The sequence below is a fragment of the Microcaecilia unicolor genome, chromosome 3 (genome assembly GCF_901765095.1).
Source record: "Microcaecilia unicolor chromosome 3, aMicUni1.1, whole genome shotgun sequence".
NCBI classification, from domain to species: Eukaryota; Metazoa; Chordata; class Amphibia; order Gymnophiona; family Siphonopidae; genus Microcaecilia; species Microcaecilia unicolor.
Genome location: NC_044033.1, coordinates 207842036 through 207955228, shown reverse-complemented (window position 1 = coordinate 207955228; position 113193 = coordinate 207842036). Strand labels below are relative to the sequence as shown.

General features: G+C 47.7%; 3 protein-coding genes across 7 annotated transcripts; 2 read left to right on the top strand and 1 right to left on the bottom strand.

Moving 5' to 3' along the window:
- The first annotated feature begins 15206 nt into the window (after nt 1-15206).
- LOC115464934 (epidermal growth factor-like protein 8) lies at nt 15207-30861 on the top strand. 2 transcript variants are annotated; one of them, XM_030195319.1, is made up of 9 exons: nt 15207-15270; nt 17290-17480; nt 18350-18469; nt 19366-19478; nt 20590-20685; nt 21499-21657; nt 22111-22184; nt 23047-23209; nt 30664-30861. In XM_030195319.1, the coding sequence occupies exons 2-9, from the start codon at nt 17398-17400 to the stop codon at nt 30714-30716; spliced, it is 861 nt and encodes a 286-aa protein (XP_030051179.1). In that variant the 5' UTR covers nt 15207-15270; nt 17290-17397; the 3' UTR covers nt 30717-30861. The 2 variants fall into 2 exon arrangements, with proteins under 2 accessions (XP_030051179.1, XP_030051180.1); XM_030195320.1 differs by lacking the exon at nt 22111-22184.
- Nucleotides 30862-35699: 4838 nt separating this feature from the next.
- LOC115466187 (1-acyl-sn-glycerol-3-phosphate acyltransferase alpha-like) lies at nt 35700-81860 on the bottom strand. 4 transcript variants are annotated; one of them, XM_030197288.1, is made up of 7 exons: nt 81336-81860; nt 61134-61326; nt 59563-59696; nt 58820-58995; nt 44971-45066; nt 38966-39038; nt 35700-38713 (listed from the first exon to the last, which is right to left on the bottom strand). In XM_030197288.1, the coding sequence occupies exons 2-7, from the start codon at nt 61316-61318 to the stop codon at nt 38556-38558; spliced, it is 822 nt and encodes a 273-aa protein (XP_030053148.1). In that variant the 5' UTR covers nt 61319-61326; nt 81336-81860; the 3' UTR covers nt 35700-38555. The 4 variants fall into 4 exon arrangements, with proteins under 4 accessions (XP_030053148.1, XP_030053149.1, XP_030053146.1 ...); XM_030197289.1 differs by having other exon boundaries at nt 61134-61323; XM_030197286.1 differs by lacking the exon at nt 81336-81860 and adding an exon at nt 62373-62460.
- Nucleotides 81861-98640: 16780 nt separating this feature from the next.
- On the top strand, nt 98641-106437 carry RNF5 (ring finger protein 5). The gene is made up of 6 exons (XM_030197285.1): nt 98641-98802; nt 101384-101402; nt 101659-101771; nt 103457-103511; nt 105208-105319; nt 105695-106437. Exons 1-6 carry the CDS (start codon nt 98666-98668, stop codon nt 105793-105795), a joined length of 537 nt encoding a protein of 178 aa, XP_030053145.1. The 5' UTR covers nt 98641-98665; the 3' UTR covers nt 105796-106437.
- The last annotated feature ends 6756 nt before the right edge of the window (nt 106438-113193 follow it).

The following is a 113193-nucleotide window of genomic DNA, read 5'->3' as shown; positions in this document are numbered from 1 at the left end:
TGCATTTCTTTGGTCCCAGACCCTTGCACTTAAGCGGATTGCACTGTATTTGGAAAAATGCAATTTGAAAGCGCCAAAACCCCTCCGAGAAAAACTGCACTGGCTCCCGATCAAGAACGTATAGCGCTCAAATCTGCACCCTGGCCCACAAAATCCTCTTCAGCAAAGCACCGGATACATGACAAACCTCATAGACCTACCAACCAGAAACACAACAAGATCAACACGAACATACCTAAACCTCCACTACCCAAGCTGCAAAAAGACTCAAATACAAAATCAACTTATGCATCCAGCTTTTCCTACATAAGCACACAACCCTGGAATGCGTTACCTAATGCCGTGAAAACAAAGTATGACCACCTAACCTTCCAGAAATCACTAAGGACTTGCCTGTTCAAAAAGGCATATACTACTGATCCAACTTAAATACCTGTATCCTGCAACACAACAAAACCAAAGCTCGTACTGGACTTAACCAAATTCTTCTTCCCTACGATTCCCTAATGGGTCTGTTACACATGAACTTACTCTTCCACTACACCACTTTGTATTTGTTCATACCGTAACTGGCCTCGCCTCTACGTTACTATGTAGCCACATTGAGCCTCAAATAGGTGGGAAAATGTGGGATACAAATGTAACAATAAATAAATATAAATATTACAATTGTCAAAATAAGATAATACGATAGCCTGACCAAGGGCTCCTTTACTAGCGGCGGTAAGCCCAACGCGGGCTTACCGCTCGCTATACAGGAGTACCACCGGGCGGTACTTCCTACTCTAAGCACACCATCATTTCCGGCACTACAAAAATGTATTTATTTTTGTAGCACCAGAGTGTACCCGGTGTAGTCAGGGCAGTGCGACTGCTGAGTTAATGCGGGAACCCTTGCCACCACCTCAATGGGTGGCGGTAAGGGCTCCCCCCCAACAAAATGGCCGCACGGCAAGTGCTTTACTTGCCGCGCAGCCAGGCAGCCAAGAGGGGGGGGGGGCCTGGTGCTGGGGTCAGCAGTGTCCGGTCTCACCTGCCTTCCTCCTTGGCTCCGGGCCCCCTGCATTCAAAGCGGCAGTCGCAGATCTTCTCTCTTCTGGCCTTCCCTCCCTGTGTCCCTGCCCTCACGGAAACCGGAAGTTACATCAGACAAGGGCGGGACACAGGGAGGGAAGGCCAGGAGAGAGGCGATCTGCAACTGCCGCTTCGAATGCAGGGGGCCCGAGCCGTGGAGGCAGGCAGGTGAGACTGGGGACTGCAGCGCGGGGTGAGCGACAGAGGGCGGCAGCGGTGGGGGGAGCGATGGGGCGGAGGCAGGGCACCCTTGCCCCGGGCTTGGCCTAGTCTCTCGGCGGCCCTGCGTGCGGCCATTTCCTGCAGGAAGGTGAGACTTCCCTTTTAACCAGCTGTGGTAAAAGGGGGCCTTGGCATGCGTGTAAACACACAGTGATGCCAGTGCCGGCCCCCTTTTGTCGCAGCTTAGTAAAAGGGGCCCCAAGTTAGCAAAATGATGGGAAAATGATGAATTTGACGTAACTGGTGAAATTTGAAAGATACAACTTGTGTAATATGATTTATTTGAGGTTCAAACAGAAAACTGGTGTCCAAAATGACAACAAGAACTTTTGATGTTCTGTCAACCTTTAAAGAAAGGCTATCAGAAATAGTTATAGAATCAGAAACGAATCAATATTTCCATCTAACCCCTCACTCCTATCCCAAATTACGCCTGTGAGCAAAGCTGATATTCACCCCAGAATTGAGCACGCTCATAAATAATCTTCCAGTCCACCAAACACCCCTTCTCTTTAAAGTTTGCCAATTATTGCATTCCTCAGGAGACACAGCAGCACCTGCTGAGCTTTGTGCTCCAGTGTCACTCTGCAGTAACTGAGTGTAAACTGCAGTAAGATCTGAGCTAAGAGGCAGCAACAAACTTACAAGCAACATCCAAATGGCTCATTTAAACCTAGGGACACCAGTTACACAGGGAAAAAAAACACATCCTGAGCTTTGCCAGTCCGTGTTACACTGCAGTAAATGAGTGTAAACAGCAGCAAAGTCTGATCTGGGAGTTCCAGGGCAAATCAGACACACACACACAGCCAGCACCCGAAGGGATCATTTATAAACACAAACATCAGCTACAGAAAAAAAAACAAAAAAAAAAACACATCTTATGCTTTGTATTCCAGTGTCACTCTGCAGTAACTGATTGTCAAGTGCAACAAGATCTAAGATGGGAAAGGCCAGAGCTAGTAGCTGAAGGGACTTTTTTTTTCCTGGCACGCAGAAGAGGCTACGCCCACCCTAAGATACTGTAATTTTTTTAAGGGTCCTGATAAAGATTTGTTTGGGTTTCTATAATCTTACTTCCGCTCTCATTTCCTGCAGAGTTATGACCTTACTTCCTGTCACTGAACATGTGTTCAGACATTTGTGATGGAAAAGGGATGGTGGGGTGAGATGGGGAAAATTATGATGTGATTTCTGTTAGCACAAAGCCACAGGGAGGAGGGAGTAAGGCAGGTGGTGATCTCACTACAGGATGTGTCCACCCTGGTTCCAGCTGTAGAAATATCCTGCACCTTCCAGCTCCCTCCCTACCAAAGGTTAATAAATTTTAAAAAAGGAAAATAAAGTGATACCTTTTAATTGAACTAACGTCATACATTTTGTAACTAGCTTTTGAAATCCAAAACATCTTCCTTAGAACGGACTATTTTGGCACGGTATTTTCAACCCTGAACTCTCTGATGTAAATATTTTATTTATTTATTTATTTATTGCATTTGTATCCCACATTTTCCCACCTATTTGCAGGCTCAATGTGGCTTACAGAGTGTGGTTATGACATAATCAATTCAAGATAACAGGCACAGTGCTTAATGTTTGAAGATTAGGTACGGGAAGATCTACAGAATCATTTCATCGTAACAGGTACAATTATTGATGTTTGAAGGTTAGGGAAGGGAAGATAGACGGGAGGTTTTAGGTAGTATAGAGGTGAACTGTAGTAGCTGAGTGGATTATTGAGGTAGTTTTGTAGGCTATGTGTTTTCTTTGTAGGCCTTTTGGAAGAGATGTGTCTTCAGAGATTTGCGGAAGTTAGTTATCCCGTCGGTAGCTTTCAGGTCTGTAGGTAGAGCGTTCCACAACTGCGTGCTCAGGTAGGAGAAGGTGGTGGCGTGTATCAGCTTATATTTTAGTCCTTTACAGCTGGGGAAGTGTAGATTGAGAAATTTGCGGGATGATCTTACAGCGTTTCTGGGAGGCAGATCCACAAGGTTTAGCATGTAGATTGGGGCGTCTGCATGAATGATTTTGTGTACAATCTTGCAAATCTTGAACGCAATGCGTTCTTTGAGTGGGAGCCAATGACGTTTCTCTCTTAGGGGTTTTGCACTTTCATATTTAGCTTTTCCAAATATGAGTCTAGTGGCGGTATTCTGGGCTGTTTGGAGTTTTTGATGGTTTGTGCTTTGCAGCTGACGTACAGTGCATTACAGTAGTCCAGGTGACTTATTACCATTGACTGTACCAGGGTGCGGAAGATATATCTCGGGAAGAAAGGTTTTACTCTTTTGAGTTTCCACATGGAGTTGAACATCTTCTTCGTTGTATTCTTCACATGAGTATCGAGTGTGAGGTTTCGGTAGATTGTCACTCCAAGAATTTTTAGGTTTTGTGCGACGGGAAGAGAACAGTATGGTGTGGTTATTTTGGAGTAGTTGTTTTTGTTGTGTTGTGAGGTTAGTACAAGACATTGTATTTTCTCTGCGTTGAGTTTCAGTTTGAATGCATCCGCCCAGGAGCGCATGGTTTGGAGGCTTTGGTTGATCTCGTTGGTGATTTCGTTTAGATCGTGTTTGAATGGGATGTAGATTGTGACATCGTCTGCATATATATAGGGATTGAGGTTTTGATTGGCTAGACGTTTGGCTAGCGGGATCATCATTAGGTTGAATAAGGTTAGAGAGAGGGGGGAATCCTTGGGAGACTCCACATTCAGGTATCCATGGGGGTGATCTGTCCACGTTCGTTGTGACTTGGTATGATCTTGTGGTCAGGAATCCTTTGAACCATTTGAGAACTGTGCCTCCTACTCCGAAGTATTCTAGTATATGTAGTAGTATTTCATGGTTAACCATGTCGAAGGCGCTGGACATGTCGAATTGTAGGAGGAGTATATTCAGCCGGCAGTGTTTTTTTGGCCAGCATTGGCGTTATTCCCAGACATTTAATGCGGGACCATGTCCGGGCACTGGCACTGAATAATCAGGTTTATGCAGCCAACTATCTGTTATCCGGTTGAATGCAACATTCAGCGCTTAACTACCAAAGGGGTGATTTTACTAAGCTGCAGTAAAAGTGGGCCTGTGCTAGCATCAGTATTGAGTTTTAGATGAGCGCCGAGACCCCCTTTTACCTCAGCTGGTAAAAGGCTGGCCATTTTTGGTGAAAAGAAATGGCCCTGTGGTAAGTGAACCAGTGGCATACAGGCCCACCCATTCTTGGCCCATCCAGCGGCAGCTTCCCATATCAAGATCTGTCCTCCTTCGCAGTGTCCCAGCATCTGTCCGCCCGTTGCTGAATCCCGTCCCTCCCCGGTGTACCTTACAGGCGTCTCTGGCACCATCAATGATTCATTATTGCTGCCTGCGCCGGCCCCGCAAGCTTTCATCGGCCAAGTCCCACCAGACAGGAAACAGGAAATGATGTCAGTGAAGGTAGGACCTGGTCGATGGAAGACTGCGGACCGGCACACACAGTAATAATGAACCAGCAAAGGCACCGGGGATGCCTGTAAGGTACACCGGGGAGGGACGGGGTTCAGCGATGGGTGGGCAGATGCCGGGACGCTGCGGAAGACAGATCTTGATATGGGATGCTGTCGCTGAATGGACCAAGAATGGGTGGGCCGGTGCCTACCCAGGCCCACCCATAGCTAAGCCACTGGTTCACTTAGTACACGGAGGTGGAGAGATGTTGATGTGGGGTAAGTGAAAAAAAACTATAATTTTTTTTTTCTATCTCAGAGGAGGGGGCATGGCATGGAAGAGCCCATCCAAAATACTGGGTCTGGCTTCGCCACTGAACTGAACCATTTACCGCACAACCATTTCAGTGGGGAACCCTTATTGCCACCCATTGAGATGGCGGTAAGGGCTCCCGTGCTAACCTAGTGGTAACTGAGGAATCTCGCTGCCCGATTATCGCCTGTTAAGTTCCGGCGCTACAAAAGTCTCAAAAATTACTGTATTTATTTATTTATTTCGATTTTGCTCACACCTTTTCAGTAGTAGCTCAAGGTGAGTTACATTCAGGTACACTGGATATTTCTCTGTCCCAGGAGTAGCGCCAGAAATGGCGCACACTGAGGGTGAGAACTACCGCCAGGCTCCTGAGGTAGCCCGGTGGTAGTTACGGATTGGCGGGTGGCGAAAGAAGCATCACCAGCAGAAAACCAGGGGATATTATCCCCATAAAGGTGTTCGGGGAGGCCTTGCACACAATACTGTGTTGAGTTCTGGAGAAAGGATACATATGGGAAGTCCAAAGAAAGGTAACCGAAACGTGGAGAGAGTCTCCATCAAAAACCCTAGGAGATGACCCTTAAGTACCAGGGTTAGCCCAACCATTAGGCAAGACTAGCTAGTCGCCTAGGGCAGCAAAGATCAGCTGTAGTGAATAGCAAAAGACAAGCTTGACAAACCTTTAGAAGTCTTTATTGAATAATGAGAACAATTGATAGACAAAATGCACATTCGAGAAAACATAATACTAAATCATTAATGCAGTACAAAGTACATCTCAAAAAAAACTAGTTGTACAAGATCAAACATAGCTCTCAATAAAAAATAACACAAATAAAGAACACTTCCTGTTTTTTGTATGTTTTCCCAAGTATGGAATACCCGAAAATTGACCATTCCACCACCCTAACCCAGACCCAAAAAAAGACAGAGAGAGAGAGAGAAAAAAAATGGGGAGGGGGGGGGGGGGAGAGCCACCCCATCTCAACTAGAACAATGACTCAAAAAGGCTCCCAAATAGCCTCCCACTTAGGCAGAGTTTGCGCCCTCACTGCCCACAGTCTTTCCATTTTGCAAATGTGCCATAGTTTATTCAACCACTAGCAAAAAAAGCCCGTTTCTCTTTTTTTTTTGTTACATTTGTACCCCACGCTTTCCCACTCATGGCAGGCAATGGAGGGTTAAGTGACTTGCCCAGAGTCACAAGGAGCTGCCTGTGCCGGGAATTGAACTCAGTTCCCCAGGACCAAAGTCCACCACCCTAACCACTCCTCCATGGGCACTAGCAAGGTAATGACCTTCTGCTATTAATGTTTTTAAGGGCTCTCCATTGCCTCCTCCTTTGATGTCTGTACCTTGGAGTTCATTTTCAGAGAGTGGAAGAGAGGGATACACGTGGAGGGGCATAATCAAACGGCGCCGACCATCTATATGGGTGGGCATCTATATGGCCAGCGCCGCAAAGAGCGGTCTCGAACCGTATTATCGAAAAGATGGCCGGCTGTCTTTCGTTTCGATAATACGGTTGGGGCTGGCCAAATGTCAGAGATGGCCGGGTTTGAGATGGCCGGCATCGGCTTTCGCCGATAATGGAAACCGATGCCGGCCATCTCAAACCCGGCCAAATCCAAGGCATTTGGTCGTGGTAGGGGCCAGCATTTGTAGTGCACTGTCCGTACCTTGGAGTTCAACTTTCTTGAAAGTGAGAGTCCTATCTGGCGATTTGTGTGCTTCCCGCCACCTTGGTCCTCTGTTCTCTGGTCGTGGCGTTACTATGCAGCCTTCCCTTCCCTCTGAGGGTGGGGCAGTGAGAGCGAGTGCGATTGCCTGTGGTTGGTCCCTTCTCCATCTGACGTCACGTTACCATGCAGCCTTCCCTGCCCTCGGAGAGCGGGGCACTGACAGAGATTGCGATTGCCTGTGGTTGGTCCCTTCTCCTTCTGACGTCGCGTTTGTTTCCCTGGCAATTATACAGATTTCCCTCGAGGGCGGGGCGATTACGAACCCTACGAACACTACACGGCTTCACTGCCACGGTGCCACTGAGTCAGCTTCAGAACGTTGGAGGTGCGAATTATTATATTAGATTTGAGTAGGGAAGGTGGGTGGTTTTCAAACAGTCCATTTACCTGCTTAAACATCTTCCAGGAATTTCCCTCATTATATAGGTACACATGAAACAAAGTTTAATGTTTAAAAAAATGTGGTTTGATATTCAGCCAGTGGTGATCAATGTTTCGCTGACCTCTGCCGGGGTGTTATACCTGGGCTCCGCCATTGAATTTCTGGGTATGCGGAGCCAGCTAAAACACAGCTGGGTTAAGGGGTCCTTTTACTAAGGTGCAGTGAAAAATGGCCTGCGCTACTGTAAGCTCGTGTTTTCGATGCGCGCAAATCCATTCTTCAGGGCACCTGTAAAAATGTCTTTTTTAAAAATTTTGACCAAAAATGGACGTGCAGCGAAATGAAAATTGGCGCGCGTCCATTTTGGGTCTGAGACCTTACCGCCACCCATTGACTTAACGGTAAGCTCTCGCGGTAACCAGGTGCTAATGATCTAGGTGCATCAAATGCCTTTTACCGCCCGGTAGCGCCGCGTGCCAGAAAATAAAAATTATTTTCTGGCGTGCATAGTGGACACACGTAAAAAACCCGAAATTACTGCCCGGACCACACTCCAAATTGACGCATGTTGGTCGCTCGCAGGCACCTATGCAGCTTAGTAAAAGGGCCCCCTAAGTGCAATATTCAGCACTTAACCAGCTATGGGTTACCGCATAAAGGGATCCTTTTATCAAGCTGTGGTGGGGCTGTTTTTGCCACATGCTGAACTCCTTGTTCAGGTCGTTATCTGCCGTCATTTACTATGTTACCATTTTACCAAAGCAGGTAAAAAGGCCCAAAAAAAAAAAAATACATGACTAAAAAAAACATCAAATGGGCCCCAGGTTTGGCTGGCGAAGGTCCCCAACCCCCGCCAGCCGAAGCCTTCTTCAGCGCCGGTCTGCGGCGCAGCCGCATTCGCTGCTCTGCTCTTCTTTCTTCTTGTTCCTCCTGTGCACGCTGACGCTTCTTCTCAGTGTCACATAAAGGAGCGTCAGCGAGCACAGGAGGAGCAAGAAGAAAGAAGAGCAGGGCAGCAAACGCGGCTGCGCCGGAGACCGGCGCTGAAGAAGGCTTCGGCTGGCAGGGATTGGGAACCCCTGCCAGAAAAGGTATTTGTTTTTCCGTGTGGAGCGGTGAGAGGAAGCGGCAATGAGGTGAGGTGAGGTGGCAAGGATGTGAGGCAATGGAGGTGGCAGCGAGGGCGGAACTCAAAATGTGCCCCCAACCTTGGGCTCTGGCCCCCTCCCACTGTGAGGTCTTCCTACGCCCCTGATCTGGACACTTATCCTGCATATGATAGACTGGAAGGCAATGGGTCATTACATAAAGTGAAGTTAATATGTATTCTAATGGATCCTAAGGAGCTTAGCCGAGATTGGGTGGCAGAGCCGGTGGCGGGAGGCGGGGATGGTGCTGGGCAGACTTATAAGGTCTGTGCCAGAGCCGGTGGTGGGAGGCGGGGCTAGTGCTGGGCAGACTTATACGGTCTGTGCACTGAAAAGGACAGGTACAAATCAAGGTAAGGTATACACAAAAAGTAGCACATGTGAGTTTATCTTGTTGGGCAGACTGGATGGACCGTGCAGGTCTTTTCTGCCGTCATCTACTATTCTAGTGAGAAGGTCAAACAAATGACAGTGTTTTGTATAGCTTGTAACTGTTTTCAAAGATTCTTAGCCACCCTAGTGGTGTAGTCACGGGTGGGCCTGAGTGGGCAGGGGTAGGGTTACCATATGGTTCCAGAAAAAGGAGGACAGATTAAGCCAGTCCGGGTTTTACTTCCATTGCTTTCAATGGAAGTGAAATCCAGACTGGCTCGATCTATCCTCTTTTTTTCTGGAGCCATATGGTAACCCTAGGCAGGGGCCCACCCATTTTTGCTTCAGGCCCACCCAGCAGCAGTGCACATCATTAGTGTAGCTGGCAGGGATCCTGGAGCCCTGCTGGCTGATGAGTCCTCTCTAGAGTTTCATCCCCTGTCAGTCTCATCCCCATAAGTACATAAGTATTGCCATACTGGGACAGACCAAAGGTCCATCAAGCCCAGCATCCTGTTTCCAACAGTGGCCAATCCAGGTCACAAGTATCTGGCAAGATCCCAAAAAAGTACAAAACATTTTATACTGCTTAACCCAGAAATAGTGGATTTTCCCCAAGTCCATTTAATAGTGGTCTATGGACTTTTCCTTTAGGAAGCCATCCAAACCTTTTTAAAACTCTGCTAAGCTAACCGCCTTTACCACAATCTCTGGCAACAAATTCCAGAATTTAATCCCCAGAGCAGTCAGCAGCACACTTTCAGCTGCCGACACCAGCACTCTCCCTGAGTTCAACTGGCATTCCCGCGCATGTGTGCATGGGGCATGCTGGTTGAACCGAGCATGTGCGGGAGCCTGGAGTGGGGCAGTGCTGGTGTCGGCGACTGCAAATGGACTGCTAACAGCCGTGAGGATGACACTGCTTGGGATTCTTCAGCTGGCGGGGCCTGGGAATCCCCGCCAGCCAAGGTATTTATTTTTAATGCTGCGGAGGCAGGCGGGCGAAGGGGAGAGTAGCAGGCAGAGAGGAAATACGGGTCATGCCCTCCCGGTTCAGTCTCTGGCCCACCCAATAACTGAGGTCCCCAAATAAACTCTATTGCAATAATCTAGTTTACTGAAAATTAAAGACCGAACCAGCAGTAGTTGCAACAGAGAGTACATGCGATCATGGTACATAAGTACATAAGTGTTGCCGTACTGGGACAAACCGAAGATCCATCAGGCCTAGTATCCTGTTTCCAACAATGGCCAATCCAGGTCACAAGTATCTGGCAAGATCCCCCAAAAAATGTCATTCAAGAGAATACTCAGGTTTTTAGTAATTGTAATATCTTTAAACTAGAGTAGCAAGTGGGATTTGAACTCCTGACTACCTAAACATTTATAGATTTTATCTCTGAGCCATCAGCAGCTCCTAAAAAAAACTCTACTAGTAAGACAAATTTGCTGCCCCATAGTCAGCAGGATTTGAACCTGCGCAGGGAGACCCCAATGGACTTCAAGTCCATCACCTTAACCACGGCAGCACATCAGGAATGAAACTGGTTAGGCAAAATGCACTTCAGGGCTTAGCTTTCTGTATTAAACTCTTGCAAGGCTCTGGGTGAGTTAGCTTGGACCAGTAACTTTCATTCTCTCTAACTCCACCTCCCAGGTCAACCACCGAATTCTTTGGGAAGGGCGTAGAATGAATATTCCGCCAGTGCCAGAAGTTCCAGTCGTGGCCGAGGGAGCCGTGCAGTCTTGACCTTTGCCCCCACCCTTGGAAGGTGGCACAGGGTAAGGGGCCAGTGACTACCATGGCGCATGCCATCGGAACAATGGGGGACCTCTTCTCGTGCCCCGGAGCTAGAGATGCTGAAATTCCCAGCCTTGGGGGCTGGAACAATGAAATTTCTTTTATCATAAAGGTCCCTCCCCTCCACCCCCCCCCCCCCCAGTCCATCTCACACTCGCCCAGTATTTTCTTTTGAAAGAGGCAAGACGTCAGCTGAGGCTCTGGTAGTCTCAAGTTCAAACGTGACAAGGAGTGGAGAGCGAAAAAAAGGTCTCATTTTCATGCCATGATGACTCAAGAACTTCTAGAAGCCATCCAAAGGCAGGCGGCTGTGGGACAGAAACTCTGCTATTGTCTTTCCAGAATGAGCAAAAAAATGTCAAGGAGGCTGCAAAGAGCGGAGGAGTAGCCTAGTGGTTAGTGCAGTGGACTTTGATCCTGGGGAACTGAGTTCAATTCTCACTGCAGCTCCTTGTGACTCTGGGCAAGTCACTCAACCCTCCATTGCCCCTGGTACAAAATAAGTACCTGAATATATGTAAACTGCTTTGAATATAGTTGCAAAAAAAACTCAGAAAGGTGGTATATCAAGTTCCATTTCCCTTTCCCACTAAAGAGAGAGCAGAGACAGGGACAGGAGAGTGGAAGCAAGAGACAGGAGGGGAATAAGGGGGATAGAAGAGAAATAAAGGGAGAAGAGACAGGAGGCTAAAGGAATTGAGACAGAGGAGGCATGAGGGGAGGAAAGGAAAGAGGAACAGAGTGAGAAGAGCAATAGAGGGAGGAGAGTAAAGAACAAAGAAGAGGAGGGAGGGTGAAAGGAGGGAGAGGTGAGAGAGGAAAGAGGGTAAGAAGATAAACAGAGAGAATGGGGTTAGAAGAGGTAGAGCAAGTCAGTAGAAGTACAGGAGAGCGGAGTTGCAAATGTTTTAGCTGTAGGAGATGCAGGTTAGGATTGGTTTAAGGTTAACTGTTAGGGTTGGATTAGGGTTAAAGGTTAATGTGTTTAAGGCTAGGGTTATTGGTAAGGCTGAGGGTGCCGACTGTAGGTGGAATTATGGAGGACTGGGTTGCAGGTAAAATTAAGGTTAAAATTATATTAGTGTTAAAATTAGTGAGATGAGTTTAGTGTTCAAGTTAAAGTTCAGGCTAGAGATGGATTTAAGGGTTGGGGTGGAGGTGGAGTCAGGCAGGGTGAGAATTAAGGTTATGGCTGAGATTGGAGCTAGGGATAGGGGTTGGAGGTGAGGGTTGAAACCAGGAATAGGATAATAGTTAAGATAATATTGGGAGCAGGAGTTGGCGTTAGTTTTGGGATTAAGATTGGGGTAGAGTTAAGGTTGGGGTTTGGGTTGGAACTGGAGTTTGAGTCAGGGTTAGAGACAGAGTTATAGGATGCAGTAACAGTTGGCTAATGTTTGAATTAAGGTAGGTAACGTTAGGGTTGGAGTTAGGATTTAGCTCAGAATGAGGGGAAAGTTGGTGTTCTTCAGTGGGTTAAGCTCCGGGATAAGGTTTAGGGTTAAATTTGGGTTTAGGATACTAGCTAGGTTAAAAGTGAGACTCAGGGTTTGGATGTGGATTGAGAATTAGAGTTCAGATTGGTTAGAGGTTAATCGTTAAAGTTAGTCTTTAGGTTAGGGTTATTGTTTAGGCTGGGGATTAGGGCTGGGATTTAGAGGGTGAATATAAGGATAAGGATTAGGGTACGTTTAGGGTTTGTGGTTAGAACTCGAGATTGGGTGGAGATAGGCAAGGACTAAACAGGATTAGGATTAAGGTTAAGATTAGGTTTAAATGAAAGCTTAAGAGTTATTAAGGTTAGTATTGGAGTTTTAGAAGCCTAATATTGAAGTTAGGGTGAAATTTAGGTTTGGGGAAGGGATTAATTGTTAGGGATAGAGTTGCAGTTAAGATTAGTGATTAGGATGAAGGTAAGAGATGGAGTTATATTAAGGGTTAATTACTAGGGTCAGAGTTTGATTTAAGGTTTAGGGTTTGTGTTGTGGATTAGGGTGAATGTAGAGACTGGGCGATGAGATTAGTTTTGGTGTTGGGGTTTTGGATTAATGTTGGGTTTGGAGTTTGAGGTTAGTGAGTTTGTTATTGAGTGTTGGGTTGATGTTGTGGGTTAGTGTTGGAGTGAAGTTGAGGGTTGGGTTAGAAATTAATCATTAGAATTAGTGTCTGGGATAAGGTTTAGGATTGGTGTTTGGGTTATGGTTACTTGTTGGGATGGGATATGAGTTAAAATGAATATTGGGATTAGAGGAAAGTGTTGGAATTGGAGGATGAGATTAAGAATGGTGTTGGGGTTTAGGAGTTAGACTAAGTGTAAGGATTAGGATTGATGTCTGGGTTACAGTTACTGATTAGGATAGGGTCTGAGTTAGTATTAGTGTTACAGGATGAGATTAGGATTGGTGATGGAATTTAGGAGTAGGTAAGGGAGTTAGACTGAGAGTAAGGATTAAGGTTGGGGTTTGGATTATGGTTACCTGTTAGGGTATGATCTGGGTTAGGATGAATGTTGGGGGGTTAGTTTTGAATTGGGGGATGAGATTAGGGTTAGTTATGGGGTTTAACAGTTAGGACAGGAATTGGACTGAAGGAAAGGAATAGAGTTGGAGTTTAGGTTGAATATTGGGGTTAGTGGATAGTGTTGGAGATGGGGGTCTAGGTTAGGGTTGGTGTTGTGGTTTAAGAGTTAGTATGAGGGTTGGACAATGGGTAAGGATTAGAGTTTGGGTTATGGTTACTGGTTAAGGTTGGGTATGAGTTAGTATTAGTGCTGAAGTTGGGGAATTACATTACGGTTGGTTTGGGGTTTAGGGGTTAGCATATGAGTTGAAAAAAACAAAGATTTGGGTTAGGGTTTAGGTTATGGGTATTGGTTAGGATGGAGTTGGGATGAGAATGAGGACTGGGGCTAGGTTACAGTGTTTAGGTGGGAGTTAATAGTTAAGGTGAGTTTGGATTGGTTTAGAGCTAGTGGGTTCATCATGGCTGAATTTGGATTTGGCATTGTATATTAAGGGAATTGTGCTACCATGAGGTGGTTGGTTATGTCAGAGGTTAATTGTTAAGGTTAATGTTTTGGGTTAAAGTTTAGTCTTGATTCATGGGTTAAAGTTTTAAGGGTAGGGGTTAGTCATTATGTTTAAGTGAGAGAGTCAGTTTAGCTCCTCTGTCCCATGTCTGAAAACCTAAAGTGTGTGGGGGTAGAAGAAGAGAGGGAAGGGGAGAAACTGTTCAGTCTTTGTGCAAGTCGTGGGTGTGGAAAGAGGGAGGCGACAGAACAGGGTGGAACACAAAATATCAGAGCAATTAAGAACAAAATACCCCAGTGTACAGAGATTTGGATATAAGCCAGAGCATTACAGAGCTGTGACCTTTTATCGTGCTCCGGGATAGCATGGTCTCCATGGCCTATGAGAGACAGACAGACATCCATGCACAGATGCACCACTGCAGAGCTGTGAGTCTCTGGCAGGCCCCGACCCGGCATCTGTAATATTTATGGAGGAAAGGACTGACAGGTTGCCATTCCCAGTTGTAGGAAGAGAATATTAATCTATATCCCCCCACATCCACATTAACACACTTTAAATATTTGCATAACCTCAGAGGCTGGGTGGGAGGAACATGGGGGAAGATGTCTCTGCCCTGAAAAATAGAGGAGGGTCTGAGACCCTTCACGTGTGAAAGAAAACCAGCTTTCTGAATTTTCAGCCCCTGCACCCTTTGCACACTGCTCTGGGATTTTCAGCCCCTGCACTGTATTTTCATCCCTGTACCTTCTGTATTTTGCTCATCTCCTTCTAGTACTTTCAGCCCCTGTGCTCTCTGCATTTTACTGCAGTCTCCTCTGGTATTTTCAGCCCCTGTGATCTCTACATTTCGCCAGAGTTTCCAGGATAGTCCAGCGGAGCAGGAACACCCTGGGAACGTGACCTTTCCTGAGCTGCAGTGTTCAGCTGGTATGTGAATGCCCTCTCTGTGTCTGCAGTGGAGTTACAGCAGGACAGGCTAGCTCCCACTTTGGCTAGTAATGTCCCTCTGCACCCCAGGGCTGGTGCAGCGAGACAGCAAGAGACTGTCAAAAATGAGGGGATTTGCACTCTCAGGTCTGTTATCTTGAGAGATGATTTGGGGGTGAGGAAAGAAAGGGGTAAATGTACTGAATGAAAAATTGGACATCCTCAGAGAGGAGAGGGACGATGGGAAGAGTTCTCTCTTTTCCTCCCTTTCAGTCTGTCTGTGTGGAAAGAGGGCTATCAGGAATGGGGTAAAAATATCAGTGACCCTCAGAGGGACTCATCTTTTTGCTGCACCTTCTCCCTCCAGGCCCTCTTGCTATTCACCATTGGGGGGAGGGGGAGCATGATGACCAGTGACAGATAAAAATTCCCCTCCCCACAGCCACAGGTACCCTTAATCCATCTTGCCTCTCTTTCTCCCACTCCTCCCTGCTGCAAGAATAGGAGCTGGGAGGATCAGAGAGAGAGGAAGGAAGGGACTGATGTTGGGTTTCTGCTTCCAAGGAATGGGGAGGTTTCCTTAGGCAGGGGGTGGGGAGGAGAGGAAAGGAACCAGGCATAGGCACAGCCAGTTAGGGTGGAGAGATGGGATCCTGCCCATGGCAAGGGTACATCTAGACAAACTGGGAGTGGAGTCAGCCACCTGCTGCCAGTTCCCCTAAGAAAGGACCTGAAAGATTTGGGATGCTCACACCCCAGCTGTCTTTAGAAAAGCATTTGATGAACCTTGCGTTCTGTGACTAGAGGAAGGACTGCAGCACTCTCTGAAGGTGAGAGACATCCTCCTTGGGATCCTCTGGGGGTTCACTAGAGCCCATCACCAGGGGGGTCCCCATTCTGGGAGGGTAACGGTGGGCTGGTCCCAGCTCCCTAAACCTGATGCGTCCTTGATCCCAGAATACGCTAGGGATGAAAATGCCAAAACCAGGAGCTCTATAAGTTGTGTAGATGTTGTGGGAACAAGGGGAGGGCATTGAACCACAGGAAATACCGTGAAGACCAGGGTCACTATAGCGGTTGTGATAACAAGGGAACCGACAGGACCAGCACTGTAAGGACTAGGGTGATGATGGGAGTTGGGTATTCTAAGAGCTGTAATGCTATCAGAACTTTAGTATTATGAAGAGGTGGGGGGAAGGAAATAGGCTCTGTATTTGTATTTTATGTGTTTGTTATATGTGAGTGTGAGGGTGTGTGTTGGGGAAATTCAGATGAGACGTGTGAAAGGGTGTGTGTTGAGGGTATTCGAGATGAGGAGTGAGAGTGTGTTGGAGGTATTCGAGATGAGACATGTGAAGGTGAGTTGGGGGTATTCGAGACAAGATGTGGAAGTGTGAGGGGGTGGTATTCAAGATGAGCCATGCGTGAGGGAGTGTGTTGGGGTGTTTGAGATGAGACATGCGAGCATGAGGCAGTGTGTTGGTGGTATTCGAGATGAGACATGCGAGCGTGAGGGAGTGTTTTGGGGGTATTCGAGATGAGAGTGTGAGGGTGTGTTGGGGGGGTGAGACTGTTATTCAGGCAAGCTTTTAATAGAAATTAATTCTAGGTGGGGTCTATTATACAGTAGTTTAAATGTATTTTTGTCCTCTTGTTCTCAGTTGAGACTTCCTTCCACAAATTGAAAATAGCCACTAAAACACACTTCTTCAGGCAAGCTTTCTAATGTGAATTCTACGCAGCAGCCTGTTAGACTATTTTATCCTTTGTGTCTCAGATCTTTACAGTTGCCTTTTGGTAATAATTGCAGTGTTAAACATTCCTTCCTCATGTGTATGTCATGTTGATTTTGCATTTTTTATTTTACAGTATTTTAATTATGATTGTAACACCGCTCTGATGTTTCTTTTGAAGAGCAGTAGGTATATTATACAACTAAGTAAATAAATATTTGAGGGGGGGAGAGATCGAGAGAGCACATGTGTGTATGTGTTAGAAAGCATTCGAGGAGAGATGACATGTATGTGTATGCATTGAGGAGAGGTTACGTCCTCCTGACTCTTATTATGTTCTGCACAGAACTAGTTGTAAGGCTCAGATGGGCAATTTTTTTAGGAAAAAGACGTGACAGGAGGGTTTTTCGCCAGTTGGCTGTGGTGGAATGGAATAAACTGCCAGAAACATGGAAACAGACATCCTCCCTTTATGGTCTCAGAAAGGCTCTGAAATTCTATTTATTTCCAGCTATAATGTGATGTTTTATTGTGGGTTTTATTGTAATTTAAGTTTATTATTAGGATTTATTTACCGCCTTTTTGAAGGAATTCACTCAAGAATAAGTCAAACAAACAATAGACAATCACAGCAGTAAAACTATTCAAACAGGAATACAAAGTTTGGCATAGTATATTACTTACAAGGTTGTTTTATTTCGATTTGTAAACCATCTTGAATGTCTTTGCTAAGATGAGGGTACAGAAAGTTTAATAAATAAATATTGAAGAGTATTTAAGGAGAGCCTAAATTATTTAAGCAGAGATGAGATGTGTTTTAACAGAGATGAGAAATGAGGTGAGGGGAGGGGGGGGGGGGGATATTTAGACAGAGATGAGATGTGTGTCTTCAGAAAGAATGGGAACTCTCCTCTGTTCAGCTCAGCACTAGTGCTTCTTAAACTATGGGTTCCAATCTGGACTATGTGTAACCCTGGGGGAATTCATTTGATCTCATTTTGCCTCAGCTCTAATCCCTGGCTTTGTCACTGAGTCTCTGCCTGTCATCTCAAAGTGAGTTACTTTATCTTCTCATGCTTCACTACTAATCCCCCCCTTTTGCCCCATTTCTTCCAGTGAGGATCTTGTCCCAGGTTGGGACTCTGTGGAACAGGGGCTGGCCCCATTCCAGCAGGCAGCAGAGGGCTAGAAAGACACCTCCACTGTGGCTGGCTTGCACTGACCATGGCACTGCTGCAGCTGGTGGCCACAGCACTGACCTGTCTTCTCAGCACTGGGGTCAGAGGTCAAGTCTTAAAGGAAGGAAGGTAAGTACCACCTGAGGACCTCTCTTCCCTCCACCCCCATATCTCTCCTCCTGTCTTCCTCTCTCTCTCTCACCCTGTTCTTTTCCTCATCTACTCTCCCCATCTCTCTCCAGGTGTCCCGCCTCCACCCCCAGCTCATTCTCTTCTCCAGCCTTCCCCACTTCCTCCTCCCTTTCCAACCCTCTAGTAGTAGGGTATTGATGTGTCATGGGCCTCAGGACCAGTGTTAGAAATGCTATCCCGGGGCAGAAACTTGGAAGCAGGACCCCATAGCCTGCTGCCAGGCTGCACCTTCTTCTACTCCAAATTCTATGGGCTGGTTTGGCGCCCCCTGTAGCATGGGAGCTCAGGGCAATTGCCCTGTTTGCACACTGCTAACACCAGCCCTAATGGGCTGAGCAGATGTCTGTAGAGTTAGTGACACTAGGGGAAGAGGCTGTTTCCTGGATGCTCCTATGATTACTGTGCTGATACTGAAGGAATGGGGTGGGGGGGGGGTATCTTACTGTGGAGGAGTAGCCTAATGATTAGAGCAGTAGACTTTGATCCTGGGGAAATGGGTTCAATTCCCATTGCAGCTTCTTAAATGTGGTAAAGGCGGTTAGCTTAGTGGAGTTTTAAAAAAGTTTGGATGGCTTCCTAAATGAAAAGTCCGTAGACCGTTATTAAATGGACTTGGGGGAAAATCCACTATTTCTGGGATAAGCAGCATAAAATGTTTTGAACTTTTGGGGGATCTTGCCAGGTACTTGTGACCTGGATTGGCCACTGTTGGAAACAGGATGCTGGGCTTGATGGACCTTTGGTCTGTCCCAGTATGGCCATACTTATGTATGTACTTATCTGAGCTCCTTCTTTCTATCCCCCAGGGGAGTCTGCTCCAAGCAAACATTGCGGGTGCCTTTGATCTACAATGAGACCTTTATCCAGCCCGTCTATCACCCTTTTCTTACTACATGCAAGGGCCTCCGTACATGCAGTACTTACAGGTAACCCACAGGGAAGGGAAGGGTTGAGGTCCAGCCCATACATCACTATATATAAAAGGGTCTCTGCCTTAGCACCTACGGATAACCCCAGAGAATGGGCAGGAGTCCAGCCCGTTCATTACCAATATCACCACAAGCGGGGGGCCTCCGTACCTGCAAAATTGACAGTAACTCCGGGAGAAGGGTAACCGCTTTAGTCGGTGAATCACCCATCTGCAGAGGTCTCTGCGCCACACAGCAACATCTGGGGCTGGATTAAACCACATAGGCGGGAGTTCGTGGCTAAGGTGAGGGGCTGGCATTTGGATTGGTTTAGAGGCCATGAGTTCATGATTGGGTTTAGATTTGGCGCCATTGGCCGGAGTATACATGTCCATGGCACCTACAGGGAAAGGGACAAGGCTGGTAGTATTTATTGCATTTGTATCCCACGTTTTCCCACTGTATGGCAGGTTCAATGTGGCTTACATACTGCTAAAAAGGCGGTTACAAAATTTAGATTTGTAGAAGTCTAGCACATAATACAGAAGTACAATAAACGCTTAGGTTGATATATTAGCATATTGTGAGAGAGGTTAATATTATTGTTTTCCATTTCTGAATGGTGGTGTGGGATTAGGCAGATCCGGGGGGGGGGGGGGGGGGGGGGGAAAGACTTCTTGAAAAGATGTGTTTTCAGGTTTTTTTCTGAATTGTAGGTCGTTTTCTGTGAGTTTCAGGTCTTTGGGTAGTGGGTTTTACCGTTTGTTTCATTATTGTCTGAGCCATCACAGTTGTACATTGGGTGCATGGTGGGTAAGTGTCCCACTGAAGGTCACATGAGCAGGAAAGAAGGTTCACAGTTCACAACAGTCTCTCACCACTGCTCACATCCTCCTCCAATTCTCTCACCTCAGGACCACATACCGGGTGTCCTATCGGCAGGTGACGAAGGAAGTCTTACAGACCAGTATCACCTGCTGCCCCGGCTGGCAGAAAAATCATCCAGGGGCCACCAGCTGTGATCAAGGTGAGCACCAGGAGGGAGAGGCGGGTGCTTGATCCATTCTCATCCCAGATTTTCTTTCCAGTTCAAAAGACATCAGGCAGGGATCTGGCACCATAAGCCCTCATTTACACCACCTGGGGATTTCTTCCAGCTCCCCAAGACATACTCAGTTGGGTCTAGCAGCGCCTTCCAACCATTTAGAAGTCGCTCCCACCAATGGCATAGACACAGGTGGGCCTGGGTGGGCCAGGGCCCATCCACTTAGGGCTCAGGCCCACCCAACATTAGCACGTGTTTAGCGGTAGCTGGTGGGGATTCCAAGCTCCACCAGCTGAAGACTTCCCCCTCATGGTAACGAAAACGCTACTCTCCATGATACTGGCACTTGTGTATGCTCAGTTTCAGCGCATGCCTGCTGCAGACTGCCAAGGTGGAAAGAAGCGTTTTCCTGCCAGCTGGTGGGGGGAGGGGGAGAGAAGGGAAGAACACTTGGTGCCCACTCACTTCTTGCCTAAGCCCACCCAAACTCTGTTGCCTGGCTACGCCCCTGGCTCCCACACAATGGCCACAACCCCCTCCTTCCCCACCCTGGAGACTGTAAAAACTTGGGAGTGGACACCTGCCCAACCCTGGTGCTTTTACCATGCGAGGCCTCGGGCCCAGAGTGGAGTGGAACAGGGTAAACGCAAATAATTTCTTTACTCTTTCAAAAAGTACACAGAGGAGGGAACATGCCATGAAGTTACATAGCTGCACATTTTAAACAAATAGGAGAAAATATATATTTTTTCACTCAGTGCATAGTTAAGCTCTGGAACTCATTGCCAGTGCAAGTGGTAAAAGTAGTTAATGTAGCTGGGTTTAAAAAAAAAAGGCTTGGACAAATTCCTGGAGGAAAAGTCTATAAACCATTATTAAGGTAGGTGTATTGGTGCTCTAGGTGCAATAGTTGCAGTGTTGCCTTTTTCTAGATAGGGTTGTTGCTGTGTGAGTCCTGGCAGACAGTGCTGCTATGGTAGGCCAGGTTACAAAGGTGCTGAATGTAGTTTTTGCAGGGTTTAGTGTTATTCTGGTAATGGAGGGAATTTGTGTCACTGTTGCTATCTCAGCCTCCCTCTCGCTTTCTCCGTAGCACTCTGTCACAAGCCCTGCAGGAATGGGGGCATCTGTTCCAGGCCGAACGTCTGCCTATGCCGTCCAGGTTGGGGGGGCAAATACTGCCAAATCGGTGAGTGGCTTCATCCCCTGGGTGCCAGCTACTGCAACTCCAGGGGTCTCTGTCAGCGATCTCTTATTCCATCTCCCTGTCCCCCTCTTCTTCTCCTCTCTCATTACCCTGTTCCCTTCATTCCCATCCCCATTCTTTTTCTCGTCTCCCTCCTACTCTCTCGCCTTGTCTATCATGCTTTTCTTTCCTATTTTCCCCTCCTTTTCTCTCATGATGTCCCCATCTCTTGTCCCCATGTAATTCTCTCTATTCCTTTTCTCTCTTTCTTCTCTTCCATCTTCTTTACCAGCTCCCTTTTATCTGTTCTCTCCCTCCCACCTTCCTTTCCCCTTCCTGCACTTAGGAGTGGAGGAGTGGCCTAGTGGTTAGGGTGGTGGACTTTGGTCCTGGGGAACTGAGGAACTGAGTTGGATTCCTGGCACAGGCAGCTCCTTGTGACTCTGGGCAAGTCACTTAACCCTCCACTGCCTACCGCATTGAGCCTGCCATGAGTGGGAAAGCGCAGGGTACAAATGTAACAAAAAAAACAAAAATAATAATAATAATTCTCTCAAGCTCTCCCTTTCTCTCCTGTCCCTCCTTCCTCCCCCTACTTTCCCTCTTGTTCGCCCCTCTCTCTAAGTTATCCTGTCTCTCTCTCCCTGCTCTGTCCCCTCTCTCAAAATAAAGGTTACTTAAAAGTTAAAAACAAAAACAAAAACAAGGTAACAAGATTTCTGGGGCCAACATCTCCTTCCTCAGCTCTGCCCCCTCTCTGCCATCATCCTGTCTTTCCCTCCCCTCTCACACTCTCCCCCCTCTCTCTGTCGACAGATGTTGATGAATGCCGGACACCAATACATTCCTGTTTCCAGCAGTGTGTAAATACCCTGGGCAGTTACCACTGTGCCTGCCACCCTGGCTTCTCTCTAGGGGCAGATGAGAAATCCTGCCAGGAACAGCCCACCCCCAGCCCTGCCTTACCGACCTCAGGTAAAGCCTTATTTTCCTTTCTGCACTGAAAACCATGCACCGGTCCCTGTGCCGACCCGGGGCCACACAAACTAGCAGCAGAGAGGAATAACAGAACCCACCCTAAGGGTCACCTGCACAGTTAGTGACAGAGCCAGGACTAGAACTGAGACGAGATGATAAACTGACTAATTCCAGAAATGCTGGAGATTAGAACGGAGGGAAAGTGGGATAAGGGGACTCACCCCCAGGTCACATACATAGTCAGTGACAGAGCTGGGGATTAGAACCATGAAATAAGGTCACACAGAGTCATCAGCAGAGCTGGGGATTAGAACTGAGGAATAGGTGGATAAGGGGACTCACTCCAAGATCACATATACAGTCAGTGAAAGAGCCAGGAATTAGAACCCCAGCCTCTGTGTGGGTGCAGATTGGCACTGGGTAACATTCACATATCTTGCATCCCTAAAGGTCAGAGCTCATCCTCAGAGGAACTGACCAATGAGGTGAAGGAGCTCCAAGGGAAGATGGCGGATCTGCAAGAGGTAAATCATGGAAAGGAGTGGAGACATCTCCAGAGGGTGAGGTGGGGCGATTTCATGTGGGGCCAAAGAGGCAAGGAGGCGTAATCACCAAAGCTAATACAGAAGCCTATATGGCTAGAGAGACCTCCAGTCCAGTGACCAGTGTTCAGGAAATCTACAGCCCAGCTGATGTGGCTATGAGATGTCCAGCGCTGCTACAATGACTGCAGACATACAGCCCAGTGAACAATGCTAGAGAGACCTACAGCTGACTGTAGTCAGAGACACCTAGCAGTGGCATAGCCAGATGGCTAATTTAGGATGGGCCTAAACCCAAAGTGGCTGGGCTTGAAATTTCATCTCTGCCCCTGGCCTCCTCATCCCCAACTCAAAATAGAAATACTTGAGCTGGTGTGGATCGCCAAGAAGCCCCACCAGCAGAAGACCTCTTCCAACCTGGGCAGCCAGTGGCAGTGTCTTCGATCCACCGCCACTGCTAGTCCCCATGCATGCATGAAAACTAAGCATGCGGCACTGATGGCTGCCCAAGTTAGAAGAGTTTTGGCTGGGAGATCTCCATCTGGTGGGACTTGAGAATCCCCACCTTAAGAGTTCTTCCCTTAGGCTACTCTGGAGGAGTAGCCTAGTGGTTAGTGCAGTGGACTTTAATCCTAGGGAACTGAGTTCGATTCCCACTGCAGCTCCTTGTGATTCTGGGCAAGTCACTTAACCCTCCATTGTCCCAGGTACAAATAAGTACCTGTATATAATATGTAAACCGCTTTGAATGTAGTTGCAAAAACCACAGAAAGGTGGTATATCAAGTCCCATTTCCCTTTCCCTTCCCCTTGAAGGTCTGACCTCCTCTCTTCCACCCTTGCAGAGGCTGGAATGGACAGTGAACACTTTCCAGAACCTTCTCCCTATGCGGCTAGAGGATATCAAGGCAGAACACATACAGGAGCTCTGGACACGCCTCCGGCAGCTGGACCAGGTGGAGTCACTGAGTGATCAGCTCATGTACATGGAAGAAAAGATGGGCTCTTGTGAGTATGCCCTTCACCCTTCCAGGGGTCCTGTTCCTGGGGTGAGAGGGGGAGCCAAACAGGTCCCTCTGCCATCAGGGCCTATGCTAGTAACTGGGAGGTGGGACAGCACTTGACAAGGGGGGGGGGGGGGTTCAAAGATCTGTGGTTCTCCTGTATAGGACCTTGGCGCATCTGGATCTTGAGCATTGTATGCAGTTCTGAGCATCCTATCCCAAAAGGTTCAGAAGAAGACATAAAAATGATGAAGGGGATGGAACTCCTCTGGTATTAAGAAAGGCTAAACAGGTTAGAGATTTTCAGCTTGAAGAAAAAACACAGAAGGGATATGATAGATATTTATAAAATTATAAGTGGGACGGAGTGGATAGATACGAAACGGTTGTTAAACCTGTGAAACAACACATAAACAAGAGGGAACTCCATGAAACAGCCAGCAGACTGAAAATAAATCGTAGGGATTTTTTTTTTCCAAGTAACATGCACTACGCTGTGGAATCCATTGCCAGATGTGGTCAAGGTGATAGTAGGAAGGGTTTTTTTTATGGCACACCATAATCTTGAAGGGGTTTCAATCCCTAGTGGTTAGGGTGGTGGACTTTGGTCCTGGGGAACTGAGTTTGATTCCCGGCACAGGCAGCTCCTTGTGACTCTGGGCAAGTCACTTAACCCTCCATTGCCTGCCGCATTGAGCCTGCCATGAGTGGGAAAAAGTGCGGGGTACAAATGTAACAAAAATAAAAATAAAAAAATAAAATAAAAGTCTTGGCATCAAATTAGATTCACAGTTGTCCTTTAAAAAGCAAATCAGGGAAGTAGTAAAGACATGTTTTTACTATCTGAAAGGGGTAGGACTTCAGTTGTCCAGACTGGATTTTTGTAATGCATTATAATGTGGACACGCTACAAGGCATCTCCGTTACCCAAGCTGCAAAGGACTCAAATACAAATCTACTTTCGCATCCAGCTTTTCCTATATAAGCACACAACTATGGAACACATTACCACATGCCGTGAAAACAACGTATGATCACCTCAACTTCCGGAAATCACTAACAACTAACCTGCTCAAAAAGGCATACCCTACAGATCCAACTTAAATGCCTGAACCCTTCAACACAACGAAGCCGAAGCCAAAGCTTGTACTGGACATAACTTAACTCGTCCTCCCTACGATTCCCCAAGGTGTCTGTTACACATGAACTTTATTCGACCACAACATCACTTTGTATTTGTTCATACCGTAATTGGCGATCGCCTTTTTAGTACTATGTAAGCCACATTGAGCCTGCAAAAAGGTGGGAAAATGTGGGACACAAATGTAAATAAATAAATACGGCATTGCAGATGATTCACAATTCTGCAGTTAGACTGCACTTTGGCACTAGGGAAATGATCACGTGTCACCACTGCTGCAGAAATTGCATCGGTTACCCATGAAATATTGTATTATGAATAAGGTCTTGATTTTGATTTATCAGACGTTGTATTAGGGAGGTGCACAGTACTTGAAAAATGTGATACAGTTGCATTCATCTTTGCATTCAGCTACTGAAACTTTCTGTACCAGCGCTGACCACTTTTCATTTTGCTGAAACATTGGCTTGTGCCTTTTTAGTCGCTGGCCTGAGATTATGGAATGCATTATCAGGGCATATTCAATTTTGCTCATCATTAGAACAATTTAGAAAGGTTCTAAAGATGCGGTTCTTTGTGCAGGCTTTTTCTAATTCCTGAGCTGTTTTGGCAACACTTTAGTTTAGGCTCTCTTGATGTACCGTTGTTGTACAGCGTCTGTCAGATTTTTTTGTTTTTGAATTTTTATGTATATTGTATTATGTAAGCCAATTAGGGATAGGCAGAATATATATTTTTAAAAATAAACATAGTAGGATTCAAAAGAGGATTGGACGAGTTCCAAAACATTGAAGGTAATTCTGTTAAGCTCAATGAAACTAGACCGGGATGCATCAGATGTGTGTTTGGTACTTGCGGCCTTGTTCAAGGAACAGGTAATTGTGGTAAACAAGCACAGAAAGCTGCTTTGAACCACTGAAGCGTGAAGGTGGATCTGCAAACAAACCAGAGAAAATACTTCTTCACTCAATGTGCAATTAAATTCTGGAATTCTGTGCCAGAAAATGTGGTAAAAAGCAGTTAGCTTAGCAGGGCTTACAAAAGGTTTGGATAATTTCCTAAAAGAAAAGTCCATAAGCCATTATTAAGACGGACTTGGGAACATCCACTGCTTCTTCCTGGGATAAGCAACATAAAATCTGTTTTACTGATCTGTAGATGACGGCAGAAAAAGACCTGCACGGTCCATCCAGTCTGCCCAACAAGATAACTCATATTTGCTGCTTTTTGTGTATACCCTACTTTGATTTGTACCTGTGCTCTTCAGGGCACAGACCGTATAAGTCTGCCCCGCACTATCCTCACCTCCCCACCACCAGCCCTGCCTCCCAACCACCGGCTCTGGCACAGACCGTACAAGTCTGTCCAGCACTATCCCCGCCTCCCAACCACCAGTCCCGCTTCCCACCACCGGCTCTGGTACAGACCGTATAAGTTTGCCCAGCCCTATCCCCACCTCCCAACCACCAGCCCTGCCTCCCGATCTTGACTAAGTTCCTGAGGATCCATTCCTTCGGCAAAGGATTCCTTTATGCTTATCCCACGCATGTATGAATTCCGTTACCATTTTCATTTCCACCACCTCCCGCGGGAGGGCATTCCAAGCATCCACTACTCTCTCCGTGAAAAAATACTTCCTGACATTTTTCTTGAGTCTGCCCCCCTTCAATCTCATTTCATGTCCTCTCGTTCTATCACCTTCCCATCTCCGGAAAAGGTTCGTTTGCGGATTAATACCTTATTTGAACGTCTGTATCATATCACCCCTGTTTCTCCTTTCCTCCAGAGTATACATGTTTAGTTCAGCAAGTCTCTCCTCATACGTCTTGTAATGCAAATCCCATACCATTCTCGTAGCTTTTCTTTGCACCGCTTCAATTCTTTTTACATCCTTAACAAGATACGGCCTCCAAAACTGAACACAATACTCCAGGTGGGGCCTCACCAACGACTTATACAGGGGCATTAACACCCCCTTTCTTCTGCTGGTCACACCTCTCTTTATACAGCCTAACAACCTTCTAGCTACAGCCACTGCCTTGTCACACTGTTTCGTCGCCTTCAAATCCTCAGATACTATCACCCCAAGATCCCTCTCTCCGTCCATACCTATCAGACTCTCCCCGCCTAACACATACGTCTCCCGTGGATTTCTACTTTCTAAGTGCATCACTTTGCATTTCTTCGCATTGAATTTTAATTGCCAAACCTTAGACCATTCTTCTAGCTTCCGTAGGTCCTTTTTCATGTTTTCCACTCCCTCCGGGGTGTCCACTCTGTTACAGATCTTAGTATCATCTGCAAATAGGCAAACTTTACCTTCTAACCCTTCGGCAATGTCACTCACAAATATATTGAACAGAATCGGCCCCAGCACCGATCCTTGAGGCACTCCACTACTTACCTTTCGCTCCTCCGAGCGAATTCCATTCACCACCACCTTCTGGCGTCTGTCCGTCAACCAGTTCCTAATCCAGTTCACCACTTCGGGTCCTATCTTCAGCCCATCCAGTTTATTTAAGAGCCTCCTGTGGGGAACCGTGTCAATAGCTTTGCTGAAATCTAAGTAGATTACGTCCATAGCTTGTCCCTGATTCAATTCTCCTGTCACCCAATCAAAGAACTCAATGAGGTTCGTTTGGCACGATTTCCCTTTGGTAAATCCATGTTGTCTCGGATCTTGCAACTTATTGGCTTCCAGGAAATTCACTATCCTTTCCTTCAGCATCGCTTCCATTACTTTTCCAATAACCGAAGTGAGGCTTACCGGCCTGTAGTTTCCAGCTTCTTCCCTATCACCACTTTTGTGAAGAGGGACCACATCCGCCGATTTCCAATCCCTCGGAACCTCTCCCGTCTCCAAGGATTTATTAAACAAATCTTTAAGAGGACCCGCCAGAACCTCTCTGAGCTCCCTCAATATCCTAGGGTGGATCCCATCCGGTCCCATGGCTTTGTCCACCTTTAGCTTTTCAAGTTGTTCATACACACTCTCTTCCGTGAACGGTGCTCTATCCACTTAAATCTCATTTGTACTTTTTGCAGTCCATCGCGGTCCTTCTCCAGGATTTTCTTCTGTGAAAACAGAACAGAAGTATCTATTTAGCAAATTTGCTTTTTCTTCATCATTATCCACATAGCGGTTCGCAGTATCTTTTAGTCTCACAATTCCCTTTTTAGTCATTCTCTTTTCACTAATATACCTGAAGAAAATTTTGCCACCCCTCCTTACATTTCTAGCCATTTGTTCTTCCGTTTGCGCTTTTGCCAGACGTATCTCTCTCTTGGCTTCTTTCAGTTTCATCCGCTATTCCTCCTCGTGTCCCTTTTCATGAGTTTTTTTGTATTTCTGGAATGCCAACTCTTTAGCCTTTATTTTCTCAGCCACTTGCTTGGAGAACCGTATTGGTTTCCTTTTTCTCTTGCTTTTATTTACTTTCCTTACATAAAGGTTCGTGGCCCTATTTATAGCTTCTTTCAGTCTGGACCACTGTCCTTCCACTTCTTGTATTTCCTCCCATCCCATCAGCCCCTTCCTCAGGTATTCCCCCATTTTACTAAAGTCAGCATGTTTGAAATCCAGGACTTTGAGTTTTGAGTGGCCACCCTCCTCTTCAGCCGTCATATCAAACCAAACCGTTTGATGGTCACTGCTGCCCAGGTGGGCACCCACTCGGACATTTGACACATTATCCCCATTTGTGAGTACCAGATCTAGTGTCGCTCCCTCCCTCGTGGGTTCTGACACCATTTGTCTGAGCAAAGCACTTTGAAAAGCATCCACGATCTCTCTACTTCTTTCCGATTTCGGAACCGTCCAATCTACATCCGGCAGATTGAAATCTCCCAACAACAGCACCTCTCTTTTCTTCCCCAACTTTTGAATATCAGCGATCAGATCTTTATCTAGGTCCTCCAATTGTGTCGGAGGTCTGTAGACAACACCCACATGGACAGAGGTTTCTTGCCGGGTAATTGATTGGCCACTATTGGAAACAAGATACTGGGCTTGATGAATCTTTAGTCTGTCCCAGTATGGCAACACTTAAAAGTCCATAAAAATGATTAGCCTGGGAGAATTGAGAGCCACTATTCATCCCTCAAAATGAACTATATCTTTACCCAAAATGAACTATGAGAAATAGATCTGCTGTGTATAATCTGCCAGGTACTTACAACCTAGACTACAAGTGTGTCTATGGATTTAAAAAAAGCAGAAACTACTGGAACCAGCATGCTCTGGAGTAAATCTGGGAGTGGAATAACCATTTTTGAGGATCAAGAGTCATCTGATAAACCTACAGTCATACAGCAAATACAGGGGCTACAAAATACCAAAGAGAGACTCCAGCACAATGCCGAGGGCATAGGGGCTGAAAATAGTGAGGAATAAAGTAGCTGAAAATACCAGAGGGAGAGTGCCACAACATGCACAGAGATCAGGGGCTACCAAATACCATAGGGAGACTCCAGCAAAATGCTGAGGGCACAGGGGTTGAAAATACCAGAGGCAGAGTGCAGAAAAATGTAGAAAGTGCACAGCCTGGAAATACCAGAGAGAGAGAGAGAGAGAGTGCAGCAAAATGCAAGGTCCTTCTTTGCCGTCATCTACTATGTTACTATATGAAGCAAAATGCAGAGATCAGGGGCTGAAAATACCAGAGGGAAAGTGCAGCAAAATGCAGAGAGATTAGGGGCTGAAAATACCAGAGGGAGAGTGAAGCAAAATGCAGAGATCAGGGGCTGAAAATACCAGAGGGAGACTGCAGAGATCAGGGGCTGAAAATACCAGAGGAAGAGTGCAGCAAAATGCAGAGAGATCAGGGGCTGAAAATACCAGAGGGAGACTGCAGGGATCAGGGGCTGAAAATACCAGAGGAAGAGTGCAGCAAAATGCAGAGAGATCAGGGGCTGAAAATACCAGAGGGAGAGTGAAGCAAACTGCAGAGATCAGGGGCTGAAAATACCAGAGGGAGACTGCAGAGATCAGGGGCTGAAAATACCAGAGGAAGAGTGCAGCAAAATGCAGAGAGATCAGGGGCTGAAAATACCAGAGGGAGACTGCAGGGATCAGGGGCTGAAAATACCAGAGGAAGAGTGCAGCAAAATGCAGAGAGATCAGGGGCTGAAAATACCAGAGGGAGACTGCAGGGATCAGGGGCTGAAAATACCAGAGGAAGAGTGCAGCAAAATGCAGAGAGATCAGGGGCTGAAAATACCAGAGGAAGAGTGCAGCAAAATGCAGAGAGATCAGGGGCTGAAAATACCAGAGGGAGACTGCAGGGATCAGGGGCTGAAAATACCAGAGGGAAAGTGCAGCAAAATGCAGAGAGATTAGGGGCTGAAAATACCAGAGGGAGAGTGAAGCAAAATGCAGAGATCAGGGGCTGAAAATACCAGAGGGAGACTGCAGAGATCAGGGGCTGAAAATACCAGAGGAAGAGTGCAGCAAAATGCAGAGAGATCAGGGGCTGAAAATACCAGAGGGAGACTGCAGGGATCAGGGGCTGAAAATACCAGAGGAAGAGTGCAGCAAAATGCAGAGAGATCAGGGGCTGAAAATACCAGAGGGAGAGTGAAGCAAACTGCAGAGATCAGGGGCTGAAAATACCAGAGGGAGACTGCAGAGATCAGGGGCTGAAAATACCAGAGGAAGAGTGCAGCAAAATGCAGAGAGATCAGGGGCTGAAAATACCAGAGGGAGAGTGAAGCAAAATGCAGAGATCAGGGGCTGAAAATACCAGAGGGAGAGTGTAGAGATCAGGGGCTGAAAATACCAGAGGAAGAGTGCAGCAAAATGCAGAGAGATCAGGGGCTGAAAATACCAGAGGGAGAGTGAAGCAAAATGCAGAGAGATCAGGGGCTGAAAATACCAGAGGGAGAGTGAAGCAAACTGCAGAGATCAGGGGCTGAAAATACCAGAGGGAGACTGCAGAGATCAGGGGCTGAAAATACCAGAGGAAGAGTGCAGCAAAATGCAGAGAGATCAGGGGCTGAAAATACCAGAGGGAGAGTGAAGCAAAATGCAGAGATCAGGGGCTGAAAATACCAGAGGGAGAGTGTAGAGATCAGGGGCTGAAAATACCAGAGGAAGAGTGCAGCAAAATGCAGAGAGATCAGGGGCTGAAAATACCAGAGGGAGAGTGAAGCAAAATGCAGAGAGATCAGGGGCTGAAAATACCAGAGGGAGAGTGAAGCAAAATGCAGAGAGATCAGGGGCTGAAAACAACAAAGAGACTGCAGCAAATGCAGCAAGCGCAGGGGCTGGAAATGGTGGGACCAGAGCTGATGTGGGCTGTGCTCTCTCTTCTGTGCAGGCGCCTGTCAGGACAACAAGATTAGCCTAAGGATGGATCCCAACACCCGATGACCTCAGCCTGAAGAGTCCTTCAACCTCCACCCCACCACCTCTTATCTGCTCTCCCTAAGCTGGTGTGCCAACATTCTTTCAATCCCCCTGCCACCAATCCTCCAGTGCAAGGGTCAGGTGAACCCTTCCCCATTTCATGTCCATCTGCCTACTGAATCTGGGTTTTATTCTTAATATTTTATCTAATTTATATTTGCCGTTTTGATAATCATTATTAATAAAGAGCACTGATTTTTTATTACTAATAATCATTTCTATAGTGCTACTAGGCACTGTACACATTAAATGCAAGTACATTTCTATCCCTACAGGGCTCACAATACCCTCTGTTGGTGACCCTTGGGTAATGGAGGGTCAAGTGACTTGCCCAAGGTCACAGGAAGCTGCAGTGAGAATTGAACCCAGGTTGCTAGGATCAAAGCCTGCTGCACTAACCATTAGGCTACTCCTCCACTGCGAAAGGATTTTCTACTCAGAAGCTACGGAATACTGTACTTCAGTTATATGGAAAGGGAAAGGGGATAGGACGTGATATATCGCCTTTCTGTGGTTACAATCAAAGCCGTCTCTGCATGTCCCTCGAGGTCTCTCTCGCTTTATAAATGTCATTCCCTTGGCCTTCAGACATTTCTGGCCACGTTTCAAAACACCATTCCCTTTATTGCTTTGAATGCCTGCTGTCGGGGTTAGGTGGAGAGGGGTCTTTCCCTCCCTCCTCTACCACTCTCTATCCTCCACCCTTGGATCAGCTCCTGGTAGCTCAAGATAAGCTGCCCAGGCTGTGAGACCCTGCTCCGCAGGGGGAAGTGAGTCAGTTCTCCGGTACCTCTCTCCCTTCCTGAAACACAAGTGCTGTGCCGCAGGCTGGCCTGGCACAGAAAACAGTTCTTGTAAGAAAGAAGAGGAGTGTGGTAGCCGTGTAAGAAAGAAGAAAGCCTTGCTGCCACATCCCACGACCATGGAACGGGTACCAGGCACCCCAAGCGATTATGCCCCTCTCAGTTCAGGCACCTAATCTGCCCCCCCCCCCCCAAGACATCATGCTTTTAAATATTAAACTTTCCTGTGTCTGTGTGCCAGAAACACACACACTGCTAAGCAGTGCAATTTTCAAAAGTCGTTTATCCAGTTAAATGGGCTGTTTCAAAATTTCACACCCTTCCTGCAGGTAAAAGTATTGATGTTTCTTTGAGTTTGTGTGGCTGTCAAGATCTATTGTTTTCCTTTGACTGCCACTGCTCCTCCCTCCCCCCCAGAAACTGCTGCTCTAGGCGACTGCCTAGTCTTGCCTAATGGTTGCGCCAGCCACACTTATAAGTGAACCTCCTTACTGCAAGTTCCCAGTGTCAGTTGCTCCCACTAGGGTTGTCACCAGGACACAAGAATGGGTTAATCCAGACCCAGCTTCACCCCCTATGCCATGCTGAGAACTGTAGGTCTGATTTTTTTTTTTAAATTCAAACAATTTTTAGTGAACTTTCTTAAATAGAAATAACAAGGGCTGAAACAGCCAATATAATACGATTTTTTTTTGAGGGATATAAAATGCAGGTCCCAGTATACATTATGGCAGGAGTTCGCCAAACACACCCAGCCAGCCAGCCAGCTTTCTGAGCCGGGACTAGTTCATTGTATGTCTGTGACATCACACTTTGAGGGCCAGGACTGGTTCATTGTGTGTGCCTGTGACAAAACATTTTCAAGATTGGGACTGGTTCATTGTATGTGCCTGTGACATTACACTGGGACTGGTTCATTGTGTGTGCCTGCGACATCATACTTTCTGGGCTGGGACTGGTTCATTGTGTGTGCCTGTGACATCACATTTTCAGGGCTGAGACTGGTTCATTGTGTGTGCCTGTGACATCACATTTTCAGGGCCGAGACTGGTTCATTGTGTGTGCCTGTGACATCACATTTTCAGGGCCGAGACTGCTTCATTGTGTGTGCCTGTGACATCACATTTTCAGGGCCGAGACTGCTTCATTGTGTGTGCCTGTGACATCACATTTTCAGGGCCGAGATTGGTTCATTGTGTGTGCCTGTGACATCACATTTTCAGAGCCAAGACTGGTTCATTGTGTGTGCCTGTGACATCACATTTTCAGGGCCGAGACTGGTTCATTGTGTGTGCCTGTGACATCACATTTTCAGAGCCAAGACTGGTTCATTGTGTGTGCCTGTGACATCACATTTTCAGGGCCGAGACTGGTTCATTGTGTGTGCCTGTGACATCACATTTTCAGAGCCAAGACTGGTTCATTGTGTGTGCCTGTGACATCACATTTTCAGGGCTGAGACTGGTTCATTGTGTGTGCCTGTGACATCACACTATCCATTGTGACATAACATAAACTGTGATAAAAAAAACTTTCGAGCCAAACACAATCTAAAGATAGTGAGGGCCTGTACTAATCATGCAAAGTAACTGCCTAACACTCACAGTTAATATAATAGTATGTAAACAGCCAGCAGCTCATAAGAACCTCAGCAACAACTGATTTCACATGGTTCAAAATTATCTTTGACATATACATTTTGTGCTTATTTGTAAATATTTTCCTCAACTCAGATCAAATTAATAAAGCCAAAAGCTGAACTTATCTTACAAAGGAACCGTTGCCTGGAGCTGCCTTCCTGGGGAAGTTCTGAGGTTGTCTCCTAGACCTCCAGGTTTGCTCTGGGTCTTCTGGAACCTCTTGGTTAGATCTATTTCCTGGACTAAGGCTGCCAACTAGATCCAATCCTAGGTTTACCTGTTGCATGCAGGAACTTGTAGTTCTGATTTTTCCCCATTGCATTCTCTAAGAAAAGCAAGACTACAAGTCCAGCATGCACTGGGGTAAACCCAGGCTGGATCAACACTGTCCTACAAAATCTGTCCTGGAATCTGAGAGGCAACTGGAACACCAGACTGAGGCTTGGAAGTTAGAAATCCAGGACTGGTCCAATATCTCCTGCCAACCTCTGCTGGTTCAATCTGTCCTCCTTTTTCTGCAGTTATATGGTAACCCCAGCCTGGCTGCAAGTAATTAATACCTTTGACTCCTGTGGGTACGGATGGGGATGGAATGGATCTTAGCGGGTACAGGTTAGATTCCACTGGGGATTGGTGAAATTGTTGTCCCAGACTTCGGCGGGAGGGGGGTCCAGAGCCAAGGTGAGGGGGCACATTTTAGCCCCCCCCCCCCCGCCACCAATCCCCCCGCCGCCACTGCCGCCACCCGCCCCATTGCCGACACCAACAACTTTGATCCCCCCCTGCCGCCGACCCTCTCAACCCCCCCTCCCGCCACCAACCCGCTGTCGCCGTCTGCTACCTTTGCTGACAGCCGAAGTCTTCTTTCTTTGTTTTGTTTCTGAGTCTGACGTCCTGCATGTACAACGTGAAGGATGTCAGACTCACAGAAACAGAATGAAGCCCTGCAGATCGCAAGGCTTCGTTCTGTTTATGTGAGTCTGACGTCCTGCACGTTGTACATGCAGGACGTCAGACTCAGAAACAAAACGAAGAAAGAAGACTTCGGCCGGCGGGGGTTGGGGTCCCCCGCCAGCAAAGGTAGCAGACGGCAACGGTGGGTTGGCGGCAGGAGGGGGGGTTGAGAGGGTCGTCGGCAGGGGGGTCCAGGGCCAAATCTACGGGGGCCCAGGCCCCCATGTCCCTACAGTAGCTAGGCCACTGCTCTATTGTAAACCTTCTGCCCTGCAGTGAGAATGCCACCTAGTGGTGCTTGTTTTACTCACATGCCATTTTCAGAAATCCCTTGCAATTTGAAAATACAGAGGTAGAGATTCAGCCTGTGGCAGTGTACTGACATCGAATATCTGGGTTTGTGCTGTTGGCTATCTCTTATGCGGTTAAGCACGATATTCAGTTACGTGACACCACTAACCATTTTAGTTGCCACCCTCCGGACTAACTCCGTCCTGTTTATATCTTTTTGAAGGTGTGGTCTCCCGAATTGGATAGAAAATCCCTGGACAAAGTGACCATTTGCTATAAATCCCCTGATGGTGTCACCCTGACTGAGGCCGATCCTGGGGAAACTATAGCGAGGTGTCGACTGTGCCCGAGGTCTTTTGTTCCAAAGGTTTTTATAGGGATGTGTAGCCACGTCCGAGACTTTTCTATCCAACGGATGTTTCAGTGAGGCTGGATTTGTGCAAACAGCCGCTGCCGAGAGTTTTAGTAACCAGGTGAGATTTATTAACAGGTGGACTTAGTTACAGTAGCACTGTGTGTTAGTACATTACACAGACAACCACAGAACACACAGCCGAATCGATAGGGCCAGTGCCCCTTCCTCAGGAACAGCGGAGGCATCTCTAGCGGGTGCCCCACTCCCTGCAGGGGCTCAAATGTCCAAAGTCCCTCGACACAAAACTTTCCTCGTTTTGTTTTGCGTTCCTGCTGGGTGTTCAAAACCTTATCCAGTCCAGAAGAGGGTTTGAGACAAGCACAGGGGCCAACACACATCATTCTCTGTTTTCCAAATTTTCCTGAAAATTTTTTTTTTTAACAGATTGAATCAGAGGAAGGCATATCTCCCATCAAGAACTTTTACAAAGCTAAAAATCTGCCGTAAAGTTTCCGGCGTATATATCATCCCTTCTGATTGTGCCTGTGTGTGAATGGCAACCCCTGGGACTCCCAGCTTAGATCTTGCTGCAGCTTACATACTGTTACTGCAGAGTGACACTGGAGCACAAAGCTCTGGGTGTGTTTTCTTTTTCCCTTGTATCTGATTTCTCCCTGTATAAACAATCACTTTAGGTGATGCCAGTGTGTGCGCACGTGCTGCTGTCTCTGAGTATCCCAGCTAGTCCACTGGTTGGACACCTTTCTGTTTGCTTGCTTAAAACACATACCAGCAAAGTGGAGAGGATACTACACTGCAGAGCTCAGGTCCTGTTCAGAAATGAGGGGAGTTGCTGTTGAATGCTCAGAATGGAAACCACCCCCCCCCCCCCCCCCCACAGTGACTGAGGGTATATGAGTACCAAAATTAAAAAATATATATTTTCAACTACTTAACTGTTCAGAGCCAAAGTAAACACATTTAGGAATTGCCACAGGAAGGAAATGAAAATTCAAATTAACACCTTACAGACTATTCCTCTGGTCTTGCTTCTTTCCCTCCTCATCGACTGATCCTTCCTCCACCCAGAACAAGTCTGACTCCAATGTTTCACAGGATCCTCCAATTTTTCCACAGTGGCTGTGGAAAGGTAATCCACACTCCTAGCGTGACCCATGCATCAAGTCCCAGCCCCCTCCTCTGTCCACCAAACACAAGACATGGTACACTTGGCTTTCCCTTTTAACATTTGTAGCCCAGGATGCACAAAGGGTAGACATTATCATCACCCCAGTCGGAACAGCTCTCTCTCACTCCTCCCTCCCACCCATCTCGCTGCCTTTCCTGACAATAAATGAGATGTCACAAAATGCTGACAAGAGCCTAAAAATGTCACCAGACTAAATATATCAAAAGTTAAATAAAAAATAAATAGATTTACAAAAAAAACAAAACAAAAACCTACAGCAGCGGCAACACAGGTGAGTCGGAACAAATCAGAGATGCATCTGTCAGCAAGGGTGAGGACAACCGACAGCAAGAGGGGGGTAAGTGTAATTCCCTTCCTTTCCAGCGCCCCTTCATGCAAGCAAGGAAAACATAATTAGTTGGCAGGAGAACAGCTCTCTATGGCACTGAGTCAGGAGTGAAGGGGCACTGCACCAAATATATCACATTCCCTCCCCCCCTCCCCCCCCCCCCCGAGGACAGTTTGATAAGAGCTAGAAGGGACCCAGAAGTGAGCTTATCCCTACCCTGTAACTCAGTGGTATTCTGCAAGCTACCACACTAACCCCCTAGTCACAGTTGCACCCCACAGTCAAATAGCGAAGAACAGCAAAGTTCACTACTACCCCCCGGTGGAAGGGTCAGAGCTGCACAGGGGATACAAATGAGTCGGAGGACTGGCAGAGGAAGCAAAGATCGTACTTTGTGGTCCCAAAACAGACCCTAATTTCTGCAGCCTGTCTTAAGGCAGTGTGCACGACAGGGGCATTCTCCGAGATCTGGGGGAGTCAGTGAGCTGAATGGAAGGAATGCTGTGCACACCCTGGGATTCACCTACTGGGGGACACTACCCCCCCCTTAATTCCCTACCCCAGGGAAGGGGGCAGAAAGAAAACTGGCAACCAAAAATCAATTCTAATATGTGAACAAATTCAGAGAGTTTAGCTACTATGGAACCTGAAAAGCTCTGGTGAACCTGATCTTACCCACACCAGTTCAGAAAACACTCCAGAAAAGACTGTGTTCTGGGCAAGAGGGTGGAAACAGCCCCCCCTTCCCTGCTTCCCTCCTTCCATCCTCCTCAGAGATGAAGCTCTGGATACCCTGGCCCCAGGTTTCTCTTCAAACAAGAAGGGACATTGGGTAGCTGGGGATACAGGGGAGGTGCTCCCTAATTTCTCACATCCTCAACTCTCTCTCTCGCTTGTCTACTTCATATCCAGGCAAAATAGGGGTCCTGGTCCGCAGAATACACAGGGTGATACTCAACATGACAATGAGCAATGGTGAAACTGACTCCTGTCTGCATCCCCACCCACCAACAGAGATGTCTTGAAGGGGTGAGGGGGGGGGGGGGAAATCCTCACTTGCCATCAGAAGAAACATTACGAAGCTGGGGACAATGGGGGAGGAAGGGGTGGGTCTGGGATTCTCTCTTGTGCCCTGAATAGGGCTGAGTTGTCCGTCTTAGGCTGCTCCTATTCTCTTCGATGTAATTCAGGTAACAACTGCACAGATGCGCCATGATTTCTCAGCAAGGTTACTTTGGGAGGAGGGTGTTTTAAGCCTGAATGGTATTGTTATTTCAAGAGAAGGTAAATGGACCCTAGCTGGGCACCATGTTCAGCTGAAATGTATGGATTTTGGCCCCCTTCCCTGCCCTCCAAAGTGTTTAGTGATGGTTAAGGCTCCGAAGATAACAGGATATATAAGTCAAAATTGAAGGGGGATATCTTAAGTTATCTTACCCTTCCAGCCAAAGGGAAGGACAAGATGGGGAAATGGGAAGGTTACTGAATTTTGGTTTCAGGTTTGCCCCATCTTGCCCGAACACCTGGTGTCTTTCAAGCAAGAAAGAGTGGAATTTGAAGACAAAACCCAGGCTTGCTCAAAGTCTTGAGGAGACGAAAGCCCCTCCTGGGGGGGAGAGTGTAACCCCCAGCAGAAGCAGGGCGGAGTTGGTCACTTCATGAAAAGGGTGGGAAGCCTGTCTTCAATCTGTGTGTGGAATTTAAGGTTGGGGGTTTCTCCGAGATGTGAGGAGAGGTTGCATCGGTGATAACTGCTGTAGAGATGCAGAGAAAGGGAAAGAGTTTGAGCTTGCAGAGTGACGTCGGCACTGTTGGCACTTATGGAATGGAACGCTGGAGACGAAGATAGTGAATAAGTAGAAAGGGCAGGGCAGCGACACTGAACCCACCCTGGTCCAAAATGGAACAAGCCATGCTGCTGCAGTATCCGAGTGACTGGAATAAGGATGGATCGTACCATTCTGCAAAAAAGGGGGAGGGGAGGCACCTTCTCCCCCACACCCTGTGGCCTGCCACTAGAATGACATACACTGGAGCGAAGTGTCAGATGGATGTGACAGTGTGACATCACTTCCTGTTCAGGTTCAGCTTGCAAAGTCTCTTCAGACTCTTGTCAGTGGATTGTCTTTCTTGCCATTCCTCAGAATTGCTGCTGGCTGTCCTCTTTCCTTCTTGTTGATTCTTCTGTGCTGTGGCCCTAGTTCCGGGCCCTCTCAAGGGACTCATTGGCTACAGGTGTCCCTGGACTGGCTCGGCTCTCCTGATAGTTCCAAGAAGGTGGCGAGCATCATCTTCCGGACACTATCCGCTAGCTCTGGCACCTCGTCCGGACCCAGTCCTCGTGTTTCTACCTTAGGAAGGATGCGTACCATGCACTTTCCTGTGGGGATGGTGACAGAGAGAGAGGAAAAGAGATAAGGTAATACAAAATATCAGAGAAACACAGGAGAAAAAGTTAGCACTAAGCCTGAAGCCTTGAGAAGAGAGACATCGAGCCCCCACCCAGTTCCCTGACACCTGTGATAGCGGTCACCCCTTCCGGCCTGTGCTAATGTCATCCAGCTCTGTACAAGCCATCACACCACGGAGCAGTCTATAATCAGTGAGGCAATGGGATTTGGAGATTCCTCACCTGTGGTAAAGCGACGCTCTTTCTTATTGTAGAAATCTTTATAGGAAGACATGACTATGGGTATGATGGGAACCTGTGGAGAGAAGGAATTTTTAACCATGAATCTGTATTTCTGCGTTTACTGTTCTCCCCGTCCCAACTTCTTACGCTCTTCCCATTACTTTCTCTGTCTTACAACGTCACCCTCGTGTAACCTCCTTCCTTTAACACAGCTAATTTAAAAAAAGCATCAAAGCCTTGTTCTACCACTTTCTGTTCTGTGATACACAGACAGGAAATGCACACTCGGGAATACTCTCAGCCCTTTGCCCCATGATGCCCCAGTGGTACTCACTAACACAGAAATAAATTTTTTTTTTTTTTGGGGGGGGGGGGGGGGGGTCAATATTTTTCAAAGCAACTTAACCGGCCAAGGTTAACTGCAGAAATAGGACCGTATAAAAGTCAGTCCTATCTTTATGTGGTAACCCATTGCTAGTTAAGTGCTGAATATTGCACTTAACTGAGGGTTGATGTGGAAGGGGCATGGGCGGGTCAGGAGGGGCATATCCAGGATTAGCACGCGCAGTTTAAGTGCCCGCATTTACACAAGTCTTTGAGCTGGGTTAAGTGAGGGTGCCCAAACTCACGCACATACATGTGGACTTAGTCGCTACTCTATAACACCCGTTACGCGCGTAATTTGAGTTAGAGGATTAGCACGAAGCACTTAGTTTCTGGGCACCTACATTTGGGCGCCCTTTACAGAATCTACCCCATAACGGGTAATTTTATAACTGGATGCCTGCATTTAGGCATCACTTGTCAACTGGATATAGACATTAGAAACTTCTCCATGACCATCAGCTAGTTTATAAAAACAAGTGTGTGCCCATACTGAAAGAGGTCTGGACCTTCTAGGAATAGATGACATGTGCAGAGAAGGACTGTAGAAGGCCTTCAAATATACTTCACAGCATCTAGAGATCAAAACGCTTAGAAAACTGGCAATTCTATCCGCTAGGCACCCACATTTACATGACTCTTGTGCATAGAATACTAACACTTCTGTGTATGAATGCCACTGAATATCAGCACTGGACTTGGTCAGCGTGATTTAACAGGGTATGAGCCGTCCTTCCCAGTTAAATCACACTGCGATCACACCTCAAATACTGTGTGGAATTCTGGTCACCGCATCACAAAAAAAAAGATATTGTGGAATTAGAAAAGGTACAGAGAAGGGTGACGAAAATTATCGGCTAGGGCTCTTCAGCCTGGAGAAGAGACAGCTAAGGGGGATATGACAGAGGTCTATAAAATAATGAGTGGAGTGGAACGAGTACACATGAATCGCTTGTTTACTCTTTCCAAAAATACTAGGACTAGGGGAGACACAATGAAGCTACAAAGTAGTAAATTTAAAATGAATCAGGGCAAATGTTTCTTCACTCAATGAGTGGAGTGGAGGAGTGGTTAGAGCACCAATATTGAAATCCAGAGGTGGCCAGTTCAAATCCCACTGCTGCTCCTTGAGATCTTGGGCAAGTCAAAATCCTCCATTGCCTCAGGTACAAACTTAGATTGTGAGCCCTCCTGGACAGAGAAATATCCAGTCTACCTGAATGTAACTCACCTTGAGCTACTACTGAAAAAGGTGTGAGCAAAATCCAAATAAATAAATAATAAATAACCTGTAATCAAACTCTGCAATTTGTTGCCAGAGATTGTAGTAAAAGCGGTTAGCTTAGCGGTGTTTAAAAAAGGTTTGGAAGGCTTCTTAAAGAAAAAGTCCATAGACCAATATTAAAATGGACTTGGGGAAAATCCACTGCTTGTTTCTAGGATAAGCAGCATAAAATGTATTGTACTTTTTGGGGATTTTCCCAAATACTTGTGGCCTGGATTGGCCACTGTTGGAAACAGGTTTCTGGGCTTCATGGACCTTCCGTCTGTCCTACTATGGCTATGCTTATATTCTTAATATCAACCCTCTAAATAATCCATCCTAAATGCCAATTAACAATTGTACCTATGGAAATGTATTCATTAAGCCTTAATTGTTTTTTGCTAAAGTATCTTGGTTGTAGTTTTAATGTTCCTAATTGTTCAAGTTAATCTTTTACAAACGAAATTAACCTAATACCTTTCAATTCTTATTATAAGTTAAACTTTCCTTCCTGTAACCAAATTCACTCTGTATCCTCTACCTTAACTATGTATTTAACTATGTATTTCTCTTCTTCCAGGAATAACATGTATATAATGTTTGTACGTTTGGGAAGCTTGCCAGGTGCCCTTGGCCTGGATTGGCTGCTGTTGTGGACAGGATGCTCGATGGACCCTTGGTCTTTTCCCAGTGTGGCATTACTTATGTACTTATGGTATTCACCATTTACGGATCTATGTAAGCCACATTGAGCCTGCAAATAGGTAGGAAAATGTGGGATACAAATGTTAAAAATAAATAAATAAATAACCACAAACAATCTTTATCCCCAAATCTTGAGAAGTATCCTGTAGAAGAGAAGAAACGAGTGTGACCCCTCCAGCGCATGTAGGGAAACAAGCAACAGAATGTGTAAAACAAGAGAAAATTGGTACATCAGGTTGCAAACTCACAAATACAGCAGGAAATACAAAAAGAACTCTTGTCAGCAACCACATGCAGATCAAAATCTGTGAGAAAGGTTGAAAAGAGGGGAACTTATATCTAAGCAGGAAAGATTGATAACAGCAGCACAAGACAGTAAGCTAACGAAATGATTCACAGCAAGCACAAAACCACCAGGAAAAATGCACAGAACCGAATACGGCTACACATCTTGTTGCTGGCTGTGATGTGTTGATGTCAGAATGCCTGTCTACTGGAAGACACAGTGGTGTAGCGGGGGCGGCTGCCACCCGGGGCGGATCGCCGCTGCACCCCCCCCCCCCCCGGGTGCAGACCAACACGACACCCCCCCACCGGCATAGCGCCACCCCGACACGGTCCCCACCTGTCTACGAGCTCCATCCATCTGCAGCGCTGCTGTAAAAATCGCTGCTGTAAAAATCGCTTCGTCAGCCCTTCCCTCACTCACTGTGTCCCGCCCTCTGACGTAACTTCCTATTTCCTCAAGGGCGGGACACAGTGAGTGAGGGAAGGGCCGACGAAGCGATTTTTACAGCAGCGCTGCAGATGGATGGAGCTCGTAGACAGGTGGGGACCGTGTCGGGGGGGGGGAGGCGCTGCGCTGGGGGGGTGGACGGATGCAGCCCCCCACCCGTTGACACCCGGGGCAGACCGCCCCCACTGCCCCACCCTTGCTACGCCACTGGGAAGACATAATATGCACGGTTTAGCCACTGGAAACTGTGTAAAAACTACAACACTCCCCTATGAGGAAAGGCTAGAGAGGCTAGGGCTCTTCAGCTTGGAGAAGAGATGGCTGAGGGGAGATATGACAGAGTTCTAAAAAAGTGAACTGGTGGATGTGAATCGTTTTGTTTACTCTTTTCAAAAATACTAGGACCTACCATTAAGAAACACAATCAGATCAACTCGAACATACCTAAATCTCCACTACCCAAGTTGCAAAGGACTCAAATACAAATCAACTTATGCATCCAGTGTCTCCTACATAAGCACACAACTGTGGAACGCACTACCGAAAGCCGTGAAAACAATGTACGACCACCTACACTTCTGGAAATTACTAAAAACCAACCTGTTCAAAAAGGCATACCCTACCAAACCAACTTAAGTGCCTAAACCATGCAACACAACGAAACCAAAGCTTGTAACAGACCTTGTACAACTCTTCCTCTATCCGATTCCCCTATGTGACTACAACACAGGAACCTTATTCGACCACATTAACTCTTTGTATTTGTTTCCCTACCAGAGAAGGGAAACGCCTCTACGGTACTACGTAAGCCACATTGAGCCTGCAAATAGGTGGGAAAATGTGGGATACAAATGTAACAAATAACAAATAATAAATTTAAAACGAATCAGAGAAAATATTTTTTTACTCAACATGTAATTAAACTCTGAAATTTGTTGCCAAAGAATGTAGTAAAAGCAATTAACTTAGCAGGGTTTTAAAAAGGTATGGATAATTTCCTAAAAAAAAAAAATCCTTAAGCCATTATTAAGATGAAATTGGAAAAATCCACTGCTTATTTCTAGGTTAAGCAGCATAAAATCTGTTTTAATCTTTTAGGATCTTGCCAGGTACTTGTGACCTGGATTGGGCCATTGTTGGAAACAGGATGCTGGACTTGATGGACCTTTGGTCTGTGAAAGTATGACAGCGCTTTTCTAACATTGACTGTGCCAGAAAAACCACTGAAGCGAATAAAGAGATTTGTGATCACCTGGGACCCTCCCATTCCTATTAAAGCATGAAAACTGGACAGCGTGATGAAGAAGAAACATACAAGAACAAACACTGTTAACAAACGTGTCCATGCCAAGTGATTATTCTGTGAATCGTGCAGAGAGAGAGACCTTCAAGTAACAAGAGATGCCTGTGCTGGTTCCAATCTCAAAATGGCTGCCAAGACCTCCAGTGGCCATCTCACAAGACGCCACTAGAAGTCCCAAAAGCTATTTTGACTGGAAAAAAAGGGAGCCACCGCCGGTAGGGTGGGCTCTGTAGAGGGGCTAGCAATGGGGTAGGGGCTCACTGCCAGGGGGTGGACTTTGGAGGGGGTCTTTTTTGTTCGGGTGCGGGGATAGTTTTGTTTCTGGTTTCTGCTGAAACCAAGCAGCCAATTTTCAGTTTTGACAGACACCAAAGATCCTGGTTTTGGTCAAACTCTAGAATGCTATCTGTTGTCCTACGTGGGTGTGTCTATATTTTGACATGCCAAGGGGGCTTTACACTAGAATTCTTTAATGGCTTAGGCACATATTATAGTGCAGTCAAAAAACTGCTCACTAAAAGCCTGAGATCAATCCCCAAACGCCTCAGCTGGTTTGTCCAAGCATTTGATGAAATCGGAGCGAAAAAACAATAATCTGCACTATTCAAGGATTTGACGGTGTGTTGAAGCGCTGAATTATAAGCCAGATAAGAAAATGATTTCTCTGCTTGGTAACGTTATATGGAAATTTCAGCTTGAAGACACAGCCCTGACGAATCTGCCTAAGTGAAACGGAAGGGCCGAGATCGGGCTCAGATAAGTGTTTCAGTCACATGAAAGCTAAATAAATGCTCAGGCTGAACTGTGGAGTTTTTAAAATGCCCTTAAATTTTGAAAACCATTGAAAAAAATAATTACAGATTTTCAACCAGTGAAAGATATTTGGAGCCTGTTTTGAGACACTGAAATGCAATAGTTTTTCTTTGGCATCTTTTTTTTTCTCCGAACAAATCCATCTGGAGACCAGTGCTATAGCCAGACGTGGGGGGCAGGAGCCCACTCACTTTGAGTTTTGGCCCACCCAACAGTGGTGCACAAAGAGGTGTAATTAACAGGAGACAGCAGAAGGGTGTGCTTGGCCCATTACCTGGCCTGAAGCCAGTAGGTGGAGTTGTTGCCCTATCAATTACATTGTTTTGAGTGTACCAAGATGGTGGAAGCTGCATTGGTGAGAATTAAAACCTCCTTGGGTGGACAGGCTTCAGCCTTGTGACATCACGCCATCTCCTGTCCATCAAACCTCCTTGGTCTGAACACTGCTAAAGTCAGCATTGTGCTCCCAGCCACCAACGACAGCACCCTCCTCGCATGCTCAGTTCATGAGCTGGGGGTGACGGCATTGGCGGCTGAGAATGGGACATCGGTGGCTGAGAACAGGCCACCGACTTCACCAATGTTCAGGCGGCCCAGGGGGTTTCTAGCTGAGGAGGCCTTCAACTGGCGGGGCTTGGGGATCCATGCCAGCCAAGCTATTCAATTTTAATGTGGGAGGGGTTCAGGGAGGAAATGTGTGGACCCACCCAGAAATTCACTTCTGGCTACGCAACTGCTGGAGACACACTCTGACCTGGAAAAGAGAATCATTCTCAGCCCCGCTCACTCCAAAACCTCACCTGTGCTTGTACTGCCAAATGAAACGCCCCTCGCTTGAACGGCAACATTGACCCATCATGGTTCCGCGTGCCTTCCGGGAAGACCCACACTCGCACCTACACAGGGAGGGAGATACAGAAAAGCTGTGATATTACGTAACACTCTGACACAGCCCTGCACGGACAGTGTACAAATGAAAAACACCACTTCGGGGACCTGAAACAAGTTGGGACAAAGCACACACACACATGGATTTATGGGGTTGTGATCAACTTTGCAAGCATTTTTCCTTATTGGATCAAGGGCATTTTTTAACAGGTTAAATCCCAGGGCTTTGGTTTGCCTTTCTGTCTCCTGAAACATGTTTCCTGGTGAGTTAATGCTGCCTCTGAACGGATGGATGATCTGGTAACTACACATGAGCAAAAAAAAAAGCACTAACAAGACTTTTGATTCAGGCATCACAACTTCAGCTTTAAAATGAGTGCAAACTGGAAACAGGATGTAAGGCTGGGTCTTAACCCCTTCGGTATGTTACATCACTGATCTCATGAACTGAGGAAGGAAGCTCAGTTTAGCACAAAGCAAGTATCACGGCGAGTGTTAGCAGTGAATTGGAGAGACTGAGCTGAACCACCTCCAGGAATTACACAACTTCTTAGAAAAATTACACAACCTCTTAGGAAAACCATATATTTAGGCAACTTGTTTACTACATCAAAACAAGAAGAAGAAAAAAATATATATAGATATATATTTTTTTTTAATGCAAACTAAGGGGTCCTTTTACTAAGGTGCGCTGAAAAATGGCCTGTGGTAGTGTAGACGCATGTTTTGGGTGCATGCAGAATTATTTTTTAGCGTACCTACAAAAAAATGCCTTTTTTTTTGCCGAAAACAGACATGCGGCAAAATGAAAATTGCCGTGCTTCTGTTTTGGATCTGAGACCTTACCGCAAGCCACTGACCTACTACTACTACTACCTATCACTTCTATAGCGCTACAAGGCATACGCAGCACTATACACCATAAATGAAAAGACAGTCCCTGCTGAAAGAGCTCACAATCTAAATAGGACAGGCAAACAGACAGAACAATTAAAAGGTAAGGGAATTAAAGAGGTGGGGATAGAAGGGTACAGGGCAAGTGAGTAGTGGTTAGGAGTCAAAAGCAGCGTTAAAGAGGTGGGCCTTTAGCCTGGATTTGAATACGGCCAAAGACGGGGCTAGACGTACAAGCGCGGGAAGTCTATTCCAGGCATGAGGTGCAGCGAGATAAAAGGAACGGAGTCTGAAATTAGCAGTAGAGGAGAAGGGGACAGACAAGAGAGATTTATCCACAGAATGGAGTACCCGAGGGGGAGCGTAGAGAGAGACAAGAGTGGAGAGGTACTTGGGAGCGGTAGAGTGAATGCATTTATAGGTCAGTAAGAGAAGTTTGAATTGAATGCAGAAACAGATAGGGAGCCAGTGAAGTGACTAGCGGTAAGGTCTCACGCAGTAACCGGGCGGTAATGGTCTACACGCGTCAAATGCCACCTGACGCGTGTAGCTGCCATGCGCCAGAGAAAAATTATATATATTTTTTCAAATGCGCGTAGCAGACGCGTGCCAAAATTGAAATGATCGCAAGGACCACATGGTAATCGGATGGTAAGTGCAATTTGGCGCATGCTGGACGCGCGTAGGAACCAGGGGCGTAGCCAGACCGGCGGGAGGGGGGATCCAGAGCCGAGGTGAGGGGCACATTTTAGCCTCCCCCGGTGCTGCTGACCTCCCCGCCACTATTGACCCCCCCCCCCATGCCGCCACCCCCCTGTCCCCTTCGACCCTCCCCTCCCACTGCCGCCAACCTTCCCCCGCCACCGCCAGGTACCTTTGCTAGCGGGGGTCCCCAACCCCTGCCAGCCGAAATGTTAAATATATATCCCAAATCAGAAAAAAGAAGTACCCGCAGCGTCAAACTCTAAACCAATTAACAAATATATATGTATGCAATGCCTAGGCCAGTGGTTCTCAAACCTGATTCTGGAGGCACCCTAGCCGGTCAGGTTTTCAGGATACCCGCAATGAATATTCATGAGAGAAATCTGCATGCACTGCCTCCACTGCATGCAAACCTCTCGCATGAATATTCATTGTGGATATCTTGAAAATCTGACTGGTTGGAGTGCCTCCAGGCAGGGCCGGTCTTAGCAAGTGTGGGGCCCTATGCAGACCAATTTGATGGGGCACCACCCTAGCCCCACCCCCACACTAACTCCACCCCCACCCTAGCTCCACCCCCACCCTAGCTCCAGGGCCGGCCACCCCTCCCTCCGAGCTCCAAGGCCCCCAGCTCCAGGGCTTGTCGATCCTGTACAGTCAATGTCAACCGAAAGCCATGTCTTTTTCACAAACACAGATACACCCTAATCCACTATAGAATAAGTAATAATAAACTTTCTATTTAGACAAAAATTAAACTGAACCCCCAGACTCTGCATACAATGCAACACCACAGAAACAGAAAATGTCCCCTAGTACTGTGCAAAATATAAAGACAGCAGATGTAAATTTGAAAAAAACTAACAAATACCAATCACCACTTTACAAATTAACAAATAGAAATAAAACAAATATAGAAAATAAAATAATACCATTTTATTTGACTAATACATTTAGCTTTCAGAGGCCAAAACATCCTTCCTCAGGTCAATACAGTATAGTACTGTTACAGTATCCTATCCTGACCTGAGGAAGGGGGTTTTGTTCTCCGAAAGTTAGCCAAAATGTATTAAAATGAGTCCAATATAAAGATTACTTTGTTTACATGTTCTATTATAAACATTTATTATTAACACAGCTACAATACTACTTTATCCTAAAGCAAAAAAATAAAAATATATATTTTATTTACAGTTTGTTGTCTCTGGTTTCTGCTTTCCTCATCTTCTTTTCACTGTCTTCCTTCCATCCAGCATCTGTCTTCGGTCTCTCTCTGTCATCCAGTGTCTGCCCTCTCTGCTGTTCCCTCCATCCACCTCTCTCCCTGCCTCTTCCATCCACATCTGCCCTCTATCTCTGACCCTTCCATCCACCATCTGCCCCTGTCTGCCCTCTCCCCCTTCCATTTACTGTCTGCCCTTTCTCTCTGCCCCTTCAATCTACCATTTGCCCTCCCTCTCCCATCCATCCAGGGTCTGCCCTCCCTCTCGCTCCCCCTTCCATCCAAGATCTGCCCCTCTCTCTGCCCCTTTTTTCAGCCCCCAGTTCCAGCCCCACTATCCCACCAGTCCCCCGTTTCAGCCCCAGCCCTTTTCTCTCACCAGTCCCAAGCTTCAGCCCCAGCCACTTCTCCCTGTCCCCTTTTCAGCCCCCCCCCCCCGTTACAGCCCCAGCCCTTTTCTCTCACCAGTCCCAAGCTTCAGCCCCAGCCACTTCTCCCTATCTCCTTTTCAACCCCCAGTACCAGCCCCTGCCCCTTTTCAGCCTCCAGTCCCAGTACTAGCCCCCTTATCCCACCTACCCTCCTTTTTGCCCCCAGTTCCAGCCCCCTTCATCCACATGCCTTGTATTAGGGCCTCCCTTTTCAGCCCCAGAACCATTCTCCCACCTGACCCACGCATGCCCCATTTTCCCACCAGCCCCATGCATGGCCCCCATTTTCCCATATGGCCCCTTCTCAAACCCCAGTTCCAACCCACTTCTCCCATCTGAGAGACCCCTCCCCTCCTCCCATTCGAGAACCCCCCGCCTCCCCACCCCAGTCCCTGGCTTCTGCCATCCGAAAATCTCCTCCCCCCATCTGAGAAGAACCCCCACCCCACACCCTTCTCCCATCTGAGTCCCCCTTACCCCCTCCCCCCATCTGAGAAGAACCCCCACCCCACACCCTTCTCCCATCTGAGTCCCCCTTACCCCCTTCCCCCATCTGAGAACCCCCACCCCACACCCTTCTCCCATCTGAGTCCCCACTAGAGAGCTGCACGGCTTCCGTCCCCGCGGGAATCCCGCGGAACCCGCGGGATTCCCGCGGGGACGGAGGCAGTTCCTGCGGGGTTCCCGCGGGGATGGAAGCAGTTCTGCGGGGTTCCCGCGGGGACGGAGGCAGTTCCTGCGGGGTTCCCGCGGGGATGGAACCAGTTCTGTGGGCTTCTCGTGGAAGTGTAAGCTGCACCTGCACCAGCCTCTCATCTACCGAATACCAATTTATTTGAGTGCTGTCTCTTCCTCCTCTTCTTCCTTGCTTTAACAGCATAAATGTGGAAAGTCTTCCATTAAGGAGGTGGTAGAGTCACAAATGATGACGGAATTCAAAAAGGCGTGGGATGAACACAGAGGATCTCTAATTAGAAAATGGAAGTTATATAAAAGCTAACCTTAAATGGCTGCATGTGTGTGGATATGTCAAGTGACACTTAGATGACGACTCTGGCTGTGATGAACTAGAGCTGATACCTGGCAGACTTGTATGGTCTGTGTCTCATACATGGCAATCTGGTGTAGAATGGGCTGGAAAGGGCTTAGACAGCAACTTCAGTGGCTGGAACATAAGGACAGTGCTGGACAGACTTTTACGGTCTGTGTCCCACAAATGAGAACATGAATAGGCTGGAGTGGGCTTCGATGGCAACTCCAGCAGTTGGAACATAAGGATGGGGCCAGATAGACTCCTGTGGTCTTTGTTCCAGAAACACGAAAGAAAGACCATAATCAAGTATATAATATCACACTCGTTGATTTAATGATGAATTGATCATGAGTGTGACTATTGGGCAGAGTGGATGGACCGTTCAGGTCTATTTGTTGTCACTTACTATGTTACTGTTAATCCTCTTTGCTCCCAGGCTGGTGCACAGACCTCAGCTCTGACACAGGCACGAGAATCAGATGTCACCTGACCTACTGGCGCGTGCATGTGGCGTGAATGGACTCATCCTCAGCACACACTGCCAGTGAATCAGAGACAAATCTTACATGTGCGCACCAGAGTGTTCCAAGTTCCAACTTCTATTCCTTCCTTGCCTACAGTGCTGTGGCTCAAATCCAGAAAGGGAGCTGACTGGAACTTTCTTTTATGTACTATTAAATTTTTACGGGGATGGGTGGGGATGGGTTAAATTCTTGCGGGGACGGGTGGGGACGGGTTGGAATGGTTTTAATTTTTGCGGGGATGGGTGGGGACGGGTAAGATTCCAGCGGGGATGGGTGGGGACGGGTAAGATTCCAGCAGGGACGGGCGGGGATGGGTAGGATTTCTGTCCCCATGCAACTCTCTAGTCCCCACCGACCCACCTACCAGCTCTGTTTTCCTGCTGCCACCCACTGCCTTAAAAAAAAATTTTGTGAAGCGCCGGAGTGGCAGGCAGCGCTGCCTTGCGTCTGCCCTGCTAGTAAAAATCTCCTCGACGTCGTTGGGCCTTCCCACACTGAGTCCCGCCCACCCTCACGGTAATAGGAAGTTACCTCAGAGGACGGCGGGACTCAATGTGGGAAGGCCCGACGACGTCGAGGAGATTTTTACTAGCAGGGCAGATGCGAGTCAGCGCTGCCTGCCACTCCGGCGCTTCGCAAAACTTTTTTTAAAGGCAGGACAGGGTGTGGGAGCAGCGGTCGACCGTTGGGGTGGGAGCAGCGGGCGGGGTGACTTCAGGCGCGCCGCGCAGGGCCCGCTTGAGCGCGGGCCCCTATGCGGTCGCCTCGCCCTAAGACCGGCCCTGCCTCCAGGACCAGGTTTGCAAACCACTGGGCTAGCAAAATCTCTTACTTTGGTCTCACACACACATACACATACAGAGCAAAGACAGAATTTCAGCAACTGCACAATTACAGGGACAGATTTTAAGTAAATTGAGTGTACAGAACAGTATGTGCTTATAAATCTACCCTGCATGAAAACAGGCCTCAGAAAAACACGCACCTATTTTTGGTGACACATGGGTAGGCTTTCCTGAAAACAGGTGTAGCAGTGGCGAGATCAGCACTTATAAAATACACACAAAAAAAAACAGATTCTTACAGACTCTTATCCACACAAAGTTATGCCTGTGTTCTTACAGACTCTTATCCACACAAAGTTATGCCTGTCTCACAGCAGATGTAACTGTGTTAGATTCAAAAATACTAGGACTAGGGGGCATTGAATGAAGCTACATAGTAGTAAGTTTAAAATGAATCGGAGAAAATGTTTCTTCACTCAACGCTGCCAGAGAATGTGGTAAAGGTGGTTAGCTTAGCGGGTTTTAAAAAAGGTTTGGACAGCTTCCTAAAGGAAAAGTCCCTAGACCATTATTAAAATGGACTTGGGGAAAACCCACTGCTTATTTCTGGGATAAGCAGCATAAAATGTTTTGTACTTTTTTGGGATCTTGCCAAGTATTTGTGACCTGGATTGGTCACCGTTGGAAACAGGATGCTGGGCTTGATGGATCTTTGGTCTGTCCCACTATGGCAATACTTATGTAAATTTATCTTAGACAGGCCTATAGAAGCAATATGATGTCTATATACAACAGGGACAATCTTTATGTGGCTCTCACACTAGAGAGCCAAGCAAACATTGTAACAAAGAAAATGTTCCACGCAATGTGGAAACTCAAACGAATAAAACCTTCCTTCCCAAGGGAAACATTTCGGAACCTAATACAATCAATGGTCCTAAGCCATGCAGATTACTGTAACGAAATCTAAGTGGGTTGCAAAGCACAACTCACAAAAAAACTCCAAACTGCCCAAAATACAGCACCCAGACTGATATATGGTAAAACACGATTCGAAAGTGCCAAACCCTTACGAGAAAAGCTGCATTGGCTCCCAATCAAAGAACGGACTATCTTCAAAATCTGCACCTTGGTACACAAAACCATCTACGGCGTAGTACCAGCTTACATGATAGACCTAATTGATCTACCAACCAGAAACAGATCCAGATCACCAAGGTCATACCTAAACCTACATTATCCAAACTGTAAAAGACTATAATACAAAACAACCCACGCATCCAACTTCTCCTACATAAGTGCACAACTATGGAACGGACTCCCAACTACAGTGAGAACAATCCATGACTACTTCAACTTTAGGAAATCATTCAAGACTCACCTATTCAAAAAAGAATATCCCAACGATCCAACATAAAATCACAGCACCCAGCAACATATCATAACCGATGATCGTACTGGACAATTTATAATCTCCACCTCTTTTGACCATGCTACCTGACCCAACCTACCTCATATGATCACAATATAGCGAATGATACATACCTGTAGCAGGTGTTCTCCGAGGACAGCAGGCTGATTGTTCTCACGACTGGAGTATCCCTAGCTCTCAGGCTCACTCAAAACAAGAACCCAGGTCAATTGAACCTCGCAACGGCGAGGGCATAACACAAATTGACCTACGAAGAACAACTAACTAAGAGTGCAGCCTGACCAGAATAAATTCGGGTCCTGGAGGGTGGAGTTGGATTCGAACCCCAAACAGATTCTGCAGCACCAACTGCCCGAACCGACTGTCGCGTCGGGTATCCTGCTGTAGACAGTAATGAGATGTGAATGTGTGGACAGATGACCACGTCGCAGCTTTGCAAATCTCTTCAATAGTGGCTGACTTCAAGTGGGCCACCGACGCTGCCATGGCTCTAACACTATGAGCCGTGACATGACCCTCAAGAGCCAGCCCAGCCTGGGCATCAGTGAAGGAAATGCAATCTGCTAGCCAATTGGAGACGGTGCGTTTCCTGACAGCGACCCCTTTCCTACTGGGGTCGAAAGAAACAAACAATTGGGCGGACTGTCTGTGGGGCTTTGTCCGTTCCAAATAGAAGGCCAACGCTCGCTTGCAGTCCAATGTGTGCAACTGACGTTCAGCAGGGCGGGTATGCGGTCTGGGAAAGAATGTTGGCAAGACAATTGACTGGTTAAGATGGAACTCCGACACCACCTTTGGCAGGAACTTCGGGTGAGTACGGAGCACTACTCTGTTATGATGAAATTTGGTATAAGGAGCATGAGCTACCAGGGCTTGCAGCTCACTGACTCTACGAGCTGAAGTAACTGCCACCAAGAAAATGACCTTCCAGGTCAAGTACTTCAGATGGCAGGAATTCAGTGGCTCAAAAGGAGGTTTCATCAGCTGGGTGAGGACGACGTTGAGATCCCATGACACTGTAGGAGGCTTGACAGGGGGCCTTGACAAAAGCAAGCCTCTCATGAATCGAACGACTAAAGGCTCTCCAGAGATGGCTTTACCCTCTACACGATGATGGTAAGCACTAATCGCACTAAGGTGATTCCTTACTGAGTTGGTCTTGAGGCCAGACTCTGATAAGTGCAGAAGGTATTCAAGCAGGTTCTGTGCAGGACAAGAACGAGGTTCTAGGGCCTTGCTCTCACACCAAACGACAAACCTCCTCCACTTGAAAAAGTAACTCTTTTTAGTGGAATCCCTTCTAGAGGCAAGCAAGACACGGGAGACACCCTCCGACAGACCCAACGAAGCAAAGTCTATGCCCTCAACATCCAGGCCGTGAGAGCCAGAGACTGAAGGTTGGGGTGCAGAAGCGCTCCGTCGTTCTGCGAAATGAGAGTCGGAAAACACTCCAATCTCCACGGTTCTTCGGAGGACAACTCCAGAAGAAGAGGGAACCAGATCTGACGGGGCCAAAAGGGCGCTATCAGAATCATGGTGCCGTGGTCTTGCTTGAGCTTCAGTAAGGTCTTCCCCACCAAAGGTATGGGAGGGTAAGCATACAGGAGGCCGGTCCCCCAATGGAGGAGAAAGGCATCCGACGTTAGTCTGCCGCGTGCCTGTAGTCTGGAACAGAACAGAGGCAGCTTGTGGTTGGTCTGAGAGGCGAAAAGGTCCACCGAGGGAGTGCCCCACTCTCGGAAGATCTTGCGTACCACTCTGGAATGGAGCGACCACTTGTGCGGTTGCATAACTCTGCTCAGTCTGTCGGCCAGACTGTTGTTTACGCCTGCCAGGTATGTGGCTTGGAGAAGCATGCCGAACTGGCAGGCCCAACGCCACATCCCGACGGCTTCCTGATACAGGGGGCGAGATCCGGTGCCCCCCTGCTTGTTGATGTAATACATTGCAACCTGATTGTCTGTCCGAATTTGGATAATTTGATAGGACAGTCGATCTCTGAAGGCCTTCAGTGCGTTCCAGACCGCTCGGAGCTCCAGGAGGTTGATCTGAAGATCCTGTTCCTGGAGGGACCACAGTCCCTGGGTGTGAAGCCCATCGACATGAGCTCCCCACCCCAGGCGAGATGTATCCGTCGTCAGCACTTTCGTGGGCTGCGGAATTTGGAATGGATGTCCCAGGGTCAAATTGGTCCGAAGAGTCCACCAGTGCAGCGAATTGCGACAATTGAGGGACAGGTGGATGACATCTTCTAGATTCCCGGTGGCTTGACACCACTGGGAAGCTAGGGTCCATTGAGCAGATCTCATGTGAAGACGAGCCATGGGAGTCACGTGAATTGTAGAGGCCATATGACCTAGGAGTCTCAACATCTGCCGAGCTGTGACCTGCTGAGACGCTCTGGTCTGGGAAGCGAGGGACCGGAGGTTGTGGGCCCTCGCTTCGGGAAGAAATGCCTGAGCCGTCTGTGAATTCAGCAGAGCTCCTATGAATTCCAGAGATTGGACTGGCTGGAGATGGGACTTTGGGTAATTTATCACAAACCCCAGCAGCTCCAGGAGGTGACTACTGCACTGCATGGACCGGAGAGCCCCTGCCTCCGAGGTGTTCTTGACCAGCCAATCGTCGAGATATGGGAACACGTGCACTCCCAGCTTGCGTAGATACGCCGTGACCACCACGAGGCACTTCGTGAACACCCGTGGGGCAGAGGCGAGCCTAAAGGGCAGCACACAATACTGAAAGTGACGTGTCCCCAGGCGGAATCTGAGATACTGTCTGTGAGCTGGCAGTATCGGGATGTGAGTATAAATCCAGGGAGCATAGCCAATCGTCTTTCTGAATCATGGGGAGAAGGGTGCCCAAGGAAAGCATCCTGAACTTCTCTTTGACCAGGTATTTGTTCAGGCCTCTCAGGTCTAGGATGGGGCGCATTCCCCCTGTTTTCTTTTCCACAAGGAAGTACCTGGAATAGAATCCCTGCCCTTCCTGCCCGGGTGGTACGGGCTCGACCACATTGGCGCTGAGAAGGGCGGAGAGTTCCTCTGCAAGTACCTGCTTGTGATGGGAGCTGAAGGACTGAGCTCCCGGTGGGCAATTTGGTGGAGTGGAGGCCAAATTCAGGGCGTATCTGCACCGCACTATTTGGAGAACCCACTGGTCGGAGGTTATCAGAGGCCACCTTTGGTGAAAAGCTTTCAACCTCCCCCCGACCGGCAGGCCGTCCGGTACGGACACTTTGATGGCGGCTATGTTCCCATGGATCCAGTCAAAAACCCGTCCCCGGCTTTTGCTGTGGAGGCGCAGGGGGCTGCTTAGGCGCACACTGTTGACGGGAACGAGCGCGCTGGGACTGTCCCTGTGCCTGAGGAGGCCTTCGGGCCGGCTGGGTGTCCCTACGCTTGCTGTAGGCGTAGGGAGCAGCCTGCCGGGCCCGGGAAAAACGTCCACCTGTAGAGGTGGATGCTGAAGGCGCCCGGTGGGAGAGCTTGTCGAGGGCGGTTTCCCGCTGGTGTAGTTGGTCCACCAACTGCTCGACCTTCTCGCCAAAAATGTTATCCCCCCGGCAAGGGACATCCGCCAGTCGTTGCTGGGTGCGGTTGTCCAGGTCAGAGGCACGCAGCCAGGAGAGTCTACGCATCAGTATACCTTGGGCCGCAGCTCGAGATGCCACATCACAGGTGTCATATATACCCCTGGACAGGAACTTTCTACAAGCCTTCAGCTGCCTGACCACCTCCTGAAAAGGCCTGGACTGCTCCGGAGGGAGCTTATCGACCAGGTCCGCCAGTTGCTTCACATTGTTCCGCATGTGGATGCTCGTGTAGAGCTGGTACAACTGGATACGGGTCACGAGCATGGAAGATTGGTAGGCCTTCCTCCCAAACGAGTCCAGAGTGCGAGACTCCCGCCCCGGGGGCGCCGAGGCGGTATCCCTCGAACTCCGTGCCCTCTTGAGAGCAGAGTCCACGACCGCCGAGTCATGAGGCAATTGGGGCCGCATTAACTCTGGGTCAGAGTGGATTCTGTATTGGGACTCTGCTTTCTTGGGAATGGTGGGGTTAGATAATGGCTTCTGCCAGTTCCGAAGCAGTGTCTCCTTGAGGACATTGTGCAATGGTACCGTGGAAGACTCTCTAGGTGGTGATGGATAGTCGAGGACCTCGAGCATCTCTCCCCTCGGCTCATCCACAGAGACCATGGGGAAGGGAATGCATATAGACATATCCCTGACAAAGGAGGCAAAGGAGAGGCTCTCAGGAGGCGAGAGCTTCCTCTCCGGTGAAGGAGTGGAGGCCCTCAGACTCCTCTGAGGAGAAATATCTGGGGTCCTCCTCCTCCCCCCCACGAGGCCTCTTCCTCGGTATCGGACATTAGCTCTTGCAGCTCAGACCTGAACCGGGCCCGTCTCGACTGCGAGGAACCACGTCCTCGATGGTGGCGTCGAGCGGTGGACTCCTGCGCCGGCAGGGATGAAGCTCCCTCCATCGACGTCGATTCCACCTGCGTGGCGGTCGACACCGGTACCGCAAGCGGCGTCGGTGTCGGAGGCCTCGGCATCAGGCTGGAGCACGCTGGCACTTCCATTAACGGCGCCGGGGGCGCAAGCACCCCCGGAGCCGGCAAGGCCTGGCGCATCAGCCCTTCCAGAATCCCTGGAAGGATGGCTCGGAGGCACTCGTCAAGGCCCGCTGTCGGGAAAGGCAGGGGGGCCGGAGTGGGTGCCGGAAGCTGCTCGGGTCCAGGAGACGGTACCGAAGCACCCATGGACTGACGCAGCGACACCTCTTCGACCGAGGGGGAACGCTCCTCTCGGCACTGCCGTTTCCTCAGTGTCGATCCCTCTCTGGAGGCGCCGGAACTAGCAGTCCCGTGAGCCGTGGGCGACCGATGCCGATGTTTCTTTGTTTTCTTTCGGTGCCCATCATCGACGCTCAGTGGCAGAGATGAAGAGGAGGTAGAACCCCCCCCCCCGGCCTCGAGGGATCGGGTCTGACAGGGTTCGGTCCCGATGACCCTGGGTAGAGGGAGTGGCCGGGGCCGACTGCCCGCGCGGCCGCTCACCCCCGTCGTCGCCGGAGGTCCGGTGGGCCAACGGTACCTGTGCTCCTGGGGTCGATGCCATCATCGGTGTCGATTTCGTCGACATCGGTACCGGTACCGAAGACCCGGCCGTCGACATCGATGCCGTCGACGTCGAAGGGCTGGCGCAAGTTCCAAAAAGTTGGTCCCGACGAACTTGCCTCGCCACCTGTGTCCGCTTTCGCAATCCGAGACACAAGGTGCACGTCTTGGTATTATGCTCCGGGCCAAGGCACTGGAGGCACCAAGCGTGCGTATCGGTTTGCGAGATGTGCCGGCCGCACCGACCACACTTCTTGAATCCACTTGGGACCTTCGAGGACATCGACGGAAAAATCGCGTCGGCGAGGTTAAAGTCGTCGATGGTGACGGTGGAAAGCACACCCGAAAAAGAAACGACCAAGCGGCCACAAGGCCGCAACGAAGCGCCCCCGCGCTAAGACGACGAGGGGACAAACAAAACCTTTTTTTTTTTTTTTGAAATAAAGAAAAGAAAGGAAAAGAAGCGCGAACGCGCACAAAAGAGAAAATTCGCGGCTAGGCCGCAATCTGGTTTCCGGGGCTGACCAAGAGAGAGACAGTAACACGTCTCTCTTCAGCGTGGAATCGAAAAAAACTGAGCGGGAATGGCCGCGCACGGGCGGGAAGACGGCCGCGCATGCGCGGTGGGCGTGCCCTGCATGCGGGACCGCCCGCGAAGTTTTGTTCCGGTTGGTGGGGGCTGCTGTGGACGTCAACCCAGTCGTGAGAACAAGCAGCCTGCTTGTCCTCGGAGAATACACTGTATCTGTTATTAACCGAATTGGCAACAGCCTCTACGGTACTATGTAAGCCACATTGAGCCTGCAAATAGGTGGGAAAATGTGGGGTACAAATGTAACAAATAAATAAATATTATAAACTTACTCTCCACAGGACAGCAAACTAGAAATTGAAATACACAGACACAAACTGAATTGGATACCCCCAAATGTATGCAGTGCGACTCTGGAGCAAAGAGAAACAGAAACCAACTTTTTCCGCACTGTGCAACACAGCAAGAGAAAATTAAAGACTTCCCACAAAAGAACTAGCAGGAAAAACTCTTATGATCCAGGGGAAAAGAAGAGAAACAGCAGCAAAGATACTGTCACTTTCTGCCACCAGGTCAGAACTGCAATCTGAGCTGAGACTGATGACACAAGGACCTGGGAATCATCCTTGTTATTTCTCTGATTTTTTTTTTCTCTTTCACTTTTTGTTATGCTGGGAGACAAGGAAGGTTCCCAAGCCTGAGTTACTGCCCGGCTAACGCATGGCCCGCGTGGTAATTTTGTTTTTTACGCGATTTTGCTACGCAGGCCGGAAAATAATTTTTATTTCCCTGCTTGCGGCGGAAACTGGGTGGCAATCGTCATTCTACGCGTTACGCCTGAGACCTTACCGCTAAGTCTCAGACCCAAAATGGATGCGCGCCAATTTTATTTTGCCGCACTTCCATTTTCAGCAAAAATTTTAAAAAGGCCTTTTTTACAGGCCCGTTGAAAAATGGATCTGCGTGCGCCCAAAACATGCGCCTACACTAGCGCAGCCCATTCTTCAGCGCACCTTACTTAAAGGACCCCTCAGTGAGTAAACTTCCCTGGCCTGAGCCCCACCAAGGTTGACACTCACATCTTCACGCAGCATGGTCTGGGCCGCCTCGGACATCACACTGATGGCGTCATCTGTCTTTTTGCGGTTGATGAAGATGACACCTGCCAGCCAGCAGGCAAGACCCGCTGTGCCCGCATACATCAGCTCCCTCTTGGCAATGGGCACGCAGCGGTTAGGCAGTATCTCCATCATTCCTGGGGAGGGAATACGAGATAATGATTCATATTAGATAGGGGGAGGGGGGTGGCAGTGAGGCACAGTCTCCCTTACTCCTACTGGAAGTGGCTCCCCTCCCCGAGGTCGCAAGTCTGCAGTTCTGGAACTTCCCTCTCACTCCTACCCAGGGCCAGTGTTAGACAAGCTGAGGCAGAGGGCAGAAATTTGCAAGAGGGCCCCAGAGCCTGCTAGGAGGCTTGCCACCCCTTCTGGCACGGGGGCCCAGGGTAAGTGCCCCGTTTACACTGCTCTTATCTGTGGGTCAACGTTCTGAGATTGGGTCCCTCTCACTCCCACCTGGGGACACAGGGTCCCAGGTCTACAGTACTAGGAACATGCCATGAGCTATCGGGGTGGAGGAGTTCTGGGCTGTATAACTGGGACCTTCCTCTCAGGTATTTAGGGCTGGAGCGCCCATGTGTGACTTCCTGGGACCACTTCTGTCATAAATCAGGATCAGAGCTCCTGGGGTCATGTTACTAGAAGTGTCCCCTCAGGTGTCGGCGCCAGGTTTCATTTTAACTACTGGGGCTGACCTAACTCACCCAACAGATCCAGTTCACTCTGGTGATTAGACACCACCACATACGGCTCCTTCAGACTGAAATTCTCCCAGCCTCGAACTTCTATCTTGATCCCATAAAGGTATTTAATATGCAGGAGCAAGAAGCGGAGGATTCTGGAAAAGAAAGACAATGGGGACAGAGGGCAAAACCGACAGAGAGAAACAGAGAGGGGAAGGGAGGGATGTTGTTAAACCCAGAATCAAAGGTATCACCAAAATAAACTTTGTCATGGTATCAGAATCTGGTAAAGTCTCAACCACATACTCTGCCAAGGCTGTGACATCACAGCCCCCCCCCCCCCCCCCCCCCCAAGATTCTGCTCTGGCTGTGACATCTCTCCACAAAATTCTGTTCTGGCTGCGACATCACAGACCCCCCCCCCCCCCTGCTCTGGCTGTAGTATCACAGTCGCCCCCCCCCCCCCCCCACTAAGTTTCTGCTGTGGCAGTGACATCGCAGTCCCCGCCCCAAGGCTTTGCTCTGGCTGTGACATCGCAGTCCCCGTCCCAAGGCTTTGCTCTGGCTGTGACATTGCAGTCCCCGCCCCAAGGCTTTGCACTGGCTGTGACATCACAGTCCCCGCCCCAAGGTTTTGCCCTGGCTATGACATCACTCACTCTCTGTCTCAGATACTGTGTCATGTTTTTGACATGGACTTTAAGATTTAATTATGTGCCTTTTGATTTACATATGTAAGGTGAATCTTTAGTGATGGGCCAGGCATATAACTTTGCACAAATAACTTGTCTGTTTAAAATTCTACGTATATGCAGCAATGGTAAACGCTCAACATACAAAGTCATGCCTGTCATTTGGCTGCTGCCACTGGACCATAAAAGTTATTTGGAAAGAGGATGAATTTCTGTATAATTTGCAGCACTTGGAATGCATCTAAGCCTGCCATATCACAGACGGATAGATTTGGGCCATACTGTGAAAATTTAAATGCTCCACAAGCAGAAAAATGTCTTAAAAAGGATTTCTGTAGTCAGCACCTGCTTCTGGAACACCAGGTCAGAACAGGAAGTGGGTGCCTGCCCCAGAGAGCTTACAGTCTAAGTTGATCTTGTTTGATTATCTACATGGAGCCTCCTATGTAAAAGCAGTGAAGCGACAGGACTAAGTTTCCACCTCTTCACATCTACATCACCCACTGAAGAACGGGTTAGTGAATGAACTGGGAGACGTAGCCCAAAAGAGAAGTTGTGTGAATTGGAAAACATTAGCCTCACCCAGCCTTACAAATAATGTTTGTTAGCTCAGTGTTATTGTATTTCGATCAGTGCAAAACTCGGGGTTTGGCTTGGTTCAGGCTCGTCGATGGAGTCTCATATCTCCACTGTAATAAAAACAGTGTTTGTCGCTTACATGAAATTTGACTGGGCCTAATCCCCAACCAGTTTGGAAACAGCGGTGTGGGCCTTAATTTTATCTCGACTAGAACACCAGAATTCTTGTACTGGGTCTATCATAAAGAGAAATCTTTGAACGGTATTGGTTCCAGGTTAGAGGTCACTAGAAGCCAGCACCATGCTCCCTGCTGCACTCACCTCATGTTTTCCACGTTACGTCCACGCACAGCGCAGATGGGGATGGCGAGAACGGCCAGCAGCAGGATCCAGCCGTTATAGAAAGCCATTTTACATAAGTACTTAAAGGTGGCGCTCCACTCATACAGCAACGGGACCAGAATCAGCACCAAGATGAGGATCCACTGACCCACGGAGATCTCCATGGTGCCTGCTGAGACAGGAAAGACAAACACACAGAGGATTAAGTATCCAGAGAGATCCCCCCCCCCCCCCCCACAGTGCTAGAGAGAAGCAGACAGTGGAGTATCCAGAAAGTCCTCCAGAGTGCCTGAGAGAGGGGGGGGGGGGGGGGGAGTTAACTATCCAGAAGGACCTCCAGAGTGCCGAAGAGGAAGAGAGAGGGGAAAGGGAAATGGGACTTGATATACCGCCTTTCTGTGGTATTTTGCAACTACATTCAAAGCGGTTTACATATATACTTATTTTGTACCTGGGGCAATGGAGGGTTAGGTGACTTGCCCACAGTCACAAGGAGCTGCAGTGGGAATCGAACCCAGTTCCCCAGGATCAAGGTCCGCTGCCACTAACCACTAGGCTACTCCTCACGAGGGGGAGTTAACTATCCAGAAGGACCTTCAGAGTGCCTGAGAGAAAGAGACGGGGAGAGAGAAAGAAAGAGAAAGAGAGACAGGCATTAACTACCCAGAAGGACCCCCAGAGTGCTGAAAGAGACAGAGGAGGGTTAAGTACCAAGAGACCTCCAGTGTGCCTGAGAGAGATGGAGCGAGAGAGAAAGAGAGAGAGAGAAGAGGGGAGAGGTTAAGTACTCAGAGAGCTCCAGGAGGCATGAGAGAGAGAGAGAGAGAGAGAGACAGAGAGATAGTTAACCCAGAGAGACTTCCAAGCTCACTTCCCCTCTGAAGAAAGACCTCCAGAATGCCTGGGAGGGAGATGGGGTGGGGGGTTAAGTACCTAGAGAGAGATCTCAAGTGTCCAATACTATTAAGAGTGCACTCTCGCAGAGCAGTCACCGCATACACTGATCAATGGAGAATACACATATACACCGACCATGTCTGGACTCCTCACCATACACACGAACACGCTCACCATATCTCCCTGTGTTTCAGTTCTAATCTCACTTCTGCCCATTAACTCCGGATGTATCTGGAGACTCCTCTACCTTCCTGTGGCCGTGATAACAGTGCAGGCGGTTCTCAGTCCATGAAAACTCCCTTTTCCATGATAGCATCTCACCTTGCTGCATTCCCCCCGAGCACCTTATCGAGCTGCTGGTCCACAGGAGTCTGAATTATGACTCCAGGGAAGCAGGCAGGAAATGCTGCCTCCTCTCCTCCAGCTCAGAATCCAGCTGCACCCTTCAGAGATGTCTGAGCCTCACGTCATCCCCCCCCCCCCCCCCCCCGGAGATGTCTGAAGGACTCCGGATAGGAGCCTGCTCAACTTTCCACATTTCTTGCGTAATTAGGGAAAAGGACAAGTGGTAACGGGTTGAACTTACAGCAGGGAGATGTCAGGAGGACGTTTTGAAGGAGGGAGCTGGGCTCCCGAATGAATGACCTAGGGAAATGGAGGGATCCCTGTCACTGGTGGGTTTAAGGGCATCCATGTCAAACTCATGACTAACGATGGGTCACTACAGCAGCTACACATTCAGTGATGTCTGCACTAAAACATTCATTCTCCCTATTCTCCCCATTATAAATACTTAGGAGCAAACAAAGACAAAAGCACAACTGGGCCTTCAAGACTGAGACAACAGGAGTCTTTTATTAAGATAAAACCCGACATGGTAAACAACACCTGCCTCAGGGGTCTAGATTTAATATCAAGATATACAAGTGTGTGTGGGGGGGGAGGGGGTTCAACTCCCCTCCAGAGAAATATAAAATATTTCTAAAAAACGCTGTTGGTCAGGGAAAACCGCCAAAGTCACTAACCGATGGTGTTCTACAGGAGTTTTATTAATTACTTTGGCTGTCTTAACTGACCAACGGCGTTATTCAAAAATATTTTATATTTCTCTGGTAGGGAATTGAACCCCCCCCCCCCCCCCCCCACTTGTATATCTTGATATTAAACCTAGACCCCTGAGGCAGGCATTGTTTACGCCAAAACACGGCCCATGTCGGGTTTTATCTCAATAAAAGACTCCTGTTGTCTCAGGCTTGAAGGCCCAGTTGTGCTTTTTTCTTTGTATATTTTTTGTGTATACTGTATTACCCTCTCCAAATTTAAGTTCTTGGGTTCTAAAATGGCCACGTAGATGCCCATGTGATGGCCATGAACATCTACAACAGCCATTTTAGTAACATGAACGTCCACTTTTTTCCAGAGCTGTGACACAGTCCTGTTTTCCTTGCTAGTGTTTTCAGGGGGATGGCAACCACGGAGGAATCAGAGGACTGACCCCCCAGAATATCTCCAGTGAAGAACTGCTCATTCTGAGCAACTTTCGGTGACCTGGACCTTCTGTGTCCATCTTTATGGACACAGAAGTTCGGTCCCCTTCTGTAATAGGGAACGGCCAGGACATGGACGTTCGAGTGTCAGCCTCTCCTTAGTCCTGCCCAAAACATGCCTCCTTGGCATCTGGGCATTCTACTGTTTTGGATGACTCTACCCAGCAATGTAAAATCGGCATTTGGAAGTTCCTGCACTTAGGATGTCCAAAACGCGAATAGAGCTTCTAAAATAACCAGCAGAATATATTTTAAACGCACTAGTAATAAATCGCTTAGGTTATTTTAACTTCTTACTTGTAGGATGTCCACGCTATCAAATTAAGCGGCTACAGCTTATTCAAAACACCATCGTTCGATTGATTTCTGATGCTAGAATGCATGATCATGAATCCCCCTTGTTACAGGACAAGCACTGGCTGCCAACTGTATGTTAATCAATAGAAATAGAATAAACTAAAAAAAAAGAAAAAAGACGACATCTTTTTTATTGGACATAACTTGTAAGCCACATTGAGCCTGCAAAAAGGTGGGAAAATGTGGGATACAAATGCAACAAACAAACAAACAAACAAATAAATAAATAATACATTTTTTGACTAGCTTTCGAAGGTAGCCCTTCTTTGGCAGATTGGAAATAAGCAAATGTTGATAGATGACAGTATATATCAGTGACACATCAAAGCATTTCAGTGACAGGGTGAGGGTGGGGTGGATTAGGTGAGAGACAGGGAGAGCTGGTCACTTATATATACTGTCATCTATCAACATTTGCTTATTTCCGATCGGACGAAGAAGGGCTACCTTCAAAAGCTAATCAAAAAATGTATTGTTAGTCCAATAAAGCGAATGCTACATACCTGTAGAAGATATTCTCCGAGGACAGCAGGCTGATTGTTCTCACGAATGGGTGACGTCCACGGCAGCCCCTCCGATCGGAGATCTTCACTAGCAACAACGTTTGCTAGCCCTCGCGTGCGCATGCACCGTGCGCATGCGCGACCGTCTTCTCGCCCGAACGCGTTCGTGTTCGCCAGTCCAGTACATAGCCAAGACATAGACAAGGGAAGACACAACTCCAAAGGGGAGGCGGGCGGGTTGGTGAGAACAATCAGCCTGCTGTCCTCGGAGAATACCTTCTACAGGTATGTAGCATTCGCTTTCTCCGAGGACAAGCAGGCTGCTTGTTCTCACTGATGGGGTATCCCTAGCCCCCAGGCTCACTCAAAACAACAAACATGGTCAATTGGGCCTCGCAACGGCGAGGACATAACTGAGATTGACCTAAACTTATTCAACTAACTGAGAGTGCAGCCTGGAACAGAATAAAAATGGGCCTGGGGGGGGGGTGGAGTTGGATTCTAAACCCAGAACAGATTCTGCAGCACCGACTGCCCGAACCGACTGTCGCGTCGGGTATCCTGCTGAAGGCAGTAATGCGATGTTAATGTGTGGACAGATGACCACGTCGCAGCCTTGCAAATCTCTTCGATAGTGGCTGACTTCAAGTGGGCCACTGACCCTGCCATGGTTCTAACACAATGAGCCGTGACATGACCCTCAAGAGTCAGCCCAGCCTGGGCGTAAGCGAAGGAGATGCAATCTGCTAGCCAATTGGATATGGTGCGTTTCCCGGCAACCACTCCCCTTCTGTTGGGATCAAAAGAAACAAACAATTGGGTGGACTGTCTGTGAGGCTGTGTCCGCTCCAGATAGAAGGCCAATGCTCGTTTGCAGTCCAATGTGTGCAGCTGGCGTTCAGCAGGGCGGACGGGGAAAGAATGTTGGCAAGACAACTGACTGGTTCAGATGGAACTCCGACACCACCTTTGGCAAGAACTTAGGGTAAGTACGGAGGACTACTCTGTTATGATGAAATTTGGTATAAGGAGCATGAGCTACCAAGGCTTGAAGCTCACTGACTCTGCGAGCTGAAGTAACTGCCACCAAGAAAATGACCTTCCAGGTCAAGTACTTCAGATGGCAGGAATTCAGTGGCTCGAAAGGAGGTTTCATCAGCTGGGTGAGAACGACATTGAGATCTCATGACACTGTAGGAGGTTTGATGGGGGGCTTTTACAAAAGCAAACCTCTCATGAAGCGAACAACTAAAGGCTGTCCCGAGATCGGCTTACCTTCCACACGGTAATGGTATGCACTAATCGCACTAAGATGAACTCTTACAGAGTTAGTCTTAAGACCAGACTCAGACAAGTGCAGAAAGTATTCAAGCAGGGTCTGTGTAGGACAAGAGCGAAGATCTAGGGCCTTGCTGTCACACCAGACAGCAAACCTCCGCCATAGAAAGAAGTAACTCTTCTTAGTGGAATCTTTCCTGGAAGCAAGCAAGACCCAGGAGAGACCCAAGGAGGCAAAATCTACACTCTCAACATCCAGGCCGTGACAGCCAGAGACCGGAGGTTGGGATGCAGAAGCGCCCCCTCGTTCTGAGTAATGAGGGTCAGAAAACACTCCAATCTCCACAGTTCTTCGGAGGACAACTCCAGAAGAAGAGGGAACCAGATCTGATGCGGCCAGAAAGGAGCGATCAGAATCATGGTGCCCCAGTCTTGTCTGAGTTTCAGCAAAGTCTTCCCCACCAAAGGTATGGGAGGATAAGCATACAGGAGGCCCTCCCCCCAATCCAGGAGAAAGGCATCCGATGCTAGCCTGCCGTGGGCCTGAAGTCTGGAACAGAACTGAGGGACCTTGTGGTTGGCTCGGGTAGCAAAGAGATCCACCAAGGGGGTGCCCCACGCTTGGAAGATCTCGTGTACCACTTTGGAATTAAGCGACCACTCATGAGGTTGCATGATCCTGCTCAACCTGTCGGCCAGACTGTTGTTTATGCCTGCCAGATACGTGGCCTGGAGAAACATGCCGTTCCAGCGAGCCCAAAGCCACATTCTGACGGCCTCCAGACACAGAGGGCGAGATCCGGTGCCCCCCTGCTTGTTGATGTAATACATGGCAACTTGGTTGTCTGTCTGAATTTGAATAACTTGGTGGGACAGCCGATCCCTAAAAGCCCTTACAGCATTCCAGACCGCTCGTAACTCCAGGAGATTGATCTGTAGACCTTGTTCCTGGAGGGACCAACGACATGAGCGCCCATCGACATGAGCGCCCCATCCCAGGAGAGACACATCCGTCATCAGCACTTTTTGCGGCTGAGGAATTTGGAAGGGACGTCCCAGAGTCAAATTGGATCGAATTGTCCACCACTGCAGGGATTGAAGAAAACTGGTGGACAGCTGGACTACATCTTCTAGATCCCCAGCAGCTTGGTACCACTGAGAAGCTAGGGTCCATTGAGCTGATCTCATGTGAAGATGGGCCATGGGAGTCACATGAACTGTGGAGGCCATGTGGTCGACCAATCTCAACATCTGCCGAGCTGTGATCTGCTGAGACGCCCGCACCCAGGAAACCAGGGACAGAAGATTGTCGGCCCTCGCTTCCGGGAGGTAGGCACGAGCTGTCTGAGAATCCAGCAGAGCTCCTATGAATTCGAGTTTTTGAACTGGAAGAAGGTGGGACTTTGGATAATTTATCACAAACCCTAGCAGCTCTAGGAGTCGAACAGTCATCTGCATGGACTGTAGAGCTCCTGCCTCGGAGGTGTTCTTCACCAGCCAATCGTCGAGGTAAGGGAACACGTGCACTCCCAGTCTGCGTAGAGACGCCGCTACGACAGCCAGGCATTCTGTGAACACCCTGGGCGCGGAGGCGAGACCAAAGGGTAGCACACAATACTGAAAGTGCCATGTTCCCAGCCGGAATCGAAGATACTGTCTGTGAGCTGGCAGTATCGGGATATGCGTGTAAGCATCCTTTAAGTCCAGAGAGCATAGCCAATCGTTTTCCTGAATCATGGGAAGAAGGGTGCTGAGGGAAAGCATCCTGAACTTTTCTCGAACCAAATATTTGTTCAGGCCCCTTAGGTCTAGGATGGGACGCATCCCCCCTGTTTTCTTTTTCACAAGGAAGTACCTGGAATAGAATCCCAGCCCCTCTTGCCCCGGTGGCACGGGCTCGACCGCATTGGCGCTGAAAAGGGCGGAGAGTTCCTCTGCAAGTACCTGCTTGTGCTGGAAGCTGAAGGACTAAGCTCCCGGTGGGCAATTTGGAGGCTTTGTGAGCAAATTGAGGGAGTATCCTAGCCGGACTATTTGAAGAACCCACTGGTCGGAGGTTATGAGAGGCCACCTTTGGTGAAAAAATTTTAACCTCCCCCCAACCGGTAGATCGTCCGGCACGGACACTTTGATTGCGGCTATGCTCTGCTCGAGCCAGTCAAAAGCCCGTCCCTTGCTTTTGCTGGGGAGCTGCAGGGGCCTGTGGAGGTGCACGCTGTTGACGAGAACGAGCGCGCTGGGGTTTGGCCTGGGCAGCAGGCTGGCGAGAGGAAGGATTGTACCTACGCTTATTAGAAGAATAGGTAACAGTCCTCCTTCCCCCATAAAAACGTCTACCAGTTAAGGTAGATACTGAAGGCGTCTGGCGGGAGAATTTGTCGAAAGCGGTATCCTGCTGGTGGAGCTGTTCGACCACGTGTTCGACCTTTTCTCCAAAAATATTATCCCCCCGGCAAGGAGAGTCCGCTATCTGCTGCTGGAGCCTATTCTCCAGGTATGAGGCGCGCAGCCATGAGAGTCTGCGCATCACCACACCTTGAGCAGCGGCCCTGGAGCGACATCAAAAGTATCGTAAACACCCCTGGCCAGGAATTTATGACACGCCTTCAGCTGCCTGACCACCTGCTGAAAAGGCTTGGCTTGCTCAGAAGGGTGCTTGTCCACCAAGTCCTCCAACTGCCGCACATTGTTCCGCATATGAATGCTCGTGTAGAGCTGGTAGGACTGGATTTGGGAAATGAGCATTGAAGAATGGTAGGCCTTCCTCCCAAAAGAATCCAAGGTTCTAGAGTCTTTGCCCGGGGGCGCCGAAGCATACTCTCTAGAACTCTTGACCTTCTTAAGGGCCAGATGTCTTGTCCACGAGGAAGGTGAGCCCTTAGGTCCCGCAAGGCCCCGAAGGACCTCAAAGGACAGCCGTGCAACCCCAAGTCTTCACCCGCGGCGACCACCGTTCACCAAGGGTTCAGCCCCCAGCTGCAGGCAGTCAACGGGACTTCTGGAACCGCGGGGTTGACGAACTGACCCAGACTGGAACCAGGAGAGAAGAGGGCAGATGGAAATGGAGACGTCCAAGAACAGGCAACAGTTCAGGGCAGGCAGCTAACAGCGTAGTCAGAATCAGGCAAAAGGTCAAGGCAGGTGGCTAGCAGAGAAAACCAGGAACAGTCCAAAAGTCAAAACCAGAAGTACAAGGAAACCAACTGAGCACAGGAACAAGCGGAGACTGGCCTCGGGAAACAGAACCTGAAGCAATGTCCTATCTCAGGCCCGCTCCTTAAATACTGTCAGCATTCAAACGCCCAGCCCCCGTAGACATAGCCGGCCAATCAGAACCTGGTTATCGACAGAACCCTTCTGATTGGCTCTGTCCGACCTCCCCGGCGGGACCACAGTACTGGCCTCCCAATCTAACTCCTCTGAGGCGGAGCTTCGGGTTCCCACGCCCGAGAGTGAAGGAGACGCCGGCCATCGCGCCTCGGCGCCATTTCCCCTACTGGCGCAAGCACAGCCCCCACAGCCGGCGATCGAGAGTCCGGCAGCCGCGATCGCTGGCCCCCGGCCTCAGCGGCCATCACTGCGGCGAGCCCCGGCTCCCCGCCGCGGCCTCAAGAAAGCCGGTCTTCGCCATGGCGGACGCCGGCTCTTGCTTCCCGTGGAGGAGCAGCCGGAGGGAGCGACGGATGTGACACCAGATCCACCACACCAGAGTCGTCAGGCAACTGAGTCCGCATCAACTCCGGGTCTCCATGGATCCGATACTGGGACTCGATCTTCTTGGGAATGTGGGGATTAGTTAGCGGCTTCGCCCAGTTCGCTAGCAATGTCTTTTTGAGGACATGATGCATGGGTACTGTGGACGATTCCTTAGGTGGCGAAGGATAGTCCAAAAGCTCAAATATTTCAGCCCTTGGCTCATCCTCCATAACCACAGGGAAGGGAATGGCCGTAGACATTTCCCGGACAAAGGCCGCGAAAGATAGACTCTCGGGAGGAGAAAGCTGTCTTTCAGGAGAAGGAGTGGGATCAGAAGGAAGACTGTCAGACTCCTCATCTGAGAAATATCTGATGTCTTCCTCTGCCTCCCACGAGGCCTCACCATCGGTGTCGGACACCAGTTCATGAACTTCTGTCCGAAGCCGTGCCCGCCTCAACTCCGTAGGAACATGTCCATGGTGGGAGCGTCGAGAGGAAGACTCCCGCAATGGCGGCGATGGAGCTCCCTCCATTGATGTCGTCAGGGAGTCAGCCTGGGAGGCAGCCAATGCCGGTACCGCGGGAGACCTCACCACGAACGACGGCCCAGCCGTCGCCTCAGTCGTCGGTACCGGCGGCGCAAGCACCCCCGGCACCGGAGGAGAAGGGCGCAACAGCCAGGATCCCTGGAAGGATGGCCCTGAGGCTCTCGTTCAGAGCGGCTGTCGAGAGAGGCAAGGAGTCCGGTACCGGCGACGAGCTGCGAATCTGTCCAGGACACGGAGGCGGTACTGGGCTGTCCACAGGGGAGTGCATCGACACCTCCTGAATGGAGGGTGAGCGGTCCTCCCAATGTCGACGCTTGGGTGCCGGTGGCACCGGCGACCCAGAGCTCTCGGTACCATGTCTGGAAGGTGACCGATGACGATGCTTCTTTGCCTTCGCACGAAGCACATCACCGGTACCTCCAGGTACCGAAGAGGAGGACGTCGAATCCAAACGTCTCCTGTGGGCCAGGTTCGAAAGAGGTTGATCCCGGGGGGCCTGCACCGCAGGAGCCCTCGAGGCAGGCGGAGACCTACTCGAGGGCTCACCGCCACCAGCAGGGGAATGGACAGCCCTCACCTGCACTCCGGAAGACGAAGCACCCTCCGACGATATCGATACCACCGATGACCTCGGTATCGTAGACACTGAATCACTGGCAGAAGAGCTGGGTACCGCAGATGTCGACGCACCGGACAATGACCTCAGTACCGAAGACGTTGAAGCACCGGACGAGGCCCTGAACAACAGATTCCACTGGGCCAATCTCGCCGCCTGAGTCCGCTTCTTTAAGAGAAGGCAGAGAGTACAGACCTGGGGGCGATGCCCGGCCCCCAGACACTGAAGGCACGAAATGTGCCTGTCAGTGAGGGAGATAGTCCGGCTGCACTGGGTGCACTTTTTGAAGCCGCTGGCAGGCTTCGAGGACATGGGCGGAAAAATCACGCCGGCGAAGTCAAAATTCACAATGATGGCTAATGGCACCAAAAAATTTAGAAAAAACCCGTACAGGCGGCGAAAAAGGCCGCGCCCGACAACGAAAGGAAACTTACCGGAAAAAATTAGACGTAAGGGAAGTTTTTTTTTTTAAACTAAGAGAAAAACCGGACACTTCTGAATGGAAGAACGCAGCGAAAAGACGCGAGGGGTCTCCTTGGGGCACAGACCGACTGAAAAACAGCCATCCTGAGCCGTGGAAAAAAGAAGACTGGCAAACATGAGCGCGTTCGGGCGGGAAGACGGCCGCACATGTGCACGCGAGGGCCAGCAAACGTTGTTGCTAGTGAAGATCTCCAATCGGAGGGGCTGCCGTGGACGTCACCCATTCGTGAGAGCAAGCAGCCTGCTTGTCCTCGGAGAAAAAAGGTATCATCTTATTTTCTTTTCTATATTTTCTTTTATTCTATTTCTATTGATTACCTTTAAAAGTGGACTAACACGGCTACCACATCTCTTACTCAGCTGTACGTTGAATCAAGTTTAAGATTTTAGTCTTACTACACCACTACCCACTTGCACTGTTTGATCCCAAATTCTCCATTCTGTATCCTACAATCTTCACATGCAAATCTCATAAGGATAGCCATACCGGGGCAGACCAAAGGTCCATCTAGCCCAGTATCCTGTTTCCAACTGTAGCCAATCCAAGTCGCAAACACCTGGCAATCCCAAAGAGTAGCAACATTCCATGCTACCAACCCACTAACACTGACCTCCACCAACAAAACTCCATCATTCCCAGACCTTCCACCTTCTGATCCTCCAGGACTCATCCTGGGGGTCTCTACTGATGACCAGTTGCCTCAGGGAATAGTGATCCTCCTCCGCTGCCATCCGGGTCGGCAATCTCCTCCAAAATAACACTGAGATATGTACCAGAAGATACCAATTTAATTCCCCCACCCCACCCCCCAACACTAAATTCAGACTGATCAAGTCTGTCTAGTGAAAATTTTAGATGTCTACTACAGTTGAACTGGAAAGCTCATTCCCTGGTTATACAGTGTACTGATCAGGGCAATAGCAGGCTCTAATTGTACCCTGTGCGATTCAGCCACTGTAGTGTCTGTGTCCCTTCCCCAGACCTACCAGAAGGATGCCCTGGTGGTCGAGAGCAGGGCGAGCAGCAGCAGTTCTCGTGCCGCTCTGGGTTCAAAATGGTGGCCACGACCTCTAACTGCAGTGTTGCAAGACTATCACCAGAGGTCATGGTCTCTAAATCAGCAGGGCATCACCCAGGAAGGCCCGGGAGGCTCTCTACAGGGAAGTGGAGGTCTTTGAGAGGCGGGGTGGATGCTCTTTTGGGAGAGGGCATAGGAAGAGGAAGGGGAGAAGCACCCCATTCATTACCTCATCTGCTTGTCCAGCAATTTTGGCACCCAGATTGCGTCTTCCAGCATCTTTAGTCTCTGGAAGCCCTCCCTTCAGATATCCGCCATGAGGCCTCATATCAAAAATGTACAATGGGGTGAAAATCTGGCTTTTTAATCAGCTTTTTAATTGTTCCTCAGTTTAAGAAGTGCCTCTCCTTAGATTGTTTTACCTGGCCAGGACTTTTCCTTGTGTATCTCTGACAATTTGAGTCCTTTGGGTTTGTTTGTTTGTTTTTGTATTGTTGTTGTGTGATCTGATGCTTGTTTTTAATATTTTTTGTTGTAAGTTTTTTATTTATTTATTTATTGCATTTGTATCCCACATTTTCCCACCTTTTTGCGGGTTCAGTGTGGCTTACAATATGAGTTAAATAAAAGTTCACTTTTGTAAACCATTTTGATGTTAATGAAAGGTGGTATATGAAATTCCATTAAATAAAATTAAGTATCCCTCATCTCTTCTCCTCTCCAGGGTTAAATACATTTGGATTCTTCAATTTCATGTTGTAGACTTTCGATTAAAAAACCTTGCACCATTACGATAGCCTTTTTCTAGTTCAGCTGTACTCTGTCTGTATCAGGGATGCTCAAGGTCAGTCCTCGAGGTCAGGATTTCCCCCGTCTGTCTCTGATTCTGTTGTTTTCTCTAGTAAGAAAGCTGTGTTTGTCTTCTTTCCTATTTTTAATGGCATTCTTTTCATTAATTGATTTATGCTTGGTTTACTGTACTGTTTGCTTTGTGAACTGTTCTGATTCTGTCTTGAAATAAACGACGGTATAGTAAATAAACAATAAACATGAACGATCTATTTGCGTGCACTGCCTCCATTGTATGAAAATAGATCTCATGCATATTCATTATGGAAATCCTGAAAGCCCGACTGGATTGTGGCCCTCGAGGACCGACACAGCACCCCTGGTCTATATCCTTTTGAGGGCTTCCAAACTGGATACAGTATTCCAGATGAGATTTCAGTAATGACCTTCTAAAGGGGCGTTATCACCTTTTTTCATTTCTGGTTTTGCCTCTCCGGTACTCCCCTGGCTCTGCTCACTGCCTCATCACACTCTTTCACTAGGTTGAGATAATCAAACATAATCACACTGAGGTGTCTCTCCTATCCATTCTAGATCAATGTCATCATTCTACCTCCCCCCCCCCCCCCCCCCAATATACAAACACAGAATCATAAACTGCTATCTTGGATTTCTGCACCCTAAAAATACAGGTCCAAGAAAACAAGAAGGCAGATGATCCGCAAAATCCAATGTGGAAGCAAACAAAAGAGCAGATCGCTAGGTGGTATTAATCAGACTTTATTGGAGAAATAATCGCCCGACACAGACTGTGTTTCGCCCACAAGGGCTGCGTCAGGGGCTCTAAAATAACAAACAGTAATAAAATAAATAAATCAATAACATATATAACACCACTCATAATATATATAGAAAAATAAATGTAGAAAAATAAAGAACTAAAGAAAGAAGTGCATAGGATACCATGACGTTTGCAATAACAAAATTACACATAATCATAATTAAACAGTAATTTCTACATTTATTTTTCTATATATATTATGAGTGGTGTTATATATGTTATTGGTTTATTTATTTTATTACTGTTTGTTATTTTAGAGCCCCTGACGCAGCCCTTGTTGGCAAAACACAGTCTGTGTCATATCACAGCAACTGAAAGCCCCTGACGCAGCCCTTGTGGGCGAAACACAGTCTGTGTCGGGCGATTATTTCTCCAATAAAGTCTGATTAATACCACCTAGCGATCTGCTCTTTTGTTTGCTTCCCCTAAAAATACAGGACATAGAACATGTCATGTCAAGTTTATTCTTACATACCGCTAATATCCCCATTGCGGGTTCAGTGCGGTTTACAGTAGTGATCAGCTGGTATAAGGCAGCTTATGGTTGCGATGCGTGTTACAATAATTTTGTGGTGTACAAAATATGTACTGGACTGTACAGTAGGCTGTGAGAAGCATTTTACAATGGCCATTGGATAAAACCATGGTTTTTATGGGGAAATCTTTGGGTTAAATACAGGTTGAGTCGTATGTCAGAGTTTGGGGGGGGAAAGAAAGTTTTAACTCTTCCTGTGTTCCGATCTTAAACTTGTTGGTAGACAGTTCCATAGAGAGGGTTCCTAGTAGAGAATGACACAGGGACGAGGACCAGCGGTAACGATGGGGACTGAGCTTTGACCATGCAACCCTCTCTTGGCTGTCCCTCAACAGCTTCCCATTGCATGCAGAATCAAATTTAGAATCGTACCCCTGGTCTTTATGACTGTCTCCCAAGGTCACGCCAAGAACAGCGAAGGTGACAAAAAGAAGCTAGACGATGTTCAAGATGTACAAAATGTTTATTTAAACATCCAATGACTCAACATGAGTCGTGTTTCGGCCTGCATCAGGAGGCTTCAGTTGGTTGGTTATTGAACTCACTAGTTATCCAAATATAGCAATGGATTATCCTTATCATGTCAATCCAATTCTAAGATTACAATCCCCCAATCTAGAAGCAGTCTCATGTAACATTTTAGACGAATCATTATCCAAACGTATCAACTTACTACTACAATATCACCCACCAGGAAACTGGAATAAAGCGGAAGAGGATGTCACTGAATTCATATCTAACACATGCATCAATTGAGACAATGTCATACTAGAGGGAAACGTTAACTTACATCTGGACAAACAGAATGATCCCAATACCAAAAGCTTCTTAAATGTCCTTAATACCTGGAATTTTAACATTTCTTACTCACTTACCAACACAACTCTCAACAAAGGTCACCAACTTGACATTCTAGCTCATAGATTCACAGATTCTACCAACTTTCAAATATCTGACATCTCATGGTTGCCAACACCTTGGTCAGACCATTTTAAATTAAATTTCACACTTAATCTGAAAGAAAATAACCCGAATACATTTATAAAAAAACAAAAAGTCTACTTTCAAGAATTTTGGTTCAATATCCCGGTAGACCACTCCTCACATCTTCACTCAGGAATGACTTTAACCACACCTGGGACAACCTATGTATAACTGTGCTTAACGACATAGCACCAATGAAAACAAAATTCAGACCCACCAAGAAAATCTCACCCTGGTTTTCAGAGGACGTCCTTAACGCAAAAAGAAACTGCAGACACCTGGAAAGATTATGGTCCAACATCAAAAACCAAACTGAATTGGGAAAATTGGAGAGAATCATTAAGAGAGTGCAAAAATAAAATGAAAAAAGCCAAAACATCTCATTATGCCAAATACATTGGCCAATTCTCTCTAAATACTAGGAAACTCTCTGCCCTAGTTAACCATCTACTAAATACACAACCCCTAACTATTGGCAATGAATCGGCTCCTTCTGCTGACCAACTAGCAAATTATTTTGAACAGAAAATTGTCAAAATCAGGAATGACCCGAAAGGTTCTACAAATCCAGTCACAGATCATTTCAATATATCTGCCACATCTCCCAATTGCCTTCCTGCAGACAGAATATGGATTTCCTTCTCCAAACCAACATTAGACTCAGTCAAGCACTACTTACTAAAATATGCATCTTCTCAATGTATACTTGACCCATGTCCCAGCTACCTCTTAAAATCAGCTCCTGGACAGTTCCTACAATGCTTGCAATCAAATACAACATTTATGCTATCTCATGGAATTTTTCCTTCAAAAAATGGAAAAATAATCCTAACCCCCATTCCCAAAAATCCACAATCCAGCTTCAGGCCTGTAGCCTCTTTCCCACTGTTAGTTAAAGTAATGGAAGGCCTGGTTACCCAACAACTCATGGACTATCTTAACTCATTCTCGATATTTCATGCAAGCCAATCAGGTTTCAGGTCCTCTTACAGCACCGAAACAGTCCTAACAACGCTTATTCCAAACTTTAAAAAAGAGCTAAGTAAAGGCAGAAAGATCATCATCTTACAACTTGATATGTCCAGAGCTTTTGATACAGTGAACCATGACATTCTACTCAATCTGTTAGATTATATTGGTAAATCCGGCAATGTTCTTCAGTGGTTCGAGGGCTTTCTCACCTCTAGATTCTACCAAGTAAAACAACCAGGCCTCATTTCAGCTCCCTGGTCCCCTAATTGCAGGGTGCCACAAGGCTCTCCTCTGTCCCCCATCCTGTTTGATATAATGATGACGCCTCTAGGTTATCTACTTGAATCAAATGGTTTCAACTGTTTCGTGTAGGTCGATGATGTTACAATCTATGTCACTTTTGACAAAAATATTGAAGAAATCTTAACCAATAGAAAATCAGGCTTAGAACTAATGGAATCATGGGAAAAGAATTTCAAACTGAAACTTAACAGACAGAAAACCAAATTCTTAACACTAACAAACCCTCACCGACCAAATACTTCTTCTACTTTTACTATTGATAACAAAACTTATCCACTGGAGCATCCTGGGAATAATGATTGATCAACATCTCTCATTTGAACTACAAGTATCCAAATTAGTGTCTAATGTTTTCCAGTCACTATGGACAGTAAAAAGATTACGACCTTATTTTCAAAACACAATTTTCAGATCATTAACTCAATCCTTGGTACTATCAAAATTTGATTACTGCAATACGGTCTATGCAGGACTTAATCAGAAAATTACAAACTGCTCAAAACACAGCAGCTCATCTTGTACTTAAAGCTACCCGATACTCCAAAGTGACCCCGCTTCTACTCAAACTGCACTGGCTACCTATAAGTTCACACATTACTTTCAAATTATGTGCATTCACCCACCAAATAATTTATGGTTCATCCCCATCTTACATGCAGAATCTTACAGAGCTGTCAACACTCAATGCTAAAAAAATCATCCGGAGACTTTCTTGTATTACACTTCCCTCAATGTAATAAAATCAAATATAAAACTATTCACAATGCTGGATTTTCATACCAAAGTACAACCAGATTTAACTTTGCCCAAACAACTGTCAAACTAAAGTCTATCTCATATTTCGTAAACTATTGATAAGATCGACCTCTAACAACAGAAATAACTAACCCTCTAACTAAACCTGCAATAACAACAACATTGTCCATATTCACATTCTATCCTATGCATTCCAAACATGATATATGATCAGGATTTCTTGTTATGCTGTTATTAGTAATTTTGTATTTATATATGTAATCAGCCAGTTCTACTTCTGTTATATTGTGGGTGACATTGAACTTGAATCGTATTTGAGATAATGTGGGATGCAAATGTCATAAATAAAATAAATAAATACACTCAACTGAGATGTTACTATGGGTTAATACAAGAACAAACCGTGGGAAAATACCACCAAACAGTTGTACACAAGAAAATCTCTCACGACATGAACCCTTACAATTTCGAGCGGTCTGTCCTTGTATTACTGCATAGTAATATCTCAGTTGAGTGTATTACAATCCATCGCTGTGATCGGATAACTACTGAGTTCAATAAACGTCCGACCGAAGCCTCCTGATGCAGGCCACTGTGGCCGAAACGCGACTCGTGTCGAGTCACTGGATGTTTAAATAAACATCCCGTACATCTTCGACGTCATCACCTTCGCTGCGCTTGGCGTATCTTTGAGACTCCGAGGATTCCTGTTCTTCTGCTTGCATAGTCGATCTCTCCCAAGGTTAGCCACAACTTTTCGTTTTTCACAATTTAAGCCCCCGCGACTGCTACCTCACCTCTCAAAGAGATACGCCTTGAGTTGGCTACCTCGGCCCATCCCTCTAAGAACTGTTTGTACTTATCCCTCCTTCCAGAAAGGTCTCAAGACTTGGCTCGGCTCCCAAGCTTTCAGCTGTTAACCTGCAGATACTCCATCCCTTGCTCTCCTGAGTCTCCGTGAGCATTCCTAAGTATTAATAATCTGGTTTGCTATTTATTGGTTAACAAACCGAGCTGGCCATTTTATGAGCCCTGCCCGAGTCCTGTCCCATTTCTGTATTGTATTCTTTGATCGTAAGTCTGAGTCTTCAATTTATGGAACTGTAAAACAAACCAAAAGAAACACTCTGCTCATATATTAAACTAAATTCTTTGCATGTGACTGCGAGGCGTGTCCTGTTACCTTCCTGTGCTTGGTTCTAACTCCCCAGAGAATGAGTAGAAGAGAGGGGATTAGGCTTCATCCTGTACGAGCTCTCTTGCTTGTTCAGCATTCAGAGTCACTTCCTCATTCACCAGCCACTCTTCCTGGGAGTCTGGCATGGGGTGAGGGGGGGGGGGTAGTTGGGGTCAGTGGACCTGAGCGAGCTTTCCCAAATGCTCAGCTCTAGCTGGGAAACAGGAATTTTACAGAGCTAAGGAAGGCCATGAGGTACAAACATGACCTATTTAACAAATCCAAACAGAACAGCAAAATCTAGTCAGCTGTGAATTTGCAAACCGGCCAGAGCAAAGCATTAATACTGATACAAATACAGTCCTTATAATAGGAGAAACAGTATAGGAAGCCTGCATCAACCAGCCAGCACAAAATGACATATGTCGCAACAGGGTATTACAGATCCTAATATTACAAAGCACCTATCAACCAGCCAGCAAGAGACACCGTCTCTTATACCATAAGAAGTTATTTGAGCTCCCTAACAAAATGACAGCAACGTCTATTATACCATAAGAGGGTATTCACAACACCCATTAGAAAGCACTTATCAATCAGCTGGTGCTAGTCATCATCTCTTATATCATAATAGGGTATCCACAGCACCTATCAATCAAACCAGCACAAGATATCACCTCTTACACCATAAGAGTGTATCTGAGGTCCCTAACATTACAGCACCTATTGATCAGCCAGCATAAGACAATGTCTCTTATACCATAAGAGAGTATCCACAACACCCAACAACGTTACAAAGCACCTACCGAAACAGCCAGCACAAGACACTGTCTCTTATACTGTAAGAGGGTATCCACAGCACCCAACATTACAAAGTAACTACCCACCAGCCAGCACAAGACACTGTCTCATACCATATGGGGGTATCCACAACACCCAACCACATTACAAAGTACATACTGCAGCAGGGAATGTTTATCCATTCCTACTGTAGCTGAGATAATATTTAACCATCTCTCTGACCTCAAATGCACCTTTCTTTAAATTAGTCCCCTTATTCTCTTACCTATCTATATGTTCCATCTTTGCTTATACCTTTTATTGTCAATTAAAATGTTCTATTACGTATTGTGTTGACACTGTAAGTAGTAAACTATGCCATACTTTGTATTGTTATTTGAATATTTTACTGCTGTAATTGCTCATGTTTGATTTACTACTACTACTACTTAACATTTCTAGAGCGCTACTCGGGTTACGCAGCGCTGTACAAAATTAACAAGAAGGACGGTCCCTGCTCATTCTTACTGTACATTTGAGTGAATTCCTTCAAAAATGTGGTAAATAAATCCTAATAAATACATCAAAATAAATTTTAAAAAGAACCTATCAACCAGCCAGCACAAGACACCATCTCTTATACCATAAGAGGGTATCCACAACACGCAACATTACAAAGCACTTACCCACCAGCCAGCACAAGATACCGTCACTTTTATCATAAGAGAATATCCACAGAACCCAAAATATTACAAAGCACCTATTGATCAGCCAGCACAAGACACTGTCTCTTATACCATAAGAGGGTATCCACAACACCCAACAACATTTCAAAGCACCTACCCACCAGACAGCTCAACACTGTATCTTATACCATAAAAGAGAGAGTGTCTCCTGTGCCTTATAATATTATAAAACTGCCAGTCAACCAGTTTGCATCACCAGCAGGCAGACATAATATTATTAGGCCTGCTTTATCAGTTTGGGCAATGAGAAGCACTTATCGGACACAGTCACAGGCTAACGGTCTTAAATCAACATTTTACTTAACAGTATTCTGTTCACACACACACTGAGCTACCTACATATCCAAACACACATAAACCAACATGCATATCCCTGGAGTGGGAAGGAAAGTGTATATAGACAGATAAAATGAATCAATGTACCCTGCTCCGCCAGAATGTCAGAGACGACAGGGACAAGTGACTGTACAAGGGGAACAGGATGACGCTCAAGGCATTATATACATCCATGCTATAAATCACCATTCAATAGTGACAGGTAAAGCAGAGAGGATCCTCAGCAGTCAGGTCTCAGGGTTAGAGCCTGGAATGGGCACTGAGGATTCTCAGTGATGGGGGAGTGAGGGGTAAACCTTGAGATGGGCACTGAGGATTCTCAGTGGTGAGGGAGCGAGTGGGTCAGGAGTAAACCTTAGGATAGGCACAGAGGATTTTCAGGGATGGAGAGTGGGCACAGCATTGGTTGGGTCTGGAGGTCTTCTGCCCATCCTTTCTATGGGAGGGGTCATGGGTGAGAGAGAACACCATGGATTCACCCCTGTCTCTTGTTCCCCTTTTAAAAACCCAGAGGGCCAGAAGGCTCAAGATGTGCTGACTGCATTTCCCTTCTCCCACCTTACAACCCCCCAATCATTTTCCAGGTGTGATCCCCTAAATGATTATTAGGGGACAGTCACTATAGACAGCACACTGAGGGGGAAGGGGAACTGAGGACAGTACGCAGCATGGGAGGGGGCACCGTGGACAGTGTAATGTGGAGGAGGGGGGACTGTGAACAGCCAGATGCAGAGGAGGGGGCACCATAGATTGCATACTGCAGGGGAGGGGGCACCACGGACAGCATGCTGTAGGGAAGGGGGCACAATGGAAAGTGTGCTGCAGAGGCCTGGGCTCAGGTCAGTCCTGATAATCATAGGCTTCAGTGAGGGGGATAAGAAGCACTTCCACCCCCTCCCCTCCCCCCCAGAAAACAGAAGGACCCTCTGCCAGGTAAATTAAGCATCCATCCAACCCCTGCCACTTCCAAATCCCACAGCAGAGAGTTGGACCCACCCCACCCCCGGATCAGTCTTACCTTTCTCTCCTGTCTCCTGCCAGGATGTCACTTTCGGAAAATCTCCAATCTGTCCGTCCTCCGTGCTTTTGTGAGGGTGTCCACGGGTGGGGGCTGGGGAGGAGAGCGAGACCCCCAACCCCCGAACCTGATGTGAACCAGAGAGCTAGAGGATGTCAGGGGCTATTCCTCTTTCTGAGCTGGAGGAGGGGGAGATTGGCTTTATTTCATGGGCGTAGATGCAGGAAGGGGGGGGGGTGCTGTCTCTTTTCTGACAGTCCCTGGGAAGGGGAAGAGGAAGGGGAGCTAAGGGCTCCCCTCCCCCTCCTGTGCTGCAGATCTGAAGATTGGGTATGTGCAGGGCCCAGCACACCGGGATGATGGGGAGGGAAGACGAGGATCTGGGCAGGGGGGAGCCGGAGCCTCGTGCGGCTGCGGAGAGGGCGAGGATGAGCGGCCGCAGTGGCGGTCCGGGAGATGCTCAAGATGCTGCTGCCGGAGCCCCTTCCCCAAGGCGCTACTCTCGCTGCCTCCAGCCCAGCTCAATCAGGGAGGGAGGGAGAAGCAGGAAGGGGAGGGGAGGGGCCCCGGCATGGATGGACAGACAGAGCAGGCGGCCAATCGGCCTAAGGTAAGGGGTTGGGGGCGGGGGGTGGATGTGTGTGTGTGCCTAGCATGATGGCATCTCTCAGTGTACGTGTGTCTGTATGTGTTATATCTGTGAGTGTTATACATCTCTGTCCGTTATAATGTGTCTGTAGGGTTGTAGCCCTGTGTCTGTTATCTGTACATGTGTGAAATCTCTGTGTCTGTACATGTCTTATATCTCTGTGCGTGATACGTCTCTATGTCTGATGACACCCTATGGTAAAAAATAACCCATCTTAACTATAGCCCACATTGATAACTCCCCCCCACACTCCTCATGATCAGATCAACAGTGCAGGAAATGAGCTCCCCAATGATCAATGCTAATAACATGCAAATGTATGTGCGTTATTACCGTTGATAATAGGGGGACTTCTGTGGGAGGATTGTGCCTGGGCTGAAGGCACAATCCTCCCACAGAAGAGGTTTGACAGGTCCGGGGTTTTCTCCCGGGCCTGTCAAACCTAAAGCCCTGGTGGTCCGGTGGACATCCATGCCCCCCATCTTGCCAAACACAAGGGTCTGGAGGTCCAACGGACCCCCAGGCCCCTTAGCCCCCCCCCCCCGAGCACATACCCCCACACGATCCCCCGAATGCTGTGGTGGTCCAGTGGAACTCACGATAGGGGGGCCCGACATGTCCCAACCCCCCCCCCAATAGCTAGCCCCTGGTGGTCTAGCAATGGGGGGTCCCCCCAACTCAACCCCCTTCCTTCCTGTAGTAACTTAAAGTAGGAAGAGGAGGGACTAGGATGCACTGGGCAGGGCCTTACTTCTATATAAGGAAGAAACTCCCTTAAATGGAAGTTAAGCACCTTATATGGAAGTTAAGCCCTGCCCAGATCATGTAATTTGTGGGGGGGGGGGGGGGGGGAATTATGTGTAGGGGGGTGAGGGGTCTGGGGGTCCACCAGACCTCCAGGCTCCTACATGTATTGGGGGTCTGGGGGATCTGGGGTCCACTGGACCACCAGGGCTATGTTGTATGATCTCCCCCATTCTTCCCTTGCTCGGCAAACCCTAATGTCAGCTCCGAGCTGGCATAGGGTTTGCCGCAGGAGCAGCACCCTTGTTTGGTGCACTGCCCACTGATCATTAGGGATGAATGTGGGAGACCCACCTTTGCATGCATTTGCATGCAATTAGCGGTCAGAGCCAGCGAGCTCGTTTCACGCACTCGCTGGCTGTGATCCTGGGGCACAGGCAAATGCAGGCCTCTAGCGACCATCTTTACTTTTGATCATCTGGGCATTAGTTGAAGAGTTTAAGTCTCTGGTAACCAGTTGATACTGTGATGTCATAATGCCTCATTCCACCAATGCCTGTCAACCTCATCAGTGATGTCACAATGATTTGATTGCTCTATATTTATCTCACTTCCGATATTGTGATATAATGCCTCATTCCACCAATGCCCGAGTCAACCTCATCAGTGATGTCATAATGATTTGATTGCTCTATTTCTCACTTCCAATATTGTGATATCATAATGCCTCATTCCACCAATGCCTGTCAACCAGTGTCACAATGATTTGATTGCTCTATATTTTTCTCACTTCTGATATTGTGATGTCATAATGCCTCATTCCACCAATGCCTAAGCCAACCTCGTGATGTCACAATGGCTTGAATGTCCTATATTTGGCTTTTATTACATATAGCAGTGATTTCCATTTCTAGAGACATTTCTTGTTTCTTTAGTTAAGGGGGGAAGTTATCAACGTAGGCTACCATTAAGACATGTTATTTTATGTTAACCCCAGGTATTAGTAACTAGGTCTCACTGCATAAAATGGGATCTGTGCTAAAATAGCACAACTTATGGTAGAATAACCCTCTTAATGGTAGCCCACATCATTAGATTTCCCGCTCCTAAGTTTGGCTACTACTACTACTACTATTTAGCATTTTATAGCGCTACATGGCGTACACAGCGCTGCAAAACATAGAAGAAAGACAGTCCCTGCTCAAAGAGCTTACAATCTAATAGACAAAAAATAAAGTAAGCAAATCAATTAATGTGTACAGGAAGGAGGAGAGGAGGGTAGGTGGAGGCGAGTGGTTACGAGTCAAAAGCAATGTTAAAGAGGTGGGCTTTGAGTCTAGATTTAAAGGTGGCCAAGGATGGGGCAAGACGTAGGGGCTCAGGAAGTTTATTCCAGGCGTAGGGTGCAGCGAGACAGAAGGCGCAAAGTCTGGAATTGGCAGTAGTGGAGAAGGAAACAAATAAGAAGGATTTATCCATGGAGCGGAGTGCACGGGAAGGGGTGTAGGGAAGGACGAGTGTGGAGAGATACTGGGGAGCAGCAGAGTGAGTACATTTATAGGTTAGTAGAAGAAGTTTGAACAGGATGCGAAAACGGATAGGGAGCCAGTGAAGCGACTTGAGGAGAGGAGTAGTATGAGTAAAGCGACCCTGGCGGAAGACGAGACGGGCAGCAGAGATTTGAACCGATTGGAGAGGGGAGAGGTGACTAAGTGGGAGGCCAGCAAGAAGCAGATTGCAGTAGTCTAAACGAGAGGTGACAAGGGTGTGGATGAGGGTTTTGGTAGAGTGCTCGGAAAGAAAGGGGCGGATTTTACGGATGTTGTAAAGAAACAAACGACAGGTCTTGGCGATCTGCTGGATATGAGCAGAGAAGGAAAGAGAAGAGTCAAAGATAACCCCAAGGTTTCGAGCTGAGGAGACAGGGAGAATGAGAGAGCCATCAACAGAAATAGAAAATGGGGGGGAGCGGGGAGTTGGGTTTGGGGGGGAAATGAGAAGCTCGGTTTTGGTCATATTTAATTTCAGGTGGCGTTGAGACATCCAGACAGCAATGTCAGACAAGCACACTGAAACTTTGGTTTGGATGCAAGGTGAGATATCAGGGCAGTGGTGTACCAAGGGGGGGCGGTGGGGGCGGTCCACCCCGGGTGTCGGCGGGTGGGGGGGTGCTCCATCGTCTCCTGCCACCACCCTGCATTTTTAAAAAAATCCATGCAGCAACGCAGGCAGCGCCTCGTGTCTGCCCTGCTGTGTGCTGTCAAAAAAGAAAATCGCTTTGCCGGCGTCGGGCCTTCTCTCGCTATGTCCCGCCCACTTTTGAGGTAACTTCCTATTTCCTCGAGGGCAGGACATAGCGAGAGAAGGCCCGACGCCGGCGAAGCGATTTTCTTTTTTGACAGCACACAGCAGGGCAGACACGAGGCGCTGCCTGCGTCGCTGCATGGATTAAAAAAAAAACGCAGGATGGTGGCAGGAGAAGAGGGCTCTGTCGCTCTCAACGGAGGGGGGGGCTCAGATGGGAGAAGGAGGTGGGGGAGCTCAGAGGGGAGAAGGGAATTGGGGAGGGGTGAGGGGAGCTCAGAGGGGTTCGCAGAAGGGAGAAGGGAACTGGGGGAGGGGTGGGGGAGCTCAGAGGGGTTCACAGAAGGGAGAAGGGAATTGGGGAGGGGTGGGGGGAACTCAGAGGGGTTCGCAGAAGGGAACTGGGGAGGGGTGGGGGAGCTCAGAGGGGTTCGCAGAGGGTTGAAGGGAACTGGGGAGGGGTGGGGGAGGGGTGGGGGAGCTCAGAGGGGTTCGCAGGGGGTTGAAGGGAACTGGGGAGGGGTGGGGGAGCTCAGAGGGGTTCGCAGAAGGGAGAAGGGAACTGGGGAGGGGTGGGGGAGCTCAGAGGGGTTCGCAGAAGGGAGAAGGGAATTGGGGAGGGGTGGGGGGAACTCAAAGGGGTTCGCAGAAGGGAACTGGGGAGGGGTGGGGGAGCTCAGAGGGGTTCGCAGAGGGTTGAAGGGAACTGGGGAGGGGTGGGGGAGCTCAGAGGAGTTCGCAGAAGGGAGAAGGGAATTGGGGAGGGGTGGGGGGAACTCAGAGGGGTTCGCAGAAGGGAGAAGGGAACTGGGGAGGGGTGGGGGAGCTCAGAGGGGTTCGCAGAAGGGACAAGGGAATTGGGGAAGGGTGGGGGGAACTCAGAGGGGTTCTCAGAAGGGAGAAGGGAACTGGGAAGGGGTGGGGGAGCTCAGAGGGGTTCGCAGAAGGGAGAAGGGAACTGGGGAGGGGTGGGGGAGCTCAGAGGGGTTCGCAGAGGGGACATGGGAACTGGGGAGGGGTGGGGGAGCTTAGAGGGGTTCGCAGAGGGGAGAAGGGAACTGGGGAGGGGTGGGGGAGCTGAGAGGGGTGCTCAGAGGGGAGAAGGGGTCTGAAGCTGGAACTGGGGTCCGACAAGGGGGCAGGTGGGAGAATGGGTCCATGCCTGGGGCAGGTGGGAGAATGGGTCTGGGGCTGAAAAGGGGGGTTGCAAAGCATGTGGTGGATGAAGGGGGCTGGAACTGGGGGCTGAAAAGGAGGGTATTTGAGATAAGGGGGCTAGTGCTAGAACTGTGGGCTGAAACGGGGCAGGGGCTGAAACTGTGGGCTTTAAAGGGGACAGGGAGAACTGGCTGGGGCTGAAGCTCAGGACTGGTGAGAGAAAAGGGCTGGGGTTGAAACTAGGGCCTGAAAAGGGGGCAGTGAGAAGTGGCTGGGGGCTGAAGCTCAGGACTGATGGGAGAAAAGGGCTGGGGACTGGTGGGATAGTGGGGCTGAAAAGGGGGGCCGGTGGGAGATGTGGGCTGGGGCTGGAACTAGGGGCAGGTGGAACTGGGGGCTGAAAAGGGGGGGGGGCAGAGAGAGAGGGGACAACAGACCCTGGAAGGAAGTGGGGAGCATGAGGGAGGGCAGACCCTGGATGGATGGGAGAGGGAGGGCAGACGGATTGAAGGGGCAGAGAGAAAGGTCAGATGGTGGGTGGAAGGAGGAGAGAGAAAGAGGGCAGACTGGTGCAAATGGTGGATGGAAGGGAGAGAGAGGGCAGACAGTGGATGGAAGGGACATTAGAGAGGGCAGACACTGGATGGCAGAGAGAGAGCAAAGACAGATCCTGGATGGAAAGAAGACAGTGAAAAGAAGATGAGGAAAGCAGAAACCAGAGACAACAAACTGTAAATATATATTTTTATTATTTTGCTTTAGGATATAGTATTGTAGCTGTGTTGTTTATAAATAGAACATGTAAATAAGGTAATCTTTTTATTGGACTCATTTTAATACATTTTGACTTAACTTTCAGAGAACAAAACCCCCTTCCTCAGGTCAGGATAGGATACTGTAAAGGCACTATACTGTATTGACCTGAGGAAGGAGATTTTGGCCTCTGGAAGCTAAATGTATTAGTCCAATAAAATGGTATTATTTTATTTTCTGTATTTGTTTTATTTCTATTTGTTAATTTGTAAAGTGGTGATTAGTATTTGTTAGTTTTTTCAAATTTACATCTGCTGTCTTTATATTTTGCACAGTACTAGGAGACATTTTCTGTTTCTGTGGTGTTGCATTGTATGCAGAGTCTGGCATCGGGGGTTCAGTTTAATTTTTGTCTAAATAGAAAGTTTATGATTACTTATTCTATAGTGGATTAGGGTGTATCTGTGTTTGTGAAAAAGACATGGCTTTCAATTGGCATTGACTGTGCAGGATCGACGATCTGTACTAATCTGTCTGTTTTCATTTTACAATAGGTGAATTGTTGTTCTAGTGCTCACTGAAGTGTTTAAGATGCTTTCCTTTTCCTTGTGTGACTCGTAGAAATGACTGCTTATGGTATGGTAGAATTGCTCTATAGGTCCTGAGTGTTTTGTATTCTCGGTCTGCCTAGTACTGGATTTGGGGGGGGGGGGGGGGTTAAAAAATGACCGGCCCCGGGTGTCAACTACCCTAGGTACGCCACTGTATCAGGGGTAGAAAGGTAGATTTGGGAGTCATCAGCATAGAGATGGTAGGAAAAGCCATGGGATGAGATTAATGAACCAAGGGAAGAAGTGTAGATAGAAAAGAGGAGGGGACCAAGAACAGAACCCTGAGGTACGCCGACAGGCAGAGGGATAGAAGTAGAAGAGGATCCACCAGAGTGAACACTAAAGGTGCGGAGGGAGAGGTAGGAAGAGAACCAGGAAAGGACAGAGCCCTGGAATCCAAGTGAGGACAGGGTATCGAGAAGTATGCTGTGATCGACACTGTCAAAAGCAGCGGAAAGATCAAGAAGAATGAGGATGGAATATTGACCTCTGGATTTAGCAAGTAATAGGTCATTGGAGACTTTAGTAAGCGCAGTTTCGGTTGAGTGGAGAGGGCGAAAACCAGATTGTAGTGGGTCAAGAATAGCATGTGAGGAGAGAAAATCAAGGCAGCGGTGGAGAGAAAAGGGAGGAGGGAGATAGGTCGGTAATTAGAGGGACAAGTAGGGTCAAGTGAAGGCTTCTTAAGGAGAGGTGTGACCACAGCATGTTTAAAGGCAGTAGGGACAGTTGCAGTGGAAAGTGAGATGTTGAGAACGTGACAGATAAAAGGAATAAGAGCAGGTGAGATGGCATTAAGAAGGTGGGTGGGAATGGGATCAGAGGAACAGGTGGTACATTTTGAGGAAGAAAGGAGAAGTGTAGTTTCCTCTATAGTAACTTCAGGAAAGGAGGAAAAGGATTGAGGGGGCATAAATTTAGGGTTCCAGCTTTTTTGGAATATTAGACTCAGAAGAGCCCCATTTCCAACAAAAAAGTTTCTAAAATTATGCTCTGTCGCTTAGTGCTAATTTTGTAACAGCATCTTGGTGCCAAGATTCGGTTACAGAATACTAGCGTATGTCGGCTTGGGTGCATCCTCTTACACTATGTTGTGATGCACATAATTTATAGCTTTCTATAAACTACACGTGTAAGACACGCTCACACTCTGACTCCACCCACATGTATATCCTCAGGGCACACCTAGTCCCCTCGGGTTTTCAGGATATCTACAATGAATATTTATGTGTTAGATTTGCATGCAGTTGAGGCAGTGCATGCAAATTTATCTCATGCATATTCATTGTGGATAGTCAGAAAACCTGAATGACAAGGGGTTAATCCAAGACCGACTTGGAAAACACTGGGCTAGACTACAGGTCTGACAACCAGGGGAGCCAGTTCAAGTCTCACTGCTGCTCCTTCTGATCTTAGGCAAGTCACTTACTGCTTCAGGTACAAACCTACAGAGTTGCCAAATTACCTAGTTCCGGGAGGGAGACATTTTTATCAGTCCTGGTTTTTAAAACTTACATCCTACAGCAGTGTGGCATTTGTTTAAAAAAAAAAAAAATCAGTGCTGCAGGTCCCATAATGCATCTGGATGAGGCTGACAGACATCCAGGACTGGCCTAAAAATCTCCCTCCTGGAACTGGGTAACTTACAAGCCGATTGCGAGCCCTCCTGGGGCTGAATGTCACTGACCTTGAGATACTACTGAAAAGGTGTCCTCAAAGATGCTAAGTTACCCAGTCCCAGGCTGGAGATTTTGAGGCAGTCCTGGTTTTCAGCTTACATCCCAAAGCAGTGTGGGGGATTGTAGTTCCTGAACTGGGTAACTTGGCATCTAAAGCCAAATAAATAAAACAGGTAATCATCAAGGGCCCTTTGAGGATACTGGAAACCCTTTCTGATGGAATCGAAAGTACATATTTGTCAGCACAGAAATGTCCCAGAAACACAGTGGAGGACCCAAGCAAGATAAGGGGAGGGATAAATGAGTACTAGGAAAAATTGTGTCTATGCAATAAACACCTGTTTTACTTGTTTGCATCAGGGATGTTTTTTTGTATCTTTCCTCTATATTTTCTTGGTCTCTGATAGAATTTGTGGGTATTAAAGATCTCTTTTCTTTCGACACAAATAGCAACGCTGTTCTTACACTTCTCCCCTTTACCGCAGTGTCTATGATTATTTATTTCTTGTGTTATACCGCTGTTTGTTAATTGGGTGTATATAGGTTATATCTGGGCATATGTGGGTGTTATACTGGTTTCTCCGTATCCGTCCGCCAAAGTCCTGTTTCTTCCCACTTACGAGCACATTTCATTGCTCACGACCTGGCCTCAGCAAGATCCCACCCCGTACAGGGGCCACCCTCGAGCAATGGACACAGAGCTGCCACGTTACCCATTCCAGGAGGGAGACTTTGTAGCTAGTCCTAGTTTGAAACTTAGATCCCAAAGGATGAGGATGGCAGAAATCCATGACAGCCAAAAAGTATCTCTCTCTCCTGAAATGGGTAACTCGGCAGCTGTGGTGATAAGATAAAACATATCAGTACAGCACAGTATCAGACACAGAAAATAATTTAAACAGCCCTCAGTGCAACACTATTTATGGCCCTTTTACTAAGCCGCATAGGTGCCTACGCATGCCCAATGCACGCCAATTCAGAACTACCGCCCAGCTACCACGTGGCCCGGGAGGTAATTTCATTTTTTACGCGCACAGGAAAATACATTTTATTTTCCAGCATGCGGCATTAACCGGGTGGTAATCGGCATTGTATGCGCGCTGACGATTACCACTCGGTTAACGCGTGAGACCTTACCGCTAATTGAATGGGTGGCGGTAAGGTCTCAGGCCCAAAATGGACGTGCGCCAATTTTCATTTTGCCGCACATCCATTTTCGGCCAAAAAGGAAAAAAAAAAGGCCTTTTTTGCAGGTGCGCTGAAAAATTGACCTGCGCACGTCCAATACACGTCTCTACCCCAGCGCAGGCCGTTTTTCGGCGCACCTTAGTAAAAGGACCCCTTACTGTGGCAAAGCTTGCTCCTTTATACACTGAGATTTTGGGTCTCATTTTCAAAGCATTTATACAAAGGTCTATAGGTTATTATGTAATTTTGTACGTCTAAGTGCTTTGAAAATACACCTCCAGGTCTCCAATACCCCAGGACACCAAACTCACAGAGCCCAAGCTGTTTATTTATTTATTTGTTAGTTCAAACAAATGTTATTGAATTTAATTTTCAAATAAAGACAACAGTGGCTGAATTAGCCAATACAATCAGAACAATAACAATAATTACCATCCTGGATTTAACAATTAGCCATGTCAATTGAACAATGAGCATGAATAATGATTAGAAAAATAAAAAGTAAACCCAAATGGAAAAAAAAAAAAAGAAAATAGCGAAGGATAAATTGATGACAATGACAAAAACCCAATGATGGAATATTCATACTCTGATTTCTAAGTATTGTTCCAGAGGTTTCCCTACAGATATTATCTTACAGACACTGTCGTTTTTTTCTGATGCTTTAAGTTTGAATACAGCGTGCTACCAAAATGTTTCAGTGAAAGTGGTTACGTTTTCCCATGATCCTAAAGTCAATTGAAGCGCAACTGAAAGAAGGGACCGTTTAACTAAGCAGCGGTAAAAGGTGGCCTGCGGTAGTGTAGGCACGGGTATCTGGCGTGCGTCGGGCCAGATTTTACCGCATCTACAAAAAAGGGCTTTTTTTTTTATGGGAAGGGAAAAGGGCCTGTGGTAAAAATGAAACCGGCCTGAGCCCTTGACGCCACCCATCGATCTAGCGGTAAAGGCTCACGTGCTACACGCGCGGTGACCGGTCGGCGCGCACCAAGTGCCAATTACCGCCAGAAATAAATAATTCATCCACGCGTTATGGGCGTGCGCCAAATGTGAAATTACCGCCAGGAGGGATCACTGGTCTGGCAGTAGTCTCATTTGGGCGCGCGCTGTATGCGCGTAGAGCCTACTGCGACTTAGTTAAAGGGCCCCTAAGTTCAGTAAAGAATTGTGATCATCTAGATCAGGGGCGCAGCCAGACCAGCGAAAGGGGGGGTCATTTTAGCCTCCCCCCCGGCGCTGCTGACCCCCCCGCCACTTTTGACCCCCTCCCACTGCCGCCAGGTACCTTTGCTGGCGGGGGTCCCCAACCCCCGCCAGCCGAGTCCTCTTCAGCGCTGGTCTACTCCGGCGCGCTTGCTGATCTGGATTCTGTTTCTGTGAGTCCTGACGTCCTGCACGTTCCTATGTGCGGACGTCAGGAGTCAAGAAAAGACTCACAGAAATAGAATCCAGATCAGCAATGCGCTGGAGACCAGTGCTGAAGAGGACTTCATCTGGCGGGGGTTGGGGACCCCCGCCAGCAAAGGTACCTGACAGCGGCAGCGGGGAAGGGTAGGCGGGGGGGGGGGGTTGATAGTGGCGGGGGAGAGGGTAAAAGTAGGGGGGCCAGGGCTAAATCTGTGGGGGCCCATGCCCCCGTGTTCCCACCTAGCTATGCCCCTGATCTAAATTAAGATCAGGATACAGTGATCAAAGAATTCTTACAGAAAATGAGATTGGTACCTCAAGATGCAGAATCTTTTGTACAGTTTTCTAAACAGAGCACCAAAAGTCAGTGCGATGAGACATTTGTTGAACATATGTTGTAAAGGTCCAACTGAAGAGTTATACGATGCCAGTAGAGATTACTAACATAACTTTGCTTTATATTTCCCTTCTGGAGTCCATAACGCTCTATGAGCTTTAAAAAAAACAACACAGATTGGAGCAAGCTGGCTGATTGTGTTGTTCTGGAAATTCTGGTCCAAATGTGTTCCCAAGGTATTGAGTATGTTATTAAGTTCAGTTCTGTTGTCCAATGGAAAATCAGTCTATTGTCTAAATTGAATACGGAGGGGCCCTTTAACTAAGCCGCTTAAGCGTGTACGCAAGCTTAACCCGCGCCAAAATGGAGTTACCACACGGCTACCGCGTGGCTCTTGCGGTAATTTCATTTTTGGCGTGCATCCAATACCGCACGTCCAAAATTTAATTTTGGACGCGCATATCGGAAAGTGACACTTGATGTGAATAGGTCATTGCCTCCCGGTTACCGCTGGCGGTTAGGTCTCAGACCCAAAATGAACGCGCGGCAATTTTGATTTTGCCGCATGTTCATTTTTCGGCAAAAATTTTAAAAAAGCCTTTTTTTACAGGAGCGCTGAAAAATGGATTGGCACGCACCCAAAACACGCACCTAAACTACCACAAGCCATTTTTCAGCGCACTTTAGTAAAAGGACCACATAGTGATTTATCAGTTTGTATTAGCTTTGTACTAAGAACCAGGGGCGTAGCTACGTGGGGCCACGGGGGCATGGGCCCCCGTAGATTTGGCCCTGGCCCCCCACTGCCGACCTTCTCGATCCCCCCTCCCACCACCGTCAGGTACTTCCGAAGTCCTCTTCTCCGGGTTCTCCGGCGCGGCCGTGTTGCTGATCTAAAAGCAAGGCTTCTATTTCTGTGAGTTTGACATCAGACTCACAGAAACAGAAACCTTGCTTGCAGATCAGCAATGCGGCCGTGACGGAGAAGAGGAGTTCGGATGGGGGGGGGGGTTGGGGATCCCCGCCAGCAAAGGTACCCGGCGGCGGGAAGGGGGGGGTCGAAAGGGTTGACGCCGGGGGGGGGGGGGGGGTCAAGGGTGGTGGTGGCGGCGGTGGCAGGGGGGTAAAAATGGCAGGGGGTGGAGGTAAAATGTGCCCCCTCACCTCGGGCTCTGGACCCCCCCTCCTGCCGAAGTCTGGCTACGTCCCTGCTAAGAACATGTATAGATGATGTGTCCTGCAATTGAAATTTGCTTATCATTTAATTGTTTTTCTTTGTTTGTTTTACTGTTGCTGTTGACATTCCTTGCAAAGTAGCAGTTACAGAGAGGATCAGACATTATAGCAATCTTTGGGTCCACAAATATAAAAGTTGCATATACACATCTCTGTTGGTGATACATTTTGGAAGTGAGAAGCGAGGCAGGTGCCGCATCCTCCAGGCTTCATGTCATTTTTCTTTAGGTGACCAAGGGCCTCTTTTATCAAACCGTGCTAGCAGTTCCCGCATGGCAATGTCGATGAAGACCATTCAAAGTGAAAATACTATAATGCCTTTGTATCGCTCCATGGTATGTCCACACCAGTGGCGTTCCTAGGGGGGCTGGCACCCGGGGCGGATCGCCGATTCGCCCCGCCCCCCGGGTGCAGCACCACCCCCGATGCAGCGCGGACCCCCCTCGGCAAAAGGACACCCCCGCCGGGTGCACGCCGCCGGGGGGAGGGGGGTGCCGCGCGCGCCTGTCCTCCGTTGTTCCATGTTTCTTCTCTGCCCCGGAACAGGAAGTAACCTGTTCCGGGGCAGAGAAGAAGCATGGAACAACGGAGGGCAGGCGCGTGCGGCACCCCCCCCCCCCCCCCGGCGGCATGCACCCGGGGCGGACTGCCCCCACCTAGGAACGCCACTGGTCCACACCTTGAGTATTGTGTTCAGGTCTGGTTGCCGTATCTCAAAAAAGATATAGCGGAATTAGAAAAGGTTCAAAGAAGAGCGACCAAAATGATAAAGGGGATGGAGCTCCTTTCATATGAGGAAAGGCTAAAGAGGTTAGGGCTCTTCAGCTTGGTAAAGAGATAGGTGAGGGGAGATATGATTGAGGTCTACAAAATCTTGAGTGGTGTAGAACAAGTAGAAGTAAATCAACTTTTTTACTAGTTCCAAAAGTACGAAGACTAGGGGACACTCGAGGAAGTTACATGATGGAAATACTTTTAAAACAAATAGGAGGAAATATTTTTTCACTCAACGAATAGTTAAGCTCTGGAACTCTTTGTCAGAGGATGTTGTAACAGCAGTTAGTGTATCTGGGTTTAAAAAAGATTTGGACAAATTCCTGGAGGAAAAGTCCACAGTCTGCTATTAAGACAGACGTGGGAAGCCACTGCTTACCCTGGGATTTGTAGCATGGAATGTTGCTACTCTTTAGGGTTCCAGAATCTTTCTACTCTTTGAGATTCTTCATGGAATCTTGCTATTCGTTATGATTCCGGAATCTTGTTACTCTTTGGGGTTCTGAAATGTTGCCACAATTTGGGTTTCTGCCAGGTACTTGTGACCTGGCTTGGCCACTGTTGGAAAACAGGATACTGGGCTAGATGAACCATTGGTCTGACCCAGTATGACTACTCTTATGTTCTTAAGTTATGAATGGGCTTTTTCGGCATTACCAAACTGGGACCGCTAGCATGGCTTGTTAAAAGAGGACCCCAAGTCACATTAGCAATCCATTCTGTAGATACTTTCAGCTATAAAATTATCAGGTCCTTCTCCAAAAACCTTTAAGTACTAGACTATATAGAGCTTCCAAGTTATCCAGTTCCAAGAGACCAGTCCTGGTTTTCGGATAACCCAGTCCCTTCATTATAGGACCTGCAACACCAAATTTCAATGGGTAGAATCAGGGACTAGAAATCTCACACTGCTTTGGGATGTAAGTTCAAAACAGGGACTGGCAAAAGTATCCCTCCAAGAACTGGATAATAACTTGGCGGGTCTGCAAATATCTACGTTACCAGTCCATTTTACAGATGACGTGGAGGGGCATTTTCGAACGGGGATGCCCATCTCTGAGGACGTCCCTGCGAAGGGGCGGGGCATCTCGTATTATCAAAACAAGATGGGTGTCCATCATCTCAACATTTAGGTCGACCTTAGAGATGGTCGTCCCCGGTTTTCGGTCATAATGGAAACCAAGGACGCCCATCTAAAAAATGACCAAATCCAAGCCCTTTGGTCGTGGGGGGGAGCCAGCATTCATAGTGCACTGGTCCCCCTCACATGCCATGACACCAACCAGGCACCCTAGGGGGCACTGCAGTGGACTTCATTAATTGCTCCCAGGTACATAGCTCCCTTCCCTTGGGTGCTGAGCCCCCCAAATCCTCCCTCCCCACAACTGTACACCACTACCATAGCCCTAAGGGGTGAAGGGGGCACCTACATGTGGGTACAGTGGGTTTCGGGTGGGTTTTGGAGGGTTCACATTTATCACCACAAGTGTAACAGGTGGGGGGGGGGGGGGGTGGGCCTGGGTCCACCTGCCTGAAGTGCACTGCACCCACTAAAACTGCTCCAGGGACCTGCATACTGCCGTGATGGAGCTGGGTATGACATTTGAGGCTGGCATACAGGCTGGAAAAAATGTTTTTTTAATGTTTTTGTTTTGGATGGGAGGGGGTTGGTGACCACTGGGGGAGTAAGGGGAGGTGATCCCCGATTCCCTCCGGTGGTCATCTGGTCAGTTCGGGCACCTTTTCGAGGCTTGGTCATGAAAAAAATTGGACCAAGTAAAGTCGGCCAAATGCTCGTGAGGGACGCTCTTCTTTTTTCCATTATTGGCCGATGACGCCCATCTCTTACGCACGCCCACGTCCCGCTGCCGACACGCCCCTGGGAACTTTGCTCATCCCCACGACGGAATGCAGTTGAGGGCGCCCAAAATCGGCTTTCGATTATGCTGATTTGGGCGGCCCTGAGAGAAGGACGCCCATCTCCCGATTTGTGTCAGAAGATGGGCGTCCTTCTCTTTCGATTATGCTCCTGATAGACTCTCTAAATTTTTAAGATATCTAGAGAAGGAACTTGTAATGTGATAATATGGATACTCAAGTATCCAAAGTCATGTTTTTAATCTCTATATACTGGGTATCCTAGAGATGCCAAGTCACCCAGTTCCAGGCTGGAGATTTGAGACAGTCCTGGATTTCTGACCACCCCATCGTGGTACATTATGGGACTTACAGCACTGATTTTGATGGGTAGGATCAGGCACTACAAATCCTACACTGTTTTGGGATGCAAGGTCAAAAACCAGGACGGGTCAAAAAGTCTCCAGCCTGGAACTGGGTAACTTGGCATACATGGTGGCGTATTTTCAAAGCACTTAGACTTACAGAAACCCATATTGTAGCAAAATTCCATGTTACCAATCCCAGGGCAAGCAGTGGCTTCCCCATCCATGTCTGCCTCAATAGCAGTCTATGGACTTTCCTCCAGGAATTGGTCCAAACCTTTTTTAAACCCAGATTCGTTAATTGCTGTTACTACATCTTCCGGCAAAGACTTCCAGAAAGCTATTTTCTCCTATTTGCTTTTAAAGTATTTCCATGTAACTTCAATGAGTGTCCCCTAGTCTCTGTACTTTTTGAAAGAGTAAAAAAATCGATTCACTTCTATTCGTTCTACACCACTCAGAATTTTGTAGAACCCCCCGCCTGGGTGCACGCCGCGGGGGGGGGGGGGGGTGCCACGCACGCCTGTCCATCGTTTGTTCCATGCTCCCTCTGCCCCGGAACAGGAAGTAACCTGTTCCGGGGCAGAGGGAGCACGAAACGAACGACGGAAAGGCGTGCGCGGCCCCCCCCCCCCCCCAGCGGCATGCACCCGGGGTGGACCCCCCCAAGGTGAACACTAGCATCAGGTAATTATGTGCATCATCTTGCATTTGTCCACAATAAATTTCATCTGCCATTCGGATGCCCGGTCTTCCAATTTCCTAAGGTCTTCCTGCAGTATTTCACAGTTTTGTGTCATCTGCAAATTTAATCACCTCACTCATCGTTCCGATTTCCAGATCATTTATGTTAATTAGCACCGGTCCCAGTACTGATCCCTGCAGCACTCCATTGTATATATATACATATATATATTAAAATTTACGTATTTGACAGGTTTTTAATTTATTTGAAGGCTTCCCATATCTAGATATAAATACCATGAAATAAAAATTGAATATCACTAAGACAGCTTAAAAATTATTGTAGCTGGTAGAAACAGCAGCTATAAACTCTGTATTTTGTGCTAATTTTTCTACACTGTTCTATACATTACAGTAATATACCAAGGTCAAATTTCAGTAAGGATATTCTGTTTCCTGGTGGGTTCGTCTTAATTATTGTTGCAATCTGCCTTGGGAAGTCTGGTGTTATAAAATGGAATATATTGAAATTAAATGGAAGTAAAATTAAACTATCCTTTTATTGGAGCACATGGGATCACATGTTCACCTCATCTAATTTGTAAACATTTTAGATGCACAAATGTATTATTCTGTTTTGAGCATATTTCATGGCCAAGTGCTTTTATAAGTCAAAACAATAAAATGAAATATTTGGTTTCATACAGATCTCTTATTTGTTGAAATATAACTAAAGTATGCGTGTGTATGTACATACAATTTATATCAGCATGTTACAAACGTGTTTGGTTCAATGTAGCTTACAATGTAAGATATCAGTGGTAGAGTTACATATATTTTGTCCTCCACCTTTTAAGGCACTGCCTATCTAACTGCAGCTTTAGATTTTTTATAGATCATGGACCACACATACGCAGCCCCTTAATAATCTTTTTGCAATTGCTTTGGGTGAACCTGTCCTCCTGAACCAGTGTGACGGGTCGGGCGGCAACCTCCGGCTCCGCCTACTGGCTTCAACCCATATAATAGACCTCATAAGCACATCCCATCTCCTGTTTTTATCCAACCTCCTTGGTTCCAAACAAGAGAGAGACCAGTCCAGGATCAAGAAAAGCTCTAAGAACCGCCCAGGTGCATGCTGTCCAATCAGAGACAGGGAACGTTGTCCTATTGCAGCTAAAGAGCAAGATGAAGGACAAGATAGAACGGGAGAACGACACTGAAGTCTGAAAACAGTCCAATCATAGAGCTCAGCCTAAAAGACTGGCAGCTCTAGGCACCACTCCGTAGCTACGGACGTGAGCCTGTTAAAACAAAGCACGTCCTTTTTCCTCCACAATTCCTTTGTTAATATCGCCCCTCAGGGCAGGGCCGGCGACAAAGCAACCAATAGCAGAAGAGGCGGGGGCAACCAGCCAATGAAAACAGGTAAGGAGGCGGAACGGGTCCGGCATTCATCCAATTTTATTAGGTAAGAGAGAAAGGGGCGGGCACGCAGATACCCAATCGGGTGTAAAGCAGCATGCAAACAGCCAATCGGCGAGCACGACTGGCGAGGGACGTCACGGGACAAGGAAGCGAGTGATGGCGTCCGGAGCGGAGCGGGGCAGCGGCCGGAGTGGGACCGAACCCGAGCGGGAAGCGGGAACTACCTTCGAGTGCAACATCTGCCTCGAAACAGCGCGGGACGCTGTTATCAGTCTGTGTGGACATCTGTTCTGGTAACGGAGCGTCCTCCTGACGTCATTATATGCATGATATCACCGTTGCTGTCTTAGCAATGACGTTACAGCTGTAGCCGACAGAGAGACCACTTTACCTGACGTCATGACGTCTGACGCAAGCTGACGTTTCTCGTCCTCGCTCTGCTATGCCAGGTGCACACGCTTCCGTAAATCCCCTCTCTCGGGCCAGGAGTATAGAACCCGTGGGTTAGATACCTGTAAATCCATGCAGCCGATCGCTCACAATTGTCACATCCCAGATATGTACGTGTGTCTCTCTATAAAACCCATGCAGCTACTCTGTTCACCACTGTCATATCCTCGCTCTCTGTAGAGATATATATAGAACCCATGTGTAAAATACATATACACAGAGTAAACGCAAAAAGGGAAAAGCCAACCCTACGAGTAAAAATACTGCAACAAAGCGTAGTTCTTGCAGGCAGCAATCTCCTTCTAGCTGCCTGCTTCCAGTTCTGTCCTCCCCTGCGGCTGCATGCTGCTCAGGACCCAGATGTTAATGCAATCATCCGGGTCCTGGCACAAACGGGAGAAGGAAGCAGCTTGCCGGTGTTGGGCCGCCCCCCCCCCTCGTAGGCAAATACAGAAGGGTAAGGGGGGGGGGGAGGAGCAGCGGTGCCAGTTTGGGTTATGGGGAGGGGGGCAGTGTGCGGCAGTCCAGTTCTGCCTTGGTCCTGGCTATTTCGGCAGCCTTAAGATAGCCTAATATCCAGTTTTCCAAACAGTGGCCGTGCCAGGTTACAAATACCTGGCAGAAATCTAATTAGCAGCAATATTCCATGGTACAAATCTTGGGGGAAGCAGTTGCTTCCCCATGTCTGTCTCAATAAGAGACCATGGACTTTTCCTCCAAGAATTTGTTCAAACCCAGCTATGCTAACCGCTGTTACCACATCCTCTGAGAAAGATTTCCAGAACGTAACTATTCGTTGAGTGAAAAAATATTTCCTCCTGTTTGCTTTAAAAGTATTTCCATGTAACTTCATAGAGTGTCCCTTGGCCTTTGTACTTTTTGAAAGAGTACAAAATCAATTCACTTTCATCTGTTCTACACCACTCAGGATTTTGTACACCTCAATCATTTCTCCCCTCATCCATCTCTTTTCCATGCTGAAGAGCCCTAACCGCTTTGGCCTTTCCCTTTCCTCATAGAGAGGAGTTCCAGTGTGAGGCCTTTAAAATTAATACTCCACAACGAATGTCTCTCCCTTGATGTTTGCCCTGGCCTCTTTTTTTTTGCACCCAGGTAAAAGTACCCTACTGTGGGCAGTGTGGTATTTTAGCCCACACTGGAGGCTGGGGGAATAGATTTCATCAGGGTTTAACAGGTAAACAGTTAACAATGAGAAAAAGCTTTGAAAATGTCCCTGTACGCAGTGGTGTAGCTATTGTGTGTTGGGGGAGGGGGGGCTTGGAAGACCCCCCCCCCCCCCAAGTTTGGGCTTAGGCCTCCTCCACAACTCAAAGTACCTGTTGAATGGCTGGCGGAGGTGCCCAATCCCCACCAGCCAATGAGATCCTCTACCCAGAATTGCCCCAGTGCTGCCTCAGCAATGAAGAAGTCAGCGCTGAATTGAGCAAGAGCGAGGAGTACGGGTGTTGGGAACTGGAAAGGAGGGCGCTGATTTCACTGCTGCGGCAGTCTCGGACAACAGATCTCATTAGCTGGTGTGGACGTGCGGACTGGTCATCCCCACCAGCAAAGGTAAACTTATTAAGGCAGCAGCGGTGGGGGGGGGGGGGGGGGGGGGAAGAGAAATAGAGATAAAATGCATTGCCCTTCCCTTGTTCACCTCCAAAAATTGAATCCTGGCTACACCCCTGCTATTAAGCAACATCTGAGAGAATTCATCTCCAGCTTCTGAAGGGTTAAAATATCTGTCTGCTTTTCTAGGAAGACATAAAACAGGCCATTAATGCCTTAATTCTTGCTTTCTCTCCCCCCCCCCCCTTTTTTTTTTAGGGATATGGTTTAGCTTGGGGTCAAACCTGTCAGATGAATCTCTGGCTGGTCTTGGCTTCTTCCCAGTGGAGGGATATAAGAAACCAATCTCCCCTATGGGCAAGAGGCATCTCTCTCAGATGGTGACTTTATTGTTAGCTGGATAGCTCTGGTTATTCTGCCTTTATTATTTTGGGTTTCCAGAGGAGACAGGAGTGGGATAGGTTTTAAGAATTACAGATATTGTTTACTGTTACCATTGAGACTTTATTTAAGTAAATGTTTAGCAAGTACCATCTTTATCTTGTGCAGTTAGAATCATAAGTTTGTCCGCAGTTGTCATTAGGCAGATAAAGGGGGGGGGGGTGAGGGAGGGGGCAATGCAGTGGTTCCCAAACCTGGTCTCTCCCGTGAATATTCATTGTGGATGTCTTGAAAACCTGACTGGCTGGGCTGCCTCCAGGACCAGGTTTGGGAACCACTGCTCCATTGTATGACCACTGAGAATGCTGGAACTTCTACCTTCCACACTGTATTTCTAAATTTCACTGATTCTTTATTGTACTATTTTAATAAAAAAAGATTGAAATATAATGCGTTAATTCTCCCTTGCAGCTGGCCCTGCCTTCACCAGGTGAGTGTTTACCTGTTTTAGGGAAGTGGCTTCCTAGTGCAGAAAGCTTAGACAGCTCCGGCCTTTTTGCCTGTGGGTCATGAGGCGCTATGTCGGGCGGAGTCCATTGCTTTGAGCAGCTTTTCTTGTGCTGCCTATGGGGGGGGGGGGGGGGGTGGCCATTTTGTAACAATTAGCAGACAGGGTGGGAATAATATTTGAAATCTCACTGGGGTAGAATACATGTAAAGTTTGCCTCATTTTCTGTACCCCGCAGTGGCTGGAGACTCGGCCTGATCGGCAAGAATGCCCTGTTTGCAAAGCTGGGATTAGCCGGGATAAAGTCATCCCTTTGTACGGGAGGGGCAGTACCAGCCAGCAGGACCCCAGGTAAGAGCTAGAACTAGAAACCCAAGCAAACCACTGATGCAACAACTCACCACTACTACTATTTAACATTTCTAGAGCGCTACTAGGGTTACGCAGCGCTGTACAAATTAACAAAAAAAGGACAGTTCCCGCGCAAAGGAGCTTACAATCTAATGGGCGAAATGTCAAGTTGGGGCAGTCTAGGTTTCCTGAATAGGGGTATGGTGGTTAGGTGCCGAAGGCGACATTGAAGAGGTGGGCTTTGAGCAAGGCTTTGAAGATGGGCAGGGAGGGGGCTTGGCGTATGGGCTCAGGGAGTTTATTCCAGGCATGGGTGAGGCGAGGCAGAAAGGGCGGAGCCTGGAGTTGGCAGTGGTGGAGAAGGGTACTGAAAGGAGGGATTTGTCTTGAGAGCGGAGGTTATGGGTCAGAACGTAAGGGGAGATGAGGGAAGAGAGGTAAGGAGGGGCTGCAGATCGGGTGCATTTGTAGGTTAATAGGAGAAGCTTGAATTGTATGCGGTATCTGATCGGGAGCCAGTGAAGTGACTTGAGGAGAGGGGTAATATGAGTATATCGGTCCAGGCGGAAGATAAACCGTGAAGCAGCGTTCTGAACGGACTGAAGGGGGGATAGATGGCAAAGTGGGAGGCCAGTGAGGAGCAGGTTGCAGTAGTCAAGGCGAGAGGTGATGAGAGAGTGGATGGGAGTTCGGGTAGTGTGCTCAGAGAGGAAAGGGCGAATTTTGCTAATGTTAAAGAGGAAGAAGTGACAGGTCTTGGCTATCTGCTGGATATGCGCAGAGAAGGAGAGGGAGGAGTCGAATATGACTCCAAGGTTGCGGGCAGATGAGACTGGGACGATGAGGGTGTTATCAACTGAGATAGAGAGTGGAGGGAGAGGAAAAGTGGGTTTGGGAGGGAAGACAATAAGCTCGGTCTTGGCCATGTTCAGTTTCAAGTGGCGATTGGACATCCAGGCAGCAATGTCGGATAAGCAAGCCGATACCTTGGCCTGGGTTTCTGAAATGATGTCAGGTGTGGAGAGATAAAGCTGGGTGTCATCAGCATAAAGATGATATTGGAAACCATGAGATGAGATTAGGGAACCCAGGGAAGAGGTGTAGATTGAAAAAAGAAGGGGTCCAAGGACAGATCCCTGAGGAACTCCAACAGAGAGCGGGATGAGGGTGGAGGAAGATCCATGACAATGTACTCTGAGAGATAAGAGGAGAACTAGGAGAGGACAGAGCCCTGGAACCCAAATGAGGATAGTGTAGCAGGAAGTAAATGATGATTGTCAAAAGCGGCAGATAGGTCGAGGAGGATGAGGATGGAGTAGTGACCTTTGGATTTGGCAAGGAACAGGTCATTGCAGACTTTAGTGAGTGCCGTTTCTGTCGAGAGTAGGGGGCGAAAGCCGGATTGAAGCGGATCGAGGATGGCATGAGAGGAGAGAAAATCAAGGCAACGGCTGTGAACGGCGCGTTCAAGTATCTTGGAGAGGAAGGGTAGGAGGGAAATGGGGCGGTAGTTGGAGGGACAGGTAGGGTCAAGTGATGGTTTTTTGAGGAGTGGTGTGACTACAGCATGCTTGAAGGTATCAGGGACAGTAGCAGTGGAGAGAGAGAGGTTGAGGATATGACAGATGGGGGTGGTGGTGACAGTAGGAGAGATTCTATAACTCTGTCTTCCCTCCCCTTAACAGGTTGAAGACACCTCCCAGACCTCAGGGACAGAGGCCGGAGCCTGAGAGTAGAGGGGTGAGTCTTATTGACAAAACAAAAACACTGAACATATCAATAACTATCAGGAACAGACCACATGTGGCAATACAAATTATGTTGCCCCACTGCCCGCTCAGAATATATAAAATTATTCATGAAAACACAGGAGACATGGACTCTGACAGTCATTACCCCCCACCCCCTCCGAGAAACTCACAGAATCTGATTTATCTAGTTGCTTTCTTTTAGAATCCGAGAGAGAGGAGTCTTAAAAAACTGCATGAATTTCCCTCCAAAATTTTCCAGCACAGGGAGATAGAAGGACTTGTATAAGGAAAGGTTATGGCTTTTCAGCTTGGAGAAGAGACAGTTGGGGGAGATGTGATAGAGGTCTCTAAGAATCCTGAATGGAGTGGAATGAGTAAACCTTAACTCAATTGTTTACCCTTAAAAAAACAAAAAAAATACAAGAACTACAGGGCATAGAATGAAGTTACTAAGTAGTAATTGATAAGAGCCGGCTAAAAAATAATAAATCTAAATCTACATGTAAAACAAATAGGAGAAAATATTTTTTCACTCATTGTATTTGTTGTCAGAGGATGTGATTTTCTGTGGTACAACCTCTAGTGGGTTCACAATGTAACATAGTAGATGACGGCAGAGAAAGACCTGTACGGTCCATCCAGTCTGCTCAACAAGATAAACTCATATGTGCTACTTTATGTGTATACCTGACCTTGAATTGTATCTGCCATTTTCAGGGCACAGACCATAGAAGTCTGCCCAGCACTAATGTACCTATGAAGGGTTAAGTGACTTGCCCAGGGTCACAAAGAGCCACAGTACGAATTAAACTCGGTTCCCTGTCCTCAGCCCACTGTGCTAACCATTAGTATGAAAAAGGTTTGTAGGTAAATCCATGAACCAAGGAACACGGGGGGGGGGGGGGGGGGGGGGGGGGGCACTGCTTATCCCTGGGATTAAGTAGCATGGAATCTGGCCATTTCTTGGGACTCTACTTGTGACCTGGACTGGCCACTATTGTAGCAGGTACTGGGCTACATGGAACTCTGGTTTGAACCAGTTCTTCTGTTTGCTACCTTCCAATATGATCCCAGTTCCCCTGAAGCTTGCTGCTGCCTTATGAAAGGAGATGGGAAAGAGGGGTGCTGTGCTACCATTGTTCATATGTTTCTAAGTCAGTTCCCACCCACCAATTCCCATCTGGACAATTCCCACCCATAACCCAAAAACATGCAAAACACACTAGGACAAGTAATCGCCCTCTCTTTCCTCTTCCAGATTGTTTGGGGGCCAGAACCCCCTCACCCCCCCCCCCACCAAAGAACATTATCTTTTACACATCCCTTTCCCCTTCCAGACAGGAAGTTTGTGTGGGAGGGGGCAGTGCCCCCCCCCCAGACCCTCTCAAACTAGGTTTCAACCTAATTCAGCCTCTCAAAATGACACACTGATTATGACTTACAACAAATTACCTATGAAAAGTTATTCCGTTATTATACGTCCTCTGTGTACATCCATCTGCTGCTCTAACCTCCTTGTTCCAGATGCCGTTAAAAAAAAAAAAAAGCACAGCCAGGATTTATGAGACCCGATACAAGAAAGAAGCTATGGTTGATGGTAAAAAAAAAAAAAAGAAAGGCTAGGGAGGGTGGGAACTGACCTGATACCGTTCATACAGTCCCTGCTGTTCTCTCCCCTCCCCTAGGGTTTCCACCCCTTTGGAGACAACGGTTTTCACATGTCATTCGGGATTGGAACCTTCCCCTTCGGATTCTTTACCACAGTATTCAACATCACGGATTCTTTCCAGAGGGGAGGTCAGTCAGAAACACGGAGCTGCTAGGACTGGGTCTGCAGCAGCGGAAGCTTGCACTGCTGCTGCCTGTGCTGTACCTGTCTTGGGGCTGCCTTTGCGGCTGCCTGTTCTGTGGTGGGGCAGTGTATGTGTGTGCGTGCGTACTGTACCTATTTTGCAGTGGGTCAGTGTGTGTGTAAAGTTGCACAGCTGTTGCTTGTACTGTACCTGTTCTCTGGGGGGTGGGGGGGGGGGGGGAGTGCCTGTGAGGAGATGTGAAAGCGTTTGCTGCTGCCTGTCCTGTGGTGGGTTTGTGTGCATGGTTTGTGCTTCAGCTGTCTGTGCTGTGGGAAGAGGGCTAATTTTGTTTTCTCCTCGTTTCCTCTGCCCTCTGCAGATACCAACAGAGCCCCTCCCGGCGGAAATGGCAACGGCTGGCAAGATTCGCTCTTCTTGATCCTGGCTATCTTCTTTTTCTTCTGGCTCCTAAGCGTGTGAATCTTTCTTCCGGGGTGGTGGGATGGAGGGAAGAGGAAGACACAGAGACGACAAGTCCCAATGAGTACTCATGGACCTCTGCATATGGTTTGGGAGGTGCTGCCCATTCCCTTAGGCAACACAGCGGAAGCCCTTCTCTCTTGCACTGCCTCTTCCTGCACCTCGACACTTTAATCCTTCGGAGGAAGCCATGGAAAAGGGGTTAGGAGATTGGGGTGCAAGAGCTCTCTCCCCACCCCTGCCGAAGCTAACTTCTCACCTCTGGCCTTCATCTGTTGCCCCCGAGGCTGTTTCGCTGGAAGGAAGACAATATCTGAGCCCGATATTTCAGGGGAGGGGATGAAGGGGGTGAGGAACCTGTCCAGCCATAGCAGGCACAGCCTCTGGTTTCTAGTGCCGATGGGAAGGGAGGGTGCTGTCTCCCCCAGGCTTACCCCGCTTTCATGCTTGTAAATAAGCAGACGTCTCCCAGAACATTGAGGACTTAATGATCCTTCTTCCATCAGCAGATCTGACAAATAGAGACCTTTTCATTCCTGTAATTTTTGTGTTGATTCTGCCGAGAACTGGTGTAGTCTATGTCTCTCCTGCTGTAAAACAAAAAAAAATGTTCAAATTAAAGCAGAAAAAGATAAAAATGGACGACCTGATAGTTTTGGTGATTTTTTTTTTTTTTTTTGGGGGGGGGGGGGGGGGGGCTCGGTAACCATCTGTAAAGTTTTGGGCAACTACACAGGTAGGCCATGAAGCTTTGCTCAGTGGGTAGGTGGGGGGGGGGGGGGGTGACATTTGCATAGTAAGTTAAGGGTTGATATTGAAAGCAATTTAACCGGACAGGAGATTCCTGTCTGGTTAAATTAAGGAAGCCAGTCAGGCCACTGAATGTTCACTCTGACCATCACGACACTCTGGTTAGTGCTGGGGCAGCCGGAGAGTTACGCAGGCACCAGTGATCTTCGCTGCTGGTGCCCGTAAACACGTCGGACCACATAAAGAGCAGTCCGAACTATGCCTGGTTAGCTATGCAGGTACGGCATTGAATATTAGCCGTACCTGGGCACCTTCCAGGTGCCACCAAAAGCCCTGGAGATTCTGAAGATCCAGGTGTAATTTAATCATAGTAGGTGACGACAGAGAAAGACCTGTACGGTCCATCAAGTCTGCCCAACAAGATAAACTCATATGTGCTACTTTATATGTATACCTGACCTTGATTTGTATCTGCCATTTTCAGGGCACAGGCCGTAGAAGTCTGCCCAGCACTAGCCCCGCCTCCCAACCACCGGTGCTGCAATCGACAGTAGTCAGCGTGTAAAGAAATGCCGATTGTTGCCGACCTAATGTTAACCAGATAGAAAATGACGGCAGCTAAAGACCATATGGTCCATACACAGCAGCTACTCAACTCTACAACCCCTTCATCTCCCTTAGATCTTCTCTGTGCTTGTCCTGCACTTTCTTGAATTCAGATACAGTCATTATCCCTCCACCGGGAGGCCATTCCACATATTCACCACTTTTTCCGTGAAGAAGTATTTCCTCAGGATACTCTTGAGTCTGTCCCCTTTCACCTTCATCCTATGCCCCCTTGTTCCAGTTGAAAGAGACTTGCCTCTCGTGCATTTATGCCACATAGGTATTTAAATGTCTCCTACCTCCCGCCTTCCTTCCAAGGTATACAGATTGAGATCTATAAGCCTGTCCCCATACATTTTATGACAAAGACCACTGACCATTTTAGTAGCTGCCCTCTGGCCTGACTCCATCCTGTTTATATTTTTTTGAAGGTTTTATCACCTCTTTTTGCTCCTGTCACTCAAGCATACTTCTGGCTTCAGCCATCACCTTTTCTAGCCGTTTGGCCACCTTAAGGTCATAAGTACATAAGTATTGCCATACTGGGACAGACCAAAGGTCCATCAAGCCCAGTATCCTGTTTCCAACAGTGGCCAATCCAGCTCACAAATACCTGGCAAGATCCCAGAAAAGCTCAATACATTTTATGACGCTTATCCCAGAAACAAGCAGTGGATTTTTCCGTGTCAATTTAATAATAGTCTATGGACTTTTCCTTTAGGAAGCCATCCAGACCCTTTTTAAATCCTGCTAAGCTAACCACCTTTACTACATTCTCTAGCAACGAATTCCAGAGTTTAATTACACGTTGAGTGAAGAAAAATTTTCTCCGAATCATATTAAATTTACTACTTTGTATGTGATGCATCTAGTCCTAGTATTTTTGGAAAGAGTAAAACGATTCACGTCCACCCGTTCCACTCCACTCATTATTTTATAGACCTCTATCATATCTCCCCCTCGGCAGTCTCTTCTGCAAGCTGAAGAGCCCTAGACGCTTCAGGTTTTCCTCATAGGGAAGTCGTCCCATCCCCTTTATCATTTTCGTCGCCCTTCTCTGTACCTTTTCTAATTCTACTATATCATCAGATACAATCACCTCCAGTTCCAATCCCACTGCTGCTGTTTGCGATCTTGGGCAAGTCACTTAGCCCTCCGTCACCTCAGGTTCAAATTTAGATTGTAACTCCCCTCGAGCTACTGCTCAAAAAAGTATGAGCTTACAAAGAAAGAAATACTGTTCCGTTGCCATGAGATTTTACGGTCCAAATGCGTGCTCCCGCATTTCTTAGTACTAAATCTTAGCTGCCAAATTCTAGATTATATTCTGACGATTCTCTGAGGGCTTTCCAGGGAGGAGAGAATAGCCTCTGCCGACTGCCTCCATGTTTCCCCCACTGAGCATCGGAGCTGCCTTGAGCCCTGTCTACAATGGTTTTCCAGTCCCCGGAGATCCAAGGAAAACCGTAGTAGTGTCTTACTGGAGTTGTGTTTTTTTTTCCTGGTGCAGCAGCATCTTCAGAATCAGAAGAGAACAGGGTGAGATCTCCCCCTGTGTGCATAGCCCAGGGTCAGTATTGTTGCTCTGTTACTGTACTTTATGCCTCTGTGTGGCCCTGCCCTGTTCCCCCCTCTTCTGTACCACTACCTGAGGGCGAGGAGAGAGCCTAGTAGCGAAGTGAGCCCCTCCCAGCTCTGACAGGAGTGCCTGAGTCTCATCTATTACAATTATTATGATAATTAAAGCCTCTAATTAAAATGTAATTAAAAGGGCCATCAAGAGGTGCTTTTAGACCATAACAGCACCTCCGAATGAAATTAATTACAGATCTTTACAAGGCAGGGACGAACAAGGGCCAGCAAGCCTGCTTTCTAGGGCTGGGGAGGGGGGGAGGATGGAGAAGGTGGGGGCAGCTGCTTTTCAAAAGCTATAGGTGATAATTGTCCCAGAGCTGTGTAAGATTCTCCCAAAGTACACTTCAGCCCCCACCCAATGTCAAAGCAAGAGTACAATGATAGTAAACCTGTCTCTTGGACCAATGTCATACTGCACCCCCCAACCACTGTATTTCTGCTTGTACTAAAGCCATTTTGGGATAATTTGTTTGATATATGGAATTAGCATAGCAAGGTGTTCATGATGTTTCTAGTGGCTATTCATGAGAGAGATTTGCATATTACCTTCATTATATGCAAATCTCTGTCTAGGAGTATCCCCAGAACCTAGTGGTCCTTGAGGAGCTCGGTCTGAAGGCCGAGGACATAGAACTTGATGTACCAGGGCAGCCCTGGAAGCCCAGTGAAACAGAGCATATCGATGCTGCTGTGTTATGAAAGCAGGCCTGGTTCTATCTCATTGCAAATATGGATCTGGAGTTCTGTTTTTCCTAAGGAGGAATTAAATCTCTGTGCAACAGAGCAGAATCGAGGTTGCATCAGCCCCTGGGGGAAGTGGGTTACATTCAGGTCAATAGCCAGCTCCAATTGCAAAATGGCTGTTATGCAAGACTTAACTCAAACTTCAGTACAGGCAAATACTTCAGCAAAATATCCAATCTGTTAACAGTCTATAGAACTGAAAAATATAGTTTGTAGATCTTATTTTCAATATTAAACAAATTACTTAAAAAAGGAGGGAAAAAAAATCATACGTCCCAGCTTGGCAGCAAGTAATAAATTCTTTGTGCCAGTTATCATCGGTCTTGAAAAAAAACCCTCCTTTCCAAAGCTCTTATTGTAATTTATTTTAAAAATTGTGCACTTAAAATTTCTTTGCCATGATATATTCGAACACTTTTGAAGAATATATTTGAAAGCACTTAGCTTTTAAAATTCACACCCAACGAGGCTCTCCGTTTCACCACAACTCAAGCTTCTTCAGGGGACTAAGTGCTGAATTATCTAAAAAATGATATAAAATATATCAGTACTGGTGATATATATATGAAAAATTGTGCACAAAATAAGCAAACTTACTTATTCAAAAACGGCCACTGGAAGTTGCAGCATCCATTTTGACTGGAGACGTGAGAAGGTCAGTTGCGACTACCCCAATGTGCCAGTAGGCCACCAGCCCCCATTTCATCCTGTTCACTACAGAGGAATAGCTTAATGGTTAGAGCAGCAGGCTGAGAACTAGAGGGTGACCGAAAGGTTTTTTTTTGGGGGGGGGGGTCTGGCCAAAACTGAATCTGTGGCCGAAACTTGCTGTTTGGTGTCACCTGAAACCAAAGCCCAATCTGGCCTAGCACTAAAACTTCCTTCCTTCTCCTCTCCCCCCTGGGCCCACTCATAGGCTGCTGCTTCCCCAAGCCCACCCATAGACCTGCATCACTGGGTGGACCTGAAAATGAAGGTTCCTCTTAAAGGGGAGCACCGGGTCTTGACGGCTACAAATCCTTGGGCATCACAGTAGTCACATGCAAACTGGTCTTTCTTAAACTGCTCTTTGGAATTAATTTTATAAACCAGTTGAGTGTATAACATGCAGATTTATATACATAGAAAACCTCATCATATTAGTTCAAGCCTACAAGTACACACACTGCAAGCTCAGTGGAGGAGTTTGGGTGGAGCCACTGTTTACTGATGTATTTTATTTTACAAACTAATATTTAGGCCTGCTCCAGTAGATTTGTGCTAGCATGTTGTAATGATACATAAGCACTTTCCTGCCCCAGTTTACCACCCCAGTTTCACGTTAAACCCTATCAGTTTATTGATGAATGATGTCATAAGCCTTAGTTGCAACTATCCAGGATTTTTGTCCACTATTTTCAACCCCTCTCCCAACTCAGCCCAGCCATTGCAGTAACAGCCCTTAATCAAGGCACCCCAAACCAGAATTCCTGCAGAATTCCGACTAAGTCTGGCCACTAGGTGTTGATGTTGAGCAGTAACTGAGATTACTCTTGCACAAGGACTGAAATCAAACCCTGTCCCCGCCATATGGCAGATCCAACACAGTCTATGATAAATGCTCTCTTCTGGTACCTCATCTGGTTTAATGTGTGAATGTTTCTGTCCTGCCCTCACTCACAATGGCTCAGCGGTTTTAATGACATCTCTCTGCTCACTAGGGCGGGGAGAATAGTTACAACATGTGAAAGCCAAGACTAAATAATACAATCATACCTTCTTAAACTGCTGCTTCCTTATAGTGGAATCCGGGAGGAGGAACATTAACAGAGCTGTGTTGTTGTTGTTGCTGCATACATATCTCAGTACTGGAATTACAGGGGGTGCTGCAGGGCAGGAATATGGTGCATGGGCTGAGTTGTGTATATATTATCTCTGCACTGGACTAATAGAGATGCTGCAGGGTGGGAATAAGGTGCATAGGCTTATATTATCTCTGCATTGGATTAATAGGGGTGCTGCAGGGCGGGAATAAGGTGCATAGGCTGAGTTGTGTATATATTATCTCTGCACTAGATTAATAGGGGTGCTGCAGGGCAGGAATAAGGTGCATAGGCTGAGTTGTGTATATATTATCTCTGCACTGGATTAATAGGGGTGCTGCAGGACGGGAATAAGGTGCATAGGCTGAGCTGTGTATATATTACCTCTGCACTGGATTAATAGGGGTGCTACAGGGTGGGAATAAGGTGCATAGGCTGAGTTGTGTATATATTATCTCTGCACTGGATTAATAGGGGTGCTGCAGGACGGGAATAAGTTGCATAGGCTGAGTTGTGTATATATTATCTCTGCACTAGATTAATAGGGGTGCTGCAGGGCGGGAATAAGGTGCATGGGCTGAGTTGTGTATATATTATCTCTGCACTAGATTAATAGGGATGCTGCAGGGTGGGAATAAGGTGCATAGGCTGAGTTATGTATATATTATCTCTTCACTGGATTAATAGGGGTGCTGCAGGACGGGAATAAATTGCATAGGCTGAGTTGTGTATATATTATCTCTGCACTAGATTAATAGGGGTGTTGCAGGGCGGGAATAAGGTGCATGGGCTGAGTTGTGTATATATTATCTCTTCACTGGACTAATAGGGATGCTGCAGGGTGGGAATAAGGTGCATAGGCTTATATTATCTCTGCACTGGATTAATAGGGGTGCTGCAGGACGGGAATAAGGTGCATAGGCTGAGTTGTGTATATATTATCTCTGCACTGGACTAATAGGGATGCTGCAGGGTGGGAATAAGGTGCATAGGCTTATATTATCTCTGCATTGAATTAATAGGGGTGCTGCAGGGCAGGAATAAGGTGCATAGGTTGAGTTGTGTATATATTATCTCTGCACGATTAATAGGGGTGCTACAGGGTGGGAATAAGGTGCATAGGCTGAGCTATGTATATATTATCTCTGCACTGGATTAATAGGGGTGCTGCAGGACGGGAATAAGGTGCATGGGCTGAGTTGTGTATATATTATCTCTGCACTAGATTAATAGGGATGCTGCAGGGTGGGAATAAGGTGCATAGGCTGAGTTGTGTATATATTATCTCTTCACTGGATTAATAGGGGTGCTGCAGGACGGGAATAAATTGCATAGGCTGAGTTGTGTATATATTATCTCTGCACTAGATTAATAGGGGTGCTGCAGGGCGGGAATAAGGTGCATAGGCTGAGTTGTGTATATATTATCTCTGCACTAGATTAATAGGGGTGCTGCAGGGCGGGAATAAGGTGCATGGGCTGAGTTGTGTATATATTATCTCTTCACTGGACTAATAGGGATGCTGCAGGGTGGGAATAAGGTGCATAGGCTTATATTATCTCTGCACTGGATTAATAGGGGTGCTGCAGGACGGGAATAAGGTGCATAGGCTGAGTTGTGTATATATTATCTCTGCACTGGACTAATAGGGATGCTGCAGGGCGGGAATAAGGTGCATAGGTTGAGTTGTGTATATATTATCTCTGCACGATTAATAGGGGTGCTACAGGGTGGGAATAAGGTGCATAGGCTGAGCTGTGTATATATTATCTCTGCACTGGATTAATAGGGGTGCTGCAGGACGGGAATAAGGTGCATAGGCTGAACTGTGTATATATTATCTCTGCACTGGACTAATAGG

Coding starts and splice junctions, on each gene's coding strand:
- RNF5 (XM_030197285.1), top strand. CDS start 98,666: ATGGCGTCCGGAGCGGAGCGGGGCAGCGGCCGGAGTGGGACCGAACCC. Junction 101,772..103,456: donor ACCAGCCAGCAGGACCCCAG/GTAAGAGCTAGA, acceptor TCCCCTTAACAG/GTTGAAGACACCTCCCAGAC. Junction 105,320..105,694: donor GGATTCTTTCCAGAGGGGAG/GTCAGTCAGAAA, acceptor TGCCCTCTGCAG/ATACCAACAGAGCCCCTCCC.
- LOC115464934 (XM_030195319.1), top strand. CDS start 17,398: ATGGCACTGCTGCAGCTGGTGGCCACAGCACTGACCTGTCTTCTCAGC. Junction 21,658..22,110: donor CCCTGCCTTACCGACCTCAG/GTAAAGCCTTAT, acceptor GCATCCCTAAAG/GTCAGAGCTCATCCTCAGAG. Junction 23,210..30,663: donor GGAAGAAAAGATGGGCTCTT/GTGAGTATGCCC, acceptor TCTTCTGTGCAG/GCGCCTGTCAGGACAACAAG.
- LOC115466187 (XM_030197286.1), bottom strand. Junction 45,067..58,819: donor AGACCATGCTGCGTGAAGAT/GTGAGTGTCAAC, acceptor CTCCCTGTGTAG/GTGCGAGTGTGGGTCTTCCC. Junction 38,714..38,965: donor AGAGCGTCGCTTTACCACAG/GTGAGGAATCTC, acceptor CCATCCCCACAG/GAAAGTGCATGGTACGCATC.